Source organism: Brassica napus, chromosome C1 (assembly GCF_020379485.1).
Source record: "Brassica napus cultivar Da-Ae chromosome C1, Da-Ae, whole genome shotgun sequence".
Classification (NCBI taxonomy): Eukaryota; Viridiplantae; Streptophyta; class Magnoliopsida; order Brassicales; family Brassicaceae; genus Brassica; species Brassica napus.
This window is the reverse complement of record NC_063444.1, coordinates 7,296,706-7,418,706: the sequence shown is the minus strand read 5'-3', so window position 1 is coordinate 7,418,706 and position 122,001 is coordinate 7,296,706. Positions and strand designations below refer to the sequence as shown.

Here is a 122,001-nt window from a genome sequence, read left to right as displayed (position 1 = left end):
GGTGCGTTTGTCTTCAAATTATTAATACCCTCTTCAGTCACTACTCTGCTGCATAAGTCGCGGAAGAAAACACTAATCCCTACATAGATAAAAGACATAATTTTCGTAAGTATTAAGTTTTTATAAGCATAATTGTTAAATATAAAAATAAATTAAATTATAAAAATATAATATACCTACAATTGCTTCATGAACATTACGTGGCAATAATGCTGAAAAAGCAAACGGAAGGAGGCGCTGCATAATTACATGACAATCATGACTCTTCAAGCCAGTAAACTTTCCTTCGCTTCTATCAACGCAGTTCCCCAAATTTGATGCATATCCGTCAGGAAATTTCACTTTATCTGTAATCCAATCAAAGAACTCTTCTTTTCTAGCACCATCCAGCCGATAAATGGGAAAAGGGGCCGTACCGTTCTCATCAACGTGAAGTTCAGAACAATCACAAATATCGACTAAATCCAACCTTGACTTCAAATTATCCTTCGTTTTACCTTGGATGTTAAGGACTGTGTTCATCAGATTATCGAAGAAGTTCTTCTCAATATGCATGACATCTAAATTATGCCGCAATAGATGACTCTCCCAATATGGCAGATCCCAGAAAATACTTTTTTTGTGCCAGTTATGTAGCTCTCCAACCGTATTGACTCGAATGTTTTCATGTCCACCTACATCTGGCGTCCTTTCTGCATCAAAATACCTAAACTGCTTCAACAAATCTTTCCCACTAACTTTCTCAGGTGGACCATCAAACACCTGCTTGTTCTTCGTAAACGAAGTCTTACTCCTGCGGTATGGATGATCAGGTGGTAGAAATCGTCTGTGACAGTCAAACCAACACGTTTTCCTTCCCTTCTTTAGTTGGAAAGCATCTGTGTCATCTTGACAATATGGACATGATAGCCTCCCATGTGTTGTCCATCCAGATAACATACCATATGCTGGAAAGTCACTTATTGTCCACATAAGTATTGTCCGCATCTGAAAGTTTTCTTTGCACGAAACATCGTATGTCTCAAAACCATGCGCCCATAGTTGTTGCAACTCATATATCAGTGGTTGAAGAAACACATCTAGTGATCTTTTAGGATGATCTGGCCCGGGGACGAGAATTGAGAGAAACAAAAACTCTCGTCGCATGCACAAGCTCGGCCGTAAGTTGTACGGTGTCACAATAACTGGCCATAGAGAATATTGTCTTCCATGCTTTCCAAATGGGCTGAAACCATCAGTAGATAATCCAAGATAAACATTTCTTCTCTCTTCCGCAAATTCTGGATATGTTGACTGGAAATGTTTCCAAGCCTTCGCATCTGAAGGATGTCTAATCTCACCATTTGTGGAATGCTCTGCATGCCATCTCATTGCTTTTGCTGTGCGCTCACACTGGTACAACCTCTTCAATCTTTCCGTCAAAGGCAAATACCACATTCTTTTGAATGGGATCGGAACTCTTCCCCTCGTCTCCTGATAACGAGGTTTCCCAGAAAATTTGCATACGTTCCGTGTCTCATCCGCTCTCCAGTAGATCATGCAGTTGTCAATACATACATCTATCACTTCATACGGTAGTTGAAGACCAGCAACAAGTTTCTGAACCTCGTAGTATGAACCCGGTGCAAGGTTATCCTCAGGTAGAATACCTTTGACAAAATCAGTAATCGCATCCATACATTCTTCAGCCAAATTATAGTCTGTCTTAATACCCATTAATCTAGTTGCAGATGATAAGACTGAATGACCATCTCTACAATTTTGATACAAAGGTTGTTTTCCTGCATCCAACATGTCAAAAAATCTCCTAGATTCGGGATTTGGTTCTTCCCCTCTATAATGATCATGTACCATCTGCTCAGTACCTACACCATAATCTATATCCGTTCTAGATTCTTCTAATCTAATATCAGGCTGAAGTTCACTAACAGGCTGAGGTTCGCTAGTACTACCATATTCATAACCAGTTTCCCCATGAAGGTACCAAACTTTATAATTACGTGAAATCCCTTTCATATACAAATGAGTCCAAACATCAAATTCTTTTATAACCTTATTATTATTGCAAGAAGAGTAGGGACATCTTAACATACCACTTTTTGCATCCGGTTGCTGTTGAACAAGCCTCATGAATTCTCCAATCCCTTGAACGTATTCTTCCGTAAGCAAATTGGTGTTCGGATCCAAATGAGGTTTATCCATCCACGAACGATAATAAACTTCTGAAGACATGATTTTCACGGAATTGTTATGACTAAAGAGAATGAAGAGAGAATGAAGTGTGAATGAGTTGAATGAGGAGGGGTTGTATTTATAGGAAATTGCTTACGGCCCTCCGACGACTTTCCGACGAAATTCCGACGGATGTAAAGCAGTCCGTCGGTATTGTCCAATCTCAAACGGCTATACAACGGTCATATATCTTTGTCGGCAACGGTCACATGGTTCGTCGGAAATTCGTCGGAAAATTTCGACGGAATTCCGACGACTTTACTGTTAATCGGAATGTCGTCGGAAATTCGTCGGAATATACCGACAAACTTCCGACGACTACAACGGTTACATATTTTATCGGAATGTCGTCGAAAAGTCGTCGGAAAATTCCGACGACCCTTGTTTCGTCGGAATTCCGTCGGAAATGGCCGACGGAATTCCGACGACTTCAATTTTTTTGGATTTCGTCGGAAATTGGTCGGTAATCCGTCACAAACGTCCGACAACATTGATGTCCGTCAGAACCTCCGTCGGAATTCGGCGTGTTTTCTTGTAGTGCGATCAGTTTTGAGTTTTACATGTGTTTTGTTTTTTGAAAGCTATATCACATTTCTTCACTTTGGGTATAATCAGAAGTTTGTGTTACAAAAAAAGGGGGTATAATCACAAGTTTTACATATCTTTCTTTATATGCAACTGTCTTTTAAATTTTGAAAGCTTATATTTTTATTTTTTTAATACGAAATACGAAATATCTTTAATACGAAATATCTTTTATTTTTTTTTTTCAAGAGAAAGAATTTACTACATTTACATTATTGATTTACTATGATAATACAAATTTCATAAGCTTTGTGGCAAATTAATTGAATAATTATCTTTGTCTCGGTTTCCTCTCTATTGTTTTTTCATATCTCAGTAACTCAAATATGAGTGATTATACAGTTAACTAAGGTAGTAGACTCCTCGACGATATTTGTAATCAGTGGCATTGCCATTTCTGCTTGGCTATCTTATTGATGAGACAACTCATGGTTCTACTGAGTTAACGAGATAATTGAAGATGATGTTAGCTTCCCGATACAGTATTTGATCAACGAACTAATGGAGTTTTTCAACAGAATAAGCGTAAGCTATATGAGATTGAGTTTGCTACAATGTAATCCCCTGTAATAACAATCTTCAAAATATAGAATAAAAAATAGAGATTGCTATTTCTTCCCCTAAATATAGAAGAAAAAATAGCAATCTCTATTTTAGAAAAAGAAATAGCAATGAATTGGAGTGAAATTGACTCTAAATGCTATAATAGAAGCAAAAATAACAATGAGTTGGAAATGCTCTGAGAGGAAGTGTAATAGAGCAAAATTGTCTACATTACTACAATTTCTATTCCACAAATCTGGTGGGCGCAATTTCTGCGAAACTGTGGTTCATAGCTACCAAGATAATAGTTTAGCTAACAAAATCAAACCAAGTAAGGTAATCTAGATAACAAAAACCTATTTTCTTTAACAATAAAGGTGTTGAAACACTACTAAATATGTAGTGAAAAATAAAGGAAAGGGGGTAAAATTGTTTGTAAAGTTAGCTTATATCTAGTGATTAAGTAAGATTACGGGGGGAATTGTTGTAGTAGTTAATAAAATAGAGAGTAGTTATACAACTATGTAGGAAAATTATGAATGCCAAAAATCAAGTTCTCTAACAATGTTCAAATTAAATAGTGGATAAATTTCCAAACCATATAACAAAGCGTACAAAAGTAAAAAAGTTATATGCTGGAGTATAGCTAATAGTTCATAATTGTCTCCTCATGGCTATACCTAGACCTCCAAGATATAGAACTGATGAAGTTGATATAACACTCAAAGTCTGTGATCTCATTGATGAGAGGTATGGAATTTGGGATACCCAACGGATTCGCCATATCTATTGTAGAGGATGGATTCGACCATCCCACAGGGCCCGAGGAATAGGAAGGCCTGGCCCGAGTTAGGAAGAGCGAGGGCTCGATCTGTCGGCTCGAGAGTCAGGTCTCTCGGCTTGACTCTTGAGTACTTCTAGCTGACCATCGTCGACTGAAGAGCGTTCGGCTCAGCGGTTGCTCGAACACCTACGGGCCTCCCGGCCCAGCAAAGGAGGCCCACCAAGATGGCGTAAAATTAGGTCAAGAGCGAGGCATCGGGACGTCTATATAAGGGAAAGAAGAGACAACGAGAAGAGGATCCGAAACCACTGACCAACACTTGACGGCTAGATTAGGGTTTTCACCTTTACTTCGTCTCGCCGTTAGTTATACTTCTCCGGTAGCTTATCGAGCCACCGGTTTCCTTTCTGTCGCACTCTCCTCTTATTTCCTTGTAACCGATCGAACGTTTTCTCTCCGACCATTAATAAGACGTCTTTGTTTAAGCCCACATCTTATTTATTACCGTTTCACGATCAAACAGTTGGCGCCCACCGTGGGGCCCTAGCAAAGTAACGTCAGAACGATGGTCGTTAGCAATGATAGTTCAGGCGAGGAGCGCGAAGCTCTCGAGGCGACGCCTACGCCTACACCAGCAACTCCACTTCCCCATCCCGCAACCATGGAAACTATCCTGGCGCGCCTGGCCCTACAAGAAGCGGCACAGAAGGCGGCAGTTGACCAAATCACGGCGATAGCAAAGATCCTCGCTCCCCTCGCTGCAAACGCCGAAGCGTCAACAGCGCAGTATCGTCGACACCTGTTCGCCACAGAACGAACCACCGACTTGGCGCCTACGCGGGATAACGATAACCAAAGTGCCGGTAACGACACCGGTGCGCACACCGCAAGCGAACTAGCCGCGTTAAAACAGTCGGTCCTCGATATCAATTCTAAGATCCACCAGGTGACGACGTCCGCCCCCCAGATCGAGCATGTACTCGCGGATTCTCTTCGTACACCCTTCACGCGAAAAGTTACCGGCGTACGGCTACAGAAGATGGACAAACTCCGTCTTCCAACCTTCAAAGGCCTCTCCGACCCTTCCACCCACGTCACATCTTTCAACATAGCGATGCGACGCGCAAACCTGACCGACGAAGACAAAGACGCCGGCTTTTGCCAACTCTTCGTCGAAACCCTAGAAGGCCCGGCCCTTACTTGGTTCACCGGCCTCAGAGAGAACTCCGTGGACTGTTTCCACGACCTCTCAACGGCCTTCCTTAAGAACTATATCATGTTCACCAACCAGGAAGCAACAGTGTCAGATTTGTGGAACCTCACTCACGCCAGCGACCAAAGTCTCCGCGACTTCATGGAGAAATTCAAAGCTATTGTCTCGAAGATCGATATCCCCGACCATATCGCCGTCGAATCTTTGATGAACACCTTGCACGTCGATTCCACATTCCGCCAGGATCTTTACCGATACCCGACCAAATCTGTCTCCGACGCCATCGCTCGCTCGCACAACTTTATCCGCATGGAAGAAGACACCAGAGCAAAGTTCGCAAAAGAAGCAGCGGCCAGGCAGCGAGCCCCCCGAACGAACGATACCCGCTCCGAGCCTCGCCAGCATTCCTCCGGTGGAAATACCACTCAGAAGCGAGGCTACGTAAGTTCGGTCGATGATGAGGAGTCTCCAAAATCAGCAGCCATCACGCGAGAGAAAGGCTGGAATCACTGGGATCGAGACCCCGCCTCGAAGCAATCAAAGTCGACCGAACCAACGAGTTCAAACTCCGAGGAGCCAAGGAAATGGTGCCTCTACCACAAAAGGGATTCCCACGATACAAAAGAATGCAAAGTCCTCATCGGGCAATTCTTCGACGGGATCACTAACGGGACGATTCAAATGCCCACTTCTCCAACGACACCGAAAAACACCAAAAGTTGGAGTAAGAACAAGGAGAAGAAGGCACAGAAGTCTCAACAGAACACGGCCCCGAGCGAGGAAAGAGCAAGCCCTGAGCGCACTCCTGTCAACAACGTTGGCCCCGCCAACGATTCGTCAGAAGACGAACATCCGCGTCGCCGGCGACGAGTGGAAGTCATACTCTCTCGCCCTTGCGACTCCTCTGACGACGACTCCTCGATAATGCAACCAGATGTACGCGACAAACTGAACAGCACGGTCGAGCAGTCTCTCACTCCCCCGACAGCAGACAAAGACCTGCGCACCTTACTGAAGCGAAAGAGTGCTACGAACGAGCACGTAGGAAGCGCCGATCTCGGCGCGACCATCTCCAAATCCAGCGCCAGGAGAATAGGTCAAAACGGCGACCTTCGCGACCAGCTCAATTCAAAGGCCAACGACCTGCGAATCCAACTCAACCGTTCGAAAGGATCCGATCTGCGACGACGTCTCGAATCAAAAAAGAAAAAGCCCGCAGAAACTCCTCAGTTCGAGAACACAACCGATGATTTAAGGAAGCAACTCGAGTCAATGCGAGCTGCCCACACCCCGCACATTAGCGTCATAATGGGAGGATCACCTCCTTGCGGCGACTCAGTTCGAGCTGTCAAAGACTACAAGCGACAAGCCACCGCCTCCAAGAAGTGGCCACCTCCAGTCGAAAATGATCACCAGATCACTTTTTCGGCACTAGATACCAAGGGTGTCCACATGCCGCACAACGATCCTCTCCTCGTCGACCTCGACATCGGAGAATGCCTAGTCGCGAAAGTCCTTATCGATACCGGCAGCTCAGTCGATCTCATCTTCCGCGACACACTCGACAAAATGGGAGTCGATTTAAGGGATATGAAGCCTTCTTCTCGTACGCTCACTGGCTTCAACGGAGCCTCGGAGCAAATGATCGGAACAATTCGTCTTCCAGTATACGCAGGTGGTATAACCCGTACCGTCAAGTTCTCCGTCATCCGAGCCAAAGCACCATATAATGCCATCCTCGGAACACCATGGTTGCATTCCATGAAAGCCGTTCCCTCGACGTACCATCAATGCGTCAAGTTTCCCGGCAAAGACGGTAAAACACAGACGATTCGGGGAGATCAACAAGCCGCGAGAGAACTGCTAATTGCAACTGTAAAGATGCAGCAACAGACTTCCCTCGTCAACTCCGTCGGCAAACCACTCCACAAGATATACCCCCAGAAGGAGGAAGTTCGCGAAGTCGCAATTGACGAATCCGACCCAACGAAAATCATCCGAGTGGGCGTCTACCTATCCGACGACATATGTTCAAGGATCATCTCTTTCATCAAAGATAACGCTTCAACGTTCGCCTGGAAGACCTCCGACATGAGGGGGATCGACCCCGCAGTTACCTCCCATGAACTGCATGTCGACCCGACGTTCAAACCCATCCGACAGAAGCGACGGAAACTCGGTCCAGAAAGATCTAAGGCAGTGAACGACGAAGTCGACAGGCTCCTCGACGCGGGTTTTATTACCGAAGTTCGATACCCCGAATGGTTAGCCAACCCGGTCGTCGTCAAAAAGAAGAACGGCAAATGGCGCATATGCGTCGACTTCACGGATCTCAACAAAGCATGCCCAAAGGATAGTTACCCGCTCCCTCACATCGATCGTCTCGTCGAATCAACCGCCGGTAACGAACTCCTAACCTTCATGGACGCTTTCTCGGGATACAACCAGATCCTGATGCATCCCGATGATCGCGAGAAGACGGCATTCATCACCGACAGAGGAACTTATTGCTACAAAGTGATGCCCTTCGGGCTAAAAAACGCCGGCGCGACTTATCAGCGACTCGTTAACCAAATGTTTGCTGATCAGCTTGGTAACACCATGGAAGTGTACATCGACGATATGCTAGTCAAATCGCTCAAGGCCGACGACCACCTAAATAACTTGCGCGAGTGCTTCAAAATCTTGAACGACTATGGGATGAAGCTCAACCCGGCCAAATGTACCTTCGGTGTCACCTCCGGGGAATTCCTCGGCTACATCGTCACTCAGCGAGGAATAGAAGCCAACCCCAAGCAGATCTCGGCGATTCTCGACCTTCCAAGCCCGAAAAACAGCCGCGAAGTGCAGCGACTAACAGGACGCATAGCAGCTCTCAACAGGTTCATCTCACGATCGACCGACAAGTGTCTTCCCTTCTACGAGCTGCTAAGAGGGAACAAGAGGTTCGTCTGGGATGAAAAATGCGAAGAGGCGTTCAATCAACTCAAGCATTATCTTACGACCCCACCAGTGCTATCGAAGCCAGAAGCCGGCGACACACTATCTCTCTACATCGCCGTCACATCCTCCGCCGTCAGCAGCGTATTGATTCGAGAAGATAGGGGAGAACAGAAACCAATCTTTTACACAAGTAAAAGAATGACGGAGCCTGAAACGAGATATCCAACACTCGAAAAGATGGCCCTAGCCGTCGTCACCTCGGCGAGAAAATTGCGACCCTACTTCCAATCGCACACGATTGAAGTACTATCCAACCAACCACTCAGGACGGTGATGCAAAATACTAATCAATCGGGACGGCTGACCAAATGGGCGATGGAACTGAGCGAACATGACATAGTATACAAGAATCGCACAGCAGCAAAGTCACAAGTCCTTGCCGATTTCTTGATCGAGTTGACGCCAGAGCTGGAGCAAGACCTCATCTTACCAAGTGTAAACTGGATCCTCCACGTCGACGGTTCATCAACGAGTAAAGGGTCAGGAGCAGGAGTGCAATTGCAATCGCCAACAGGGGAACTCATTCGGCAATCATTCAGTTTTGGTTTCGCGGCATCGAACAACGAAGCTGAGTACGAATCCCTCATCGCGGGGCTCCGTCTCGCCAAGGCGGTGAAAGCCAAAAGAATCAGCGCCTACTGCGACTCTCAACTCGTCGTAAGCCAATACCTCGGCGATTACGACGTCCGCAACGAAAGGATGGACGCCTACCTCAAACTAGTCCAGGATCTTACGCGAGACTTTGAGTTCTTCGAACTCACGAAGGTTCCTCGCGGAGAAAATGTTTGTGCCGACGCCCTCGCCGCTCTGGGAAGCAAGCTACACGACCAAGTCAAAAGGATAATCCCGATCCACAAAATCGAGAAACCAAGCATCGACACGAAGGCAGAACAGGCCGCGATTATAGCAGCAATCGACGACGCAATGGACATTGACGAAGTGGAATCTCGCTCGCCAGATGATCACCCAACAGATTGGCGCAAAGAACTCATCGATTACCTCGCGGAAGGTTTACTGCCCATCGGGAAATGGGACGCCCGGCGATTGAAACGACGCAGCGCACACTACGTCGTCATGGACGGGGAACTACACCGATGGACTGCAACAAAGGTACTACTCAAATGTATCGCCGGTGAAGAAACGAGACTCGTCATGGCCGAAACACACGAAGGAGCAGCAGGCAACCACTCGGGCGGGCGAGCTCTCGCATTAAAAGTTAAAAACCTCGGATTCTACTGGCCAACCATGAACGCCGACTGCGAGACATACGCGCGCAAATGCGATAAATGCCAGCGTCACGCCAAAACCATACACAGCCCAACGGAGTTTCTCCATACCTTGACTGCTCCATACCCATTTATGCGATGGGGAATGGACATCATAGGTCCGATGCCGGCATCTCGACAAAAGAAGTTCATACTGGTCCTCACCGATTACTTCACCAAGTGGGTTGAAGCCGAAGCCTACGCCAACATAACCGACAAGGAGGTACAACGCTTCGTCTGGAAGAACATAATCTGCCGATACGGACTACCTTACGAGATAATCACGGACAACGGTTCGCAATTCATCTCGCATCATTTTAAGGGCTTCTGCGACAGATGGCGCATTCGACTCAACATGTCGACACCAAGAAACCCGCAAAGTAATGGTCAAGCCGAATCAACGAACAAGACCATCATAGACGGTCTGAAGAAACGACTCGACTTAAAGAAAGGTTGCTGGGCAGACGAATTAGATGGTGTCCTGTGGTCCCACAGAACCACTCCTCGCGGGGCGACGAAGACTACACCCTTCTCAATGGCATACGGCGTCGAGGCAATGGCTCCCGCAGAAGTGAATGTGACGAGTCTGCGCCGATCACGAATGCCACAGAACACCGAACTCAACCGCGACATGCTCCTCGACGCACTCGACGACATCGAGGAAAAGCGCGACCAAGCGTTACTCCGTATCCAGAATTACCAGCATCAAATCGAAAGCTATTACAACAAAAAGGTCAAGTCACGTCCTCTCGAAATGGGCAACCTTGTCTTAAGAAAGGTCTTCGAAAACACTAAGGAGTGGAAAGCCGGCAAGCTCGGAGCCAATTGGGAAGGACCATACAAGATAGTCGAAGTCATCAAGCCAGGAGTATACCGCCTCGAGACTTCAACAGGCGAAGCAGTACCGAGAGCCTGGAACGCCAAACATCTCCGCCTCTTCCATCCTTAGTCAAAGCAAACACCAACCCGAGTAAATGCGCCCCAAAGGCCACTTTTACTCGCCAAAAAAAAAAAAAAAAAAAAAAAAAAAAAAAGAGAACTACGAATGGCTTGATTCCCGCAAAGGGATACGTAGGCAGCCCAAAGAAAAAGGGTCCAGCCGAAATAAAAAAAAAAAACAAAATCCCTCCCCGAGGAATCGATCTCAGAAGCAGACGATCACTTAAGCGATGCCTACACGAGCACGCCCCGGCTCCTCGAACAAACGTATCGGCACTCGCATCCCACGTTGAATACGTCCCGATCAGACACATATTCACGGAAATCGACCGCGTTGCGACCGAAATCAACACGGCCGAGACAATGACTCCAATTCATCCTATAATTGACTAAGTAAGGTCCGACCGACCAAACGCTTGAAAATTACGTTAGGATCGACTTGGAACCGTCAAAGTCGAAAACTCTTGACTAACAATTAAAACTCAAAATGGCAAACGGTCGCGACTCAAAGAGATCGACCGAGACAAAGTCATAATGAGCTTAAAACTATAACGATTCGACATCTCGAGTCAGCATCTCGCACCGAACGAACAGAGTCATTTCAAATCTTGAGAAATTTCGATTTTTGATAGACAAATCTAAGTTGAGAGATTCAGTTCGATCACTAAAAGAGTTCGAGATGACAAGAGAATAACAAAATAAAAGCCTCGAAGGCGAAGGTTCGAAAAACTACAACAATGAGTCATCTATGACTCAAAAGAAAACAACAAACAAGGAAAACTAAGCTTCCCGATCACTCTCGCGGTCATTAAGCGCGGAAAGCTCCGACGCTCGATCCGCGGGCAATCGGAAGGACTTGCACCGCAGCATCTTCCAACACCTCGCCGGTGTCTTCTTCGCCTCCTCGAACAGTCAAAGGATTTTCGATACGAAGCGTCGTTTCCTCGCACCCTTCTCCAACCGGGCGAGTAAACGAGACATGAAGATTCGCCGCGGTCTCCGAGTCAATTAAGCCGGCGTTGGAACCAAACGGATCGAGGCCCGCCAGAATCCGGGCATCCACGAACTGAGACTCCAACGTAAGAGGAGAGAGTCTAAAGTCGCCCTCAGGGATCTCGCCAACCTTCAGCTGCTCGGCCTCTTGTTCGTACTTCCTCTCATACTCGACGAACATATCAATGGAGGCTTGCGGTATGTCGTTCCCGGCTCCCTTCAAGGCCTCGAGGCACTTCCTAGTCCCAAAGGCTTGGCTGTAGAGTAACCGAGCCTCGTCGTAAGGACCCCGACGCTCCTCTCGAGAACGAATCCTGGCAAAGCAACGATTAGCCTTGGCGGCCATTTCCGCCTCTACTCTCCCCCTTTCTCTCGTCACCTCCAAGATTCTGGAGTCTCTCAGACGTTTCATCTCTCGCTCGTGCGTGGCGGCGAGTGAAGCCCTCTCACTCTCGAGATCGGTGTTTTTCTGTTCAAGCTCGCGGACGGTTCGTCGAGACGAATCCAGCGCAGCTTTAAACTCGTCGCGTCGAGCAGCGGTGCGGGTCATCACCCCGTCGAGCCTCTGCAGATCAGCCCTCGACTCGTTCAGTTGACGAGCAGACACCTCTTCCTTCTCAGCGAACTCTTTTTTGGCCCGCTCGAGCTCCTCCAAGGCTCCTTTAAGGGCCGTGTCGTATTTATCAATCACGACATTCATCGTGCTATCACCCTGAACGCGCGACACAACAGAAATCGTGAGAAGTTAGGAGTCAAAGGATTCAAAAAAATCGTGAGAAGTTAGGACCAAGCCGTTTACCAGCAGTTTGACCCTTGCAGCTTCTTCGTATTCACCCCCGAAGATCAGGTCCTTCACAGCAGGAAGAGGTTTCGCCCTCCCTCTTAGTTGACGGAGAAACTCCCCACATTTCTCCGGAACATATACTAAGGGAGCCGGTCCCTCGTAGTGAAAGGCGACCTTGTCGGGAAAGTTGAATCCAGGAGCCCTCCTTAGAATAGCAGAGCCACCGGAAGAAGTGCCGATCTGGACGGCCCCTCCTCCGACGGGAATCGGAGTTCTCTCGCAAGGAAGCGTCAGGACAGGGGACTGCCTCTCATCGTCGCCTTCATTATTTCCCCTCCTTATCAGGAGTGGCGACCCCTCGCTATCCCCTTCGGAATCATCCGAGCAAGCGACATTAAGAGAAGTCTCGCGCTCCCCTCCTTCACTCACTCTTTCCTCGTTATTCCGTCCCTCCGAGGCTTCGACCTCAGAACCCCCTTCTTCGGGTTGGATTTCTTCTCCTCGAGCATCTTCTTCCTCTTGCTCGATTTGCTCGTTGGCATTTTCCACCTGCTCATCGGCATCTCCCAACTGCTCGCCGGCGAACTTCTTCTTTGTCTTTTTGGGCTTGCTCTTCTTCCGGGGCTCAATAGAAGGAGGGGCCTCGCTCGTCCCCTCGGCGCCCCTCCCGGCTCCCGAACCATCGTCTCTTTTTCTTTTCTTGCCCTTCCCCGCAGTTCTGGCGCCGGAAGGGAGAGCCTCGCCAGAACGAGGAACCGCTGCTGGGGGTCCTTCCCCGCTAGCCAGCCCCAGCTGGGCCGCTATTATTACGCTCAAGTCAGGGAGAGTGCCCATCTTCTTCGCCTCGGTAATTTGTTTTTGGATATCTCTCGGGAAGATGTCCAGTCGCTTAGCACGAATGGGAAGAACGGTCGGGAGGTCGGATCTCCACCCTCCTGAAAACATAAGGCAGAAGAGTCAGGACGCGACAAAAAAAATTGCGACTAAAAGAGCACAGTCTAGAGGTGCGAGAGAACGTACTTCGAGCGATTCGATCTTTAAGCCCACAGATCCTTTCCACGGATATCTCAGACCAGCGATAGACTCGAAGCAGAGCGACGGCGCGAACACTCCTCAAGAAATCTTCGGGATAAGCTGGGGAGGTAGGATGGCCGACTGCATACAAAAAAAAAGGGTTGGTCAGAATCGACAAATCGCTTACGGTTCGCGATAGAGTATTCTACCGCAAGAACGGTTCCAAAGAACTCGGTAATCGTCTTGGGGAGGCTCCTCGAAGGCCGAGCTGTCGGACTTAAGGAAGAAGTAGGAGCGCTGCCAATTCTGCGTCTTGTTCGGATGACCGGCACATATGTTGCAGTTTGGTCGCATCTTCACCGAGTAGGTGCCATCTTTCATATCGGTTATCGAGGTCATCTCCTCGAACGACCTAACGCTCATCGGCATGTCGATCTGCTCCGCCAAAACCGACAAAGTAACCGCTAGACGCAGCGAGCCATTCAGCAGCTGACTGATCGCGAGATCCCGACGTCTGGCGTATGCTGTGATCAGTCGCGGGATGGGGAACCAGCAACGAGTGTCCTCCTGAAAATAGGATTCGTACACCGTCTGGTACCCCATCGGAGGAGACCAGGGTCTCTGCGCTCCCGTGGGCACAAGGAAGGTCACGCCTACGGCACCCGTAGCCCGAAGAACCCTCTTCACGCTTCCAAGAGTCGACCTCGTCTCCTCTACGCCTTCCCAGTCCTGACCGGCCAAGAAGGCAGGACGCAATAAGTCGGGATGAAGTTGAGGAAGCTCCTCGAAAATTCCATCGGGGTAAAAAGTGGTCGGGAAGAACTCAACCTCAGAATCATCGCCATCCGAGAGACCAACCTCCGCAGGTCGAGCTCTCAGGGTGACCGAGTCAACGGGCATCGCCCCGCTCTGACCGTCTCTCGAACATTCCACTGCATCCCTCGCAACGACGTTCTGACATCCTTCTCTCGCGAGTCTCGCAGCATCCGCAACCAGAAGTCGATGAGAGCGAGATAGATTTGCCGTGTCCATCATCGCCTCGCGATGAATCGCCTCCGAATCTACGACACGACTCCCGTCGGGATTCCTCGTCGGATTCGACGTCGCTGCGGCTGCCTTTCCTTTCGATTGTTCCGATAACCTCTGACCCGACGACATCGCAGAGCGAAACAGCGAAGAACGTTTCGAACAAATCTAACAACGCTTAGAGAGATAAGGGAAAGAGAGAGAAAGTACCTTTGATCGCGGAGAAAAACTTGAAGGAATGGAAGGGGATCCGCGTATTTATAAGGAAAAGAGAGGGGGGAAACTCGAGGCGCCATCATTAGGTCTATTCGGGCCTAAACGGGCCTCGAAATCCGCCCTAAAAACCCAGCGGACCCTCGCGGCGTTTCAACTTCTCGATTCATCTAGAAGAAGAAAAAAGGGGTGGGGGATTCGAGGTATCGTCATTAAAGCCTAAACGGGCCTTAACGGGCCTCGAAACTCTCCCAAATATCCAGCGAACCTTCGCGACGAACCCTTCTTACGACACGACGACCAAAAGGAGAGATAAAAGCCTCTGCTGCTCGCTTCCGAGAGGGCAACGCTGTGCGACTCGCCGACCGATCGTTCAAATCTTCCGACAGACCTCCTATTCTCTCAAACCTTCAAACCTTAGAATCCATCACGAGCTGGAAACCACCCGCTCACTGATGGACTAGGGGGGGACTTACTGTAGAGGATGGATTCGACCATCCCACAGGGCCCGAGGAATAGGAAGGCCTGGCCCGAGTTAGGAAGAGCGACGACTCGATCTGTCGGCTCGAGAGTCAGGTCTCTCGGCTTGACTCTTGAGTACTTCTAGCTGACCATCGTCGACTGAAGAGCGTTCGGCTCAACGGTTGCTCGAACACCTACGGGCCTCCCGGCCCAGCAAAGGAGGCCCACCAAGATGGCGTAAAATTAGGTCAAGAGCGAGGCATCGGGACGTCTATATAAGGGAAAGAAGAGACAACGAGAAGAGGATCCGAAACCACTGACCAACACTTGACGGCTAGATTAGAGTTTTCACCTTTACTTCGTCTCGCCGTTAGTTATACTTCTCCGGTAGCTTATCGAGCCACCGGTTTCCTTTCTATCGCACTCTTCTCTTATTTCCTTGTAACCGATCGAACGTTTTCTCTCCGACCATTAATAAGACGTCTTTGTTTAAGCCCACATCTTATTTATTACCGTTTCACGATCAAACATCTATTTGTAGAAGAGGATCGATGCCAATCAGATACTAGGAATGAAGCTGAATCTTCAACATTCGGATGCTGTTGTATGGGGCTTCAGCAGGAATGGGATCTATGACTCTCAAAGCGGGTACAAGCTCGTACATCGTGAAGACAATGCCTAAAATAAGGCATTTTATGTGGAGAGCATTGGCTGGAGCATTAGCGGTGTCGGAGAGACTGGGTTCTCGAGGTATCAATGTCTGACGCTACTTGTAAAGTGTGTCTCGCACAGCCGGAGACCATCTGTCATGTGTTGTTTCATTGTCCGGTTGCGAAAGAGGTCTCGAGATTATCAGGGTTCCCCTGTCCTTCCGCTGGTTTCTCTAGCAACTCTGTGTTTTTGAATTTCCACCATTTGCTCGAGACATGCAAGAGGAACTTGATAGATATGGAAGAAAATTCAATTGGAGGCTGAAGCTTGGAGAGCGGCTAACGTGCCTGACAAGGAAGATATAGTGGTGGAGCTAGGAGGGGCCTCATAATTAGCTCAGTACTGGCAGAAGCCATGCCCAAGCTTTATTAAAATGCAACATTGGGATGTCTTGGATTAATGAAAGCCGAAAGATGGCCCATTTTGGCTCCTTCCTATGATTCGTGAGGATGCTGTGGAAGCTCAGAATGGTTACTGGTTCGTGTTGGTGGAGTTACCTCCTCATGACAGACATAACTCTTGCAGCTTCATTCGGATTTAGCTGAGGATGGTCTTGAGACTTATTTGTTATTTCTTCCTTTTGATCTTGTCTTTTAGTTTTGAGTTTGGGGTCCTCTTGGTACCTACCATCCTCTACTGCTTTCACTTTTGCTACATTTCTATGTTACGAAGAGGCTATAAAGCGTTAAAAAAAGAAGAAGCTAATAGTTCAAATTTCATACAACCGTTGAAAAATTAAAATAGGATTAGGATGTATCGGTCGTTTAGCCTAACCGATGTTCTGTACTCAAATATTCCAACTAATAAACCATTGCTTTCAATTAATATAATTTTTTTTTGAAATTATATAGTTTTCTTTGAGTGGGGAGGTCAATTTCCAAATTTGTGTATAATATATTGTGTAATACTTTACTTTTTTGGGAGAAAAAGCCTTAATGTTCGGGAAGCCTTTAATCATCTATTTCTTTCGTTTTCTTTTTCTCTACAAGCCTTTAAGCACCTATAATTGTGTCTATTTCGTTTTTTGTTTCTACGGCACAATGAGAAGTCCAATAATTTTGTTGTTTCTAAAATAAAAGTCTCTTTTTTGACATAGCTTTATATTCACCACACCACACCAATCAAATCTATTCGTTATTGATACAAAAAACTGGCAAGGGAGAAAGGTAGTGTTTATCTTTCTTTTCTTTCAAACTTTAGCTGATGCTAATGTTTACTAAAGTTAAAGCAAAGAAAATTAGATGAATCGTTGCACACGATTCATGTTTCAGAGTTAAGCAACGTGTTGCCTAACCTTAAGCTTAAGCTATGCTTAAATAACAAAATGTCACCATAAAGTGAAAAAACGACAAAATGAGGTTTGGTTAGAGACATGTTCTTAACCTGATGCGTTAGGTTGGTTGAACTTGTAGTAGTAAATGAAACTCGATCTCGAATATGTTCCAACGCAAAGTAAAACTTGTCTTCCTTTTCTTAATTACAAATATAAACTCCAATCGAAAATAGAGGAATAATATACATCTTTCTCCTGTAAATTATGTCGCGTGAATGATTTTAATAAATAGTGTTTTTATCAGATATGATTACGAAAAACACTTATTTAAACTAGAGAAACAGTATTGTGACATATACTGCCACATTATTATTTACTTAATGGACAATAATTTCATCCCACTCACAAACTTTTGCCTGTCCCAAAGTAAACAGGTGGGCTCTTTCTTGTTGAAATATCCAATATCCATATCTTTCAAGCAGACCAAACATACATATATACTTCATATTTTATATGATATGAATATGTAACCAATATTGTGAAGCGGGATAGAATATACCATTCTCCATATTATGGTATTGTTTTAAGCATTTAGGCACACATTGCTGTATATAAGTTATGATGAAACATAACTTTTTAGGTGCACTACGCACACACTGACACTGACATAAAGATATGACGATACATATTTTAACAAGCGTGGTCGGTTTTAGACCAAGGTGCATTTCATTTGGGTTTGAAATCAATCGATTGACTAAAAGAGCAAAATATTAATTTCATTATGAGTTCAATATTTAATACGTAAATAGCACAAGTTTGTAAGCCAATTATGGTTAGATTAACAGACTCAAATCTCAATATTGGTCTCTGTTTTTCTAAATTTATAAATATTTTATTTTATGTCACATAGCAATGGTGTTTGATGAAGAAGTATGAAACACTTGCAACTGCTCTCAATTTTATTTTATTTAACAACTTGGGAGAAATATATAAAGACAAGGGAGAATCAAACTGTATCACTTACCTACAAATAATATTAACATAATAATGAAAGAAAGATGCACAGAGGAAGATTTTATAAGATAAGAAACTTGCTCTTGCACGATTGCAATGCGAGCTGAAAATAAAAAAAGAAGCAGCCAGCTGATGCGGTTTCTGGTGTCTGAGCAGCCGGAACTAGAAGCATTGAGTCATTAATTCTATGGAGTGCCCGCCCCAATGGTGAATCTGAGAATGACAAAACTGATCTTATGCACTTTAGTCTCTCTATCCAAAACCTGGACAGCCTTCGGGATCCACCTATCAAACAAAGAAACTTGTAATAAAACATATAAATTTTGAATATATAATAAAACTTGTAATAAAACATATAAATTTTGAATATATTTTAATATCAAAACTAGTTTGGTCCAAAACAATTGATCACTCAAAATTACTTCATAAGCAAAAGATTCATACCTCAAGACGAGACTCCAACTCTTGCACCTTAGAACGAGTTCATCTCAAGACAGTAAGTCCTTCTCTTAACCAGCATCTTAGCAGCCACCCCATAAACCCCATCAAACGCAGAAGAAACCCAAGAAACATCACACACCTCCTTCTTCGACTCACTAGGTCTAATCGCCACCAAAGTCGCACCCTTCAACACAGTCCCATCAGGCAACTCCAAAGAAGGAGCATACCAAAGCCTCATGTTCAGAGCCGGCACAAGCGTCCTCTTAGAAGCCGAAGAAGCAGACAACGGTTTCACCCTCAACTCCTCCAACTGGTCTCTGTTCATACAAAGCACCCCTTGCCCATCGGTATCCGTCAGCACCAAACTATCAAGCGTCTTGTGCTCCGCGATGATCGGCTGAAGCAAGTAGTGCCTCGCGGAGGCAGCGATCAAGGAGCTGATCGTCCACACGACACGAAGCTTGAGCCCTCCGTTCGTGTAGAACGACTCCGGTATGCTCCCGTTGTCCTCCACCGCCGCCGCCGCGTTGCTGTCGTCGGAAGGAGGAGGGTCTGTGGCCACGGAGGAGGCGCCGAGGATGACGCAATTCTCGAGGGTTGATCCGAACTCCGCACGCCATTTCAGCAAAACGCCGTCGTCTATGCCTAACTCGCCGGCGGGAAGCTCGATGCGGAGGAAACGAATCTCGTTGAAGTTTTTGAGGACCTGCGTCGGGGAGTGGTGAGTCACGCCGCCTTGCTCGATCTCTCCGTCTTCTCCTCCTCCTGTGATAGACAACGACGAGGACGAAGGAGAAGGAGACGGTGATGAAGATGAGCGTTTAGTGGCGAGGAGCTGTGTCAAAGCGTGTAAAGGCTTGAAGATGAGGCGGAAGATGGCGGAGAAGGGGGAGGCGGAGGAGCGAGGCTTGTCGGGGGAGAGGGAGGAGGGATCGTCGTCGTCGGAGATGACGCAGTCGACACGAACGACGACGTTCTCGACTTGGGGGACGAGGGAGTGGAATCTCTTGGAAACGACGCCGCATCGGCCGAGGGCTTTGACGTCGCCGATGCGGTTGAAGACGAGGAGGAGGATGGAGTCGGGGAGGTGGTCGAAGAAGTCGGGTTGGTGTAGCGGTTCCGGGTGGATCCGAGAGAGCGGATCTGAACGGTGGATAACGGCCATGAATGAATGAGAGAATCAGAGGAGATAACGCATGGAAGAGAAGAGGAAAGGAATCTTTGAGAGAGAGAGAGGATATAAGAGGCAGGGAGTTAATTAGATCCACGAGTTTCTTTTTCTTTTGTCTCTTGTCTGAATATTTAAGAATGGAAATAGCGCGTGTGGACACGCGTGAAGAGATCAGAGAGAGAGAGGATGAAGAGAGATTTCATTAATTTAACATGATTGACATAATTAATTATAATCAACTAAATACAAGAAGGGTAGTGACGAAATTCAAGTTAGGTGTAGGTGTGTTGAATTTCGGATATTGAAAACTATCATCCTGGTTTGCGATGAAGTTTAAGAAAGTTCAAATAATAAGATGGGGTTGGCATTTGATTAGCTAAAATCACTATCGTTTTTAATAAAATTTAATTAAGATACATATTTGGATAATTTCTTAAAAATATTTTAAATATTTTAAAATTATAATCTATGTTATATATATATATATGGCTATTAGACATTTTAAACAAGTTATATTAAAATATTTTAGAATATCCTTTTTTCAATAAATTATTTTAAGCAAATAATTATATAAAAATGCAAAAAAAATCAATAGTTGAGATGGGTTGACACCTAATTCAATATAAACATAAATACACTTTTATAAAATATATTTTCAATAATATAACCAGTGTAAGAAATTTTTGCTAGTTTATATTTTATCAAATGATATGGGTAATAAGAACATTTTCTACAATTCATATATTTTAATTTAAACTTACATTATGATAAATGGGCTATATAGTACACAAGTAATTATGTTTGCAGACTATGATCAAACAATAGAAAACATTAAATTGTGTGAAAGCTTCAAATGGTAATCCACCATTTTCACCATGCATAGTCTAACTGAGCCTACAAAATATCGTGAGACCAAATAACATGCATTATACAGATTTGAATTTTGATAGTATCACAACAAACGATTGCATTAATACAGCATTAATACAACCATCGTACTCCAATTCTTGGTCGCATTCTTAGTTTTTATATTGTGTGATTATTTATTCTCTACCGGTATAATAACCCAAATAATTGTAATGCTTCGTGGGTGTTCAATAATCAAATAAGAATACATGAGAAGATACAGTTATATAGTTATTTTATACAAAGATTATTCATGGCATGATATGGAGTTGCATTATCATAAGATTTCCGACTTAGCTGTACCACATGATAAGTCGTTAGGTCATTTGGTGAGAATGAATTGGATTTGCCTAGTGCTCTATAGTCTACTCGTAGGCAAATTCTTCCTTTTCTTTCTTTTTTTAATAATAAATTATACAATTCAGTTTTAATAGGTGTTAAAATGGAAATTCAGATTCAATTTGATTATTATATATGTATTAGTAAAAAAATTTAGTACCTCAAACAAACATTTAGAATTGCATATCTTCCCGTCTTCATGGAATTTCCCAGTGTTTGTTACTATAATAGTATCAACAATATGATTTGTGATAATATAATTGGAAACCAAATAAAGAAGAGAGAAAGTGAGATATGTAAAATGCATTTAGACAAGTCATGTGTGGAATCTGAAATGGCACAGTACAGAGCATTGATTTAGATCTGAATCGATAAGGGGAGAGACTTAGCAGGGAAGAAACAAAAGCCGCAGATATTGGTGTCACATGCACGTCGTGTCATGTGTCCATTCTTACTTTGCACGCCCCGCCGTTTTCACTTTTATCGTCGACGTGAAAATGCAGCATTGCCCGTCCGTACAAGTTCACCAAAGTACATTACACAATTCACGTTGTAACTTTTCTTTTTTTCCTGGAATCCAGATTCAATAAAAGATAGTAAAGACTTAAAGTATGTCCACACAAAAAAAAGTATGTCCACAAGAAATCAGTGGTTTTTTTAAAAAAGTGTATAAACGAAAGCTTTTTTTAAAGTAAAATATTTGTGTGAATTATATAGAGAAAATTACAATAAAATATAGGTATGGATTAAAGGATGTTTTAAAGGATTTACAGTTTGTTCATCACATCTTGTAAATCTCAACAGTTCATTTCTGAAATGATATTTACAATTTAGCAAAGAAAAAAAAATTACAGGTAAGGATTGGTGCAAAATAATGGAGTACATCAGAGAAACATGTGACTATTAAATGCAAAAGCAGCAACACAAGTTACATAACTCGGAAATACAGATTCAAGAAATGAAAATTCATGAAACATCTAAGATCCTTCCTTCTTAAATAATATCCTTGCATCATAATTCAAGAAAATAAATAAATAACATCCAGCTAAATAGATTTGTAACACGATTTCCAGATCATCAATCTCCTATTATTTCTCAGTATTATTTTCTATTTTTGTTATGATCGTACAAAGTTTATATATGATAAATGAGAAATCCAACCAATCATATGTCAGTGTTTGTTAATCATCCGTGTGTACATGTGCAGAACACAAACTGTTACGTAACATAACAAAATATACAGAAGAGTTATATAATATAGGTGTCAAATACAGTACCGAGTATTTTCATTTACATGTATGGTAGGAAATGATACATCGTTATATTTAGATTACAACAAGGCCCGTTCAAGAATTTCCGTACTTGCATAGCTGCATTTTAATTAGTTTCTCAAAGGTACGGGGTTGTGAAAATAAAATAAAAACTATAGGGAAAATAAGTAAACTATAATAAACAAGAGAGGGTCTTCTGCATGTAATTTCCAAGAATTTAAATAACAAGCAACGCTACGGTACACGGCTCATAGACACATGATCGCTAAACCGGAATATCATTCTATTCCGGGTTGTTATTAATTAAACAACTTCTCCTACAGTTACAGTAAACCGAGGTGAGAAAGAACTCACCAAGAAGCTAGAGACAGAGACTGGTTTCAAGTGGACATAATAAAAGCTTGGAACAAGTTCTCTGCACTACGCATCTGTTCAGGTGTGCCTGATACGAGAGCAATGCGATCACCGTGAGAAGTTTTGGAATCCGAAAATTCTACCATCGCTCCTGATATCTGAAAGACAGAGAGATGAAATAACCATATGACAAAAAAAAAGATCTAAGGAACAAACCGAAGTAATGATCATAAAGATTTCAGAAAACAAACCCTTCTTATGTTCTCCAAATTGCCTCCTCCCTTGCCAATAACTTTACTCACTGCACTCGCCGGGACAAGAATCTCCAAAGCAGAAGACTGATACAATCTATAGATAAAAAAAAAGTTTTAAACCATTTGAAACAAAGTGATAAAGAAGAAGTCAAGTTCTTTGCTGTAGTTTGCAAAACTTACCCTCCATATGAGTATGGACCGACTGATACCAAACCATGATCTGTTGCCTGTTTATGCAAAAAATAAAAGAAAACTAAGACCTCTGTCACCAAGAGAATCAGAAGAACTACTATGTGAACTTACCGGGAAACTACTTTCATAGCCATAGAATCTGTCTGAAGAAACCATTCCCAAGCTGCTTTCCCCTGTCTCTCGCCTCTGATCAAAATCTACAGAAGCATATTCTGGAACAGAAGATACAAAAGGAGCAAGTGTAAAACCGGAATGATCAGATCTTGCAGCAGGAGGATTCCTAGCAGAGACACTGCCTCTATCGCCTAAAACATCTTCTCGAAGCCTTAGAACAATCTGAATGAGAGCATCTCTCACACTGCTGACTTCACCAGATACCTAATGATTACAAGAGATTTCGAAGTTGAATATAAAGCAACATAAAGAGAAAATATTTGAACTTTGATTAGGGACTATAATAACCTCAACAAGATCATCGTTATTCCCTTTCGAGATACGGATACTGGCGTTGGTTCTTTTCCTGATTTGGTTTATGACCGAGCCGCTTTTACCTATAATGCATCCAATAACCTTGGAAGGAACAAGAAGTTGCATCTTAACAGTCTCCTCATCAATATCGTCACTGATCTTCTCTTGCAGAAGAAGAATAGCTTCAACAGCCATAGACTTCATATCATCAGGAGACTGAATAACAAAACACACAACAAAAAACAATATTATTAAAACAACACTTTACAAATAGAAATGAAGATAAAAAAGTGGAATCAAACCTCTGTAGCGGTGACAATAATAACACACTCATCATCACCATGATTTGCTTTATTAACCTCTATACGAGAACCGCTAGCTTCTCTCATTCCATTAATGGTTGAACCTTCTCTCCCGATAACACGACCGATACTGGACACAGGGCACAACACCTTCAAAACCAGCTCTTTCGATCCAGGAGACCCGCCAAAACCATGAGACACAGGACTAGTGGTTTCTGCATAACCCTGAAACTCAGATGCATTGACAAACGACGGAACAACACCTGCTCTGTGATGATCATGATTTGTGTATAATCCAGTTTGAGGGTAGACATAACTTGAAACCTCCGACGGAATCACAACACTAGCTGGAGTGTCTTGCACGGTTGTTGAATCTAGAGGAATCTGTTCTCAAGGGCTGGTCTTGTACATGGTAGCAGAAACAGCGTAAAGAGCCTTCTTCACAGATTCATGCTCACCAGATATCTTAAAAAACAAAACATACATTATAGAAAAAAAAACTAATAAAAAGCAAGTGAAAATTAGAGTTTCAGACACTAATCTAAGTAATGTTTCTAGCAGTTTGTAATAGCATAATTAACAAAAAAAAAAAAAAAAGGGCACTAACCAGAACTACATTATCAAAATCCAAGGCACAAGCATGCGAAGGATCCGAGACATCTTTAGAATCAACCTCAACACTAGCTCCAGTTCTTCTCCTTATGCTCTTGATAACCGCACCAGCTTTACCAATCACACCAGAAGCTTGGCTAGACGGAACTAAAAGACGACATTCCTCGTTCTTATTACCATTCTTCTCTCCACCAGCAGCACTCTCCACACAGCTCACGATCGTGTCATGGACTCTGAGAAGAGCATCTTGCGTATAAGATGATAAGTATCTTGTATATTGCTTGGATACAGACGTATCAGTTGTATGAAAACAGTGGATACAGACGTATCAGTTGTATGAAAACAGTCGTACATTGTGAGGCTACCAAGGTCAACCGTCGTACACTCCACTCTTTTATTATACATATTACCATCCAAAGCAATCGGAAACGCAATACCATTCTCGGTACTCTTTCAAAAACCTGTCTCTTACTCTCACCTAAAAGTTTTCGGTTGTTTATGCTATCCAAATATCAATCATTCTAACCTTTCAAAGCTTTCGCCTCGTTCTTCTAAGTGCATTTTTATTGGCTATCCTCAAAATCACAAAGGCTATAGGTGCTTTGACTTAAAGTCTAAAAAAATCATACTGTCACGACATGTGCGGTTTGATGAAAATTGTTTCCCGTATGAAAGTCCAAAACGCAACAAAGGTGCGCAATACGACTTCTTAGACTTCGAGCCTTCTCCCATTTTCAAAGCCATTCTGGAGTCACCACCTGCAACTACAACAACTCAAGTTGCGACTCCACCTCAACCTGAGGCGCCAACTCAAACTGCTCAAGCAGCAGGAGAGGTACAGAGGCATGCCATGTCCACCCGTTCCAAACATGGTATTTCAAAAAGAAAACACATTTTCTCCCTTCATACTCAAACTTACTCACCACTTCCTACTAGCTATAAAAAAGCTCTTGCTGATCCTAATTGGAATCCATCAATGAATGTCGAGTACGATGCTATAGTTAAAAGCGAGACTTTTGATTTGGTCCCACGACCACCTAACACTAATATTGTGAGTTCTATGTGGTTGTACAAGCATAAGTTTGACGCAGAAGGAGAGTTCAAAAGCCACAAGTCCAGACTGGTTGCCAATGGAAAATCACAGGAACATGGCGTCGACTTTGAGGAAACTTTCAGTCCTGTGGTAAAACCAGTGACTATCCGTGCGGTTCTACACAACGCGCAGGAATGTCAGAATGCAAGCCTTGCGCAACCCCAGTCGATATGAAGTCAAAACTTGCTGAAAATGACGGCAAACCTATCTCTGATCCTACGGAATATCGTAGCCTTGCCGGAGCACTCCAGTACCTGACATTCACCAGACCGGACATATCCTACGCAGTGCAACAGGTCTGCTTATTCATGCATGATCCCAGAGAGAGCCACTTCCTTGCCTTAAAACGTGTGATCCGCTACTTACAAGGTACGAAGACGATGGGGCTACAGCTGCTCAAGGGCCAAACTATGAAACTCACGGCGTATACGGACGCTGATTGGGCAGGATGCCCTTCGACAAGAAGATCAACCTCAGGGTACTGTCTTTTCTTGGGCGATAACTTGATTTCTTGGTCCGCAAAACGGCAACCAACGGTCTCGCGATCCAGTGCAGAAGCCGAATATAAAGGGGTTGCCAATGCTGTTGCTGAGTCTTGCTCTCTAAGGAATTTGCTACTTGAAATGGGAAGACCTCTTACGCAAGCAACGATCGTCTACTGCGATAATGTGAGCGCCGTATATCTATCAACAAATCCGGTCCAACACCAGCGAACAAAACACATCGAGATCGACATACACTTTGTTCGCGAAAAAGTACACATGGGCACAGTCAGGGTACTTCATATACCTTCTTCACTTCAGTACGCCGACATCTTTACCAAAGGATTACCATCTTCACTGTTCAAAAATTTTCGATCCAGTCTTGGCGTAACGGAGTCAACGCTGCGACTGCGGGAGGGTATAAGATGATAAGTATCTTGTATATAGTTTAGATATCAGTAGATATTGTACTCAGTATATTCTCCTAGAATATCTCTCTCTTGTGTACTATATATTCACGTATCAATACAATGACACATTCAAGGGAAACAATATTACTTACATTGCGCACAGCACAGAGGCTCTGTTTCGGTCTCTGTTACGTCGACTTTCTCCTTAACCGAGGAGTAAATTGTGATGACTCTTTGGGTGCAGCCAGGTGACTGGTCAAAGACTTTGATCTTGGCCTTGGTGGTGTCCCCGTTGGCGTTTATGACTTTGCCGCTCTTGCCTATAACGCCACCGATGATTCCGACGGGGCAGAGGATTCTGTAGATTACGAGGTCTTCTTTGTTGATGGTTTCAGCGTTGGCATTTGAAAATCGCCTCCTTTGATTCTTGTTGTCGTTGTTGTGATTGGATTTTCGCTTCTTACGGTCACTCATTGTGAGATTTGAGATTGATAAGCACAGAGAAAGGTTGCTGATAAGAGCAATCTATTATCAGAAGATAGAACTGAGAAAACAGAAAGACAATGTATTCGATCTAAGAGTTTTGATGTTCGTACAGAAATCGTCCGGAAGATGGATGGCGGCGGGCGGCGGCGGATAGGATAGATTCTTTTATCACTTCGGGGCTCTGGTCCAAATCTTTTATTTCTTAATTGGTCCCGTTATACTTCAGAATTGACTAATAAGACCCTATTTCGTGCAACTACAACAAAAACCCCTACATATTGTCAAAAATCTATTTTTGTTTTCTTCACTGATTTTCTTTTGTTTTATTATTCACATATTTTTGTATCAATTTACTTTTTTATTTTGCATACAAAACTATTTTTTTCATGATTTTAAAGAAATATTATATTTATATTTGTAAAATCAGTTATTAGTTTATAAATTATTTATAAATTCCAACTTAATATGTATTTGATAATTTAATAAATATTTTTATGTCTCTAAATCACAATTTACTTGTTCCTTCATCAAGATAATCATTAAATAAATTATTTATAAATTCCAATTTAACATGTATTTAATAATTTAATAAATATTTTAATGTCTCTAAATTACAATGCACTTGTTCCTTTATCAAGATAATCAATAAACAAAAAAATAATAAATTTGTTTTTAAATAAAAATATGAACAAATTAGTGCCGAAAACAAAGAAAAAAATTAAGTAAAAATATAACGAAAAAGAAAGAAATTAATTGGGCTTCTTATATGGCTTTCTGATTTAAATGATAATGGACCCTTGGCCCATGTCTCTCTCTCGCCTCTCCCTAGAGAGACGGAGAAACTCAACTATCTTATTTCGTCTTCTCCGACGATTGTCTCAGCTGCGATTGCGAATCGGAGCCGTAGAGTAGTCCTAGGGTTCCACGAGCACTCGCCTTTGAAGCTCCGAAGACTACTACTACGTACATCATCTTATCTCTCTCTCTCTCTCTCTCTCTGCTATTATCGTTCCTTGTTCGATTTTGGTTTTGTTTCTTTGGTTCTATGCATCTCTTAGGCCTTGTTGCATCTCTAAGATTCAAAGTTTGGTTATTTCCATCTCTAAGATTCAAAGTTTATAACTTTGATTGTTCTTCTTTTCGTGTGTAAAGCATACACAAGAACAAGAGCCTGTCGTGAAAAATGGAACAAGTCGATGCAGGAGGAAGCACGACCACCGTCGCTGCGTCGACCTCTGAAGAGTCGGGTTTATATCCGATAGCACGAGTGAGGAAGCTCTTGTTCCGCCAGATGCTCGTTGGAATCAAAGACGGGAGATTCTTCCTTGGCAGTTTCCACTGCATTGACAAACAAGGAAACATCATTCTCCAAGACACCGTTGAGTATCGCAGCATTAGAAGATCGTCTCCTTCCCCTACTGAACAGCGTTGTCTTGGTATGATCCTCATCCCTGCCTCTTGCAGGACCTCTTGCCATGTTGATTGCTCTATCGAGGAACAACTTTCATTGATTCAGCTCAAAGAGTAGAGCCTCTTTTATAGACTTGATGAGTTGGTCTCTTCGTTATGCCCCGAAATCAAAATTTGATTCCATGTTCTTGTATTGTATGGTGAATGATTCACATAACTTTGTGAAGATAAATGTATACATGCATTGGAAGCCTTTTGGAGTTTTATATTTACATTTAATAGAGAAGATGCTTGTTTTCTTCAGAATCTGTCTCTGTATGCTGTTCCATACACAATGAGATAGGGTACTGTTCGAACAACTGTGTCAATGGGAATGGCAAAGTTCACTCCGGAAGACATACCAGTCCCTGCAACAACAAAACTCATTCTCTTCAGTATCTGAGTCATGTCAGAAGAACAAGGTTTAAGTTCTTAGATATGGTAAAAGGGAAGATCATCAACCTTTGCGGGTGAATGTGGCAGTGTTGACGCCGATGGTATGGCCATAAGAATCAAGCAATGGCCCTCCAGAATTGCCAGAGTTAATGTCAGCATCTGTTTGGATAGCTTCTCGAATACTCTTCCCGTTGGGTGAAGGTATCTCTCTTCCCAACCCACTCACTACCTGCACCATCCCCATGATAACCAAACAAATAATCCCATTAGAAGTGAAATGTTAATGTATAAAAAACTTACGAGTCTTCTAACTCTTACCCCTATTGTCAAAGTGTTTTCATATCCATACGGATTCCCAATAGCAAAGCAACTCTGACCTACGCGTAGGTCACTGGAGGTACCAAGAGCAACAGGTTTCAACTCACGCCCCTCGGTTTCAATCTGAGTGTATAGTAACATTAATTAAAAATGACAATACATAAAAGTATGCGACTCAAATGGTCTGAAAATATGTTCAACGTCGTATTGCCTCAAGATTACCTTCAAAACAGCAAGATCATTGTCTGGATCAAGACCCACAATTTTCCCATCTTTTGTAAATCTTGTTCCCATGGCATCAACTAGAGACACCTGCACAAGACACACAAAACCATGGTTTGCTCTTGAGTTACAACGTCTGTCTTTGTGTTCTTTCCGTGTGCTCAAATGGATAAAAGAAGATGGAGACCTTACAACGTTGTAAACCACTCTGATCTGTAGCTAACTTGGCAATGACATGATAGTTTGTCACCTACAATTGTTCAACAAACAACCAGGATTCAGAACCAGAGACTTGAGATGAGGGTTTTTTTTCATTTGTGCGTACAATGTGACCAAGCTTGTCCCAAACGAAGCCAGAACCTGTCCCTTCGATCTTTGCATTTTCCTCGACATTGGATTCATCAGAGGAAGTTTTGGGAAGCTCAATGTCTTCGATGTACACAACAGACGCCGAAGTTTTCTGTCAAACAGCAAAAGTTGAGATTTTTATTTTCTACGGACAAAAGAAAAGGAGTTTCGAAATTGTCAAAAAACCTGGAAGAGATTGACATTTCTCTCTTCTTCGTCCTCAAGCTCCTCTTCTTTTTCCTTAAGTTGCTCCAATGCGATCGCAGATTCCACCGGAAAACTCTGTTGATTGGAAGCGAGCAGAGACGAGGCGAGCGCTAAGCTCGAACCGAAGATCACGGTTCTTCTTCTCTGATCAGGATTCGAACCGGAGCAAGCTAACACTGAATTCGACCGGTTAAATGGAGTGAAAGTACAAGAGATTGAGGAACAAGCAAGAGCAACGACCATCGTGGCTCCTTCTTCCTTCTCGAAGCTCTCCTACACTGGCTCACACTCGCTCGACCACCAACTTACACAGAGAGGAGATAAGGCAGATGGTATAGGTTCGTTTTTTTCCGGTTCGGTATGTGGTTTTGGTTTTAGTTTATCCTTTACAATGTCTTAACCGGGTTAATCTTGAGGTGAAAAAAATATATATAGAGATTCATTAACTTTTGGTAGTGTGGGCAGTAGTGGGCTGCATAAGATCATACTCTAGATAGCTTGTTTATACGTGGTCTTCTTGATTCGTACTCCGTCCGTTTCGTAAAGTTACATATTTTATAGAAAAATTTTGTTTCAAAAAAATTTATTTTTGCATTTTCAATGCATATTTTATTTATTAATTACAAATTTCAAAAAATTTAATTGCACTTATTAAATTTTTATTGATTTAAAATTACGGAAAAAAGATAGTCACAAAAAATTATGCAAATTTAATGTATTTTGTTAAAATGTGTGAAAAATCTAAAATATGTAACATTTTGAAAGGAGGGAATACTATTTTTGGTTGTACACGGCTTCTTATATTCATCAAATGTTTATTTTGGTTAATGAAAGACAAAGAAAGGTCTTTGTAGTTGACTCCATCTAGGATACCACATTGTTTTTAATATCAGAATGTTTTTTTCCTCAAAATTTAAATGCTGCTCAAATCAGTATGTCATATATTTGGAACTTTCTATAACTAATGATATTTCTAGCATTTTACAAGGTTTACATACCACACTAATCATCATAACAGCAAAAGTTTAAAATTTGAAACAGAAAGCTGTGGGAGATGATGTTCAAAGTCTCCTCTAGATATATACATCCCGTATATACAGTCATAAGCGTTTGGTCATGATTCATCATGACTCGTGACGATCAAGGTAAGCTAATTAGGTAAATAGTAGAAGTCTACTTGGTCCAATTGTTTGATTAATGATTCTTTTATTACATTATGAAGTCTGAGTTTAGATTCTTAGAAAATGCGAAATTATGAAAAACTAATGAAAAAAACACTTACAAGAGATCTGCATTATGGTGCAAGGAATTCCGTCAACCGTATATTCCATAGGACGGCTCAGGATGCAGTTAAGATGTGAATCCACTAAAGGAATGTAGAATTGTCGGGTGTAGAAACGTCTGTAATATTCTTATCGTCGTTTATAATATCATAACTAGGTGGTTGCCCGCGAATTCGCGGATATATTATTGTATGAATAATAATTAGAAACATTAAAAATATAATTTTTAACTACATATAGTTTGAAAATCAGTCGTAAAGTTTTCATAAATTTGTGTAAAAATAACTGATGAATATTTTGTAATAACAAATGCTTGTAGAATTATATATGTAATTATCACATTAACTTCTCCAATACCTATTATGCATCTTCTTCGGGCTCTTCTTGTTTTTTCTCGTCATCATTTCGTTCTTTTTATTAAATTTTTGCTAATATTTTCCTAATTTTTTACATATTTTTGCCAAATATTTATTTCTCTCTTTAAATAGTAATACAAAACATACAATAAACGAACTAAAAATCCATCTTAGAATTCTTTTCAATCATAACATTACCTTATTTACTATATTATTTTACTTAAATGCAAAACATTTTTTAATCAAAGTTTTCACATGATCCGTTAAATATAGTCCTTCAAATTTGCAAAGCCTAATTACTTATAAAGCATATATGGACATTATAAGAGATTATTATAGATACAACTATATTTTTATATGAATATAAAATCATTATATCGATTTCTATAAATTGTTTTATATTCATTATTTTATGTAGTATATAAATATACAAATAATTGATCAAACATTATTACACTTTCTATATTTTTGAAAATTAGCTACCATTAATTATTATTTGTAATATTATTTAGGTTATTTGGCAAGTGATAGTAATTAGTTTTAGACTTGTCTTTTATTTTAGATATAACTAAAATAATAAAATTTTAAAAAAGTTCCGTTCATTATATTATGTAGTTTATAAATATAAAAAAGAATTAATCAAGCATTAAATATTCTTTATATAATTTCAACAATTAGTTACGATAAATCAGTATTTGTAATATAATTTATATTTTTGGCAAGTTATATTATTTGAATCTAGATTTTTTTATTTTATTTTAAATCTAAAATAAATTAAATTAAATTAAAAATTATCGACCAAGTAAATTATAAAAAAAATTCTTAAGACTTCAAAAAAGATCGACATGTAAGAAAAATTCACTTAAGTGACTTCTATTTTAATATATAGGAGAATTTGTATTTTTAATAAATGTTTTATAAACTCATATAAATAATTTAAAATTAAGATAAAATAATTTTGTAAGCCATGATAGATAATTTTATAAATGCTTTATTTTTTTTATAAATGACTTTTATTATAATTCTTTATATATGAATATAATGTTTTATATAGAATACGAAATCATTATATCGATTTCTAGAAATTGTGTTCGACTAATTATATTATGTAGTATATAAATATAAAAAGAATTAATAAAACATTATTACACTTTCTATAATTTTGACAGTTAGTTTACCATAAATTATTATTTGTAATATCATTTAGACTATTTGGTAAGTTACATTAATTAGTTCTAGACTTACCTTTTATTTTAGATCTAATTAAAATAATTAAAAATTAAATATCATTTAACTAATCAAGTTATAACAATTCTCTTATACTCTCTCTATAATTGACACCTAGGCAAAAACCACGTAAGTGATTTCTCATTTAATATATAAGAGGATTATCCAGAATTAAAAAAAAAATAGGCAAGTGTATTTTTCTAGTTAGAAACTGATCATGCTTTGTGATTAAATCCAATTATTGACACTTAATATAATATGGAAATATATAAGAATATAATAATATAAAAGGTAACAAATCATCCCCTTTATATAAAATTTATCGGGGTCCTGAGTAGATTATGAGCGTTCATGCATGCATTAGAGCATGTTTATCCCTTGGATCCTTAATGGATTTCTTAATGATTATTTAACTATATAAGTGTACATTAGTTGACTTAAGAACTCTATTAAGAAAATGTTTGATTTTGTGCCTCTATTGGTAGTTTCTTAATTAAAGGTTCTTAAGAAAAAAAAAATTTAAGACAAATTTATTTATTAAATAAAACATAAATAAGAAAACATTTTCAACATAGGATTTTAAATAAAAACATAAAAACAAAGATTACTAAAATAAACGAGAAAATTTAGAAAAAAACATCCGAGCTCAGTTGTTGTCTTCATTACGTCCAAATTTACGCCATATATGTTCAACCAAATCAGCCTTCAGTTGTCGATGTCTTTGTTTATCACGAATAGTAGTTCGAACACCCATCATATTAGCGATATTTGAAGGCGTGTCTGTAGAATACGTGAGATCTACATGTGAACTTCCGTTGTCTTCTCCTTGTTGGAACTCTGAAACATCAAAATGACGGTAACCATCTCGTTAGTCTTCTACTATCATATTATGGAGTATGATACATGCTCTCATAATCTTCCCGATTTTGGCTTTATCCCAAATACGTGCTGGATTTTTAATAATGCCAAATCGAGCTTGCAAGACTCCAAAAGCACGCTCGACATCTTTTCGGACACCTTCTTGATGTTGAGCAAATAAAGCCGCTTTCGGACCTTGTGGCAGTGAAATAGATTGGACAAAAGTTGCTCATTTCGGATGAACACCATCGGTGAGATAGTAAGCCAAACGATACTCGTTTCCATTGACAGAGAAAGTAACTTGTGGAGCTTGACCGTTTATTATGTCATCAAAAACTGATGAGCGATCAAGAACATTGATATCATTTAAGGGACCCGGAGGTCCAAAAAACGCATGCCATATCCATAAATCGTACGAAGCAACCGCCTCTAATACGATTGTGGGTTTAGCCGAACCGCGTGAATATTGCCCTTTCCAAGCGGTGGGACAATTCTTCCACTCCCAATGCATACAATCGATGCTTCCTATCATCCCCGGAAATCCACGTTGCTCACCAATATAAAGTAGACGTTCAAGATCAGCCGGTGTTGGTCTTCATAGGTACTCATCGCCGAATAGATTTATTATTCATTCGACAAAATGTTCGACACATAACCGAGCAGTAGTTGCACCGAGTCGGAGGTATTCGTCAACAGCGTTAGCCGCAGAACCATACGCCAAGACACGAATGGCTGCTGTACACTTTTGAAGTGCAGAGAGACTACGCCTTCCGAGAGCATCTTTCTTTCTCGAAAGTATTCAACTTCATTAGAGAGTCGATCAACAATACGCATGAACAATGACTTGTTCATTCTAAATCGTCGTCAGAATAGATTTTCAGGATATGTTGGATTTTCACTGAAATAATCATTCCATAAACGTTGATCGCCTTCTTCCCGGTTTCTTTCTATATAAACCCGTTTTTTTCTTCTTTTTCTTTCGATTTCTTGATCACCATAATTATTGGCTAAATTCTCTAGTGTTTGATCAAAATAGTCATCAAAATATTGATCAAAATATTGATCAAAACTTTCATCATCTTGATCAAAAGTGTTATGAGAAGAAGAAGCCATTGAATAAATATAGTTGATCAAGGAGAATTATTTTTAAATAATTCGTAAAAGGAGTTGTGATAAAAAAAAAGAAGAAAAGCGTTTGGTGAGAATAGCTTTGAGATGATGAGAAAAGGAGAATAGCTTTGTGATGATGAGATGAGAAAGGTGAGAAGAAGTCTTGGTGATTCAAAGCTCTGAAGAAGAGCGTTTGGTGAGAAGGTGAGAAGTCTTGGTGATTACAATAGATGGTGAATGAAATCTTTATATAGAGCAAATGACTTGTATAGATTACAACATCTCGTGACTTGTTCTCGTGTCACATAAATACAAACATTAGTAAAAGACATACAACCTTGTGACCACTTGTGACACATACCTACAAACATAAGTACAACACCCGTGACACATACATACAAGCTTGTTCTCTCTTTTGACATTTTTTGCTTCTTCTTCTCAACAATCTTGCGACCTCACCCGTGATCATCTTTGTCTTGTGACCTCTTATCATCATCTGTGTCTCTCTGCACACAAATATAAAGACACAACAGATGAAAGATCACACCAGAAACATGAAACATAAGAGAAATTTTATAACAAAACAACAATTTTATAGAAGAACAGAGATTTTATAACACAACATATCACAACAACTTGAAACATACAGAGAGAAACATGAAACAGAACAAGAAAACTAGAGGAATAACATAAGTTGAAACATAGAGGAATTAAACATCTTCAAACACTCGATTTATTAGCTTCTGCTTTAGAGCTTCTTCAGCTTCAAAAAGTGGGTCTTTTTTGGAGATGAGACTTTCAAGCAAACGTTGCTTCGAAAGTCTCTCTTTAACGATTAAATCTCTCTCTTTAATAGACCACATTGTCTGAAACTCAGCTGTTCCTTTCCCTTCCTGGTGATCTCCTATACTTCTCTTACCGCTTGCTGCTTTCGCCGCCTTAACACCAGGAGGTCGTTGCGTTGCTTGATCACAGAGAGGGGAAGTTGCTCCATCTGATTGTGCTCCATCACACTTTCTCTTCTTACTGCTTCCAGTAATCTTGTGCGTTGCAGCTTCACACCATTTCTGGTCGTGCCTCAACTCCTCCCAATCATGGTGAAGGTTAAATTTTGTTTTATGGTCGTTGGCAAAGATGGTGTGTGCCATTTTCACAATATCAGCCTCACTCTGACCACTTGTTTTCTGTCTTGTTGCAACCACATAGCATCCAGAGAACTTGCAAACAAGATCGTTAATCTTCTGCCACCTTTGCTTACACTGAATGGGCTCTATCTTCTCACCCCTTTCCACCTTTGGACTTGCTGCATAGTACTCTGCATTGCGTTGCCAGAAAGCTCCTGCTTTCTGTTCATTGCCCACCAAAGGGTCCTTACTCGTGTTTAGTCAGGCGCTAATGAAGACTAGATCATCTGACACTGTCCATTTCCTTCTTCCTCTCCGCTTTGTTGGTGATTCTTCACAGAAGCTAGAGGTTTCAGTAGGGAGTTGAGATGAACCGTGCTCACCACCATGTGAAAAACGTGCATAAGGAAAGGTTTCAGGAAAGACAGTATCTTGTTGACTGTTCAACAGCTCAACAAAATTGGTAGAATCCATATCCTGATATGTGAGAGAAGAGAGGAAGAAGAAGAAATGTGTTTATTGATGAAAAGAAAGAGAGAAAGATGATGTTTTAATACGAGATAGGAGAGGAAGTTCGTGTTAGGTGGCTTTTAATTAGCTTTACTCTTTGATTTTATTTGAGTTGAGGTGATTAGACAAGTATCTAACAAATTTATTATCTAGCACACATCAGAGCAATACTATCTAACACAAACATTGAACACAACCATTAATCGCAAGCATTCATCACAACCATAACCTAAATCTAACCAGCATTTATTAAGCAGTCAACTATGAAGTTTTGGACACTTACCTAACCGAGAGTCTCAAGTGTGCTTCACACCCTTCCTCACCGGGCCAACACCTCCAAGAAATAAGCTGTCTTTGGCTGCTCATTCAGATCTTTGCCTCCTCACATGATTCATCAACGCAAACCAAAGCAAATAAAATTATGTAAATAAATGATTTCAATGTAAACCAAACCAAATCAGAAGATGATCTATAGAGAACAATACACAACAATACAGAGCCGAACTTCCAATCATTTACCAGTTTGCTAGATTAAGAACTAGCTAATTTAAATCTCAATCTAAATTAACTAGTCTCAAATCTTTACCAGTTTCAATCTCAATCTAAACTAACTAGTCTCAAACGTTACCGGTTTCAATCTGAACTAACTTAATACCAAAAATACTGAGCCAAAGTTCGAAACATTTACCACTTCGGAAGTGATCTCAAAGTTGAAGAGATCGGTCTTCTGACGGAGAAGAAGAGAGAAGACGGCATCGACGCCGTGATGAAGACCGAGAGAGTCGATTTCCGTGGTGGTCTCGTTCGGTCTTCTGACGGAGAAGTAGAGAGAAGACGGAATCGCGGCTTTGATGAGTACCGAGACACTCGTCGTCCGTGGTGGGTTCTTCTGCCGGAGAAGACGTGAAGCGACGGAGGAGACTTTGTCGGGACTGAGAGAAGACAGAGGAGACGCCGTAAGGACCGACACAATCTTCGTCCTTGGTGGATTTTGATCCTTTTTCTGGCGGTGAAGACGAGAGAAGACGGAGGACGAAACAAGAGAAGACGTTCGATCGGTGGTGGGTTTCGATCTTCTACTGCCGGCGATGACGAGACCATACGGAGGAGACGCCGTCTGGATCGCGATAGCCGTCGTCCTTGCTGGTGGGTTTCGATCGGTTGTGGGTTTCGATCGGTGGTTGTTTCAATCGGCGACGGAGAAGACGAGAAGACGAGAAGACGAGAACCACGACGGAGGATCAGTGGTGGAGGCACGGTCGTGGGTTTTGATCTTTCGTCGGTTCGCTCCTTCTTTGTTGACGGAGAAAACGGGGAGAGATGAGAGAACGAAGTGAGAGGAGAGAAGAAAATAAAACAGAAAAGAAAATAGAAAAAAAAATACTTTTACCTCCTGTGCTGACACGTGCCTCTAACACCTCCCTTATTACCGATCACAAAAATCTCAAAGTAAAGATCGATAATCTCCTTTTTCTTTTGTTTTGATTTAATTAATTCACTTATTTGGGCTAAGGATCCCATTAAGAACTAGGGATAAACGTGGTCTTAGCTCTGTATAAAATATAAAGAAAGTAGTTGCCAGTTATAATATAACTTTGGGTACAGAGACGTATGTTACTTTATGACTTCATCTTATAGTATTCTTCGCCACCTTCTCAAGAACACCAAGACGTTCTCCGTGTAATCCCGCGCAGAAATTACAAAAAAGAAATGGAGATAACGAACGTGATGGAATACGAGAAAATCGCAAAGGAGAAATTACCAAAGTTGGTATATGATTACTATGCATCTGGTGCAGAGGATCAGTGGACTCTTCAGGAGAATCGTAACGCCTTCTCCAGGATTCTGTAAGGGAACCCATATGTTCTTTCCTTTCCTCCTTATAAATTGTATTTAAGTATTGGGGTATATTACTTTTCCTTTTTCATATGTTGAAAAAAAATAGGTTTAGGCCTCGGATTCTCAAAGATGTAAGCGAGATTGATGTGAGCACAAGGGTTTTAGGGTTTAACATTTCCATGCCAATCATGGTTGCTCCTACGGCAATGCAGAAAATGGCTCACCCTGATGGTAAGTCCTTTTTGAGATATGTTATGAGAGTAGCTTCTTGAGATGTCTTGTAAGGAAAAAGAAGCAATCTCATTTCCCTTAACGTTCACTATGTGAAATGGCTTGTCATTGCAGGCGAGCTTGCAACCGCCAGAGCTACTTCCGCTGCTGGAACGATCATGGTTTTGATTCTCTCTCTCTCAACATCTTATTGGCTATCTCCTTTTTACATTCATTTTAATTATTATTTGATATTTTTTTCAGACTTTATCTACATGTGCTACTTGTAGTGTTGATGAAGTTGCTTCCACAGGACCTGGTATTCGTTTCTTCCAACTCTACGTAAGTATGCACATGAGCTTTTCTCCACACGAGTTATGTATTTTCACTTTTCGATAATTTTTTTAGCTATTGATTCTCTCTTGATTCCAGGTCTATGAGGACAGATACGTGGTTAGACAGCTTGCGAAACGAGCTGAAGAAGCTGGATTCAAAGCGATTGCTCTTACTGTAGATACCCCTAGGTTCGGACGCAGAGAAGCCGACATCAAAAACAGGTGAATAAACTTCACACCATCATATAAAAGTTTGTGAAATATTTTGCTTACCTTGATGGATATTATCTTTTGCAGATTCGCGCTTCCTCGAGATCTAACTTTGAAGAACTTCGAAGGGTTGGATCTTGGGGAAATAGACAAGGTCAGTGACACAATGATATAATAAACATACAAAATGGATCTAGAAGCTAAATACCTTACACTATCTGTTTCTGTTGATAATTGCAGACCAATGACTCATGGCTAGCTTCTTATGCTGCAAGTCAAGTTGATCAATCACTTAGCTGGAAGGTTAGAATATGTCTAAATATTTGTTCAGCTGGCAAGTATTTTGTTTCAGCTTCTCTGAGCTGTTTGTTTCTTCTTCTTATAGGATATAAAGTGGCTCCAATCAATCACAAGCTTGCCAATACTTCTCAAGGGTGTTCTTACAGCTGAGGATGGTAACACTCTGCATCAAACCTTTTACTTTAAAATCACAAAAACAAAGTTGAGAACATTCTTTTGATCATTTGAAATTTTGGCAGCAAGGATCGCGGTTGAATATGGAGCTGAAGGGATTATAGTTTCTAACCATGGAGCTCGTCAGCTCGATTATGTCCCTCCAACTATAATGGCCCTTGAAGAGGTTAACCTCTAAATGCATTTACATTAGAAAAAACAGTTCTAAATAATGACTTCATCAGTGTTACAAAAAAAAAGACTTCAGCTTATTTTTTTCATATTTGTTTTATGGATATTTAAATTTGATTCTACCAAGCAAATTCAAAAATGGCAGGTGGTTAAAGCCGTGCAGGGTCGGATACCGGTGTTTCTTGACGGTGGGGTTCGCCGTGGAACAGATATATTTAAAGCATTGGCTCTTGGAGCTTCAGGTGTCTTTGTAAGTTCATTCATCAAACACACTCTTTAGCTCTTATATTCCCCATGTTTTCTCTCTTTTCATTTCGGTTCTGCATGAGTAGTAACACTGATTGCCTCTCCCTAATTTTTACCATGCTAGCAATGGGATTAGTCAAAAATGAACCCAAGAAAATGACTAATCCCATTGCTAGCATATGAATACCCTCACTTGATAATATAATAATTCACACGACATGTAACTAATTATTAAATGTTGATTAGGTTGGGAGGCCAACCTTGTTCTCGCTTGCAGCGGACGGAGAGGCCGGAGTGAGGAAGATGCTGCAAATGCTAAGAGATGAGCTCGAGCTGACAATGGCACTAAGTGGGTGCAGTTCTCTGAGAGAGATCAGTAGAAACCACATCAAGACCGATTGGGACTTTCCTCATTACCTCCCGGCCAAGCTATAGGGAATCTTATTGATCACTTGGTTTAATAATCATCGAGGAAAACAAAAGAAGAGATGGATGGTTGGATATATGAAGTAATAATCTCATCGAACTAAAATAAAAATTTACATTTGAGTAAAAAGAATTGCGTATATGATATTTGAAGTAAGTCTTTAATTTCACACTCCAATATGTTGTACCAATCAGAACTTTTTGGTTTTTCTTTCCATCTTTCTAGCTCTAGTTTGGACGAGCTTTCTCCCAATTGTGCCTGGTAAATAGAAAGTGACGTGTGTGAGAAGCAAGAGTGTTAGAGACGTTCACCCTTTCTCTCAATTGTGTCCGCAGTTTCTTCCACTGCGACTCATCAAAATCGTGGACAAAACCATGAGAAAAATCTCTGTGGTAGATTTGGGAGGCAAAACATATGAAGATTGCGTCAGATATTGGTTTGCAAAAAAAAAAAAAAAAGAAGAAGACCGTTACCTTTTTCAGTTGGTTCTTTCAACGGACTTTTTTATTCTTTGATTTATTTCTTCTTACCACAGGTACAGCACCTTGATGTAAATAATGGTTTTTGACTGAATTAATTTCATATTCATATGCTTCATAAACACTTAAATAGAAGAGATGGTGTTCTGCGGGGCACTTCCGGTGACTATTTTGGGCTTGTTTTCTTATGGAACTTTTAAATGAACCACTTGATTACCAAAAAAATAAAATGAACCACTTGTTGGATATCCCTCCTTAAGCCCAAAACTAATCAAATCATAATCAAGCCTTAGTCCAAGAAGAAGAAACATCTAGAGAAAAGTGGAGAAGTATAGAAGAAGAATTGTGTAGAAGAAGAGAGAAAGTTATGGAGTTAGATATTTTGAAATAAATAATAATTTAGAGAAATCTAGAACTTGTTGGAGTATGCTCCTTCACTTGTATAAATAGGGGTGCTTAGCACCATTTGTAATCATCCAAGAATCAAGAAAAACAAAGAGAGAAAATATTTGTAAGAGAGAGTTTCCAAAAACAAAATCTTTGTAGTAAACCCTTTCCTAAATATTAAGAGTCTTCTTCTTAAATTTTCTAGTTGTCTAATACCATCTTCATCTCATCGATATTGGATAATTTTCCCAACAGCTGGTATCAGAGCAAGGTTACCGTTATCTTTGAAGAAGTGAAGATGGAGGCCACCGTTACCTTTGAAGGTGACATGTTCAAGCTCACGACGGACAACTTCTCTTATTGGAAACCGATGATGGAAGATCACCTTTATTGTAAGGATTTGCATGAGCCCATCATCATGAAGGATAAGCCGGAAGGAAAGGATGATAAAGCATGGGAGATTCTTAATAGAAAGGCGGTTGCCGTAATCCGTAAGTATGTCGACCGATCTCTTTTTGAACATGTCTCTACCTACACAAATGCTTTTGAATTATGGACAAAACTTGAATCCATGATTCAAAAGAAAACACCTCGAAACAAAGCTCTTCTTGTTCGACGGTTGGTAAAGTTGGAGTACAAGGATGGCCAGAGCATGATGGAGCACTTGAACAATTTCAAGGGGATTGTAAATCAGCTTAACAAAGTTGATATGAAGGTTGAAGACGAAATGCAAGCCCTTTTACTCCTCAGTTCACTGCCGGAGAGTTGGGACACACTAGTTGTCACTCTAAGCAATTCAGCACCGGAGGGAAAGCTTACCATGGACACCGTCACTGATAGCCTTCTAAACGAAGAAGTTCGCAGGAAGGAACGAGGTTCGAGTTCATATTCAGAAGCTAACATTGTTGATAGACGAGGTAGAGAAGAGACTCGTGGTCAAAACCGAAGCAGAGGACGAGACCAATCTCGAGGAAGATCCAAGTCACGTCCGAGAGTTACTTGCTATTACTGTGGCAAACAGGGTCACATGAAGTCGGAATGTCGGTTTTTCAAGAAAGACAAACAAGCCGGTAATATCAAACCAGACCGGTTCAATCCTACAAAGAAGCATGAAGAAAAGACTACCACCATTGTGGAAGACCAGAGCGAAGAATTATATCTCGTTGGAGAATGTAATCTTAGCTCTGATGATAGCTCATGGATCGTTGATTCTGGTGCTTCTTTTCACGTCACCCCTCATGGAAGCTTCTTCACAACCTATCAAAGTGGTGACTTTGGTAATGTTCAAATGGGAAATCAAGGAAGAAGCAAGATCATTGGAAAGGGGGATGTTATTCTTACATCAAACACTGGATGTAAGATAGTTCTCAAGGATGTGAGACATGTTCCCGACATGCGACTCAATCTCATATCAACCGGAAAGCTCGATGATGTCGGCTTGGACAGTCATTTTGGTGGTGGCAAATGGAAGTTAACCAAAGGAAGTTTGATCATGGCTCGAGGAAGAAAAGAAGGCTCATTATACGTGACTCAAGCCAAGCTTTGCAAGGAAGAAGTAAACGTTGCAAGTGATGACATCGATATATGGCACCGAAGACTCGGGCATATGAGTGAGAAAGGTTTAAGTATACTTTCTAGCAAGAAACTTCTTCCTGATATGAAAGGTATTTCTCTCTCACCATGTCATGATTGCTTAGCCGGAAAACAACATAGGGTCGCTTTCCGAAGATCATCTACGCCTATGAGAAGAAAGCATATTCTTGATCTTGTGCATACTGACGTATGCTCCATGTCCGAGAAATCCAATGGAGGGGCATCATATTTCGTCACCTTTATTGATGACCATTCAAGGAAGGTATGGGTATACCTTTTGAAGTCAAAAGATCAAGTTCTTGATGCTTTCAAGGAGTTTGTAGCCCAAGCAGAGCGAAGTACGGGTCAAAAACTCAAGTGTGTTCGATCTGACAATGGTGGAGAGTACCGAGGTCCCTTTGAAGCGTTTTGCAAAGCTCATGGAATCAGGATGGAGAAGACACCACCAAAGACGCCACAACTGAACGGGCTAGCTGAAAGAATGAATCGAACGATCACAGAAAGAGTTCGGTGCATGCTCTCTCACGCTAAACTACCCAAACCATTTTGGGGAGAAGCCATAAAGACTGCAGTGGACGTCATAAATCTTACACCATCAGTTCCTTTGGAAGGCGATGTCCCGGAGGAAGTTTGGTCGGGTAAGAAGGTCTCTTACAACCATTTGAAGGTGTTCGGTTGCAGAACGTTTGTCCATATACCTAAGGATGAACGAGCCAAGCTAGACTCTAAGACTAAAGAGTGCATTTATCTTGGATCACCAAAAGACGAATTCGGCTATCGGCTTTGGGATCCGGTTAACAGAAAAGTTATCCGGAGCAGAGATGTTGTTTTCTTCGAAGATCAAACAATCGAAGACATCAACAAATCAAAGAAACCAAAGCTAAGGGTTGTAAGGAATGAAGATTCTCATAAGCCTCAAGATCATGAACAAGTGATTGGAGATGATGGCGAAGGGGATCCAATCATGGATCCGAATGGTGATGAAGGTGAAGAAGAAGTTCAAGTGGAGCCAGAGGAAGAACATGAGCCAAGAAGGTCTGGAAGAGAGACAAGACCATCTGTAAGATATTATCGAGATGAGTACGTTAATCTTACAGATGAGGGGGAGCCTCAAAGCTATGAGGAGGCCATAGGAGACACCCATAAAGATAAGTGGGTTGAAGCTATGCAAGATGAAATGCAATCCTTGCATGATAATCACACTTATGAGCTGATGAAGCTACCAAAAGGAAAGAGAGCCTTGAAGAACAAGTGGGTGTATAGGTTGAAGTATGAAGATAGAAGCTCAAATCCAAGATACAAAGCTCGATTGGTTGTGAAAGGATTCAACCAAAAGAAAGGCATAGATTTTGAAGAAATATTCTCTCCAGTGGTGAAGATGTCCTCTATCCGAGTGGTTCTTGGTCTAGCAGCAGTTCTAGACTTGGAGATTGAACAACTCGATGTCAAGACGGCCTTTCTACATGGTGAACTCGAGGAGGAGATCTATATGGAGCAACCTGAAGGATTCAAGGTTCCAGGAAAAGAAGACTTGGTGTGCCGATTAAAGAAGAGTCTTTACGGTCTCAAGCAAGCCCCAAGACAATGGTATAAGAAGTTTGACTCCTTCATGGTGGATCACAACTTCAAGAAAACCAAGAACGATCATTGCGTTTTTATAAAGAGGTACGAAAGCGGCGACTTTCTCATATTATTACTCTATGTTGACGATATGTTGATTGTGGGCCAAGATCGCAACAAAATAGCCGCATTGAAGAATGACCTAGGAGAGTCCTTTGCAATGAAAGATTTGGGGCAAGCGAGACAGATTCTTGGAATGAAAATCACTCGGGATAGACCAAAGAAGCTTTTGTGGTTATCCCAAGAACGATATGTTGAAAGGGTGTTGGAGAGATTCAACATGAATAAGGCAAAGCCAGTGAACACTCCACTTGGTGGACATTTCAAGTTATGTTCGGAGCAAAGTCCAACAAGTGAGAAAGAGAAAGAAGAAATGAAGACTACCCCATATGCATCAGCAGTAGGCAGTCTCATGTATGCTATGGTGTGCACCAGACCGGACATTGCCTATGCAGTAGGAGTTGTGAGTCGCTTTCTAGCGAATCCAGGAAAGGAGCATTGGAAAGCAGTTAAGTGGATCCTACGCTATCTACGAGGCACAACGAAGAAGTGTCTATGTTTTGGCAATGGAAAATTGGAGCTGAACGGTTACACCGATGCAGATTGGGCTGGTGATAAAGATTCAAGGAAATCAACATCAGGATTTGTGACTACCTTTGCAGGGGGAGCTGTTTCCTGGCAATCGAAATTACAAAAGTGTGTTGCCTTATCCACAACGGAAGCGGAGTACATCGCAGCAACGGAAGCATGCAAGGAGATGCTATGGATGAAGAACTTCTTGCTTGAGTTGAGAGTAAAGCAAGACAAGTACAACATGCTATGTGACAACCAAAGTGCTATTCACTTAGCAAAGAATCCAACGTTTCACTCTCGCTCAAAGCACATTGATATCCGACATCACTGGATCCGAGAAGTTCTGGAAGAGAAGCTCATACATCTCACAAAGGTACACACCGACGAAAATTGGTCAGACTTTATGACCAAAGTATTACCGATCAAGAAGTTTGAAGATTGCTGCAAAGGCACAGGCATGGCGACTGTTTCGGGCTAAATCGGGAAGGGGGAGATTTGTTGGATTTCCCTCCTTAAGCCCAAAACTAATCAAATCATAATCAAGCCTTAGTCCAAGAAGAAGAAACATCTAGAGAAAAGTGGAGAAGTATAGAAGAAGAATTGTGTAGAAGAAGAGAGAAAGTTATGGAGTTAGATATTTTGAAATAAATAATAATTTAGAGAAATCTAGAACTTGTTGGAGTGTGCTCCTTCACTTGTATAAATAGGGGTGCTTAGCACCATTTGTAATCATCCAAGAATCAAGAAAAACAAAGAGAGAAAATATTTGTAAAAGAGAGTTTCCAAAAACAAAATCTTTGTAGTAAACCCTTTCCTAAATATTAAGAGTCTTCTTCTTAAATTTTCTAGTTGTCTAATACCATCTTCATCTCATCGATATTGGATAATTTTCCCAACACCACTTGTATATATGTGGAGAAAAGATATGTCCATTCACTAATCCACAGAACATACCATGTCCACAGGCTATATGTAAGCGCTGCTATCCAACTAATCACTTGTTCCTTTGGCTCCAATAATTCTTTGGATTCTTATGGTGTAAAATTCAAAACATGATCGAGTTTCTCTATTCGAAACCATAGAGCCTAGGGTTATCCATGAATGCAGAACAATTTTGTCTTCGAAACTGCCAGATCTTGGAGATTGTTATGGGAGAAATTTAGGATTGGAAAAAAAGAGAGGCTGGCAAGATTTTCAGCTCAGGAGTAACCTAAACATTGATCCCGCTAGATACTCTTAGATATAAGATCAACTGTTGAGAACAATAGCGACGAGGAAAAGAGTAATATCCATTTAAACTGATCTAGTCTCCAGCCCCAGGAGACTAGGGACCTATGACTTTTTTTTTTGAATGAATCGGGACCGATGACGTCTTGGATATGAGAAAGAATATTTAGGCATGGGCGTTCGGGTCTTCGGGTCGGGTTCGGGCCGGTTCCTTTCGGGTCCGAATCTTTCGGATCTTAAATATTTAGACCCAATAGGTACTTAGAAATTTTCGGTTCGGGTTCGGGTCGGTTCTTCTCGGGTCCGGGTCGGTTCGGGTCTATAATTAAAATACCCATAACTTTTCGGATTCATATCGGGTCCGGGTCGGGTTCGGGTATTTAGGATCTGAAAAAGACATGACATACCCAGTTCCATCAATAATTAAAATACCCATAACTTTTCGGATTCATATATATCTAAAATTTTACAAAATAACTTAAATGAAACTATTAATAATAAAATAAAATATTTTTAAACTCTAAATTTTACATTTTAAAGCTTCATATTACTTAAACAATATTACAAAATAACAAATGTTGTTAACAAAAGATATTTCAACTAAATCATAAAATAATATGTATAAAATAGAACACAAAATATCATAGTTTTAGATATACATGTTTTTAAGTCGGGTACAAATCGGTTCTTACCGGGTCGAGTCTATTCGGATCGGTTCTTTTCGGGTCCGGGTCTATTCGGATCGGTTCCTTTCGGTTCCAGATCTATTCGGATAAAACAATTTTAGACCCAAAAGGTACTTGTAAATTTTCGGTCCGGGTCTGGGTCGGGTATTTTTGGATCGGTTCTGGTTCGGGTTTTCGGATCCAGGTTAAAATGCCCAGACCTAAGAATATTGATGACAGAAATCAAGTTTCTTCCTTCAACATCCAATTTTTCAATGGTTGGATGATTTTCACTAGATACAGTAGTCTCTAACAGTAGTATCGGGCCGATATCAAATTCAAATTCCTCTTTGTTTCTTTAGGAAACTTTGAATATCTGTATAGATTATAGAATTGTGATTGTATATTATTATTTTCTTTCAGTAACGTTGTTTCCAGACGTTTCTGATTTGGAACTATATATGGAACCAAGAGCGGTCCTGGACAGAAGCGGCATAAGCATCTGCTTCCGATCTTTAATGTCGAGAGAAAAATTTCGGCCATTTTTCAATTGCTATCAGTAGGTCAGATGGTTAAGTATCTGTTGTTCTGTTTAATGGTGCCAAGTTCAAGCCTCCATGTCAACCTTTTTTTTTAATATGCTTCCAGCTTTTTAAATTTCTTTTTTTTACAGGGCCGGGCCTGTATGGAACGGAACAAAACTGATGAAGTTAATATATGGTTGTACCTTCACTGTATGACTATTTGTTTTGGATGACGACCATCAAACATAACACAATTTTGTCTAATTACTTTGGATGAAAACGAAAAATGTAATAACGTGGTTGCATTAACTATGCAACGTTTGTAAACAACATGAGGTGCATGACATCATCTTGATACATTCATCTGACAATCACACCAATTGTGTCCGTATATAAATACATATATACGTAGATATCTAGGTATACGATTTTACAGTATAGTGATTGTATAGTAATACATGATTCATACGTGGCTTCACTTAGTACCACGAATTTGTTGCCCATAAAATACAAATTTCGAGATCTATGGATCATATATGAACAGTCTTTTGCTGGTACGAGTCATCTACATTTGATTGTTATGATAGTCATTTCTACTGTTTCGTTATTGCGCTAGTCATCTTTTATAGTGATGATACAGCTAAGTTTTTTTATTCATATTCCTAACAAGAGTCAATGCATGCATGAAAGGCAAACGATAAGCAGGATCCTTATCTATATTAGCAATTTATATTACATGGTATAAGATAATTAATAATTTAAAAGATCCTTATGTAAATTGATATTATTATTTTTATATTATGAAACACGACAATCAACTATGCTTAACATTGTTATTGAGTTTTTTTTTGTTTCCACTTTAATTTGTGCTTAAGGTTACTAAATTTTTATTTTCTTTCATATATATTATTTTGAGTTTGTATTGTATATTTGTATGGTAAAGTTACGAAAATATGTCAAAACGATGCCCGTCCAGATGAGGCCAAATATTTAGAAATAATAGATATCAAAACCTACAAATTACAATAATTATTATACTTGGTCCACGAGTTCACTTGCATCCACAAACGTACCATGAAAACCGTACGGTACTCTAGTCGGTAGTTTGATCGTAGCTTCAAGCTTTAAATTAACGGCGTTAATAATTTGAAGTTCCGACGTCTCTTTCTCTTCGTCGTGAACGTGACAGAATATATAACCATCATCTTCATTATCTCCACCGTCAACGGAGCCACTAGGCAAGAAAAAAGGTTCTCCGCCGTACTTCTCATCGCCGTAAACGTTCTTTTCAATTTCGCCGGTGACAAGATCAACCTTAGCGAAACCGGAGACTTTCGGCCAAGGATCAGCGATAGCCAGAAACGCGAACCGGGTTTTCCTACCTAACCGGTTTCGGTTAACCATACCGATCTCTAAATTCACATCGTCGACCATCATCGCTCGACGCGTGGATTCACGCGTCCTGAGGTTTATCCTGATCTCCGTCAAGACGCTTTTCAAGCTCTCGTCTCTCTCGTTGAAGATAGAATCCGCCGGCGACATACACGACCCGATCACCACCACTTCCTCAGTCTCCGGCGATTCCCACGCGTTCCAGAGATGGAAACAGAACGTCTCCGGCGAATCCACCCAGATTATCTCGGAAGCCTCCGTCGCGTCTTTCGGCATTATCCCCAATCGCGAAACCTTATCGCCGTCGAAAACCACCGGCGAGTTTCCGGCCATCATCTCCCCTAGCTTGAACACGACTTGTTGATCCGGAATCACCACGAAGTTCTCCGTTATAGCGAAATCGTGAATCATCGTCGGAGTCTCGAGCGGGATCTCTAGTTCCGGTGATTTAACGCCGTCCGGCGAGAATCTGAAGTACTTCAAGTAAGGCTTTCTCACGACGTCGTAGCTCAGCGCGTGGAGCTCCTTCGTAACCGGGTCGAGTTTCGGGTGGGCGATCATCGTGGATTTTAACTGACCGTCGAAATCGTAACGCCCAACGGTTTCGAGATCCCCGGTTTGAGTTATTTTCAGCTGATACGGTAAATCGTCTTCTGACATTGCTAACAGCCGGTTATTGAAGTAAACCAAACCGGCGTTCGCTACACCGACGCCGTTTTGGTTGTTGACGAGACCGCAAAGCCCACGTGCGTAGAAAAGCATCAGACGTGCGATTCCCGAGTGGCCGTGAAGCTCGCCGATTGCTTTCGGGAAAACCGGTCTACCCAATCGTGTTTCCTGAATCAATCTCTCGGTTTTAGTAAACCGGCATGCGTAGCTTGCTGAACCGTTGGTTATTTTAATGGCGTGAACCATTCCGTCTCCGTCGAATAAATGGTGTCCAGCGATCGGGTCGAACATTGGATTTGCGCCGTTACGGACGTAAACTCCGTCAATGCTGTCAGGGATTGTTCCTTCGACGGTAAGAAATTGTCGGACGGGATATTCCGATACCGGAAAATAATTACCGGCGATCTGAACACTTGGATCAGCGGTTTTGGAAAGAGGAGTATCTTTCTCGTGGGAAATTAACGCGCGCTCAGCCGCGTCAATAGCAATCGCCGCCGCTTTCTGGAAGATGTTTAGTCGGAGGGAATTATGCTGCGGCGGCGGCGTCGCAGTGGTTCTGGGTGTAAATGAAGAAAGTTTTAGGGGTTGCTCCGTTACGTCGATGTGCACCGTGCATTTAACTTTCGGCTGTCTTTTGATGGGCCTCATGCATAAATCACTTTGGGCTTGAGGATATGTTATAGCACCGCTCGTCGACATTGTAAGCAGAGAAACCATTGGCTTCTGTTTTGATCTTACGTTAGAATTTTGAGACAGTGACTGTATCTTGTGTTCTGGTTTGAAGACTGAGAGCCAGAACGAGAGAGAGGAAAAGAAAGGAAGGTTCGATGATAAGAAAACCGAAGAAAGAGAAACTATATATAGAGTTGGGTAAGTGAGAGAGGTAGAGAGTAGTCTCTATATTAAGTCAGTAAATTTATAAAATGATTTCAACCATGCCTTATATTACATGAAAATACCATAGAAACAAAATTTAAGACTAAACAGTTATGAGTGATTTATGGTAAAATCGGGAAGTCATCAAGGCTTTTCACTAAGTCAAATTTCGTATTAGTAAACAAATCCTTTTTTTGATATCATATTTAGGAAAACCATCTTTTCTTGAAAAGTCATTTGCTTTGTGTTAAATTTCGTTATTTATTGAATAACACTAACCAAAGTTTTTTTTAAACAAAATTCATTTATAGTTAAATTGAAAAGACATAAAATATATAGTGATAAATTTTATAGACATTAATTGTGATGCGATATGCATGTATGTTATCACCACATTAATTCACTCTCAAAACAATGATGACATGACATATATGTAATTATGATGTACAATTTTCTTTATAAAGATTTATATTTGTAGCAAATTATTTAATATGGTAATTATTATTAACTCATATATCACTATTATTTAATTTGTATAAATACTTGTTTTGGCAAAACTATTAAATATATTAATAACTAATAATTCATATATCTGGTAATTCATATATCACCATTAAATTTTATATATATCAAATCAATAAAAAAATAAACTAAATAGAATTAAAAATATATTCTTACATCAACTTATATATATCATATTCTCTATATATATATTATCAAAATTAGCTGTAAGTATGCATAAAAAAAATACAAAACTAAAGCAACACTAATTATAATTTTTTTTCAAAGTTGCTTGAAATACATTAAGCTGTATACCAATTTTCAAAAATACCCTTAATCAAAAAATTCTAACTCTACTGAAATTTAAATAAAATAAAATTAAAATTGCAAAGCAAATCAAAAAAGAATAAAATTACAAAAAACACTTAAAATAGACAAATAATAATGTTTCAGTGTAAACTAAAATTTTCTTTTGAAAAAAAAATATATATATATATTTAAATTATGTATTTTTGCGCATGGCACATCAAAACTTCTAGTTTCATATCAAACACCATTGTGCTCCTGATAATCAAATAAGGTACTGTTGTAAAACACAATTGGTATTATGAAAATTTCTTAACATATTTTACATCTCTCTTAATAAAGTATTGTTTTGTCTTTGTGAAAACCAACTTAGGCCATTGGTTTGATTGAATCTGCATTAATGTTTTACACAAGGAAATTTGATTTTATTAACAGTTATACAGATTGAAAATATCATAAAAAGGACGTGTTATGTTTAAGACGTTAAGGATAAAACAAGAAAACCACTAAGACACTTAGACATATCAGAAAGCCATTTTAAACATTTATTTTATAAAAAAAAATACAACTTGTTCATAAGTCATTTTGGTGTTATTCTTTTTTTTAACATTGGTTAATTATGCTATATTACAAACTATAAAAAAACACTAAATAAACGATACCATAGTTGACAATATTGTATTGGCTCATGAGGATTTATGTTTAACTGCATCACCCTAATCCGCATGTGAAATCCATTCCTCCTGATATTCTGCATAAATTATCTTTTTTTTGGAATCGAAACCGGTACTTCCTGATATAGAGGTATTTTAATGTTATTCTAAAATTTGAATACATTAAATTAAATTTATAAGCTTACTTAGAAAATAGATCTAAAAGGTAGTACAAAATCTTCGGATGTTTGCTTTATCTCCATATAATCAAAATTGAAAAAAACTAGGTATGTATGATCCAAAAATTCTTATTTGTATAAATGGTACTTCGAACTTGGAACAAGCACGAAAAAATTCACGGTATCGGTCCCTCATGCAGCAGTTTTACTAAAAGTCGAAAAAGAAATTAAAAACTTCATATGATTTTGTTTCAGTGTATCTGTTTTTCTTCTTCTGAGTCCATGCAGTTTAGTCTCAAGTTAATTTCCTTCCGAATTAACATGGTCCAAAAACATAAGAGAAGCTTTTGGTCTAGCACCTTTATCGCAAAGAACGTTTCCGATTTCAGTATTCTGTCAATAAAGGTCCGCATTATCTTTTGACAAAAAAGGTCTGCATAATCTTCATGTAGCATTATGTTTCAGATGAGGATTATATAGTGCAACAAATGTATATACAAAACACGCATACTTTTATTAAAACATTCTTGAACATAAATATCAAATATCATATAGTAGCATTGGAAGAAGCTATACAAGTTCATAGTTCATGATTTAAAGTTCAGTTTTGCTTAAAATAATTAATATAGTTATTTCTAGCTTGGAAAAAATGTTTAAACTTGAAAGTTGCAAATCTTACACTAGATTCTTAGCATTTTCAATAGTATGCTACTTTTGAAAACTCCCCACATATATAGTATCCATACATACTACAATTATTTTAAAAATCTTTTAAAATTGTTGACAAAAGCAATCACTACAAGAAAACTGCTTGATACCGATGGACAAATCCGTCATAATCTCGTCGGGAAAGTAGCATACCGATGGAATACCGACGAAATATGTCCGTCGGTATCATCTCGTCGGTATACTGATATTCGTCGGCAATTCGTCGGCAAAATACCGACGAACACATATCGTCGGTAAATACCGACGAACATATTCCGTCGGTTTTTTCTAAAATTTCCGACGAAACACATCCGTCGGTATTTATAGAGAATACCGACGAAGATAATTCGTCGGAATTTTCTGAAAAAACCGACGGATATATTTCGTCGGAAATTTTCTAAAATTTCCGACGGAATATGTTCGTCGGTATTTATAGCGAATACCGACGAAGAGAATTCGTCGGAATTTTCTGAAAAAACCGACGGATATGTGTCGTCGGAATTTTTAGAAAAAAACCGACGGAACATATTCGTCGGAAATATGTAGAAATTCCGACGGAAAACTTCATCCGTCGGTTTTCCTTTTTTAATTAAAAAAAAACAATTTTTATAATTCTTTATTTAATTTCAGGAAAAAATTGATAATTTAGAATTTAAAAACATTATAGATATATAAATTCAACATTATTATACATTAAAGTTATGAAAAGTAATAAAAAGTTTTTGAAAATTAAAAAAACAACTAAAAGTCTTCACCGAATCGGCTCCTAAACTTCTGCAACAAGGTCTGGGTGAGAACATTGTTTTGCTCCATAGTCGTTCGGTTTTGCTGCAGCTCAACCCGGATTTCAGCATTGTCATTCTTGAGGAACTCAATCTCCGTATCTTTGGTCTTAATCTGCTCCATAAGCTCATGAACCAGTGGATAGTGAGCTGAAGAAGAAGAAGAAGCCCCTCCGGTCGAACGAGCCAATCCAACATAACGGCCCTTTTTCCTTGGAACAGCCTGAATGAGAAATAACAAATACATATCACACACATACTCACGCACACACACATATCACACATACATAGCAAAAAGAAATTAGAATGTACCTCGAGAACAAGGTTGTTGAGTTGCTCTACGGTTAAGGAGTTGGAAGATGCAGAATCGCCTTCTTCACACATAGAAGCTTGAGTCGCGAGGAGATCCTCTTTTCGATTTTCCACGACCTGGATTACGTCCTGAATAAGTCCATCCTGAATCACGCCAGTCTTCTTGTTGGTATAGGCATTCTTCATCAGGGTAAAATCATCTACGGGAACTCCACCGTTTTCCTTCATCTAAAAACAATATATTTAGTATCACATATTTAAAAATGAATAAGAAAATCAGATTAGAAACTTACTAGCTGAAGTGCTCGGGTCTGTAAACTTGTTGCCCCTAAGTTGTGGACAAACATCCCTTTCCCGCCACGGCTGCTACACCGATTTTGCGAGTTGATTGTCGACAAAGACTTTGTCTCATCTTTCGTCCAATGACCACACAAATCCCGCCAAACGTCTGGGTTGATGTGCTTCGGGACCTCACCAACATCGAATTTTTGCTTCCACTCATTGATCCGCTTGGTGTAGTGCGAAGCTGCTTTGCGGCGGAAAACAATTTTCACTTGTTCGGTAATCCCTGATTCCCAAGTGAACTCTTGCTGCAAAATAAATATAAATTTTTTTTTAGAAAGTTACAATTGGTGGAAAAAAATTTATAATATTAAAAATTGAGAACATATACCGCAAATTGCCGAAACCAAAGTTCTTGATCTTCTGCAGGCATGTCATAGAAAGTTGGATAACCACGCTTTAGCATCGTGTACTCCATCCTAAGAAGGCTGTTGGTGATACCATTGCCAGACAAATCAAACCTACGAAATAAAACCAAACACAATTAAATGTAAAAGATGAATATAAAATGAAAGAACCTTTTAAAACAAATACTTACCAAGTGGTGTTTGGGACAATAAGATAATTTGGATCAAGGCGCTGAAGCGATTCTCGGCCAGGTTGCCTAACTAACTCCGCAACAGTCATCGTAGTAGGCAATCCTCCTCCTCTTGAACTTTGAGAAGGGCCGGAAGCTACAGAAGGGGGGGTGCGGGCTGCTGGAGGGGTGGGGGCTGCTGGAGGAGTGGTAGCTGCAACTGGGCTACTAGCGGGTGACGTACTCTGAGTGACTGAAGAAGTACCCCGGCGAAAACGACGTCTAACTATAAGAGGAGGTGGTTCATCCCTACGAAAAAAAAACATTAGTAAGCTTTTTTATTATTTAGAAACGTATTATAATTGTGTTTCAAAAAAAAAAAACGTTTTATTATAAACGTAGTAAGCTTTTTTATTATTTAAAAACATTAGTAAGCTTTTTTTATTATTTAGAAACGTATTATAATTGTGTTTCAAAAAAAAAGAAACTTTTTATAATTAAATTTTTTTTATAATAATTAAAAAGTGTTTTTAAATTAATTTAACGAAATTATATAATGAAAAAAATATAAAAATATGAAACGTTTTATAATTAAAAACGATTTTTATATAATTAAAAAAAAAAATTTTAAAAAACTTTATTCAAATTAAAGAAATCCAAAATCTATAACTCCAATCACACAAATCGTAAATAAAAACTTCAATCCCGGCCCTAAACTAACTTCCAAATCCCTAATCAATCTCAAAATCACATAAACCCTAAAACTAACATTGTAACCATTGAAATCCCATGAGAAAGATTAAAGAATTGAAAATCTTACATGACTGGGTGAAAGAGGAGGTCGAATTTGGGGGATTACGTCGGAAATCGCGAGGGAGGAGGAGGGAATCGCCGGAAATCGCGAGGGAGGATCGGAGGAGGGGCTGGGCGGAGAGAGAGAGAAAACGGGGAAGAAATGAGGAAAAAGAAGAGATTTTCTCTTATGTATTCATTTAATGAACCGACGGATAACCGACGGGTTTTTTCCGTCGGTATTTTAACTTTGAACATGACATATATATAACCATTCAATCAAAACCGTATATAATCAATCAATCAAAACCGTTCGATTTTAGAATCAACAAATCTAATTTATTTTTTGTAATTTAAAAGTATACAACGTTTCAAACCCATAATTTGTTTTTAGAAGAAATCTACAATGTTTAAAAGTAATTTGCATATACATTCATAAAAGAGTATCTACTCTCCATCTGAGGAATTATCTGATGATGAACATGATGAATCTGAATTGTCTTCGTCAAACTCTCCAATCTCGCCGTCCTCTTCGGTTAATTGTTGTTGTAGTGGATCAAATACTCCTTGTACTCGGCTTCTGGGATTTATTGACATGACAACGATCCAAGGATCGTTCCTTTGCCTAATCCGCGGATAACGAATATAGCAAACCTGAAAAATTATAAATTATATAAGTCGAAGTAATTATATATGATTACTTCCGATGGAAAATATATTTCAACATACATACCTGGTCAGCTTGTGAAGCAAGAATGAATGGATCGTAAAAATCCAGTCGTCGTCGCGAATGTACAGATGTAACACCGAATGCGTCAGTGCTTACTCCGCGACCAACAACGTTGTCGTACCACTCACAGTTGAAGACAATACATCTCATGCCAATCATTCCCGGGTACTGAATTTCCAAAATCTCGCGTACGTTACCGTAGTAGACATCGTCTCCGGATGACGAAGAAACCCCACAATCAATTGTTCTCCTTACAGTATTTTCCTTAAGAACTCTGAATGCATATCCTCGTGTGCAATATCTCGGATATGACTTTGCAACAAACTTTGGACCACAAACTATCTCACGTAACCAATCTTTAGGTGGGTGGCCAATAGCTAAACAATGGCTTACCTATAAAAACAAAAAAAAATGTTTTCGTTCATTAAAAGATAATAAGTAAAACGGTTAGTTACCACTAATTACTGATTAGACACTTACATAATCAGAAAGCCATGTTGCAAAGTTGTTTTGCTTGAGTTGTTCGAGTTGTTCTTCTGTCGCATCCGGGTACTTTAAGCGCATCTCTGCCAAGTAAATACTGTAAAAAACACAAAAATGTTAGATATGTTTCAAAAATATTGCAAATAATTCATATTTTTAAATCTATGTACCTCTCATATTCAAGAATGTCTTCGCAGTTTGTAAGCAAATATGTGTGCAAATGAGCATGCTCAGCTACGGTAAGTATCCGGTCCGTTGACTTTCCACTATGTCGTCCAATTTGTGTAAACATGTTTGGCACATAAACATAATAAGTTGCCCTTTCACCTCTATCATCATGCCGTGCAGGTCTTCGACTTTTTGTTCGAACTTCTGATGGAAAGTAGTATTCAGCAAAGTTTGAGGTTTCCTCATTGATGCACTGAGCCACTATTGATCCCTCCACCTTGCTTAAATTCTTGACCTTCTTCTTCAGATGAAACATAAACCGTTCGTACAAATACATCCACCTGTACTGCACGGGACCACCGAGTGCCGCTTCTCTCGCAAGATGAATAGCAAGATGCTCCATAACATCAAAAAATGATGGAGGAAATATCTTCTCGAGGTTGCATAGGATCACCGGTATTTTAACTTCCAAATTGCGGATACCATCTGATGTGAGTGATCTCGAGCATAAATCACGGAAGAAAGCACTTATCCCTACATACACGAAGAAAACAAATTCCATAAGCATATATATATATAAGCATTAAAAAATAATATGACAATTAATTTAACTATGTTAAATTTTAAAGTACCTGCGATTGCTTCGTGGACATTTCGTGGCAATAGTGCGGAAAACGCAAAAGGAAGGAGGCGCTGCATCATTACATGACAATCATGGCTCTTCAAGCCAGTAAACTTCCCTTCACTTTTGTCAACACAATTACGCAAACTTGATGCATAACCGTCTGGAAATTTAACACTGTGTGTTATCCAATCAAAAAACTCTTCTTTTGCAGTTGCATCCAGTCGATATATGGGAATAGGACCTTTACCGTGCTCATCAACATGAAGTTCGGGACGAGCACAAATATCAACCAAATCCAGTCTTGACTTCAAGTTATCCTTCGTCTTGCCTTGGACATCAAGGATGGTGTTCATCAAATTGTCGAAAAAGTTCTTCTCAATATGCATGACATCTAAACAGTGCCGCAACAAATGAGTCTCCCAATAGGGCAAATCCCAGAAGATACTCTTCTTATGCCAATTATGATTTTCCCCTACACCATAAATCGGTTCATGTCCGTTTCCACCCACGTCTGCCGTTCTATCTGCACCAAAATCTCTTAATTGTTCCTTCAACTTTTTGCCACTTACTTCTTCAGGTGGACTGTCAAACACCCTCTTGTTCTTTGTAAACAATGTCTTACTCTTACGATATGGATGATCGTGTGGTAGAAATCTCCTGTGACAGTCAAACCAACACGATTTCCGACCATTTTTTAGTTGGAAAGCATCTGTGTTGTCTTGGCAATAAGGACATGATAGCCTCCCATGCGTGGTCCATCCAGATAACATACCATATGCTGGAAAATCACTTATTGTCCACATAAGTACTGCTCGCATCTGAAAATTCTCTTTCCGCGAAACATCGTATGTATGAACACCGTGCTCCCATAATAATTGCAGCTCATATATCAATGGCTGAAGAAACACATCCAGTGACCTCTTAGGATGATCTGGCCCGGGAACGAGAATTGAGAGGAACAAAAACTCCCGTCGCATACACAAATGTGGTGGTAAGTTGTAAGGTGTCAAGATTACCGGCCACAATGAATATTGTCTTCCATGCTTTCCAAATGGACTGAAACCATCTGTGCATAATGCAAGATACACATTTCTTACCTCAGATGCAAATTCTGGATATGTTGATTGAAAATGCTTCCACGCCTCTGCATCGGAAGGATGTGTTATCTCACCATTTGTTAAGTGCTCAGCATGCCATCTCATTGGTTCTGCTGTTCGTTCAGACTGATATAACCTCTTTAATCTTTCAGTCAACGGCAAATACCACATTCGTTTGTATGGCACCGGAACTCTTCCAGTCGTATCCTGATAACGAGGTTTCCGACAGAATTTACATCTCTCCCTGTTCTCATCTGCTCTCCAGTAAATCATGCAGTTATCGATGCATACATCTATCACCTGATATGGTAAGCCAAGACCAGCGACCAATTTTTGTACCTCATAATATGAGCCAGGTGCAAGATTATCTTCAGGAAGAACATCTTTAACAAAATCTGCAATCGCATCCACACATTCTTCAGCCAAATTATAGTCAGTCTTTAGCGCCATCAATCGACTTGCGGATGATAAAGGTGAATGCCCATCTTTACATCCTTGATACAATGGCTGCTTAGCTGCATCTAACATTTCAAAAAATCTTCTGGCTTCTAGATTGGGTTGTTCTCGTTCGCCTTCCTCTTCACATGGGAAATTTTCTACATTGGGTTGTTCTTGTCTATCTCCTTCCTCTTCACCCGACGGTAAATTTTCTCCATATGCATCATATACCATCTGAACAGTCCCTATCCCAAAATCTACATCCGTGGTAGGTTCATCTAACCTATCGGCAGTTTGAGGTTCGCTACTACTACCATACTCAAATCTTTCTCCATGAAGATACCAAATCTTATAACCACGTGTAAATCCTTTCAAATATAAATGACTCCATACTTCCATTTTTTTGACACGGATATTATTCTTACAAGTAGAACATGGACATAATAAATACTTACTTGTTCTTGCTTCCGGTTGACTTTGAACCACCCCCATGAATTCTTGAATACCACGTGCGTATTCCTCCGTAAGTAAATTTGTATTTGGATCCATATGAGGTTGATCTAACCAAGAACGGAAATTATAAGGAGTACCCATAATTTATATTGTTTTGTTGTGATTTCAATGAATGAAGGAGAGGTCGTATTTATAATGAATTGGAAATCTTTCCGACGGAAAATATTCGTCGGTATTCCGTCGGGAATCATAACGGCTAAATTAACGTCCTAAACCCGTCGGCGTTCCGTCGGTAATTTAAACGGACACTAACGGCTACATAATCCGTCGGTATTTCGTCGGGAAGTGCAACGGCTGCAAATTCGTCGGTTTTCAGTCGGGAAGTATAACGGCTGTTCAATCCGTCGGTATTCCGTCGGAAAAACCGACGGAATTATGACCGAATTCTTTCATGGTCGGTATGCCGTCGGTATTTCGTCGGTATGTGTCAATTTTTTGCAACGGTCATATATTTGTCAGTTTTTTGTCGGTTTTCTGTCGGGATCGTATGACGAAATACCGACGAATGTATTCTGTCAGGATTTTCCGACGCAGTTCCGACGAATTTACCGAAATATATTTCCGACAAGTTTTCGTCGGAATTCCGTTGGAAAATCCTGACAGATTTTTTTCGGTCGGTTTTTCCGTCAGTATTGTCCGTGTTTTCTTGTAGTGAATCTCATTTATCAATAATATATGGTATACAAGGTTGAACTCAAATGATAATACATTGACGATAAGAACACAACTATTTTCTGTCGCAGGCACTATCACAACCTTAAAACTAAAAAATCGTGGTTTTTTTGGCAATGAAGACAATTCTCTGGTTAAGTATATCACACATTAATTGAAGAGAAAAATAGTATTTCACATACTCCTTTGATATTTTAAAACAATAGTGATCTTTTGTTCCTTAGTCAAACACAGTCACAGTATGAAGGTATAGGCATGCTTCATATTTCTATGTATATAATTTGTATGCATATATATAGTCCATTTTTCTCTTCAATTAATGTATGATATATAAATCCTTATAACTTTTTCTTTGAATACCTTCAATATATAAAGGAAATTTGAAATTATATTTACATCTAACAAATGAAGAATATTAACTTATACTTGAAAAAAACTTATATTTGAACCGCACGTTGTTGTTATGGTGTACCTTGTCATATCGTTCTCATATGCTTTATGTTCTGATTCAATGAAATTAAGGAAAAATTAAAGTCTAATAATGAAAATAACAGGTGCCCTGAACTTGGTAGATTTTCTGGGTACATCTACAGAGTTTGAATATCTAGACGTGTTTCTTTCTTTTCACTAAGTGCTTACGGAAAGAAGTTTCGCCAATGCACGAAAAAACAATTAGTCTATGTCTATTTTTAGTAAGAAAATAAGAGTATGTTCATGTTTACGAGTAATTTATGACAATACAACATGGGAAAAACATTCCATCTTACAAGTCAAAAGATTTGGCTAACCCCCACTATCATTGACTTAAACCCTAAAGTTTCAAACCGGCATCATATTCATATCATGGCATTTTAAGCGTGCCTTCACGCAAATAAATTAAGGTTTATAGTTTGAGAGGTAATCTACTTTATAAACTTTATGTTATTAAATGACTATACGTGTTTGTAAAGACTTGTTTAGTTTGCCAAACAAAGGAATCTTTCAAATACATAAAGTTATAAAACATATAAACTTTGTTCATTTGAGAAGAGATAGGAGATTTAATTTAACCATACGATGATTTGAAACCAGCTGATCTAAAACTTAACTATTTAAAAAATTAGAGTTAAAAAGAAGTTTAGCTTATATTTTTTCAGGTGAACAAATATTCATATTACATTAGTGCTTTTATAGCTTAATTTCTTTTGGAAAAAATGTATCGCGTACGCATATAATGATTGTATTTGAATTGTTAAATGAATACAAACTAATGTTTCTGTATGACTCTTGTGCATTAGATTATACATTATTTTGGTTTATATATCTTACTAAGTTACTCATCAGAAATTGATTTAGAATTCGTTGAAATCTAGACCATGCAATTAAAGCTTATGTGAGTAGAATAAAGTGTAAACCACTTTAACAAAGATTCCGGTTATCAAAGAAACTCGGAAAATGCTATACTATGGGAGAGTCAAGACTTGAGTAGGTCCATTCTGAACCTTTTCGGTGCTACGTACGTTTATTTGTTTTTTTCACGGACCATGAATTTCAGTAAGAATATTTTCAACTGCATTCTTGTTTTTATTCAAAAATTTAATTCGAGTTATTTAAAAAAAAAACTATCATGTTTTTACCTCCATAGTAAAATAAAGATAAAATAATATAAAAAGTAAATAATTATATTCATTACTTGGTTTTTGAAAGAAAGGTAAGAACAATGTAAGAGATAACTTTTCTTACTGATTTTCACTCTTATACATTTCAATTACATCGCATTATCTTATATAGTAGAGTATCCTAGGTTAAATGATCTAAGCCACATCATTATTCAGGAGAGCAAATTTATTAGCCGGAGCTGGTGATGAGGCTGCATTTGCTTTTACGCCTGCATTTTATTTCTGTTTTGCTTTTGACCAAGCTTGTTTTCTTTTTCTTTTTGTGCAGACGATCACATGACAGTCATGACTTGTGTGTGTTTCTGAGCTGGTGAGTTGAGAACTCTTGAACCTCCAAAAGAGCTTTCACCTTTCCATGGGCTGGGATTGATTTCTAATAGTTATTAGTCGGTGCTTTACTCTTTTAAAGATAAAGTAAGATTATAATGAAATTCAATTTTATTTCAAAGTTATTATATTTTCAAATAAAGACCGAGTAATACATTAGAAATGTTCTAAAATTCTTTATATCGGTATTATCTAAACCAACCCCTAAATCTAGATGGAAACTGAACATTCTTGACAATCCAATCAAGAACAAGAAAACAAGGGAAAGTAAAATGACTCAGAACACAAGATCTGAATTATTTTTTTTTTTAATCTTTTTCTTTCTTGAGGATTGGGAAAATAAATTTATGTTTCACAAAGTGGGTATTTTGTTACATATATACAGAGAGGAAATGTTAAAAGAAGAGTGTGAAAAAGGCTTAAAACCAAGTAAAGAGATGTTCTAAGCAAGGTAATTGGTATATCTTGATATCTTGCATATTTACATTGTTTTATCTATTCATCCATGAGCATTTTCATCATATAGATTAGGATTTAGCCATGTCTAGGTTGCATTTTGCATTCATTGTCCTTATTAGGTGTTGGAGTGTGCCATGGAGTGATTTGAGATGTTTGGGAGCATTGTGATCCAAAAGGAGGTGAAAGATGAGCATGGATGGAGCCTTCAGAGAAATCTTCTGTTGCTAAGATTTTGTGGAGACACAGAAAATTGAGTTAGCTTTCTAATGGAAGTGGTTTCAAGTCATTTGGAGATGTAATAAAGGAGTTATGATCAATTTACTAGAGACATATCTATCCTGATCGAGCATCGCAGAGTGACCTCTCAGAGCGACCTACCGAGGTCGCTCCCAGCCAGAGCGACCAGACAGAGCGACTAGCTCAAGTCACTCCCAGCCAGAGCGACCAGCCAGAGCGACCAGCTCAAGTCACTCGCGTTTTGACGGGTCGAGACACAAAGAAACGCGTCGGGAGTGACCTCCTGGAGCGACTATGCTAGGTCACTCCGCGTGTTTTGCTTGGACGATTTTTATGTTATTTCAGGGGCCTTTTGGTCATTTGTTTTGATGTTTTTACACTTTCTAAACCTAAGTTAAGTACTTGTGTAAGCCATTGGAGGCTGATAATCTCTTTTCTAGAGAAGAACTAGTAAAAAACCTCTTTTGATTCAGATTTCATTGCTTTCATCTTGTGTTCTTGTTGATTTCTTATCTATTTCTCTACATGGTTAATCTGAAATCCAATATGGGTTTAAGAGGAATCATGGAGATTAGTGAGTAATCACCTTTTGAATTCATGGGTTAGGGAGATTAAGGGTGATTAGGTTAGTTCTAGGATGTTTTAGTGTAGATCACTCTTGTTCCTTTCTAGTAGAGTATTCCTAATGCATCTTCTGAGTTGGCCACTCAAAAGTTGATCAATAGGCATTTCCCACCCGAAAGGTGTTTGATGAAATGCCTGAGACAACTCTCCTAGGCTTTTAGTATACTTTGCCAAAGACATTTGTTGTTAAAGGTGCTAAGATAGCTAATAGACTTGTTAGTAATGATTGCTTTCATATTATTCAACCAAAGACATTTGATGTTTGAGATATGTTGGCAAATGAGCATTTATCTAGACATAGAGCTTGCTTAGAATTGTGTCTAGGCTTAAGGTTGATAGTTTGATTGATCATTTGCCATCCTTAGTTCGATACTTGATCACCCAAGGTCTAATCCCTATGCCCATGAGTTCTCTTTTCCCTTAGTCAAGAAAGTATCATTTTGTTATTGCTTTCTAGTATTAGTAGTAGTTTAAAACCCATCTAAATCATTGGTTGGACTTAGATTAAGTGAGTACTTGCATTTTCAGTGCTTTGATATCCCTCAGAACTGGTTCGACAATCACTATACTACAACATTTGTCTTAGGAGCCTTGAAAACTCCTAACATCAAATTGGCGCCGTTGCCGGGTTCTAAGACAAATGTTGTAGTATAAAAGATTGTCGAACCAGTTCTGAGGGATATCAAAGCACCGAGAATGCAAGTACTCACCTTTTGAATTCATGGGTTAGGGAGATTAAGGGTGATTAGGTTAGTTCTAGGATGTTTTAGTGTAGATCATTCTTGTTCCTTGCTAGTAGAGTATTCTTAATGCATCTTCTGAGTTGGCCACTCAAAAGTTGATCAATAGGCATTTCCCACCCGAAAGGTGTTTGATGAAATGCCTGAGACAACTCTCCTAAGCTTTTAGTATACTTTGCCAAAGACATTTGTTGTTAAAGATGCTAAGATAGCTAATAGACTTGTTAGTAATGATTGCTTTCATATTATTCAACCAAAGACATTTGATGTTTGAGATATGTTAGCAAATGAGCATTCATCTAGACATAGAGCTTGCTTAGAATTGTGTCTAGGCTTAAGGTTGATAGTTTGATTGATCATTTGCCATCCTTAGTTCGATACTTGATCACCCAAGGTCTAATCCCTATGCCCATGAGTTCTCTTTTCTCTTAGTCAAGAAAGTATCATTCTGTTATTGCTTTCTAGTTTTAGTCATAGCTTAAAACCCATCTAAATCATTGGTTGCACTTAGATTAAGTGAGTACTTGCATTCTCAGTGCTTTGATATCCCTCAGAACTGGTTCGACAATCACTATACTACAACATTTGTCTTAGGAGCATTGAAAACTCTTAATATCAAATTGGCGCCGTTGCCGGGGAAATGTTGTCTTAAGAGTTTTCAAGGCTCCTAAGACAAATGTTGTAGTATAAAAGATTGTCGAACCAGTTCTGAGGGATATCAAAGCACCGAGAATGCAAGTACTCACTTAATCTAAGTGCAACCAATGATTTAGATGGGTACTTGCATTCTCGGTGCTTTGATATCCCTCAGAACTGGTTCGACAATCTTTTATACTACAACATTTGTCTTAGGAGCCTTGAAAACTCTTAATATCAAATTGGCGCCGTTGCCAAATTCTGAGTAGATTTAAACATTGAGATTTAGTCACTTGCTTGAGACTAAGTCATTTTTATTTTGTTTTGTTACTGATTCTTCTTCTTCACCTACCTTTAACTTTCAGGTGTATGAACTTGAGGAGCAGGGCTCCATCAAACCTAGTTCCAATATTAGCAGACATCAGAGCTTTAGAGAGAGAGTGTGCTAGAGCTATAAGAGAAGAAGAGCAACAAGCCCACTTGCAAGAATTGGACGTTGATATGGCAGATCCACAACAAGGGGCAGAACACCAACCGCGGGTATCTCGACCCATTGGTACTTATGACCGCCCCAACATTCATGGTTATAGACTGGGAATCAGAGCACCGGCTGTGGCAGCCAACAACTTTGAGGTCAAGTCAGGACTCCTCAACGTGATCGAGAACAACAAGTATCATGGCTTGGCTCTAGAGGACCCATATGATCACTTGGACAGGTTCGACAGCTACTGTGGGTTGTCAAAAACCAATGGTGTGTCAGAGGACGCCTTGAAGCTGAAGTTATTCCCTTTCTCTTTGGGAGATAAGGCACGTCAGTGGGAGAAGTCTCTACCCAGCGACTCTATCACTACTTGGAATGAGTGCAAGAGAGCATTCTTGGAGAAGTTCTTCTCTACTTCAAGAACTGCTAAGCTGAGAAATGAGATTTCCAGCTTTCAACCGAAGAACTTAGAAGGCTTCAGTGAAGCCTGGGAGAGATTCAAGGGCTACCAAGCTCAATGCCCACACCATGGTTTCTCTAAGGAGAGCTTGTTGAGCACATTCTACCGTGGTGCTCTTCCTAAGTACAGAGCCAGACTGGATACAACTAGCAATGGGTTCTTCTTGGGGAGAACTGAGGAAGATGCAGAGGAGCTGGTTGACAACATGGTAAAGAGTGATGCAGTCTACAGTGGAGACCACGACAGAAGCAGTCGAATAGATGATAAGCAGACGAGGAAGGAGTTGAAAGCTCTACAAGATAAGAGAAACATCCTCCTTGCTGATAAAGCCACACAAGAGTAGCCGCACTTTGTTGGTAACCCAAACCAAGAAGCAACACATGTTGTCCATGAAGTTGAGGGTTTGGAAGGGCAAGAAGAGTTGTGTTTCATCAACAACAATGGTAGCTGGTACAAGAAAGAGCCCAACTTTAAGTACAACAACTACCAACAGAAATCATATCCTAACAACCAACAGAGTGGTTATCAGCCTAGGAACAACCAACAAGGCAACTATCAGCCTCAGCAAAACCCTCCTCCTGGTTTCTCCAACAAAGGGAACCAGTCTTCTCAACAACAAGTTAATCCTTCTACCTCTACTCAGGAAAGCAGCACTGATGTTCTACTGAAACAGATCTTGGAGTCTCAGACTAGAAGTGAAAAACAGGTTGGATATGAGTTGAAGAACCTTCACTCCAGGATTGATGGAAGTTACAATGAGCTCAACAACAAGTTCAGGGCTTTGGAAAACCAGTTTGCTTCCATGACCACTCATCAGAATCGCCAGCAAGGGTCTCTACCTGGAAAATCTGAGCAAAAACCCAACGAGTATTGCAATATTGTCCTCTCTACTACTTATTCAGGGATTGAATTGAGTAACCACAAGAAAGAGGTAGATGAAATTGAAAGATTGGTATTTGGAACTGAGATTGAACAGGTTCAGCATCTGATTGTAGCAACAGCTGAAGTAAAGATTGTGGAGGAAGCCGACAAAATGGTTAAAGTACAGATTTTGAAGGGAGATGAACCCATGGCTGAGAAACCAGTTGCGAAGAGAGCTAACCAGAAGCTGAAAGAGGTCAAGCTGGAGGACACCACTGAGGTTGAGCAGTCACCCTATGACAAGCTCCCATTTCCACAAAGAGTCCTCACCAAAGCTCAGAAGAAGGTGATTTCCAAGTTCAGAAAAGACCTAAGTGATATTGGAATTAAGCTTCCAGCGATTTCGGGTATGCGTGAGGCTCATGTCCAAATGATGCTCATCAAGGACATTGTAGACCACCAAGCAGAAGTAGCAGAGCTTCTCAACATCTCAACTTTGAAACTTGATCCACCAGTCACACCAAAGTCTCTCCCTAAACTAGAATCCCAAGGGAAGTTCACCTTGTCTTGCTCCCTTGGTAAGCTCACCTTTGATGATGCTCTTGTTGATTCTGGTGCAAGTGTGAATGTGATCTCAATGGATATGGTGAAGAGTCTTGCGATTGAACACATGGAGCCAGATACTTCCTCTCTCACGTTTGGGGATTCTTCTTCTACTACTCCTATTGGTCTCATCAAGGACTTCCCTTTGAAGATTGGATCTTGCACCATCCCTATAGACCTCACTGTCTTGAAAATGGCAACTGAGAAGAGAGTTCCATTGATCCTGGGCACACCATTCCTTACTACTGTGGGTGCTTGCATCGATTTTGCCAACAAGAAGGTCACACTCCTCAATGTCAACAAAGCTGTCTCTTACCCAATTCAGTCTCCACTGGATGTTGAGTATTGTGGAACCATCACTTGTGGAGATCCCTACATTGAGAAGGATCCTCCTTCTCCACTTTCCACTTGAGGTCCTTCTCTACTTTCCCTTGTATATACCATTTCATTTTTGCATATTAGTTTTCTCTTTTGGGTATCTCTCTCTACTTGACAACACAGAGACTGTGTCATTTAAGTTTGGGGGAGGTACCAAGTATTTGATCATGTTTGCTTTGATGTTGTTTCATTGAGTCATGCATTGCATACCTATTTGCATATAAAAAAAAACAATCATTTAGTTTGCATCATTTGCATTTCTAGGAGAGTCTAGAGCATATAGGTTACATTCACTTATATTGGGAGCAATGATTTTAAACGCCTTGTAAAGAACACTACGTTGCACCTGAGTAGCTTTTGCACCTCTCAAAAAGACTTGTATGTTTCGAGCCTTGAAAACTCTTCCTGGAACTTGTTGATTGCTGAAACTCAGTCTTTGAAGCCAACTACAAACCCCATTTGAACTGAATGAACTTAATGCTTCTTGCTCATGGTCCCTTGTGTACTGAGTCATGGCTATACACACTTGAGTTGTCACATCCTTTATGCCAATCTTATTTTGACAAACTCTAGTGGTAGACCACTCCCAAAAAACCTTTCCCTCCTTTTAAGCTTTCATTGTTTGATGAGTGAGGCCTTCTTCGGAGAGTCTTACATGTGCATAATGTTGAGTGTATCGGGAACGACAATGCTTGATCTTCATTCTTGCTAGATTGGGCACTCTATTGTCTAGCTATAGGTGGGGGATGAGTGTTGTGATTATGATTTGGGAGCAATGAAAAAGGAAAAGAAATGACTCTTTGTGTTTAAGTGAATTGTTTTATTGGGATAAGTAGATAAACCTCTAGCTCAAGTTATGAAAGTTTTGGCCCCCACCTAAAAAAAAAAAAAAAACGAAATAAAAAAGAAAAGAAAAAGAAAAAAAAAAAAGAGAAAAGAAAGAAAAAGGGGGCTAGCAAAATTGTTAGGAGCTAAGAAATGTTTTGAGGTTGTAGAAAATCCTTTGTAGATTTCAAAGAGAAGGAGTTAAAGTTCTTAGGATCTTTTGGTGAGAGATGTGAGTTGGGTTTGACATTTGGGAATGATTGTGTAATTGTATGTTTGGGAAAAGGGGTAGAACAATGGAGATTGAGCATTGTATGCATGAGTTGATCCCTTTCTTAGATATATTATGTGCAATGTCAAGGCTACTTGTTTCGAGAGTAAACCACCTTAAAGATCATATATTTTGAACCTCTTGACTCACTTGAATAAAAACCTTCCCTTACCCAACCAAATGACTTGGACCAACTGACCATTTGCAAGAATTCACCTGATGTTTTGTGCTTAATGAATATGAGAGTTGGTTGATTTGAATGTGTGGATGCTTGATGATGAGTGTAAGAGCAAAAAGAGTTGAGATAGGCCTAGAGAAGCTAGAGTGTAATAAGAGAGTATGCTAGTTGTGTTTCATTTGGCTATGAGCTCCCAACTTCAAACACCTCTCCCTATGAGGTCTAGAAAGTTCACTTGTGGACAAGTAAAAGAACAAGTTTGGGGGAGTTGATATCTTGCATATTTACATTGTTTTATCTATTCATCCATGAGCATTTTCATCATATAGATTAGGATTTAGCCATGTCTAGGTTGCATTTTGCATTCATTGTCCTTATTAGGTGTTGGAGTGTGCCATGGAGTGATTTGAGATGTTTGGGAGCATTGTGATCCAAAAGGAGGTGAAAGATGAGCATGGATGGAGCCTTTAGAGAAATCTTCTGTTGCTAAGATTTTGTGGAGACACAGAAAATTGAGTTAGCTTTCTAATGGAAGTGGTTTCAAGTCATTTGGAGATGTAATGAAGGAGTTATGATCAATTTACTAGAGGCATATCCATCCTGATCGAGCATCGCAGAGTGACCTCTCAGAGCGACCTACCGAGGTCGCTCCCAGCCAGAGCGACCAGACAGAGCGACTAGCTCAAGTCACTCCCAGCCAGAGCGACCAGCCAGAGCGACCAGCTCAAGTCACTCGCGTTTTGACGGGTCGAGACACAAAGAAACGCGTCGGGAGTGACCTCCTGGAGCGACTATGCTAGGTCACTCCGCGTGTTTTGCTTGGACGATTTTTATGTTATTTCAGGGGCCTTTTGGTCATTTGTTTTGATGTTTTTACACTTTCTAAACCTAAGTTAAGTACTTGTGTAAGCCATTGGAGGCTGATAATCTCTTTTCTAGAGAAGAACTAGTAAAAAACCTCTTTTGATTCAGATTTCATTGCTTTCATCTTGTGTTCTTGTTGATTTCTTATCTATTTCTCTACATGGTTAATCTGAAATCCAATATGGGTTTAAGAGGAATCATGGAGATTAGTGAGTAATCACCTTTTGAATTCATGGGTTAGGGAGATTAAGGGTGATTAGGTTAGTTCTAGGATGTTTTAGTGTAGATCATTCTTGTTCCTTGCTAGTAGAGTATTCCTAATGCATCTTCTGCGTTGGCCACTCAAAAGTTGATCAATAGGCATTTCCCACCCAAAAGGTGTTTGATGAAATGCCTGAGACAACTCTCCTAGGCTTTTAGTATACTTTGCCAAAGACATTTGTTGTTAAAGGTGCTAAAAGAGCTAATAGACTTGTTAGTAATGATTGCTTTCATATTATTCAACCAAAGACATTTGATGTTTGAGATATGTTGGCAAATGAGCATTTATCTAGACATAGAGCTTGCTTAGAATTGTGTCTAGGCTTAAGGTTGATAGTTTGATTGATCATTTGCCATCCTTAGTTCGATACTTGATCACCCAAGGTCTAATCCCATGCCCATGAGTTCTCTTTTCCCTTAGTCAAGAAAGTATCATTTTGTTATTGCTTTCTAGTATTAGTAGTAGTTTAAAACCCATCTAAATCATTGGTTGCACTTAGATTAAGTGAGTACTTGCATTCTCAGTGCTTTGATATCCCTCAGAGCTGGTTCGACAATCACTATACTACAACATTTGTCTTACGAGCCTTGAAAACTCCTAACATCATATCTGAGGATTACTCTTGTCTCTCTCCAAGTATTCTCGATTGATCAAACTCTCTATACTTGCGTTAACCTGCACCAAGATTTGATCAACTTACCAAGGTCATGTTATATGATTCAAGAAAGTATGAAGTGAGGGAGGGGCAAAACAAACGCTTACCTTAATGCGATACAGAGGAGCTGTAAAATGGTCATTGGAAACAAACTCGTCACCATCCTCTAGACCTTCTCCTTTTGGAGCCTACAAAGAAATTAATATAAGATCTCAAAAGTTTCTGCATAAGTAGTAAGCACGGTTACAAAGTTTCAGTTTTCTACCTTCAGCAGGACACGAATGTTTGTGGAATTTTTTATGTCTTCAGAGCTAAGTTTTTATGCATCGTTAAATGACATCAACACAACGGTCTGAAACATCAAAAGAAAATGACTCTTAAGCAATTTAATCACACTGTAACATATTACGCAAAGAAAAAAAATGACTCAACTTACCTGAAACATTGAAAGGCGAGCTGATGAGTTTTGCCACATCAATCTCCTACCACATCAATCTCCTACCACTGCACTCGCAGTGGTCGTTTCTGACAACGTTTCTTGACATAAAAATAATGAAAATAATAGAAAGACATGAGAGAGAAGGAAGAAGCGTACCGTTATAAAGAAGCGTTCCACCACTTGGTAGAGACTTTGACAATATTTATTATTCTCTCATTGGTTGGTTTTTTATTTCTATTTCAAATTTAATTATTAAACTTAACAAAATTTAAACTATTAATATTATATTCATTAGGTACTCTAAATAGGTATCATACCACTAATGATGCTCTTGGAACTCTATGAAGATATTTCGAAACTTCTTGTAGCTAACAAACTTTACTCCTATATTCACTGTGAACTCAAGAGGAAGTGGAATCCTATAGAAGGTGCAGATATCGTATGGGAGCCTATAATGAATGCAATGTATGTTAAGTTAGATGGGACCTTTGTCCCGGATAATGTAGGTCGTCCACAGTCAGTGCGTTGTTCCCCTCCCTACCTTATATAAGATGATCCAAGTACTTTGCCTCAACTATCACTGGATTGCGGAACAAACTGAGCTTGGCCTCAAGAAAGATAAAAGAGTGGATTTATAGTGGGTTGTGGAAGAGTAGCCTTTTCCGGGAGAGTTTTTGCGCGACGGATGGAGTGGGATCTTCCTCCATCGAGAAGGGTTCCTTGTCGTCGTGGTAAGCTCTGGTTTCTGGTTTACCATATCAACGCTCGATTTTGTTTGGTTAACTAAAACCAAATTTCAATAACATAGGATTCATTCACTAAAGCCCAGTAACATTATATATGTTCAGGGTTCATTACCAAAAATGGGTAGACCCAATTTTATTTTAGTTTTCTGATTTCGAGCCCAATATTTTTTTTTTCGTTGGTGCTTTTGCCAATTTTTATATTTTGCATATTGCTCGTAATAAATTCTATTTTTAAGAGGAAGCACTTGGTCCGTTGGTTTGATTACATTAATGCTTTTACACCAGCATGTCCAGGTTTCAATTCCTAGAAAAAACGATTTATTAAACAATTATGCAGGCAACAGAGGAAAGACTTACAAGAGATCTTCAACATGGTGCAAGTAAACCCGATCAAACGTAAATCTTTGGTGATGTAGTTATACGTATATCTTCATAAAACATATAGTATTATCGGTTATCGAATCTGCTATCTAATTTTAACATAACTCTAATATCAGCGTTAAAAAAAAATTATTTTCAATGATGTGTATGCCTAAGTTGTAGGCTACATATAATAAATGTAGTGGTGAAAGACTTAGCATATAACTAATACATAGTATTATTTTAAATTAATCATTAACGAATAATATAATAACATATATATATATATATATATATATATATATGTGTGTGTCTCATGTTTATTACTTAAATCTTACTAACAGTTTCTAAATTTTTGTGTGAAATTCTTCATATATTCCTTTCAGGAATGATTCTTTTCCAATTATTTTGAACCAGTCTTCTTAAAAAATGACTGTAAACCCTATAATCAAGCTATTAATGGATCATGGTTAACAAACTGAACTCTGAAGACCATATTAAATTTGATGGACTTTCACCTTAAAACTAACCTTAAAACTAACTAGACTCTAACCGGCGTGCCAGCGCGGATATACATTTTTGGTCTTTTATTATTTATTTAACTAAATGATGTATTTGTAATATTTGATTGTATTATATTCACAAAATTATATTCCACCAAGTAAATAAATTTTTTTGGCGTCTTAAACCATCTATTTATGATGAATATTTGATATTATATAAACAAACTGAACATATACATGTAATTAAAGAATTGTATACGATATATAAAAACAATGGTTATGAATGTAAAATATGAAGAAATATTATATTATGACTTAGTATGACATAAAAAATTATAAATTAATTATACATATTTAAAGAAAATACAATGATTTTTAAACTTCTATGAAAAATTTTAACATATAAAAACGGCCGATGAATTGGTCATATAATTGTAAATAATTTCATAATTTTATTAATAATAAATTATATATAGTCTTTGTTTTGTGCCAAGCTAGTTATTAAATGTTCATAGCATTAATATGTTAAAATGTCATATTATGAAAGCCCATGTTGTAACCGTTTTTTTCCGGGAAGTGTAACAAAAAAAATTGTCTTTAACTCTTTGTCTTGTTTAAGTTATGTGTCGGTGAAAGATAAAAAATATTCTCTATCTTCTTCGATGTTCAATTCTGAAGCTTATTATGCAAAAATCATTAAAATCTGCTCAAGATAATCAGCCGAGTTCTTTTATATTCTGTGGTCATGTTCACTATTTCGATCAAAACAGCTACTGGAAGGTTAAGATCAAATCTCATGATTTTACGGAACAATATAAATTGTTTCTTGAATTTCTCCAAAATATACGGAAATATAGGTAATTGGTTGGAATCTCTATATTTTATTAAATTTTGAATTTATTGGTTCCTCTTCCGCGAGTAAATCAATTACCGAAATGCTAGACCAATTTGTTAGAACCAAATCTATTCTTATAATTTGCGAAATTAATGGCTACAGTTTCTATATTTAATATGTACATTAAGGATACGACATTGAATATATTCTGTTTTGATTAATAGAAAATATTATATTTTGATTTGTATTTATTGATTTATTTTTTTAGAAAGCTTAGAAAATCGATTGGATGATTGGTTTGTTGATACATCCTAGCAAAAAACGAAATTTATGGGTGGTTCGAATCTTATACAACTATATATGTATATGATTATATGTTAATTATTGATGGCTTATTACTTATTTCCATTAATTTTATACAGGTCCATCCTTGTGCATGAATTATATAGAAATAGAGAGAGACGTAGACTAAGCATATAACATACTGGAGGAATTTATATCCTTAATATCCCATCTATGTAAGGTGACTGAACATCTCGATGCTAAAATATATGTGTAATTTTTTGGAAAATAGATAGTTGGATGTAGTCTGCATATATAACATATATTTGTAATGATATGGACATACAATAACAATAACAATAGAACGTTAGTCGTACGTATGTTACTACCTTAATTTTTAGGTTGATTTAGTGACATTAAGTTTAAATTTGTTAGGAAAACTCATTAAGCTAACTGGAAAAGACAAATATTGAAATAGGTAATTTAATTTAATTTTCAATGGCATGAAAGTGTAAATAAATTAGAAAACTTATCGGCATTTTTTAATGGGTACTTCTCTTTTTAATAATAGAGATTAACAATACATATTGGAGTCTTTTCTTTTATATTATCCTAAGTTTCATCATATTTTTAAAATATGATACCTAGCACAAACTATACAGTCTAAAAGCGAAAACAAACAAGTAATTTATAAAAACGACCAAGTAACTTAATAGTCTAGTAATTTTGTGATAGTTTTTTTGTTGAGTTACTATCCAAATTTAAAAACCAACATAATATTTTTATTTTTTTGGAAACACAACTTAATTTCATTCAAACTCAACTCTTCATGTTACAATAAAAAGAGAGAATGTCCATCCTCTTCGATTCAAAATATAAAGGGGAACTACAAAACAGAAGCAGATAGACAAGATAGTACTTCATCAAAAGATGACAGCAAATTCAAGACGAAGCTCAAATGCGTCGATGAACCTTTTACGATAAAGTTGAATAGCTGAGAAATAGTTATAAAAAGAGGTGACATTAGCACCCAATCCGCACTTCGGAATACCGCTGAAACGAAATCTGTTGCATTTTTAGGCTTCAAACATACTGGTACACAAAATAGCAAAACGGTTATAGATATTGATCAACACTTTCATTTAATGTTTGGAAGGGAAAAAATTCTTAAGATAGAGATAGTGGATAAAGCAGTTCGCTTCTCTAAGGATGGTAAGGATAGTTAACTAGCTGACCCCGTTGTTGGTTTTACCAAAAAAAAAGTTTAACACAAACAGAAACAAAACAAAAACAAATTAATGATCGGTAAACTTAAAACAGAAGATGTGTTCTTTTACCAGAATATGCACCATGTCTAAAACTTCCGGAATGATTTTAAACAAAAAATGTATACACAAACAGAAATCAGACATACACACATGTTCTATTAATATAAAAGAAGCCATAACAGTAAGTTCGGACAGCATGACACGAACATATTCATGGTGTTATTTTTTCGGTGGGTTTGACCTCCATTTGAGAACTATATTGTCGGTTCTAATACTTATATGTATATATAAATTCTCAATTTTTCATATACGTTTACTTTAATTGCTTGTATTTTCACTAACGTCGGCAAAAATGTCATTCTTTTAAGTTTTTGGCGGAAAGAAAAGTATTTCCTTTTTGGGGATCTCCTTTTGTGATGCGAATCGTCACATATTATATACATATGCAAAAACGTGAATCCACACACATACAATACCCCTTTAAAATGTCAAGCCATGTGCCAAAAAAAGCGATGGAAATGTCTAAAATTTGTACTAGAATATCCATTGGATAACAATAAAGAGAAAGATGGTTCTAAGAAGTGACTAAAGAAACATATACACAACCTTATAGATACGAAGGCTAAATACTTATTAACAAGCTTATGAAATTACAGTATAATGATCAATCTCGAATCTCGGTACTCTATTTTGTTAATCCTCATCAGTTCTCACCAATTTTTTATTTGTAGTCGGACTAAAAGGTGAAACGATCTTTCTTCAACTTCTAAAATCTATTTTTATTGATACGTTAACTATTAACAAACCCGTATCGTTAATCAGAGCTGTATATAAAAGGAGAAAGGAAGAAAAACATGCATGCAACTAACATGTTGGATTTGTCATTTTAGAATGCCTTTTAGAATCGTCTCCCATCTTTTTTTTGTCATTATGATAACAAACGTGTAATAGCTAGGTCATTTTCTGTAAAACGTTACACCGATTCAACATTGTGGTTTTTTCAATCGAATATATATAATTAACGTCGTTGTATTGCTTAATTAGTATATTTAAACATTTTTGGCTAATAGGAAGTTACAGGGTATAGAATTCTATGCCTTGTAAATGCCTCAAAGCTTATATTATGACATAAGACAAGACATCAACTACACCAACCGTATATAAGCTGCTTCAAATATAAAATGTGAACTTCAATATAAATTTCCACTGTCTTACGTGTCTTATCCACTAATGTCGCACCCAAATTTACATAGCTTTTATAAAAATGTTCAGAAATTCTCATTTTCTTGTCTTTTATACCAAAAGAAGGTGGAGGAAAAAGAGAAACATACACATAGATTAAGGCCCTTTTTACGTATGCGCGTCATAAATGAAAAACACTTTGAGTAGTATAATTGGAATGTTAATTTAAATTAATTAGTAAAAGGAAAAAAGCACACGTAAAAGCTTTTATCCATGCATGCACGTTGTTTACTGGTTATCGAGAAAGAAGTATCGTCGAAGGATAAGACCTTAACTTTCTTACTCGCATCATAAAGTTTTTTCTTTATTATGCAAGAGTATTGTCTCTTAATCCTTATCCATTGTCCACAAAATTCAATTTTTTAGGCAACTTTATGAAAGAAAAAAAATCTTAATGCTTACACCATTTTGACTCGTTTTAATGCATAGAAATGGCCCACAATATCTATTCTTTTAATATGACTTCAAATCTATATTATTTCGTTAATGTATGAAGCCAATGTATAATATCTAAATATCTTGGTAACACGCAGTTATAGACTATGCATGTATATGAAAAATAATGTATGAGGTTGTAAAGAATGCATGAACACTTTATATATCTAATTTTTTTTGCTAACCGAGTATCCTGGCCCCACCGAAGTGGTCCAGACTAGAGACCGAAGTGAGCATAGACGCTGCCAGGGCGTCACCATGTGGCTCACCGTGTAACGGTCTTCGGTCTCGGGTGCTGCAGCCCACATGTAAATTCCGCAGTGACCAAGGCTCGAACCCAAGGGCGGGCACTCCAGCTGGAGCTCCTATACCACTAGACCAAAGCAACTTGATTTTATATATCTAATTATATTTTCACTTTTGACATTCAATTTTTTTTTTACCTTTGGTGCTTACAAATTTATATGCATACACACACATTGTAAGTAAAAGTATAAGAACATGTCCGTGTCCAGTCTACCTAGACTGTTCAGGCAAGTTTTGTTGCTGGTGATTCCGTGTGATCCGTTTCATAAACAGTTGCTCATGTGCAGATTTCATTAACGTGAATTTCTATTTGTTACTGAAGGTGGTTTTCTTTTTCCAAAACTCCAGTAAATTGTTGCGTACACATGGACGTGACACGCAAAACGGTGGCCATGCATAGGTGACTTCCACTGCAATCTCGTCTTCCTGACACCTTCCAATAATATCTAACTTCCACCAACAAACCTCCCGGCCGGCTTACATTTGTCATGGTTGGTATCAAGTCTTAACAGTTGGGTGCGATACAGTTTTAAACCTGGCTGGATCTAGAAAGACGGTAATTCGGCACGGAAAAGCCGATAAAGTAAATCTTGTAAACACACTACTTTCTAACGCCACTAAAATGATTCGACACCCTTTCCTTGCAGAAATGTCTTTTAAGATTTGTTTACGAACATTTTTGTCGCCATTTTTTCTTCTTACAACGTTAAGATTATTTTCTTTTAGTTCTTTTCATATACGTAGTATTTGCTAAATAACAGATTAAACATTTATTGATGACAAAAAAAAAACAGATTAACATTTATATTGGAAAGCTCTAACACAAATAAGAAAATAAAATTAAAAATTAAAAGAAATTAATATTTTTGTTAAGTGTGTATTTTAAATAGTAAAAAAACCAATAAAAAATTTCTCAAATGCAATATTTTAAAATATTTTTGGATCACCATTTAAGATACTCATTTGATAAAATAACAGATCTTTAGAATTTTTCACTTTTCTTTAGAGCATCATTATCCGTGAAACCCACTTTTGGATTTTTTGATTTTTTTTTTCTGTTTTGTCTGATTTAAAAAAAAAATTAAAAAGGGAACCAATTGCGGGCTGCCACATGTCAGTGGAACCCGCAAAAAGTACAAAAAACCTCAACAATCGGTTCTTATTTGATGACTATTGTGACCGGTTTTAGCAAAAAAAAGAGACCCACATGCTAAGAAACCCATTTGGGATTTGCGATAATTGTGCCCTTAGTTGTATGTTATTGAGAACCTCTCTGCAAAGATCTTTTATGTTGCATATAATTTTTTTTCCTGCCTAGAAAAGTTCACCTCTCTCTACAGGATCTTATTTTATGACTTCGACATCAAACTGGCCTTATTTTATGACTTCGACATCGAATGACCACGGGATGTCACACCGGTGCCCTAGGGGTTCTTGATTTTCTGCATGTTCGTTAATTTGTGTTTCTTAAAGAAGAAGAAAAAGTAGGAAAAACATGTTTCTTTGCTCCCAAATGTCAATGCACCAGAAACAAAATATGTAAACTTCATGAGCTTGTGGAACCGACGTTGATTCAAAAAATCTGTCTAAAAGTTTGAACAAAACAACTAGAATTCTAAGAAAAAAACATATGAAGTAGAGGTTGACAGATGCTGATATCCGGAAAGTTTAGGGTATCCGGATCTCCAGATCCATCATACCCGTGATTTTAATATCTAGATCCGAGGAACTGGGTGGACGTTACCAAAACTGGTGCTGATAATTTTTCATCATTCGGCTCGAACAAGATTATCCGCGAGTACCCGGATCCGGATTCAGCTCCGTAAAGTTTTTTTTTTAAATGAAAAAGTATATTTTTAAAATTTTTAAAATTTCTAAAATTCTAAAAATAATTTATAAATTAATAATTTATACAAATTTATAAATATATATATAAGATTACAAAAATTAAAATATAATATTATAAGACTAATTTTATGTTTATATATATATCAATTATAATTATTAATAAAATTAAAAATTTAATATATTTAAAAAATCCAGATCCGGATCCTGATTTCCGGATTTAAAAATCAAGATATTTGGATCTGGATTCGACAGATCCGATATTTTACTATACATATCAGGATCCGGTACTCCGGATATTTTACTATACATATCAGGATCCGGTACTCTGAATATTTTATTTTTGGAATAGGTTCGGGTCGGATCATATCAGATCCGGATACCGGATAATAAATCTCAGCCTTAATAGTCCTAACACGAAGTCCTCTCTATCAACCAAGAATTTTCTTGGAGAACTTTGAGATAACCATAAATAAAGTTATTAATAATCAAACACTGTGTCATGTACTCAAATCAATCAGATTATCATTTAATTTTACAGTCATAATTTAACACAACGTATTTTAGGTGGTGAATGGAATAATCACGTCACTGGATCTACGGAACTGCCATAAGTCGACCGGTAGTCCATCCTCAACCGCAAAACTAAACTTTTGAACGTCGAAAGTTTTCGGCCAACTATAAACAGGCTGATCTGGACAATTGACTGATTTTGACTCATTTTCACATATTTAATCCTAACATCGAACGAGAAAGGATTTTGAAACCACAAATAATTCAATGGCACTTTTTTGACTAAAATAAATTAATGGCACTTGAGATAACTATTTTTTTAAATATAATTTGCAGACATATGTTCAAATAAAATGGCTCTTGGTGTCTCGAAAAAGAGAAAAGATTAATATTATAGAATATAAAAGGTGACACTACGGTATTTTAGATTAGATCGATGCCGCCAAAAGATTTACTAATTTATATTCTAGCTAGCCAACCTTTCAAGAAAACGAATTGACTATCGTCTACGTGATCAAATTTAACTTTTTTACTTTACAACTTAAAAATATAGTCAGTAGAAAAATATATAGTCAGTAGAAATTAACCGAATTAACAAATCAATAGCCAGCCAAACCCATGCACTTGCGTGTGTGACACTGGTCAGGCACTTGTTAAATTAATTTCTTTTATAGGTTTATTGAATCAAGTTGTTCAGAAAAATACCGATGTTTGAAACTGACCGACTCCCCCAAGTGTGTTCTACTGCTCCGCCAACTTGTCTTATTCTCCGCGAAAGCAACTTCGCAACATTATCCTAATTGACTGTTTTATTTTAATTTTAGTAGCCTAATGCTTTTAGCTATTGTCAATATTTACAAATGTCTTTTTAGTGTTATACTGTATTATTTATTTTGAAAGTGCCTCATTGTTAGCTGATTAGAGCACCTCAATTACTAACTAATATGAGAACAAGATTCTTAAAATTTATTAAAGACAAGTGTTAATTACATATTAATCAAACAGATTTACATATCATATACATTACATCTTCCTCTTTTTGTTGGATAAATCTACATATGTTGGGGATGTTAGAAAATAAACTTGGATTTTTTTTGTCACATCAGCCATGGTAAAAGTATATCATATTTTACCAAAAACATGGTTTATAATTTTTCTAATTTTTAAAATATTTTTCTGTTACGATAACTAATATAGATGGTGATAGACTTCATTTGAAAACAGATGGTTTTTGGACTAGTTTCGGTAACTTTTTTTTGTCTACATTTGATAAATATATTATTTCCCGGGAGATTTGAATATTAAACTTTATGAGTCAGAAAAATAAAAATAAACTTTCAAGGAGAAAGGAGGAGGCTTCCTTCAGTGTACCGTTGAATCCTTTGACACTGCAAGTCAAATCGGATCTCCAAATGGCTTTTGTCTCAAGAGATCTAGTCGATGTTTTTTCGGTCAATATACGGGCTAGGATACACTTGCGGTCAAGATTCATGCGAAAATGAAATCATTATCCTTCGAATCGTTTAAAATTACCATTAAACTAATTAATTGGCAATATCTTTTTCTTGGAAAACCAAAGAAAATTTTCATTGAGTAGACCAAAAATTTAAATTAGATAATAGTAATAACTAGGCCTGGGCATTTCGAGTATCGGTTCGGTTCGGTTCGGGTATTTCGGGTTTTGGGTAGTTCGGATATGGGCTAGAGGATCCATTTAGTACTTGACATATTTTCGGTTCGGTTCGGTTCAGATAGTTTTGGGTTCGGTTCGGTTCGGATAGTAAATGTAGGAACCGAAAAATATCTGGAAAAAGTTTGGTTTTCATTTGGATCTGGTTCGGGTAGTTCGGATAATTTGGATAAAATATCGGTTATTTAGGGTAAAATATCAAATAATTAGGATGATTTAGATAAAATATTTGGATATTTCGAATTACTTTGGATATTTCGGATAAAACTATCTGGATAGTTTCAGATACTTCCGGGTAGTTTGGATATTTTATAATAATTTAGTTATCCTCAACTATTTTCAGATACTTTTAATAGAATTTTAAATTAAAAATATATATTTAGTGATGTTATATGTATATATAATTAATATTTTTATACATTCGGGTACCCGTTCGGTTCTCGGTTCGGTTCCGGTTTGGTTCGGTTATTTCGGATATAAAAATATAGGAACCGTTCGGGTATTTGAGGGTATTAGTCCGGTTCCGGTTTTGGGTATTTCGGTTCGGTTCCGGTTCGGTTCTTCGGTTCCGGTTATTTTGCCCGGACCTAGTAATAACATTTTAAAATAGTAAGAAAATAACTACTCTTTGTGTGACTAATAATCCATTATAAGTAATAATTGTAGTAGCTGATTGTTTGAACATAGATGTTCAAATATACCATAGTCTATCAAATATACGCATACGTATATATAAACGATTTTAACAGACATATTTTAAGAGTTTATTTCATTAGGAATTGTAAGAAAGACTACAAAAATCATGTATAACCAATATTAAAGAAATAATTTATTTTATAGAAGCAAAGTTTGTTCTAATTGACCCTCACCTACTTAGTTGAAACGAACTTTCAACAAGTATTTCCGGTTCTTTATGAAAGCTTTGCAATTTTCTACTACGTCCACACGTGTATCCCATTCTTGTTCTCCTTTTTATTGTTAATTCAATAACATTTCTTACTTTCTTAAACAAAGCACTATCGCTAGCACAACTTGTAGAATACATGTAAACAAAACACACACAAATGTATTTCCATACATGTGCTTGCAAATTTTATTGTCATGGAGCCTAATATTTATTATTTTAATAAGAAATCCCTCGTCCTGGTTAATACAAATCCCTCTATGGATAAAAAAGGCATAAATGAGAAAAGCAATATAGGGAAGGCAAAGCTAAACAACTAAAAACATTAGAAAACAAAAACTTCAAACCTAAACCTTTTTCATTTTATAAAATTAAAAAACCACGGCAAAAAAATAAAAAACAAACAAGCAAAGAAAAGTATTTCAACTTGGCTGGCTTCTTGTGTAGTCTATATATATTCGCCTTAAACCCTTTCTTAAAACCCAAAAGCTTCACAATCTTTCTCTCCTCCTCTGCCTCTCTTCCTCAATATGACATCAAGAACATTCACAAGACTTCCTAATCTCATTAACGTTCTTCTCCTGCTTTCTCTCGTTTTCTCAGGTGATTTAATTTTTGTATCATAATTTTTTCTCAAACATTAGTTTGTTCTTATCCCAATTTTACTAATTTTTTTTGTAACCTCTAGGATTTTTAATGTGTTTAATATAAAGAAGGTGTTGCATGGCATTATTTTCTAAAATTCTGATTCTTTGATTGGATATAATTGCAGGGAATATACTACAAAGTGTAACGTCTCTTGGCATCAACTACGGACAAGTCGGGAACAATTTGCCTTCACCGGATAAAGTTATTAACCTCTTGAGATCTCTAAGGATCACCAAAACAAGAATCTACGATACTAATCCTCAAATTCTAAGTGCCTTTGCAAATTCAAACATAGAGATCATCGTCACCATCGAAAATCAAGTTTTAACGTTGTTACAAGATCCTCAACAAGCTCTCCAATGGGTGGATTCTCACATCAAACCATATATCCCGGCCACAAGGATCACCGGAATCATGGTCGGAAACGAGCTTTTCACCGACGAAGACTCTAGTTTAATCGGGTAATTAATAATCATTGAATCTCAAATCTAATTTTTAAACTAGTTAGTAAAGTTTGGTCAATTAGAACCATCACATTAGAAAATAACTAATATTTACTATTTATCAAAACTCCACTTCAATTTGAATAATGTTAAGCAACTAAAACACGTAAAAGGTAAAAAACTCTTGATTAAATAGAACAACTAATCACAAACTAACGTATATTCACACTGAATTTTATATAACAATTGAAATTACTTTTCAATAATGCTAACTTTGATTTCATTTTTTTTTTTGCAATAGATACATGATGCCGGCGATGATAAACATCCACAAAGCCTTGGTCCAATTAGGTTTAGACAGATACGTTCAAGTCTCCTCTCCAAGCTCCCTCGCCGTCCTTGCCGAATCTTATCCTCCATCAGCCGGAAGTTTCAAGCCGGAGGTTTCCTCCGTGATGCAACAACTTCTTCAATTTTTAGAAGCCACGAGATCTCCCTTTTGGATCAATGCTTACCCTTACTTTGCCTACAAAGACAACCCCGACAAAATCCCCATCGACTACGTCCTATTCAACCGTAACGTCGGCATGACCGATCCCAACACAAAGCTACATTACGACAACATGATGTATGCTCAAGTAGACGCGCTTGCTTTCGCTGCTGCGAAACTAGGGTACCGTAACATAGAAGTTAGGGTTGCCGAAACAGGGTGGCCATCAAAGGGAGACGCTGGAGAGGTTGGAGCGTCTCCTGCGAATGCTGCCACGTATAATAGGAATCTTATGATGAGACAATTCGCCGGAGAAGGCACTCCGGCTAGACGAAATTCGAGGCTAGATGTTTATATATTTGCCTTGTTCAATGAAGATATGAAACCTGGTCCTACTTCTGAGAAGAACTATGGGATATTTCGACCCGATGGATCATTGGCTTACAATTTGGGATTCTCTACGATGTCTACGACGACAGCAAATTCAGAATCTGTCACTTATTCATCCTCTGCCACTAAGGTACAAATTAATGTATATTATATGGTTTGTTTTGTTCACAATGATTATAAATTTGTAATAATAACGAGTTCTCTGTTTTCTGTTCTTACAGGCAGTGAATAGGGCCACGACGACCTTGGAGTGTTGGACAATTTTGATATTGGCGATGATTCAAGTTGTAATATCAAGACTATTTTAGAGAGAAATCTATTGAGAATATATATAATAATTTGAATTGGTTAGGAGATATCTATGTAAACAATTTAATTATTTAAGTTCGATAAAAATAATTTCATATTCGATTCAATATTCTAATCCGTAAACATGTAAATTGGTCATATGGATATCGATAAATTAATTAATAGTCAATAAACTAAAACAGTTTATTGCTCAAGAAAAATCTTATATTGGCGGCTTGTCGCACATGAAAAGCTTTGTGTTACTTTGACCCTTGGGCTTTGAATCCACAAACACGAGCGGTTTGGAATCAAACACATATTGTCTCTAATTCAAGATATAGACGTAAGATAGTTTTAACGTTTGATTAATTATGTTATTACAACAATCAAAAAATATTATATAGACGATTTTATAGCCGACAATTCTATGAAAAATATTAAATAGAATACATGTCTGACTGCATAACTCCAAGTCGTCATGTCCTATGAAATCCATGTCTGATAGTACGTTCTGCACCATGCTGAAGATCTGCATAATTTGAATTTTTTTGGGTTTGAACCCAAACCTCTTGGTATAGAAGTATTAATGAATCTTTAATCGATGGACTATGGAGATATCCACAAAAGACATAACATAGCTAGTTAATCAACTTCTACAGTATATGATTGGATATTTTAAATACTCCTTAACTATTTATAACTTAGAAGTAGAATGCAAATCTATGCATTGGAGTGGACGGTACGTAAAATTGAAACTGAAGCTAAGAAAAAAGCCATGAAACAAGAGCTTATGCTCACGATGCAAATTCACATGCTTATTTTCCAGTTCTATCGGCTTAATATACTCTCTTGTTATTGCCGCAAAACGATGCGTTTTACCTTGAAAAAACAGAGGCAAATATGCTATTTCTCTCCATCCGTATAAATGGGTATCATCGTTACCGACCTTTTAAATTTAAGAGAAAATTATTAGAATGTATAAAAAAAGTTGGTTTATTACTAGAGTGTTAAACATCTTTTGAAAATTACTAGAATGTTTAGATACCCATAGTAAATGACTGTAAAGACATTTGGTTAGTTTTTTTAATTGAAATTATTTTTAAATACTAAATCCACATCACTAATTAAATATACATATCAGCAGAATAGAAAGCAAACCGTCTATTCTCCATCATAACTACAAACTCCGTAAAAAAAACTAACTAAGAACATTGTCTTTGTCGTCTCGAAGAAGGAACCGTCGAAGAAGGAACCGCGAGGATACTCCCACTCTCCGTCATCGACATTGTCTGTGTTTATTTTCTCTTCCTCGAACTAACTCTCTGTCGTGATACTTTGTTTTCTCCGTTATCGTCGTACCCGAAATCGTCGTCTTCAATCGTTTGTACGAAATCGTCTTCGCCACCGTCTTCGCCGCATTCTTATCTATGAGTTCGTCTTTTCCGGTAGGATATCGCGATGTTATATATTATATTTTCTTGCGACTGAGATATTGTTATGTTGCGGCTGTGATATGGTTTTGTTGAGGGTTTTGTTGCGTCTGAGTTAGGGTTTTGTTGCGACTGAGTTAGGGTTATGTTATGGCTGAGTTATCGCTGTGTCGTGACTAAGTTAATGTTACGTTGTGGCTGAGTTACTTTTATGTTGTGGCTGAGTTATTCAAACATTTTGTGGCTGAGTTATTGTTATAGTACGAATGTGTTATTGTTATCTTGTGGCTGATTTATTGTTGGGTTATATGATCAGATGGATTACCCTCCAAGACTTTACCCTGAAGGGTCTTCTAACCTGGAAAAAAAAGATATTAATCACAATTTCCGTCTAGGAAATTTCCCCCACATTAGAGAAACAATTGAACTTGATGTGTGGAAAGAACTGGTGAACTCTCCCATTGGAGTAGTTGCTAGGCTAGCTGGACGCGAAAGCATATGGTCTGGTAGGACCGTACACTATCTACTATGTAGACAGCTGCGAGTACATAAGAAGGAGATATGGTGTCTCGTGGTTGATGAGGCTATCAGGTTTAGCTTGCTCGAGTTTGGTGAGATCACTAAGTTAAACACAGATCCATTGCCAACAGAAAGTTTTGAACCTGATCAATACAAAGAGTTTTGGGAGGAGTTGAAGGTGCTGCTTGGGATGGGACCCAAGTTAGATGAACTGAAGGAAGCATTAGCGTTCTGTCCGCTTTGGAGTTTTGAAAAGTGTAAGTGGTTGGGGCTGCTACTTCTTCAAGCCATGGGAGTCTATTGTTTGCATCACAATTCAAGGATACCTTTTGAAAGTGCAATAAGGGTATTCGACGATGAAGCCATTAGGTCGTATCCATGGGGTCGGACTGCATACAAAGTTCTCATTGACTCTATTAAAATGTTGGCTCCAGAAGGAGGGTCATACACAATAAGCGGCATGACCGTCGCGTTATTGATTTGGACGTATGAATCCGTCGCCTGCTTCGGTGAGAAATTTGAGAGGGTGGTGAATAATGAAGATGTTTCGCTTTTGCGATGGGGTGGAAAGCGTACACGTGCAAGTTTTGATAACTTGTTGGTTGCCGAAATCAAAGAGCATGGCGAGGTAAGGTTTAACGCTGAGTTTTTAGTTTTTTTATGGCTGATTTATTATATTTGATGGCTGATTTATTATATTTGATGGTTGAGTTATGTGTTATTTTGGTGGCTGAGTTTAATTATAACCTGGTGTTGCAGGTGCGTGTGAGGAGAATGGTTTTGAAGGACTCAATTGAAGAGATGTTTCCTAAATGGTCGGGTGAACCTGACGACCCACAACTCGTCAGCTTGATAACAGACATACATGCAGGTAGATTTGTGAAAGGTTTCTTGGAAGTGCAGGGGAATACGCAGGGTAATGCGCAGGGGAAGGGGAATGAGAAGAAGAAGAAAATGAAGGGTGGAGTTTCGTCAGAAGCTGAGCTACCCACTAAGAAGCAGAAAAAAATTAAGACACAGAATGAGTCTGAAGCTGCTGCAGCGGGAAAGGGTTTTAGCGAGAAGGAAGGTAGCAAAGATTTGGAGTTGGAGAACAAAGCGACTCTGACGACCATTGTGGGTACTCTGGATAATATTTCCAGAAAATTTGATCAGTTTGACTCACGGTTGGAAGCTTACGAGTTAGACCGTAACAGACCATTAATGGACCAAAAGACCATTGATGACAGGGTGAAAGCTTTACTGGAGGAGCATCTGAAATTTCTAGGAGTTGGGAAAATTCCCGAAAACAATGATAACCCCTCTCCACCATCAGCAGATAAATCTTTATCGTTGGCATCAGCGCGGGTTCAAACGCAGCAGAACTCTGTCAATAGTCCAGCGTTAGCTGCGACTCCTGGTAAGGTTTTTGGACCGAAAAAGAATTTGGCGAAGGAGCTTGATAAGGAATCAGGGGTGAAAAGGACTTTGGCTGAGGAGTTTGGTAGTGTCGCTAAAGCTACTGATCATGATAGTCAACATCTTGATTTCGTAGTAATTTCTCTTGTAAAGGCTACTAAGGATGATAAGGATGCTAAGGTTCCAGCCTATGGACGCGGCTGCAGGGGCAAGCGTACTGTTAAGGATGAGGATGCCGCTGATAAGAAAAAAGCAGAGCAGGTAGATGCTGCGTTGAAGAGGAAGGAGAAGGCTGAGGCTAAGAAAAAAGAGGCTCAGACTAAGAAAAAAGAGGCTCAGACATCCAAAAAAGAGGCTGAGTTAAAGAAGAAACAAGAGGCTGAGCTAAAGAAGCAAAAACAGGCTGAGTCAAAGAAGAAAAATGTGACTCCACCGCGTGCCGGTGTACAAAAACCTGGAGAGGATAATGTATTTGCTGATGTGACTGACGAAGTTGTTGGGGAAGAGAACGAATTTGCTGACATCGAGAGATCTGAAGTGGTTGAATCTGCCGTAATTAAGAAATATCGGAAGAAAAGTGTTCAGTTTTCTCCAAAAGGGTTTTCAATGACGGCAGTTTCTTCACCAGCAGTTTTTCTGTACGTAGGAGAGAATGGAACGACGTGCATGAGGAAGAATGTTACTCCTTCGTCAGTAATATATGACCCTCTAGCGCCTGTTGATCTGGTGCTATTCGAAAAACTGATGCAACACATTAAGGGAATTCCACCCAAACCACCAGCACCAGCAGATAAACCAGCAGTCCTCTCAGCTGATCATGAGGGTGACTTCTACAGCATACTCATCCATGAAAGACCGTGGCCGGAAAAGGAATATGGATGGGTGTTTGATAATGTAAGTCTTTAGTGCGGCTGAGTTATATATTAATTTTATTATATTGCGGCTGAATTATATATTTGATTACGGCTGACTTACATATTCTTTTAGTACGGCTGAGTTATATATTATATTACGGCTGACTTAAATATTCTTTTATTATATCACGGCTGACTTGTTAATATTTTTTGTGTAGCATGTCGTTGCGTATATGAACGTCCTCATTAAAAGGTCCATGCGAAATCCCACTCCATTAGGGTCTAAGCGGATTGCCTTCATTGACGTTTGGTGGCAAAGTTTTTTGATTCACGATTTCACTCAGTTCAAGATAAAACCTTGTATGTTCATGTTCAAAGGCAATGGTTATGAAGATATGTTAAAGGGTAAGCTTCCCGATCACTGTCCAACAAACTTGAAGTGGTATGAAGATGTGGATCACTTGTACGGATGTCTTCAAACCGGCGGAAATCACTGGGTTGCGTATCATGTGGATCTGAAGAAAGAGAAGATTGATTGCTACGATCCAATCTTTGGAGAGGCAACACCCGAAAGTGAGCAGAGAATTCTAAATTCATTTAAACCGCTGACGCACATGATTCCGTATATGTTGAATGATCATATTCCTGCCAATATCCGAGCCCCTAGTAAGAAGAAGTTCTCATTCAGAAGGAGGAGCAAAAGATACACTCCACAAAACACCCAGATTGGCGATTGTGGGGTGTATTCGTGGAAGTTTGTGGAGTGTCTAACGCTTGGTGTAATGTTTGATGGGATAAACTATAAAAATATTCAAGGTTTACGGATGAAGATGGCAGCAGATATCCTCGATGAAGGAGGAAATACTGTGATGAGCAATTTGCTGGCTAATTGAACATGTGTTTGTTATTTTGTACTTGACTTATGTTGTTGTTTTGTACTTGACTTATGTTATTTTGTACTTTATTAAGTATTTGACTCACTCTTATCGTTTTTATAACCCAGCCGTGTCGTATATGTGTAACACAGCCTTACCTCAAACATACCCTAAAATCAAAAAATGTTTATATAACTCATTCGTATCGATTAGTATAACTCAGGCTTACCTCAAACATACCCTAGAATCAAAAAAATTAAATGTTTATACTTTAAAATGTTAAATTGAAACTCCAATTATAAATTTGAAATGAATATATAATCAACTGAATGTGTCTTCTTTATTGAATTTACGAATTTAGAATCAGTCATGATCTTGAGGTATATGTTGTCTTACAATTACTCATAAACTTAACTGATAGATATAAGGTGTGAGCATACTTCAAAACTCATAAACTATTATTGTGTTATTTATTTTGAATTTGTGTTTTTTATAATAATTCTTGCACCATAAATCTAAATCCCAAACCTTAAAACCCAAAAAAGCAAACCTACACCCTAAATAAGCAACCCTAAACCCTAAACCCCAATTATTAAGTCAGCCGTAAATGTTAAAGTAACTCAGCCGTAAAGTGCAACTTAATTTTGACGTTTGGCGGGAAAAAGATAACTGATTATTGGGAAATTATAACTCGAGACGTTCTGTACCTCTCTATATATTGTCTCCTCTCTTTCACATTTCTCTCTCTAGAAAAAATCTAAACAATATCTCTCTATCCACATCAAAAGTTATGCTGATTGTTCCTGGTTATTTAACGATGTTAGAGGACAGTGTCAATGCGATGCTAAGCTCTGCAAATCGTGAAAACCTCACTCTTCTATACCCTGGTCCGGGTGAATTGCTTGACACAACCAGTACTATCTGGTTCAAATTTTTAAGTGATCTCACCCTCGTCATCCCGTCGATTCTTACAGAAGGATGGGTTCATGATTGGCCGACATACCGAGCCATTCCCGATCATTTTAAGGAACGCTGGTTTCTTCAACTCGCTGTAAGAACAGTTTGTCCATTTAAAATGACATCATAACGTTGCTGAGCTATTTTTATTTTGGGTTCTCAACAGTTTTGTAATCTTTTTTGTTGTAGCGCAAAAACACGTGGGATCGAAGGCATAATTCGACAGTTTGGATACATTTTGATCTTGTGGCCAGAACACTTATTTCGTTGCCAGATGCGCCATTTGAAGAGAACTTGGGCAAACTGAGGCGTCAATCCTCCGTGGATGTTAACAAGAGTTTTGCGTGATCTCGTCCACATGTTTGAAGAGTTTGATCCTGACAATTTTGGTTTCTGAAAGTGATGCCTTGTCTGTATTTTGAACCTGGTAATTTTGGTTCCTGAATGTAAACATGTCGATTCATATTTCTTTTATATTAAGTATTATAACTCAGTCATAATGTAAATATAATTCAGTCGTATCTGTTAGAATAACTCAGCCATAACTTATAAGATAACTAAGCTGTGAATATTAACTCAGAGACAACTTTAAGTTAACTCAGCCAAAACGGATAAGGTAACTCATTTTTGAATGTTAATTAAACAAAATAATTCAGCCATATTAAACATAAACCCAACATTAAAGTAACAATAACTCCGCCGTAATTAAACATAATGATTGGACTGAGTTGTCGATTAATTATGGCGCGTGTGGAAAATACGGCTCAAACCTAATATAGAGGCTAATTATTAAGAGTTTGAAATGCACGGCTGCCACACATGTGTCGAGGGATTTACAATATCAAGAGATATTTAAATATTATATACTTAATACTTAAAAAGGAAAAAAGTAAACGTCGCCGTTTCATCATGTCGTCTTCTTACTTACCTTAATTCTATTTAATTCTATTTTGTTTCTGAAATTGTTTTGAGAATCAAAATGTCTTGTTCATCCTGCGTTTCAAGAAATTCTTACAGGCGACGTTTGAATGCGGAAAGAGGAACGTCGAAACAATGTTGGTGTGGTGAACCCTGTTACATTTCTACATCTGGAACCGCTACAAATCCACGAAGATTGTACTATTGCTGCGGAAAAGAATATAATAAGGTTCGTTTTGGTTGTTATTTCGCATGTTCTGTAACGTAATACTTAGATCTAGTTATATTGGTGAAAACAGAGACATTTATTCAAATGGGCGGATGAGTGTTTGGTGGAAGAGGTTGAGGATATTAAGTCACTGATAAGTGGCATGAACAAAGACATCTCGGAATTCAGACTTAACGTTGCTCGATTGGAGAAAGAGATTGAAGTAATGAAGACGAAGTCTGAGGGAAAAGGAGAAGAATGTATGAGTCAGGGTCGGTGTTTGAGGAATGTGGCTGTTTGTGGGGTTGGAATGTTGTTACTTTGCTACTACTACTTCTTTGTTTAGTAATGTTTTGTACATATAAGTCAACCTATGTTTTATGTAACTCAGACTTAACGTATTAAAGTAACTCAGCCGTGAAGTAAACTAATGATAACTCCCCATCAATTAAACATAAACCCAGCTGTGAATGTTAATATAACTCAGTCTCAACTTAGATTATCACTTACCCACTATCATTATTAATGGGACGTTTCCACTTGCTTGATTGGACTGAGTTGTCGATTAATGGTGGCATGTGTGGAAAATATCGAGGTCTTTATAATATCAAGACGATTTATACTTTAACTCCGCCAACGATATGAGAATATCGAGGCTAATTATTACTCCTTCCATTCGTTTTTAATTGACGTTTTACATGTCTGCCCGTAAATTAAGAAATCTGATGCAATACCGATTTTAACCTATTTTCATTAGTGTTTAATGCTAATATGACTTCATATTATGTGACCAAAACTCAGCCTAATTAAACTAATGATAATTCAGCCGTAATTAAACATAAACCGAGTCATAATTCAACTCTAAATCAGCCAAAAGAAACTATAAATAACCCGTCATAAAACAATAACTCAGCCATAATTAATAACGCTGTTAATAACTCTGCATGATGTTTGTTGATGTTTGCATGATGTGTGTGCTTGAAAACAATAACTCAGCCGTCATAAAACAGTAATGCAGCCGTAATTAAACTATAACTCAGTTTAAAAACAATAACTAAGCCTTCGTTATATTAATTTGTTGTCAGACATACATAATGGCATAGCAAAGAACATAAAATAGATAAAATTCCGATAGATTTTACATCTTCACCACTTCCTTGTGTCTCTAATAAGGCTTATCGGTTCAAAATTATGTAAGAACATGCCAATCTCTTTGGTCCATAAACAGCGCTCACACATGTTGTCATCCTTAGTCACATCAATGTGCCACAAGCAGAGACATTATCGCTCCACATGTGTTGCACATTGGCAACTGTAGAATGACGGAAGATAAGCTGAAATGAAAATGACCCTATGTTGGCGGAACTCGTCAGAATGCCACACACCCCATCCCCACTTCACAGATCGCACTAGTTTCCCTATCCTCTGAACTGATTCTCTTGGAATACCAGCAAAATACTGCCCATCACACCAAAAGATTGCTCGAGTCATTGCGTGTGTATACACAACATCCTCATATCCTGCATCTGCTGCACGCTTCATGAGAGAAATCCCTTCTTCTTTAAGGCCGAATGAGAAGAACAACTGTACACCCTTTATATAAAGTGTGCTTGGATTTCCCTCAGTGTAGCAAGATTTCAACAACGAAGAAGGCATATTGAGTTCCCAGGGAACATATAACACATCGTAAAAATGGTATACACCACGCCGCTCTGCTAACGCCTTCATCGACTTGGACGATGCTTTGAGGCCATAGAGATCTTGGAAGGAGTTACGGGCCACACGTTCAACCACCAACGCCTGTTTCTTCAGACAATTCAAGAAGAGGAAAATATTCCATTTACTGTGAAATTGATTTAGAGAGAGAGAGAAATTGTGTAAAAAATAGAGAGTTAAACATATAATTGTTTGAGAATTGCCTTATTTATTGACAGTAAAACGGTTTTCATATCGCGACGTTTCTTATTTTTGGCGGAAAGTTATTCCATAATCCAGACGTAATACAAATTTATTCAATAAATCAACCGTTTATTGACTTCGCGACGTTTCTTATTTTAGGCGGGAATTATAACAATTGCGTTTGAAAACAAAAACTCAGCTGTAATACAAATTCATTCAATAAATCAGCTGTTATTGACATCGCGACATTTCTTATTTTGGGCGGAAATTATAACAATTGCGTTTGAAAACAAAAACCCAGCCGTAATACAAATTCATTCAAATCCCTAATCCAGCCGTAATACATAAACTTTCAACAAAAATCCAGCCGTTATACAAAAACATGAAAATCCATAATCCAGCCGTAATACCAAAAACCCAGTCGTAATACAAAAACATGAAAATCTCTACAACATTTGCTTACATCGGACAAGTTTTCGCATTATGTCTACTCTGTCTACATCGAAAACATGTGTGTTCTTTCCTAGGACGTTTGTTTTGAAATGCAACTTCTAAAGCAGATTTCATCCTATTTTTCTTAGGTCTTCCTGGTTGTTGACGAATATACGGGGCAAGCACGATTAGTTAGCCACGATTTCTGGAACAGGTTGCGCTGAGTCAGCCGGCATGACCGATTCAGCGTATGCACTCACCAAATATGCGCTGTTATAGTAAGGACTGCACGGGGATATACGACAAACATTGTTGTACTTCGCAGCTGCGATTGCGTGTACACATGGTAATTTCTCGCGTTCGAAACGCCGACATGTGCACTTTCGCTCTACCAAATTAACAATATTCAAATACTCGCCAGAAGATCCATATTTAACTTCAGTGTGATGATCATCGATCCTTTGTACCGTCAAATATCTGGCGGCAGTTACACGACCCTATGAAGAAAAATAGAATAAATGTGAAACAACTGACTTATTACATATAAAGGATGACTTAGGAACTATAATGGCTGACTTATGTTTACTGTTACGACTGACTTACATGTAGTAGTTTTTCCACACCACGCGTAAGCCTGGTTGGCTGCGATCTGGCATCCTCTCTCCGTTCAGCAAACCATCTGGTCATCATAACCCATATCGATTCTAATATTCGAACAATGTTAAGACCTCTAGCATTAGACAATGCTCTGTTCATTGATTCCGCTATGTTCGTAGTTATCAAATTATACCTCTCGCCCGGGAAATGAACACGCGTCCACAGTCGAACATTAGCTCTTTGGAGGTAGCCGTGGAGTGCAGGATTAACCGCTTCAATCTCCTCGAAAATTACATTAAAGTCAGACATCCTAAAACATCTCGCCGCTTTCTTCACCAGATGAAATACATCTTTTCCTTTGTACCGTCCCAATATGTTCTTATATAAATGGTAGGTGCATATTCCCCGAGCAGCTAATGGATACACATTTCTAATTGCTTTCCCTATCGAGTTATGCCTATCCGAGATTATCGCAAGACCCTCGTCGTCAGGAATCAAAAGTTTTAATTGCATTAAAAACCAATGCAACGAATCATTATTTTCAGTATCAACCACTGCGAAGGCTATTGAAAAAATCTGAAAGTTACCATCCTGAGCTAGTGCTGTAAGTAGCGTCCCTTTGTATTTACCATTAAGAAACGTACCGTTGACAACAACAACTTTGTGCATGAAAGGAAACCCATTTACGCTCGCACCAAATGCAAGAAACACATACATGAATCTTCCAAGCTCATCGATTTGAAGACGCGTAACTGTACTCGGATTTTCCCTTCTTATCATGTATAAGTAAGAAGGCAAGCTTTCAAACCCACACTCAGGTGTTCCCTCATCGATTTCCCTTGCAAATTTCAGCGTCCGGTGTGATTTCCAATAATCCATCTGTTCACATGAAATAACGATACACATAACTCGGCCACATCATAAAATTAAGACAGCCACAACGTAAAAATAACTCAACCCTAGCTTTATTATAACCCAGCCGCATTGTATTAATATGCCAGCCGCTACGTTTCATATTACTCAGCAATATCATTAACATAACTCAGCCGCATCAAAGTAATTAACTTTACACCAAACTACTCAGTGATATCTATTCCGACACACGTATGGCGAACGGCCGGACCAACGTCACCGAGAAAGTTCTTGTACAACTCTCCCAAAATATCCGGTATTGCTTGTCGAGATCGATTAGAACGCTCAGTGCAAGAACACGTATGATTCGAATCTTAAATATGAACATAAAACGCCGGGGATTCCCCTTGGGTAGAAGCACAAACTCTCCAAAGACATCCATCAACCCAACACTTAACAACATATGATGTCGGGGTTGATGTTTCTACATCAAAATCAAATCGATACCTCACTGTAAGAAGTTTCAGTCGTCTCTCCAAATCGTCTTTACTCTCGTATCGTTGCCCTACCGCAAGGTCTATCGACGACATCTCCAACTGTAGAACCTCCAGATTCCCTTTAGGTCCGCTCATCGAGAAGTTCTGATATCTCTTCTTGGCAGGTAGCGTTGGTGAATCTTCGTCTTCTGTAAGAGACTCACCGTATGAGCTGAAGTTATCATCTTCAGATGACGCACCGTCCGAGTCGTCGAACATATCAAATCGGCTTTCAAATTCATCATCTTCTTCGTTTTCTTTGCCTATTTCATCTTCTCTGACTACGTCGTGTATTTCTCCTTCCAAATTACTAGAGCAGTCATTTACATTGTCCTCTTGTTCCTTCTCAAAACTGCAACCATCGCAACTCCTATTGTAGTTTTTGTCTCTGGACTGAACTTCTGAAGCTTCTACTTCTGAGCTGTCATTCTCGTTACTCTTTTCTCTTGCTCTGTCATCCTTGTTCTCCGTAATCTCCACACACAGACGTAGTTGTTCGATTTTCTTTAGGCTTAGAAAACCTTGCAATTGTCGAGTATTGGACACGTAAACTGGTGGAGTGTCGTGCGACATTGTTTTCAATGCTTTATTCGAGAACATGTAGCTAAGCTGAATATGATCCCTCAAATCATTCAATCCGTAATCATCGAGAATAGACTTTGCAAAATCTTCATGTGTTTTTTTCTCATCTAAATGAGGAACTCTACACCCTCTTCTGTCGACGTTGAATACATATATGTTTTTCTTAATCCAGTTACTGGAAACAATAACTATCTGATCCATAACCAACTGAGAAAGATGAAAACGATAGATAAATAACATGCAGAAGAACATGAACAGTCTCATAAACCAAGTTGTAAATTTCGTTAGTTAGTGATGACATGGCAAATCCGAGTTGATGACATGGCGGATTCCTTGCTTGTATCTTGGATTTTTTTACAAAACTCAGCCAAGAAGTTAGCATTATCTCAGCCTTAAGTAACAATTACTCAGCCGTCTCGCATTTAAATAACTCAGTCGTCTCGTATTTAAATAACACTGCCAATTATCGATAACTCAGTCATTATGAAATTAAAACTCAGCCGTAATTGTAGAGAACCCAACCATAAACAAAAATCAGCCGTAATTAAAAGACAACCCAGCCATAATATAAAACATAACCCAGCCATAATAATGTCATAGCAAAGGACATTAAAAAAAGATAAGATTCAATACAATACATCTTCACCACTCCCTTGTGTCCTAATCACGCTCATCGGTTCAAACTCACGGAAGAAGAGCCCCACCTCTTTGATCCAGAAACAGCGGTACACATTTTGTCACCCTTACTGTTTTCAATGAATCACAAGACCCAATCTCGCTCCAAAACAGGAAGACATTGGCAACTATAGAACGAAGGAACAATGGTTGAAATGAACTCGTCCCTCTTTGCCCGAAACTCGTCATCGTGAAGAGAACCCCATGCCCATTTTAGAGATCGAACTAGTTTCCCAATCCTGTCAACTGATTCCCTTGTAAAACGAGCAAAATACTCCTCATCACCCCAAAAATGTTTTATAGTCATTGCGTATATATACATAGCACGCTCATATCCTTCATCCACTGCAAGCTTCATGAAAGAAAGTCCTTCTTCCTGAAGGTTAAATGTGAAGAAAAACTGTACACCCTTCATATAAAGTGTGCTTGGATTTCTCTCCGCGTAGCAAGTTTTCAACAACTCATCAGGCATATTGAGTCCACAGGGAACGTATAATACATCGTAAAAATGGCATACACTACGCCGATCTGCTAACGCCTTCATCAACTTGCACGATGCTCTGAGGCCATAGAGATCTTGGAAGGAGTTACCGGCCACACGTTCAACCACTAACGCCTGAATCTCTTCAGGCCATTCAAGAATCGGAAAATAATCCATTAATGTAACGTTAATATAACTAAGCAATGATGGTTGATATAACTCAGCTATGTTGGTTAATATAACATCGAGGCCTTCATAGAGATCGAGACGGTAATACTTTATTATTTAACTCAGAATATAACTCAGCCGTTAATATTAATGGGACAGCTGAGTGTGGAAAATACGGCAAAAGTGTGGAAAATACGGATTAGAACTAATATTGAGGCCTTTATAATACTTTAGTATTTAAAAACTGATTTAACATTCACGGTAATACTTTTCTATAATATTAAACGTCCATTATAATAATGGGACGTTTCATCTTACTTGATTTGACCGTGTTGATAATTAATTATGGCACTTCAGAAGTGTGGAAAATACGGCTCAGAACTAATATCGAGACCTTTATAACATTGAGACGATAATACTTTATTATTTTCAAAGTTTGATAAGACTTTGCATTAACGATAACTCAGACATAAATTAACGATAACTCAGCCGTAAATTAAACGATAGCTCCAACATAATTAAATGATAATTCAGCCGTAAATTAACGATAACTCAGCCGTAAATTAATGATAACTCAGCCGTAAATTAAACGATAACTCCAACATAATTAAATGATAATTAAAATACTACATTTTTATTTATCCCAACAACAACTAATACATCTAACACTTCACCCTAAGACACTCGATAAGTGCTACGATCTCACTTATGTCGTTCTTCATATCAGCTAAGTCTGCTTTTATGTCGGCCAAATCTTGCTCCATCGTCGCCAGTTTGTTTGCCACAACTACAAACTCTTCATCATGTGCTTCATCAAGCCATTTGAAAACATGGTTTTCACCCGAAATTTCTCCACAACGATAAAACCTTCTTCCCGGATTCCTTGCGGTATTTTACTTTAACACAACAGTAGCAGCTCCACAGTCGCACCACCTTGGGATTCCACGCCCTAGATCCATCGAATTCTACTTCACAACAAACAAAAATGATTGAAACTATACCAAGGCGAAACACACAAAATGTTCAAGTAAAAAAAATAGTATATGATCTCGGATTTGACGAAAGAGACTTACAGTTAATCCTCTCTTCTGAAGAGCCCTAATTTTCAAATTTGGGGGTTTTTTGGAATGAGCCTCGCGATTTTAACTTATGTAAGCTAACATGTCGACGTTTTCTCTTTAAATGAAACGAAGCGTTTTGTTTTAACGGAGAAACGTGAACTGTTGACGACAAAGGTTACGGAGGGGGGAAAACATCAACAGACATAAAGATATCTCAGACTTAATTAAACGATAACTCATCCGCAGATATAAATTCACGATAACTCAGACATAATTAAATAATAATTCAGCCGAAAAACTTCTGCTTCTGAGCTAAAACTGAAACTTCTGCTTCTGAGCTAAAACTGAAAACCGTTTTACTCGTCTCTCTCTTGCTCTGTCATTCCGATTCATTTCTGGGTCCTTGTTATCCGTAAACTGGTGGAGCGTCGTGCGCAATTGTTTTCTGATGCCTCAATTCATTCAATCTGTAATCATCGAGTACACACTTTGCGAATTCTTCATGTTTTGTTTTCTCATCTAAATGAAGAACTCTACACCCTCTACTGTCGGCGTTGAATACATATCTGTTTTTCTTAATCCAGTTACCAGAAAACAATAATTACCGGATCCATTAGATCTCTGAGAAAGATGAAGAATAACATGAAGAAGATATATATATATATATATATATATATATATATATATATAAAGAAGATGAAGAAAGAGATGAACACACACAAACCTAGTTGTAAAGTATTTCGTTAGCGGTGACATGGCAAATCCGAGTTGATGACATGGCAGATGACATGGAAAATCAGTTAATCAGCCGACAAACGAATATATAACTCAGCCTACGTAAATCAGCCCTCGTGTACAATGTAAGTCAGCCGAACCGTGGATACTATTTCAGTAATTAATCTTTTGATCCGAAATCTGCCGTAATTAGGATGAAAAACCATAAATCAGCTGTATCGTCACATAAATCAGCCGTCAAACGAATGCTATTCTAGTAATTAATCTTTCGCTAATAAGTCAGCCGTAAACAAGCTGAGTTTAATATTAATTCATCCTATTACGGCTGATTAAATATAAACTCAGCCGTAACAACATCCAATTAGTCAGCCGTAAATTAAATAACTCAGCCAGTCGATATTCATTAACTCATCCGTGGAAACATAACTCAGCCGTGTCTTAACTACAACTCAGCCGAATATTCCAGCAATCAAACTGCCGATGTATAAGTTAGCCGTAACTTGTGTATGTAAGTCAGCCGTTATCCCATAAATCAACCACATTTCTGTGAATCAGGCGTACCGGGCGGCTGACTTATGTTCTTAAATCAGCTTTTTCATCTTAAGTCGGCCGTGTTTATTAATTCAGCCGACACGTAGCAATAAATCAGCCGTAACGACGTATGAAGTGATTTACGGCTGACTTAATGAAAACACGGAACCAAATTCCTACGTGGCGCCGTGTTTTTGCTTACATGGCAGCGAAAAATAATGGCATTCTTGTAAATACGTTTTTTCTGATAACGTAAAAAAAGGCACTTGGTATTTAAAAAATGTCAGTAATAAAAAAAAGATATGTATGGTTCTAGTCAATTGTCATAAAATATTGTATATTTGAGTAAACTTTCCTAAATTTAATTCTCAGAATAAAATTGCTTAGCCGCACGTACGATAAAATAAATGTTGTTTAAATAAACTATTTACAGCTGGTTAAAGCTCTATTCTATGCTACGTACTATATTTTCTAATTAAGCAAAACTAGATTAACATAAATGCAATGACAAAAAGAAAATATATATACGAATTACTTTTATACATTGGACAGTGAAAACAATGCATCGATCATTACGAATATCTCTCATTCAAAGGTAAAAATTACAAAAGTGGAAGAACAAAATCGTATCTCGTACGGTGATTAAAGAATCTTGAAGTCCGATTTGTGGAGAACTCTAAGGTTGTGTAGAAAGATCGCAGAAGAGAGTGGTAGCGGAATTAGGGTTCTGGTTATGGCAAGGAGATGAACCGGAAGGAGGTACGAATCCTTTGGGAAGCATAGCAGAGAAAGTATCCGGTCGGACCGGACGGTTAAAACCGTTACTGTTTTTCTTGGTCATCATCTTGAAGTAGTTGGCACGGTGACGAAGACCACGGCGACGAATACTATGGCGGTAGTAGTAGTAGTGGTGGTTGTAACGAAGACGACGGTGCTTATCACGTTGCCGCGGGTTCAAGATAAACGGCGTCATTTTCTTGATGTAGACGAGTTGGTGCGGTGATTCGTCGCCGTCGAGATAGGGTTCTGTCTTTTGTGTAGATACTCTTGTTTGTTGATTCGATGATGATGCTGATGGAGCGATAAGGAAGATGAGAGTGAGAATGAGAGAGAAGATGAAGCTTTTGAGGAGGTTGTGTTTCATCAAAACATCCATTGCGACTGAGGGGGAGAGAGTAGGGCTTTTGGTTTGATAGAGAGAGTAAAGATGAAACAAAAGGATGTGAGCGAGGCAATTATCAATTTATAATAGATCTTGATATAAACTATATAATTTTGATAATTTTGAAAATTACTTGGGCCTATAGTTGTGATCAGGCCCATTAATCTCTAGGTTCGGCCATCGAAACTTTGTGGCTTTTTCATTTGATTTGATGTAGTGTATACAAATTTTTCAAATAGTTTTTGATTTGAGAGAATCTAGAGTCTTGTTTATCAAGTCTCTGATGGATTAAGATGCCAATTCTTTTGTTCTCTAGATTATTCTTCGATGATCTAATTTTTATATAAAATTGGATTACAAAATTACATCAGTGATATACATATACTCTCTCCATCTTTACGGAAAGGCTAACATTGATAACACAAGAAGTCACGTCACAAGTTTATGCTTTCAAGCTCATTGTTGTAAAAATACAAATGATCACCATCTCTAATGACATTTACATCATCAATCTCAGCGTTTTCCGCACTGGTGACCATTGTAAAGCTTCTCTCTCCAAATTTTTCACCTACATAATTTAGCAGCTTTATTTAGTTAATATTAGGAACTCGTTTATGGAGAGGTCTTTGTGTTCTTCTCACATTCACTTGTTTATTAGAACATTAACAGTTGAATTGCATACCTGCAAGTCTCATAAGCTCTTCCATGAAAGCAGGTAAGATTATGAGCTTCGACAAATCTTTCCCCTGTGACTTCAAGTGGATGGTAACTCTCCTATCTTCCGGCTTAGCAGCTTCTTGTTTACTGAATTTGCAATATGGATATGTTTCCGGTGAAGGAAACTTAAATGAAGTGAGATCTGCATGAGAGCAACTCTTCCCATTAACATCTTTGTTTGCTTTTTCCCCTTCTTCTATCTCAATCCTATGTTCTTGAGTTCTTCTGGTTGACTCCAAATCAATACTCTCTGAATCATTTATTTGTAAGTATTTGTGCCCCTTTCCTTGACCACTGGCGTTTCCTTCTCCTCTCTTTGGACCACCACCAAGCCACTCCTGGAGGAGGAAGTCTGGTTGGTTGTTTGCATCATCAATTGCTATTGACTGTTGCCCTCTAAGTTTCTGAAAATTTCATCATGATAAAATGAGTTCAATATTGTGTGAAAACACCTAACATAAACTCAGCTTCTATTAGTTTCATCTTTGGTTACTTACCATGAAAAGGTTGTTCATTATGATGCGTCCATCTTCAATATGAGCTCTCATAGCACTCATGAGAGATTTTTTGCTTATCCGTAGTATTTGAGATAGTTCTGTTGTCCTAACGGTGAAAGGCTGTGGTGTAGAGCATAAAACACCAATCTCTCCAAATGCATCTCCAACTACTGCTTTGTCTTGTACCTACATGAATGTAACGATTCTGGTTAGTCTTACTTATTTGATCATAAAAAGATTCTTTGTGGTTAAATATTTTGTCCACGTACCTGATTTTCACCGTCAATGTAAGCAGTAAAATCCTGCATAATAACCACCAGAGAGAGAGAGAGTAAAAGATGTTAGAAGGTAACTTAAACTTTTCTTTATGTTTCAAACTAAAGTTACTCACCACGGCTCCTGAGACTAGAATGTAAAGCTCAGTAGGAGCTTCGTTCTGTAGAATCACATCTTCTCTGGGTGGGAAGTACTCAGCATCAATATCTGAAACCTTGGTCGGAAAAGGTAAACAGAGTTGGTAACTTTATGGGACAAAAGATTCTTGCAAGAAAATGGACAAGAAAAGAGTTTTCAGATGAGTGTTTTACCAACTGAAAGAGGAAGTTGCGAGAAACTCCTTCAAAGAGGTACACTTTCTGAAGGATATGGATGAATAGATAGTTTGCAATGCTTGACCGAATCGCTTTAGGCAGACCATTCAAAGTCTCCTGCTGTTTAAGACCCTCTGTCTTGAACTTCAAGCAAATGTGTGATAACATCTGGTCTTGTATGTTTGGTGGGAGTTGGTTTCTTGATGCAAACTCCGAAGCAGCTCTAACAGTATCTCTCTGTTGAATCATCTTTTCTTATTAGTTTTAACTGAACAGATGACGCAAATTCGAAAGAAAGTGAGTGAAACTTACAAAGGTTCTGGTGCGGCTAGTCCAGTGAACAACTAGGTTGGTCATGTTACCAATCAGGTAAGATGTGAATCCCAAGTTGAAGAGCATGTAAAAGACATCAAACAACATTTCTCTTGGATTCTCAGCATGTAAGTCTCCATATCCTGTTGTTGTTAAAGTTGTAATTGACCAGTAGAGAGCGGTCACATATCTGCTCCAAAGGCTTGCCTCCTTGAAATTTGGGTACACAGCTCCTATCCATGTTTTTCTTGGATCAGGATATTGTTCTGCAATGAGGTAGTTGAAGCATCCAGCACAATGTACTGCGAAAAGTGTGACCTAATATAGACAAGTATACGTTATTAGTTTCTTGTTACAGAAGAAATGAACAGAGCTTTCCTCTGTTTTTTGAGACTTACCGAGATGAGCTTTGTGCAACGCGTCCAGAAGTAGTTGAAGCGGATGTCTTTCTCAAGCCTGAAGCAAAGGAACAATGAGGGAGAGAGAGAGAGAGAATAAGAACATGAAATTACAAATGGTTTGCTTATGTTTTAGTATTGAAAATGAACCTTGCAAAGAGGGAGCTAACTCGTCTTAGACGCCAGAGCCTGAGCATGCTAAGAACTCTGAATCCTATTTCACTTCCATTGTAGTTGAATAGGAGACTCAGTGACTGGAACGGAGCTGTGGAGCAGACATCAAAGGCAAACCAAGTAGAAAGGTACCTGAAAAATATATGAGAATATAAGCTTTCACATATATATAGAGGTTTTTATCCATTTATAGGCAATTAGTTTAGTTAACAAATAAATGAAACGTCTGCTTACTTTTAAACACACAAAACCTTACTAGTCTTGTGTAGATTTTCTCACCTTATAGCTATTTTCTTAGGATTGTCGACTAGAAGATAAGAGTGGCTGTCTAGATACGCAACGAAGAAGGTGAGAACAATATCAATAGCAAAGAAGCCATTGACAATGTTGTCTACTATGAATAGTGCGTCTTTCTTGTAGGTGATGAATGCAAACTCAAAAGGACAAATCCAAGCCGAGTAAATGACAAGGATGACCAGCCACATCTCCCATGCCCTGAATCAAACGTTAAGCTATAGTTCTAGAAGACAAGAAAACAAAGATATATATACACATAAGAAGTGTGTCTAAAGATGATAAAACACCTGAAACGTGGATCAAAAGGAGAGATTATGTGTTTGCGAAGCTTGGTTGATTGGTTAATTCTTGCTCCAAGAGATGGCAAGAGATCAGCAGAGAGGAAACTGCTGTGTTTTCTTGCGTCCATATTGTATCCTTCGACGCAGAATCTTTCAAAGAAGTTTCTAGTGCAAGAGATTGACATATTCTTTGTTTTGAAGTTTTGAGGGTTTTCTCTTCAGCAAGGTAGTTATAAATATAGTGAGGAAACTTGTGACAAGTATCACAAGCTAACGAACTTTTTTTTTTCTCTCTCTCTCTCTCACGTTGGTTCTGACCTTTACTACATCAACTTGACCTGACCCATGTCTTTAACGTTTTCTGAAAAAGAGATTAGAAAAACGAATTTTTATTTTCTAGGGAAAGGTGGTTTAACTACTTTACACAGACTCAGTGCACCATTATTGCTGCAAAAACCCACAAGAAGGCTTACACAAGAAATGATTAGAAATGTGAAATTATAAGAACAGAGTAGTGTTGGTACGTTTGGAGGAATAAAAGTTAACAAGTACTATATATTTAAGTGGCAGACATTGAGATTTTACAGCAAAAATGCTTTGGAGTTTCTTCTTTTGACAGGAAGTACAGATTTGAAAATTTGAGAGAAGAAGGAGAAGGAGAAAGAGGACGCAATCTTGTTAATGGAGTTTCTACTTGATGAGATTGTGACTATGGTGGAATATCCATTTACTTAGCATTTGGAGGCCAATATATATACATACATATAGGAATCAAGAAATGGACCAGGCAAGGGAAAAAAGATGGTCAGAATAGAATTTTTATGGCCGAAAAAGATAAAAATACAAATGCTAGTAGTATTCGTTAAGTATCTAATAAAATACTTTGTGCATTTTCAAACACTTCTTGTAGTTGATTACTCTTGGTAACATGTTGAACGGTTTACAGGGTGAGGGACTAACCACAGAAGAAGACAAGTTCTAAAGATTATCTTACATGGGCAGCTCATGTGTAATGATGACAAGTGGACCAATGACAGGTTTCCACATCAGTGAATTCTTGCTTTTGACTCAGGTTAGTCATAAGCATCGATTAAACTTTTTACTTCTAGATTTATGCTTTGATATAGAATTTTATTTTTGATTAGAAAATAGTCCCTAATTACGCGTAAACATCTAATCATGCAATTGACACACACAAAAAACATCTAATCAGAGAATCTGACACGACATGTAAAGAACAAAGACGCTAATTTAGATATTAAAAGCAGGCTATGAACTCTGTTTCACATTAGAGATTATATGGTGGAAACAGAATGAAGCAGCAACAATCAAATCATGTAGTTCAGTGATAATGTTTTCTCAGTTAAGGAAATTTTCTAAAATAATATTTATAATAATCGTTTATTTTTTAAAAGTTATGTATTATTTTCTTGCAAATTGCTTTCGAGTTTCATCCAGTTCTATTATAGTGTTAGTTTATATAGTTAAATTTTGTGATACAAATACATACTTCAATAAAATACAAAAAGAATTCAGATATGTTTCACATGATACTGATTGCATTCTCTGAAAAACTATTTGCTGTTTTGTCTTTATTAATAATCAATATAGACAATTTTGTTTCCGGATATATTCGTGTTCGTGTTGTTTTTGTGATTTTTCTTCGTTTCAATTCTAAAAATCTTACAACAAAATAAACTATTTTGTATCTGGCTAGTTGGCTGTGCGATTAAAATATTTTTGATGGGTTGTTACCCAAACTTGGTTTCGAATGTTTGATACGACTTAACAAAACCTTCATGGTTCAAATGACTTAGTTCTTCACTAGCTAAGCCTTTTCTGCTGTTCAACTAGCTAATTAATTATCGTTAAAGGGATATAAATCCACTCACTACCCACTCTGTCTAAGACCCTGTTAAATCTTGCACATACAAAAAGTGGCATTGGGTCCAAGTTCTTCAATAATTTTTGTCGTTACTTTTCAAATGGGAAACACAGTCTTGAAGTCAGAACCCAGATTAGGTGACATAGCATTTGAGTGAGAAATCCTTAAATCTAAACGATATTTTCTACAGACGGCACGGCGGTTTCTTGGTTTAATCCCCCCCAAATTATTAGTTTTAGCTTTGTGATATGAAATAAAACACAATTTTTTCGTTGCTAGACAACTGATCCGGATGTTATCAAAATATAATTTCAGTTTGTTTCATATTATCTAAAAGGATGTCTGATTCTTTTTTTTTTTGTTTTTGAACAACTAGGATGTCTGATTCAAATCCCTTTACGTTTCCGTTTTGGCCTCGTAGTTTTACTGGCTTATTATGATAAATCATTGTTATCTAATTAGAGTAATGTATTGAGTTATGGAATTCAATAATGTTATTGACAGGGAGAGGCTCTCTAATATACGGGTAAAGAGGAGCACATTAAGGTATATTTGTGATTAATGTGATTGACATTGAGAACATATTGTTATGAATGTGTATATACTTTTCTATTCCTATATGCCTCCTCAAGATGGACCGCCTTTGGCGAGGCCGATCTTGCTGCAGAGATTGTCATGTTTGGACTGTGTGAGAGGCTTGGTGAGAGCATCTGCCGGTTGATCAGCAGAGGTTACATGTGAGACTCTTATTTTGCTGGCTTGTACTTGGTTCTGTTTATTTGCCGCGAGATAGGTTGCTCCTATGTTATCACAGTAGACTGTAGGTGTGTTTGCTGTCGGAATCTGCATTTCATCGATCAAGGACATCAGCCAACAAACCTCAGCAGCTGTAGAGGCAATAGGCCGGTACTCAGCTTCAGTCGAAGAACGGGCAACTGTGGCTTGTTTCTTAGATGACCATGCGATGGGATGCTTCCCATAGTAGACTATGTATGCGCCAGTAGATGTGTAATCATCACGATTCCCAGCTCAATCTGCATCTGTATAGGCATGTAAAGAAGGTGTGTTGCGACTGGAGAGAAAGATCCCTGTAGTCTTGCTGCCAGAAAGATATCTCAGGATGCGTTTCACACCGTTCCAATGTTCATCAGTAAGGCAATGCATAAATTGAGACATCTTGTTGACTGCGAAGGAATGTCCAGACGAGTAAGTGAAAGGTATTGCAGGCTGCCTACCGTGGCCCTGTATTGCGTCGGATCTTGCAATGGAACACCAGAGGTAAGCGTAAGAGGTTTGTTTGTGCACATGGGAGTCGGCACAGGATTGCAATCCATCATCTTTGTGCGGTGTAAAAGATCTGCAATGTAACGATGTTGTGTTAGTAATAGACCTTGAGCAGAATAATGAGCTTCAATACCAAGGAAAAATGAAAGACGGCCTAAGTCTTTTAGAGAAAAACGAGTTGATAAGGCAGTGATAAAGTGATCGAGATGGGATTGACTGTTTCCAGTAAGGATAATGTCGTCGACGTAGACGAGCATATAGAGATGGACTCCCTTGTTGTTGAAGATGAAAAGGCTCGCATCAGCCAAAGAATTCTTGAAGCCAGATTGAAGCAGGAAACTCTTGAGCTCATTATACCAAGCCCGGGGAGCTTGTTTGAGACCATAGATAGCTTTATTTAATCTGCACACTGCGAGAGGATTGTCTTTATCAACGAAGCCCGGTGGTTGCATCATGAAGACCTTGTCATCAAGTTTGCCTTGTAAGAAGGCATGATTGACATCAAATTGACGTATTGGCCATTGTGAAGAGGTTGCAACACTGAGGACAAGACGAATGGTGGCTGGCTTAACCACTGGACTGAAGGTATCTTGATAGTCAATACCAGCTTTCTGATTGAATCCTTTCGCAACAAGACGCACTTTGAGCCGATCAACCGAACCATCAGCCTTACGCTTGATTGTAAAGACCCATCGGCAACCAACAACATTAGCAGCTAGTGTGGGAGACTCCAAATCCAGAGTATTGTTCCGTAGTTGAGCGTTGATCTCATCTATCATCGCTTGACGCCAGCGAGGATCTTTAAGTGCTTCAGCAACGCTTGTGGGTATCTTCTCTGACATGGGAACAGATACCGCACTGAGATTGAGCTTCGTGACTGGTTTGCGTTGGTGCTGAGAGGTTCTTGTTGGCTGTTGCTGAGGTCTAGCTTCTTGTGATGGAGATGATGTGGTTGTTGCGGTAGTAGGCGCTGTAGGTTGTACTGTTGGCGGTTGTTGAGGTTGATGGGTTATAGGTGGGGGAGCTGATGGCGCTGTTGCAGATGGAGACGTGTTAGGCTGAGCTGGTGTTGTTGCTATCGAAGGTGTTGAGTGAGGGATAGGCTGAGTTGGAGGTGGTGTCGAGGACGGTGGTGATGGCGTTGGAACAGATGGTGTCGAGGACTGTTGAGGAATGATCAGAACTGATGGTGATTGTACCTGCATTGTTTCTGCATCACAGTTCTCTTGCATAGAATCAGACGTTAGTGGGTTAGGTAGAGCAAAAGGATAAACATATTCATGGAACACAACATGTCTTGAAGTGTAAATCCTAGATGTAGCTCTATCTAGACAGTAATATGCACTTTGTGTTGTAGAGTAACCCAAAAAGGTGCATGGAGCAGATCGAGAATCTAACTTATGTGAAGTATAAGGTTTTAACCATGGAAAGCACAAACAACCAAAAATTCTCAGTTTGGAGTAATTAGGAGTTTGCATAAAAAGACATTTAAAAAGAGATTTATTAGATAAGACCGAAGTAGGCATACGGTTAATAAGATACACAGCCGTAGCTAGAGCATAAGTCCAATAGGCTCGTGGCATTGAAGACTGAGACAAGAGAGCAAGACCAGTTTCGACAATATGTCGATGCTTTCTTTCCGTTATACCATTATGTTCAGGCGTGTGTGGAGGTGTAGTATAATGAGAGATGCCATTACTTGCAAGAAAAGCAGTAAGAGCAATATACTCACCTCCATTATCCGTATATAAAGTCCTAATCTTTGTTTGAAAACGATTTTCTACAAGTGCTTTAAATCGTTGAAAAACATCATGAACTTGTGATTTCTTTTTCAAAGGATATCGCCACGTATACCGTGTATAATGATCCACGAAAATCACATAATACTTGAAGTCATCTATTGGCACAAGTGGTGAAGTCCATACATCAGAAAATACTATATCAAGAGGAAAAGATGACTTAAGCGTTGAAGTAGAAAAGGGCATCTTGTGCATTTTATTAATTGAACAAGCATTACATGGCTTGAATAGCAAAACGTTTGAAGATAAAGGTAAAGAAAACTTTGAAAGCATAGTTTTTAAAATCAGCCGGATGACCTAAGCGTGAATGCCAATCCGTCATAGAAGTACTAGTAGACGAAGAAAAAGATAGAGAAGGAGGCGTAGATTGTGGGAACCGAAATTCACACCGTCAAGTTTTGTTAATCGGAGGAAAGCCAAGTTAACCTAGCCTTCCCTGAAGGTCCCGATTATCTGCTGGGCCACACAAAACACAATCAATATGAAATATTCGAAAGTAATAAATCGTAAAAGAGCAAAAAGGGAACAAAGAGGTCTTATTTCCAAATTTGTGTTTGAGCGTGAACAACAGGTAAGATCCTAGGCCACAAGAGCTATCGGTATGTTCGCTAGTCTAGCCACCTAAGTTCTAACCTAGTCGAGTCGCAGCTCGGTAGTAAAAACGGAAAAAAACCTAAATTGCTCTAAGTATTAAGTTTGCTCGCAGAATGCTCTTTTCTTTTCTCTTCGTCCTAGGTCCTCCTTATATACTCCTCCTTAGGTCGGTTTACCTCTTCTCGGGCCGGATTTGTCGCGAAGCGGGCTTTTCCATATTTCCTTCTTTTTGTGATTATCTTCGGAAATTTGACATTTATCTCTTCCCGCGGATGCGATAAACCGTCGTACCAGTTTTTGGGTTCAAGTCTTTTGGGACCAAAGATGGGCCGTTGTCCGCAATTCGGACCCTCTTTCGGCCGTATCGAGACTTAAGCGTTTTTACGATTTTACTCGCGAAGTAGCCGTTGGTATAGGCATGGTTCTTCCAACGGATCCTTGTTTCTTCGCATAGCCGAGGCTGTTGGTGTTAAGTTAACCGTAACCTGCTCTACTACGAATAATAGGAAACTGTTCGAGAGACATAACCTTCCCAACTTTCCGAATACTTTCTACGATGTTTTTTAGACGGAACATTGGTGTCGTATCCACGGACCCGAGGACTGAGTTACGGAAACCTAGGACAAAGATGCATGGTTATGGGATGGGACCGGGTTCGGAATGGTCCATGGAGAATTGGCCGCGCTTGCCGGGTGAGCCGATCCGCGGCACGATCGAGCTCGCCGGCGAGCCAATCCGCGGCACGATCGACCTCGCCGGTGGACCGACCGGCAACACAGTCGTTGTAGAAACCCGTTAAAAAAAAAAAAAAATGGTCGAGTAACCTTTGGGTGATCGAGTCGTGGACGATCAGATTGTTTTTGTCTGAACCATGAGTCAAGTATCCCACTAGACAATGGTTAGACAATGTGGTATATTTACTCAAAGGACGTTTGAAGCATGACACTTTTGGAAGCACAACAGGAAGACCGGAAATTGGGCGAAAAACCCTAATTTCGGTATTATGGAATTTTTCGAAAAAGCCGGAAACTCGGGAAATATTTTCCATCAAGTCAGGATTCATTTGGAGCTTATTAAAAATAATCAGATCATCAGAACGGGCGTCGAAAAATATTGGGAGTGATCGCGGGACAAAAAAAAATTCACTAGAAGGCCGATATCGGACAATTGACCGAGAAGCTCGAGGTGGCTAGAGATGTGTGTGTTCAGGACGTGGTGGCAAGCTCCTGTCAGTGTGTGTGTCAAGGGAAGCAGGAGGTGTAGCAGTACATGCAACCTGTACATGCAAGTAGCCATGTGGAGCACGAGGTGGAACGGCCAAGCACGAGGTGTTGCGATGCATGCGACCGAAGCATGCGGCCAGCCATGTGTGAGATGGGGTGTCGACCTGCATGCACTTCAGTCATGCAGCAGGCCATCTGGACGTGGGGTGTGTCATCCTGCATGAGACTGAGGCATGCAGCCAGCCATGTGGAGCACGAGGTGGAACGGCCAAGCACGAGGTGTCGCGATGCATGCGACCGGGCCATGCGGCCAGACATGTGGAGGACGTGGTGTCAGCTTGCATGGGAGCAGGCCATGCATTCAGACAGGTAGAGGGCGTGGTGTCAGCTTGCATGTGAGCAGGCCATGCTGAAGGACATGTGGAGCACGAGGTGCCGCCGCGCATGCGTCCGGAGCCATGCGAAGCGACACACGGGCTGCCACACGGCTTGTTCCTGATTGGTTGCTGATTCCTATAAATAGGCCACGACCCCCTCTCATTTCAAACCATCCAGAACACATCAAACCTACTTCAAAACATAAAGAGAAAGCAAAGAAAGATCGAGTTTCGATAGTTTTCGAGTGATTTAGGCAGTTTTCGAGAACAGTTACTCTGCCGATTTTGAGTCAGCACTTGGAGAAGGCTCTTTTCAAGTGAAGAGAGATCAGTTCTAGTGGAGACCAGTTCAAGTGGAGTTCAGTCAAGAAGAGGGTCTACTTGTGAAGGTCGGGAAAGGGTTCGGATCGCAGAAGTCGGGTTTGGGGTCAAGGCCACGGTCAACCAAAAACTGTGAGTTATAATCGATTGATTGCTGAGTTGTTTTCATGCAGGATCCCGTTACTTGGAAGTTGGATCATGGCAGGAGGCCGGGTCTAACTGAGTAACGGTTTGAATAATTGAGGTTATGTTGATTGAGTTGATGGCATGCTTGTTATTGTTTGAGAACCGTAGTAGCATGCTAATGGTTAGGTTGATTGGTTAGTTAGCGAATGCAGAATGCTTAGATGATATCGCTAAGTTGTGGATAGTTAGGTATTCTGGAATTAGTCTTTATGCTAGATTCTGGAATGTGGTTGATTGTGTTGTGATTATTACTTGAAACCTTGTGTTATTTTTACCGGGTTTAGTATTAATCGTATATTGGCCGACAGCATTTGTGTAACCCACAATGCTAGGCATATTGGGGTGAGTTAGTGTTCCTTCAGACCTCGTACCCGGCGGGTTCAAGGAAACCCCTTATTCGCTGGATCGGGAAGACTCAGATAGACGGGGTCATGGCCTATGGCTGAGTGATTACACGACGGTGTAATGTGGCAGTGACCCGAAGGACTGTGGGCTGTCGCGCGGTGACCCGAAGGACTGTGGGCCGCGGTCGGTTGAAAGTTCCTTCTTTTGGCCTTCGTGGTAGGAAGATAGGATATTGCCGATAGTGAAGGAGGAACATAACGTCACCAGGGCCCGAGTTTGATATATATATATATATATCGTGTTTTGGGTTGTTAAACCCTGGTTTAAATCGAGTTTGAGTTTGGTGATGAGCTAGTAATTAGCATAATGCTAGTTATCTTGCTATCTTTTACCGCTGCGTATTTCTGATATTGCTTATTGTTATTAAATTGTGTTGTTAGGTGAACCTCTCGCTTTAGATTGTTTGGGGTGGGATAGCGAGGGGTTGTATTTGTTAGTGGGGGATTGTAACTCGCTGAGTAATGCTAGATTACTCACTCCTCACTCGTTGTTGTTTTCAGGTGACCAGTAGTGAGCTTGTAGAAAGCGCGGGAGGCTAGGCTGGCTGGTGTAGATTTGCATCTTTTTGCTTAAGACGCTTTCAGACTATAAGTATGTACTTTCGCTTTCTTGGCATGCCACCACTTGTATAATATTTTGTGTATTATAAACCAGATATTATATAAGATAAATAAAGCGAATGTTTTGTGAAACTGCCTTGTTGTTCTGATATTAGCTTGTCCGAGCTAACACAACGTCAGATTGGAGTACGGGTTGAGAAGCCTTAGGCTTTGGTCTGACGGGACGTGTTAGTGGGCGGCCTGGCCTAGTTACGAATTGCACTTTTCGTGACCTTGGCCGGATCGGCCGTTAACCCGTCATGTAGCACTCCCGATCCTTGGTAGACGGTCGGCCGTCGGTCATGTTCTTGTTTGATTGTTGGCCGGTGGTTTGACCTATGCCTAGAACGGTTCGGGGGCGTTACAGAGGTGGTATCAGAGCATGGTTTCGTCCATGCGTGACACAAGTGCTTTTAATGATTTTATCGAGTCAAATGAGTCGCAAAAAGATGATTAGGAAACCAGCCGCTTCCCGTAGTAGGAATATGACTTACCCTTTTGACTGTGTGCAGATGGCTAATCGCGGGACAGGTGATGATGGACGAGGTCGGATATGGGGAGAGGGTATGGATTGGACAGGCGGAGGATTGGGTTACAGATCAGATCAGGAGGATGGAAATGGCATCAGTGAGATGTTTGGACACGATAGGACCCCTCTGCAGAGAACAAGATCTTTTCCTGTGTACGGTAACAGGACTAGAGTGAGGGAAGACAGTTTGGCGAGTATTGGCCCAAGTCGTAATTGGGACCGGAGACATCAACATGATCAATCCGTTCAATCACACCCAAGGCCAGATCAGAACCGTGCCACTGAAGGACCACAAGATCAAGGAGCGGAAAACACCTTGAAGCTTTTACATGACGTGATGACCGAGGCACTTGGTAACCAAGGCAGGCGTACTCAACCCCCTGAAGTTTCCAAGCTATTATCTACCATGAAGAACATTGGATCCTACAAGTTCAAAGGAGGATCCGATCCTATTGAAGCCGGCAAGTGGATTACTATGATGGAGAAGAACTTTGAGGCTATGGAGTGTCCGGAGGAGTATCAGAAGAAGATCGCGGTGTACTATTTGGAAGGCGACGCAACAGGATGGTGGGACAGTATAGACAGGCAGCGTGGACACACCATCACATCATGGGAATCGTTCAAGGGAGAGTTTGAGAGGAAATATTTTCCTCCAGAAGCAAAGCATCGGTTGGAGCGCCAATTCATGAACCTTGTTCAAGGAGATAGGCCAGTGAGGAGTTACGAATCTGAGTTCACAAGGTTGAGGCGACATGTTTTTGATGGGCGTGAAGATGAAGCAACTATGATCCGTAACTTTATGTACGGATTGAAGCCGGAGCTTGGAAGTCGTTTAGCTGGAAGCAACTTTAGCAGCTTATCGGATCTGGTAGAAAAGGCTGTTAATGTTGAGACTGTATTGGAGGCTGAAAGGAAGACCTTACCACATTCTGGTGGACACACCAAGTTTAGCCAAGGAGAAAGGCCAAATTTCAACAAGGGTCCAAGATCTTACAAAGGAAAAGGGCGAGGACTTGGAGGCCAAGCCAACAATCGTGGTAACACTGGGGTATGTTACACATGTGATCAGCCGGGACATATTTCGAGGTTTTGTCCCAAAAATCAGCGGAATAACCCATGGAGTAACCAGCAGGGTTATTCATCGCTGAGGATGGAAGATGTTACTTGTTTCTTCTGTGGAAGGAAGGGCCATTATGCATCGTCATGTCCAAACAAGCCAATCCCTGCGACCCCTCTCGCGATCCGAGCTCCTCCTAGCCGTCCAGCTATTGAGCCAGCACCAAAGAAACAAAACCTAGGAGGTAGAGTTTATGCCTTAGGGGTAGAAAACCCAGACAATGCAGGACCGTCAAGCGGTCCCATCACAGGTATTGGGTGCTTAACCTCCTCTGTTTATTGAATGGAATTTAGTTGTTGAAACCTAGTTAGTATGCTGGTTAAGTATAGATTGCTTGATCGCTAGGTTGCGCGTTTAGAAATTTTGGATTGATGATTGATGGTTGTGCGAATTTTGATTAGTTTTTGTGATTGAGATATTGTTGATTGGGTTACTGTGGCAGGAACCATACATGTTGCTGGTAAACCCACACATGTATTGTTCGACTCGGGGGCAACACATAGTTTTGTGACCCCTGAAGTAGCTGCCCGGTTTTGGGATTGTTTTGTGGTTGACAGGATAAACGTGGCCGTCTTGACCCCCGCAGACCGAACCCTTCAAGCAGATCAGTGTATCAAGAATGTTCCATTGGTCATTCAAGGCAAAGAGTTTGTGGCAGATTTGTTAGTCGTGCCTTTGAAAGGGTACGAAGTAATCCTTGGAATGGATTGGTTATCGGGCTACAGAGTTCAGATCGACTGTGGAAAGGGAAGGTTGTTGTTTGGCAGAGGCAAACGACCAGAGATGGTGTACTATGGAATCAGTCCTAGTATGACCGTGTCTTTGGTAGCAGCAATGAGAGTACAAGATTTGTTTCAAGATGGGGAAGTATATTTGGTGACCTTATCGGTTAGTGGAGGAGCCACTAATGATGAAGTTAAGGTCGAAGACATAGAAGTGGTCCAAGAGTTCGAGGATATCTTTGCACCACTAAAGGAATTACCTCCACCTCGGAGTAATCCCTTTACGATCAATTTGGAGCCTGAAGCAAAACCTATAGCTAAGGCACCATATCGGATGGCACCTGCGGAGTTGGCTGAACTAAAGAAGCAATTGGAAGATCTATTGGAAAAGGGATTCATTCGGTCGAGCTCTTCACCTTGGGGAGCTCCTGTGCTATTTGTGAAGAAAAAGGACGGAAGCATGAGGTTGTGTATCGATTATCGTGGTATCAACAACATCACGATAAAAGATAAGTATCCTCTTCCGAGGATAGACGAGTTGTTAGACCAACTAAAGGGAGCTAGTTGGTTTTCGAAGATTGATTTGGCATCAGGGTATCACCAAATTCCTATTGCCAAGTCAGACATTATGAAGACGGCGTTTCGGACGAGGTATGGGCAGTACGAGTTTGTAGTTATGCCCTTTGGTCTCACGAACGCACCTGCGGCTTTCATGCGTTTGATGAATGAAGTGTTTCACGACTATCTCGACAAGTTCGTGATCATTTTCATTGATGACATCCTGGTGTACTCGAGAAGTAAGGAGGAGCACAAAGAGCATCTGAGACTGGTTATGGAAAGGTTACGGAATCAGAAGCTATTTGCCAAGTTCAGCAAGTGCTCGTTTTGGAAGAGAGAGATAGGATTTCTGGGTCACATAGTATCAGGAGAGGGCGTTGCTGCTGATCCAGAAAAGGTCCAAGCCATACGGGAATGGCCTCGACCTACCACTGTGACGGAAGTAAGGAGTTTTCTCGGACTTGCGGGCTATTATCGGAAGTTTGTTAAGGACTTTTCCTCCATTGCAAAGCCTTTAACTAAACTTACCGGTAAAGGAGTTCCTTTCTTATGGGTGGAAGAAACCGAGAAGGCTTTCAAGAAGTTGAAGGAAGCTCTCACGACCGCACCTGTGTTAGCTTTGCCCGAGCAAGGTAAACCTTACACGGTTTACACGGATGCTTCACGAGTTGGGTTAGGTTGTGTTCTTATGCAAGATGGGCGAGTCATCGCGTATGCCTCACGACAACTACGGAAGCATGAGGATAACTACAGTACACATGACTTGGAGTTAGCGGCTGTAGTGTTCGCTTTGCGAATTTGGAGATCTTACTTGTATGGAGAAGAAGTAGAGGTATACACGGACCATCAAAGTCTTAAATACCTCTTCACTCAGCCAGATCTCAACCTGCGCCAGCGTAGGTGGATGGAGTTTGTGGCAGACTACGATATAAGGATTCGCTACCATCCTGGTAAAGCGAATGTTGTTGCGGACGCCTTAAGTCGAAGAAAGTTGGACGCAGATTTGGAGAAAGAAGTGGAGCTATTGAACCAAGAGTTGAAACAAGTGAAGTTGGTCGTTTTGGAAGGGCAAGCGAGCGAGCCATTGGGACTTCAAGCGGTGAATCAGGCCAGCTTGATTCAGAGAATTCGAGAAGAACAAATTAAGGATGAGAAGCTACTGAAGATTGCTGAAGAACTCAAAGGACAAGCCGGGCCAAATAATGCTGGATACTACTTGGCGGAGGATGGAACCTTGCTAATTAATGGGAGGATCACGGTTCCTAAAGGACAAGGGCTGAGAGATGAGATACTAAGGATTGCACACCATTCTTTACTTAGTATCCATCCTGGAAGTTCAAAGATGTACCGAGACATAAGAAGATACTATCATTGGCCGGGCATGAAGAGGTCAGTAGCGCAATGGGTTGCTCAGTGTGCAACTTGTCAACAAGTCAAGGTCGAGCATCAAGTACCAGGAGGATTGTTACAAAGTCTTCCGATACCTCAATGGAAATGGGACTCGATTTCCATGGATTTCATTACCGGATTACCCACTGCTCCAGGTAGATCGAACAACTCGATATGGGTGATTGTGGATAGGTTAACCAAGGTTACACACTTGTTGCCTATGCGGGACACTGATAAAGTTGAAGTATTGGCCGAGCTGTACATCGACCAAATCGTGAAGTTACATGGAGTACCCTCAGACATCGTCTCAGATCGCGATCCAAGGTTCACGGCATCATTTTGGGAAGCACTGCAAGAAGCCTTGGGAACTAAACTATTCAGAAGTACGGCGTTCCATCCAGAAACAGATGGCCAAACGGAGAGAACCATTCGGACCATCGAGGACATGCTTCGGATGTGTATTCTCGATTGGGCAGGAACTTGGGAGAAGCATTTACCGTTGGTCGAGTTCTCATATAACAACAGTCATCATTCGAGCATAGGGATGTCACCTTATGAAGCGTTATACGGAAGGCCATGCAAAACGCCTATGTGCTGGACGGAAGTGGGCGAAAGAAGAATGTTTGGGTCACCTATCGTTCAGGAGACCATGATTAAACTAGAGACGATTCAGGCCAACATGAAGAAGGCTCAGGACCGTCAGAAGAAGTACGCAGACCAGTCAAGAAGAGAGGTAACTTTTGAGATAGGAGATTGGGTCTATTTGAAAGTTACTGCACAGAAAGGGAAGGACAGATTTGGCAAGGTCGGGAAACTTGCGGTCAGGTTCATTGGTCCGTACAAGATCATCGAGAAAGTTGGTGAGGTAGCTTACCGTTTGGATCTGCCAGAGGATATGCGTCTACATCCTGTATTTCATGTTTCCATGCTTCGGAAACATATACGGGATCCAAGTACTGTTGAACCCGAGAGACTAGAGGAGTTGAGGACAAACCTTACGTATCCGGAAGGACCAATCAGATTAGGAGAACGGCGTATTCGGAAGCTGAAGAATCGTGAGATTGCTCAAGTACAAGTTTTCTGGGGAAGACAAAACAGGATTCATGTTACTTGGGAAGATGAAGAGCGATTTAAAACCGATCACCCTGAGTTCTTCCGAGAGGATGCTGTGATGGAAGAAGGAGGCCCCTCAGAACCTTAGAATTCGAGGACGAATTCTGTTAAGGGGGGGAGAATGTAGAAACCCATTAAAAAAAAAAAAAAAAAAAAAAAATGGTCGAGTAACCTTTGGGTGATCGAGTCGTGGACGATCAGATTGTTTTTGTCTGAACCATGAGTCAAGTATCCCACTAGACAATGGTTAGACAATGTGGTATATTTACTCAAAGGACGTTTGAAGCATGACACTTTTGGAAGCACAACAGGAAGACCGGAAATTGGGCGAAAAACCCTAATTTCGGTATTATGGAATTTTTCGAAGAAGCCGGAAACTCGGGAAATATTTTCCATCAAGTCAGGATTCATTTGGAGCTTATTAAAAATAATCAGATCATCAGAACGGGCGTCGAAAAATATTGGGAGTGATCGCGGGACAAAAAAAATTCACTAGAAGGCCGATATCGGACAATTGACCGAGAAGATCGAGGTGGCTATATGTGTGTGTGTTCAGGACGTGGTGGCAAGCTCCTGTCAGTGTGTGTGTCAAGGGAAGCAGGAGGTGTAGCAGTACATGCAACCTGTACATGCAAGTAGCCATGTGGAGCACGAGGTGGAACGGCCAAGCACGAGGTGTTGCGATGCATGCGACCGAAGCATGCGGCCAGCCATGTGTGAGATGGGGTGTCGACCTGCATGCACTTCAGTCATGCAGCAGGCCATCTGGACGTGGGGTGTGTCATCCTGCATGAGACTGAGGCATGCAGCCAGCCATGTGGAGCACGAGGTGGAACGGCCAAGCACGAGGTGTCGCGATGCATGCGACCGGGCCATGCGGCCAGACATGTGGAGGACGTGGTGTCAGCTTGCATGGGAGCAGGCCATGCATTCAGACAGGTAGAGGGCGTGGTGTCAGCTTGCATGTGAGCAGGCCATGCTGAAGGACATGTGGAGCACGAGGTGCCGCCGCGCATGCGTCCGGAGCCATGCGAAGCGACACACGGGCTGCCACACGGCTTGTTCCTGATTGGTTGCTGATTCCTATAAATAGGCCACGACCCCCTCTCATTTCAAACCATCCAGAACACATCAAACCTACTTCAAAACATAAAGAGAAAGCAAAGAAAGATCGAGTTTCGATAGTTTTCGAGTGATTTAGGCAGTTTTCGAGAACAGTTACTCTGCCGATTTTGAGTCAGCACTTGGAGAAGGCTCTTTTCAAGTGAAGAGAGATCAGTTCTAGTGGAGACCAGTTCAAGTGGAGTTCAGTCAAGAAGAGGGTCTACTTGTGAAGGTCGGGAAAGGGTTCGGATCGCAGAAGTCGGGTTTGGGGTCAAGGCCACGGTCAACCAAAAACTGTGAGTTATAATCGATTGATTGCTGAGTTGTTTTCATGCAGGATCCCGTTACTTGGAAGTTGGATCATGGCAGGAGGCCGGGTCTAACTGAGTAACGGTTTGAATAATTGAGGTTATGTTGATTGAGTTGATGGCATGCTTGTTATTGTTTGAGAACCGTAGGAGCATGCTAATGGTTAGGTTGATTGGTTAGTTAGCGAATGCAGAATGCTTAGATGATATCGCTAAGTTGTGGATAGTTAGGTATTCTGGAATTAGTCTTTATGCTAGATTCTGGAATGTGGTTGATTGTGTTGTGATTATTACTTGAAACCTTGTGTTATTTTTACCGGGTTTAGTATTAATCGTATATTGGCCGACAGCATTTGTGTAACCCACAATGCTAGGCATATTGGGGTGAGTTAGTGTTCCTTCAGACCTCGTACCCGGCGGGTTCAAGGAAACCCCTTATTCGCTGGATCGGGAAGACTCAGATAGACGGGGTCATGGCCTATGGCTGAGTGATTACACGACGGTGTAATGTGGCAGTGACCCGAAGGACTGTGGGCTGTCGCGCGGTGACCCGAAGGACTGTGGGCCGCGGTCGGTTGAAAGTTCCTTCTTTTGGCCTTCGTGGTAGGAAGATAGGATATTGCCGATAGTGAAGGAGGAACATAACGTCACCAGGGCCCGAGTTTGATATATATATATATATATCGTGTTTTGGGTTGTTAAACCCTGGTTTAAATCGAGTTTGAGTTTGGTGATGAGCTAGTAATTAGCATAATGCTAGTTATCTTGCTATCTTTTACCGCTGCGTATTTCTGATATTGCTTATTGTTATTAAATTGTGTTGTTAGGTGAACCTCTCGCTTTAGATTGTTTGGGGTGGGATAGCGAGGGGTTGTATTTGTTAGTGGGGGATTGTAACTCGCTGAGTAATGCTAGATTACTCACTCCTCACTCGTTGTTGTTTTCAGGTGACCAGTAGTGAGCTTGTAGAAAGCGCGGGAGGCTAGGCTGGCTGGTGTAGATTTGCATCTTTTTGCTTAAGACGCTTTCAGACTATAAGTATGTACTTTCGCTTTCTTGGCATGCCACCACTTGTATAATATTTTGTGTATTATAAACCAGATATTATATAAGATAAATAAAGGGAATGTTTTGTGAAACTGCCTTGTTGTTCTGATATTAGCTTGTCCGAGCTAACACAACGTCAGATTGGAGTACGGGTTGAGAAGCCTTAGGCTTTGGTCTGACGGGACGTGTTAGTGGGCGGCCTGGCCTAGTTACGAATTGCACTTTTCGTGACCTTGGCCAGATCGGCCGTTAACCCGTCATGTAGCACTCCCGATCCTTGGTAGACGGTCGGCCGTCGGTCATGTTCTTGTTTGATTGTTGGCCGGTGGTTTGACCTATGCCTAGAACGGTTCGGGGGCGTTACAGTCGTGCTCGCCGGGCGAGCTGGCCCGTGTCACGGCTGAGCTCGCCGGCGACTCGACCGGCAACACGGCCGTGCTCGCCGGGCGAGCTGGCTCATGTCGCGGCCATGCCCGCCGGGTGAGCTGGCCCGTGTCACGGCCGAGCTCGTCGGCGACTCGACCGGCAACACGGCCGAGCTCGTCGGCGACTCGACCGGCAACACGGCCGTGCTTGCCGGGCGAGTTGGCTCGGGTCGCGGCCGTGCTCGCCGGGCGAGCTGGCCCGTGTCACGGCCGAGCTCGCCGGCGACTCGACCGGCAACACGGCCGTGCTCGCAGGGCTACCTGGCTCGTGTCGCGGCCGTGCTCGCCGGGTGAGCTGGTCCGTGTTGCGGCCGAGCTCGCCGGGCGATCCGTTTCGGCTGTTTGTTTTCTCGGCTTTTGAAGTTTTAACCAAGATTCGGTTTTTCTGAGGACTTTCGGACATCGATTCCGTCGTGACCGATTTTGACCCCAACAGTTAGCCCCCCCTGCTAGCTAGGATCCGTGGACCTGGGTGCTAGGTCCTAGCTTGCGGTATGGTCTGTTCTAGGTGGAATTATAACCGTTTGTCGAAAGATTGAAGGTGAATAGAAAAAAAAAAAATTGTATAAGTAAGGGAAGTAAGTTTTTCAAATTCTTTACTCACTTCTTCCCTTAAGAAAAGATTCCTTCAAGATAGAAATTTTTTCTCCAAGATCTCTCTTTGCACAAAGAAAATGTTTCAGAAGGAGGTCGGAGAACAGAACCGGAGACAGGCTGAGCTCCATTCTCGGGCCCTTGTCCGTGCGGAAAGGAGAG

The 122,001-nt window shown here is 39.4% G+C and overlaps 13 protein-coding genes, 1 long non-coding RNA gene and 1 other non-coding gene across 15 annotated transcripts; 6 read left to right on the top strand and 9 right to left on the bottom strand.

The window, feature by feature from the left end:
• Nucleotides 1-17,988: 17,988 nt before the first annotated feature.
• Nucleotides 17,989-19,786, bottom strand: LOC106375673 (F-box protein At4g18380-like). Its single transcript, XM_013815644.3, has 2 exons — nucleotides 18,499-19,786; nucleotides 17,989-18,339 (listed from the first exon to the last, which is right to left on the bottom strand). The coding sequence occupies exon 1, from the start codon at nucleotides 19,658-19,660 to the stop codon at nucleotides 18,527-18,529; it is 1,134 nt and encodes a 377-aa protein (XP_013671098.2). The 5' UTR covers nucleotides 19,661-19,786; the 3' UTR covers nucleotides 17,989-18,339; nucleotides 18,499-18,526.
• Nucleotides 19,787-22,314: 2,528 nt separating this feature from the next.
• Nucleotides 22,315-26,995, bottom strand: LOC106375672 (KH domain-containing protein At4g18375). Its single transcript, XM_048745473.1, is given in 8 exon segments — nucleotides 22,315-22,694; nucleotides 22,788-22,884; nucleotides 22,971-23,017; nucleotides 23,094-23,360; nucleotides 23,445-23,666; nucleotides 23,753-24,217; nucleotides 24,360-24,610; nucleotides 26,502-26,995. Coding segments are annotated over 8 exon segments (1,803 nt in total). The 5' UTR covers nucleotides 26,824-26,995; the 3' UTR covers nucleotides 22,315-22,562.
• Nucleotides 26,996-27,989: 994 nt separating this feature from the next.
• Nucleotides 27,990-28,548, top strand: LOC106375671. The gene has a single exon (XM_013815641.3). The coding sequence runs from the start codon at nucleotides 28,019-28,021 to the stop codon at nucleotides 28,361-28,363; it is 345 nt and encodes a 114-aa protein (XP_013671095.2). The 5' UTR covers nucleotides 27,990-28,018; the 3' UTR covers nucleotides 28,364-28,548.
• LOC106375670 (protease Do-like 5, chloroplastic) lies at nucleotides 28,439-30,119 on the bottom strand. The gene is made up of 7 exons (XM_013815640.3): nucleotides 29,755-30,119; nucleotides 29,546-29,680; nucleotides 29,408-29,470; nucleotides 29,221-29,310; nucleotides 28,999-29,121; nucleotides 28,747-28,909; nucleotides 28,439-28,652 (listed from the first exon to the last, which is right to left on the bottom strand). The coding sequence occupies exons 1-7, from the start codon at nucleotides 30,016-30,018 to the stop codon at nucleotides 28,546-28,548; spliced, it is 945 nt and encodes a 314-aa protein (XP_013671094.2). The 5' UTR covers nucleotides 30,019-30,119; the 3' UTR covers nucleotides 28,439-28,545.
• A 7,515-nt stretch (nucleotides 30,120-37,634) lies between these two features.
• On the top strand, nucleotides 37,635-40,514 carry LOC106374343 (glycolate oxidase 3-like). Its single transcript, XM_048745475.1, has 11 exons — nucleotides 37,635-38,090; nucleotides 38,189-38,313; nucleotides 38,428-38,474; nucleotides 38,557-38,634; nucleotides 38,725-38,849; nucleotides 38,925-38,991; nucleotides 39,078-39,140; nucleotides 39,223-39,292; nucleotides 39,377-39,477; nucleotides 39,628-39,732; nucleotides 39,975-40,514. The coding sequence occupies exons 1-11, from the start codon at nucleotides 37,954-37,956 to the stop codon at nucleotides 40,161-40,163; spliced, it is 1,107 nt and encodes a 368-aa protein (XP_048601432.1). The 5' UTR covers nucleotides 37,635-37,953; the 3' UTR covers nucleotides 40,164-40,514.
• A 7,661-nt stretch (nucleotides 40,515-48,175) lies between these two features.
• Nucleotides 48,176-50,702, bottom strand: LOC106374342 (9-cis-epoxycarotenoid dioxygenase NCED2, chloroplastic-like). The gene has a single exon (XM_013814393.3). It carries the CDS (start codon nucleotides 49,999-50,001, stop codon nucleotides 48,256-48,258), a length of 1,746 nt encoding a protein of 581 aa, XP_013669847.2. The 5' UTR covers nucleotides 50,002-50,702; the 3' UTR covers nucleotides 48,176-48,255.
• Nucleotides 50,703-53,233: 2,531 nt separating this feature from the next.
• On the bottom strand, nucleotides 53,234-54,848 carry LOC111202382. The gene is made up of 5 exons (XM_048745472.1): nucleotides 54,482-54,848; nucleotides 54,275-54,404; nucleotides 53,895-54,191; nucleotides 53,602-53,829; nucleotides 53,234-53,512 (listed from the first exon to the last, which is right to left on the bottom strand). Exons 1-5 carry the CDS (start codon nucleotides 54,784-54,786, stop codon nucleotides 53,249-53,251), a joined length of 1,224 nt encoding a protein of 407 aa, XP_048601429.1. The 5' UTR covers nucleotides 54,787-54,848; the 3' UTR covers nucleotides 53,234-53,248.
• Nucleotides 53,234-59,954, bottom strand: LOC106350812. Its single transcript, XM_013790655.3, has 6 exons — nucleotides 57,266-59,954; nucleotides 56,636-57,167; nucleotides 56,463-56,562; nucleotides 55,986-56,375; nucleotides 55,281-55,906; nucleotides 53,234-54,769 (listed from the first exon to the last, which is right to left on the bottom strand). Exons 1-5 carry the CDS (start codon nucleotides 59,385-59,387, stop codon nucleotides 55,700-55,702), a joined length of 3,351 nt encoding a protein of 1,116 aa, XP_013646109.3. The 5' UTR covers nucleotides 59,388-59,954; the 3' UTR covers nucleotides 53,234-54,769; nucleotides 55,281-55,699.
• Nucleotides 59,955-65,568: 5,614 nt separating this feature from the next.
• LOC125581020 lies at nucleotides 65,569-65,675 on the bottom strand. Its single transcript, XR_007318731.1, has one exon. It is a non-coding gene; the product is annotated as a small nucleolar RNA R71 (small nucleolar RNA).
• A 314-nt stretch (nucleotides 65,676-65,989) lies between these two features.
• LOC125579770 lies at nucleotides 65,990-67,476 on the top strand. Its single transcript, XM_048743612.1, has 4 exons — nucleotides 65,990-66,001; nucleotides 66,118-66,295; nucleotides 66,503-67,065; nucleotides 67,201-67,476. The coding sequence occupies exons 1-4, from the start codon at nucleotides 65,990-65,992 to the stop codon at nucleotides 67,474-67,476; spliced, it is 1,029 nt and encodes a 342-aa protein (XP_048599569.1).
• A 14,846-nt stretch (nucleotides 67,477-82,322) lies between these two features.
• Nucleotides 82,323-84,254, top strand: LOC106374340 (glucan endo-1,3-beta-glucosidase 14). The gene is made up of 4 exons (XM_013814391.3): nucleotides 82,323-82,468; nucleotides 82,638-82,974; nucleotides 83,258-83,966; nucleotides 84,058-84,254. Exons 1-4 carry the CDS (start codon nucleotides 82,396-82,398, stop codon nucleotides 84,142-84,144), a joined length of 1,206 nt encoding a protein of 401 aa, XP_013669845.2. The 5' UTR covers nucleotides 82,323-82,395; the 3' UTR covers nucleotides 84,145-84,254.
• Nucleotides 84,255-85,870: 1,616 nt separating this feature from the next.
• On the top strand, nucleotides 85,871-89,218 carry LOC125579769. Its single transcript, XM_048743611.1, has 4 exons — nucleotides 85,871-86,701; nucleotides 86,833-87,825; nucleotides 87,874-88,365; nucleotides 88,544-89,218. The coding sequence occupies exons 1-4, from the start codon at nucleotides 85,871-85,873 to the stop codon at nucleotides 89,216-89,218; spliced, it is 2,991 nt and encodes a 996-aa protein (XP_048599568.1).
• Nucleotides 89,219-93,802: 4,584 nt separating this feature from the next.
• Nucleotides 93,803-95,090, bottom strand: LOC125579768. Its single transcript, XM_048743610.1, has 2 exons — nucleotides 94,218-95,090; nucleotides 93,803-94,111 (listed from the first exon to the last, which is right to left on the bottom strand). Exons 1-2 carry the CDS (start codon nucleotides 95,088-95,090, stop codon nucleotides 93,803-93,805), a joined length of 1,182 nt encoding a protein of 393 aa, XP_048599567.1.
• Nucleotides 95,091-100,325: 5,235 nt separating this feature from the next.
• LOC106375196 lies at nucleotides 100,326-101,076 on the bottom strand. The gene has a single exon (XM_013815060.3). The coding sequence runs from the start codon at nucleotides 100,986-100,988 to the stop codon at nucleotides 100,509-100,511; it is 480 nt and encodes a 159-aa protein (XP_013670514.2). The 5' UTR covers nucleotides 100,989-101,076; the 3' UTR covers nucleotides 100,326-100,508.
• A 318-nt stretch (nucleotides 101,077-101,394) lies between these two features.
• Nucleotides 101,395-104,453, top strand: LOC125580643. The gene is made up of 3 exons (XR_007318379.1): nucleotides 101,395-101,534; nucleotides 101,710-103,810; nucleotides 103,981-104,453. It is a non-coding gene; the product is annotated as an uncharacterized LOC125580643 (long non-coding RNA).
• The last annotated feature ends 17,548 nt before the right edge of the window (nucleotides 104,454-122,001 follow it).

Excerpts from the sequence above, each read along its gene's own strand:
- LOC106375673 (XM_013815644.3), bottom strand. The coding sequence starts at position 19,660 with ATGGCCGTTATCCACCGTTCAGATCCGCTCTCTCGGATCCACCCGGAA.
- LOC106375671 (XM_013815641.3), top strand. The coding sequence starts at position 28,019 with ATGGAACAAGTCGATGCAGGAGGAAGCACGACCACCGTCGCTGCGTCG.
- LOC106375670 (XM_013815640.3), bottom strand. The coding sequence starts at position 30,018 with ATGGTCGTTGCTCTTGCTTGTTCCTCAATCTCTTGTACTTTCACTCCA. Across the intron at positions 28,910-28,998 it reads AAAACACTTTGACAATAGGG|GTAGTGAGTGGGTTGGGAAG; the intron begins GTAAGAGTTAGA and ends GGGATGGTGCAG. Across the intron at positions 28,653-28,746 it reads TGCCACATTCACCCGCAAAG|GGACTGGTATGTCTTCCGGA; the intron begins GTTGATGATCTT and ends TTGTTGTTGCAG.
- LOC106374343 (XM_048745475.1), top strand. The coding sequence starts at position 37,954 with ATGGAGATAACGAACGTGATGGAATACGAGAAAATCGCAAAGGAGAAA. Across the intron at positions 38,091-38,188 it reads AACGCCTTCTCCAGGATTCT|GTTTAGGCCTCGGATTCTCA; the intron begins GTAAGGGAACCC and ends GAAAAAAAATAG. Across the intron at positions 38,850-38,924 it reads GAAGCCGACATCAAAAACAG|ATTCGCGCTTCCTCGAGATC; the intron begins GTGAATAAACTT and ends TATCTTTTGCAG.
- LOC106374342 (XM_013814393.3), bottom strand. The coding sequence starts at position 50,001 with ATGGTTTCTCTGCTTACAATGTCGACGAGCGGTGCTATAACATATCCT.
- LOC111202382 (XM_048745472.1), bottom strand. The coding sequence starts at position 54,786 with ATGTTTTTTTTTCGTAGGGATGAACCACCTCCTCTTATAGTTAGACGT. Across the intron at positions 54,192-54,274 it reads TTTGGTTTCGGCAATTTGCG|CAAGAGTTCACTTGGGAATC; the intron begins GTATATGTTCTC and ends TTTATTTTGCAG. Across the intron at positions 53,830-53,894 it reads AGACCCGAGCACTTCAGCTA|ATGAAGGAAAACGGTGGAGT; the intron begins GTAAGTTTCTAA and ends TATTGTTTTTAG.
- LOC106350812 (XM_013790655.3), bottom strand. The coding sequence starts at position 59,387 with ATGGGTACTCCTTATAATTTCCGTTCTTGGTTAGATCAACCTCATATG. Across the intron at positions 56,376-56,462 it reads CAACATGGCTTTCTGATTAT|GTAAGCCATTGTTTAGCTAT; the intron begins GTAAGTGTCTAA and ends TTGTTTTTATAG. Across the intron at positions 55,907-55,985 it reads TTGCTTCACAAGCTGACCAG|GTTTGCTATATTCGTTATCC; the intron begins GTATGTATGTTG and ends ATAATTTTTCAG.
- LOC125579770 (XM_048743612.1), top strand. Across the intron at positions 66,296-66,502 it reads CTTGGAGTCTCAGACTAGAA|GGATTGAATTGAGTAACCAC; the intron begins GTGAAAAACAGG and ends CTACTTATTCAG. Across the intron at positions 67,066-67,200 it reads TCACCTTTGATGATGCTCTT|GACTTCCCTTTGAAGATTGG; the intron begins GTTGATTCTGGT and ends GGTCTCATCAAG.
- LOC106374340 (XM_013814391.3), top strand. The coding sequence starts at position 82,396 with ATGACATCAAGAACATTCACAAGACTTCCTAATCTCATTAACGTTCTT. Across the intron at positions 82,469-82,637 it reads GCTTTCTCTCGTTTTCTCAG|GGAATATACTACAAAGTGTA; the intron begins GTGATTTAATTT and ends ATATAATTGCAG. Across the intron at positions 83,967-84,057 it reads ATTCATCCTCTGCCACTAAG|GCAGTGAATAGGGCCACGAC; the intron begins GTACAAATTAAT and ends CTGTTCTTACAG.
- LOC125579769 (XM_048743611.1), top strand. The coding sequence starts at position 85,871 with ATGGATTACCCTCCAAGACTTTACCCTGAAGGGTCTTCTAACCTGGAA. Across the intron at positions 86,702-86,832 it reads AAATCAAAGAGCATGGCGAG|GTGCGTGTGAGGAGAATGGT; the intron begins GTAAGGTTTAAC and ends CTGGTGTTGCAG. Across the intron at positions 87,826-87,873 it reads CTCAGACATCCAAAAAAGAG|GCTGAGTCAAAGAAGAAAAA; the intron begins GCTGAGTTAAAG and ends AAGCAAAAACAG.
- LOC125579768 (XM_048743610.1), bottom strand. The coding sequence starts at position 95,090 with ATGGATTATTGGAAATCACACCGGACGCTGAAATTTGCAAGGGAAATC. Across the intron at positions 94,112-94,217 it reads GTGTGGAAAAACTACTACAT|GGTCGTGTAACTGCCGCCAG; the intron begins GTAAGTCAGTCG and ends TTTTCTTCATAG.
- LOC106375196 (XM_013815060.3), bottom strand. The coding sequence starts at position 100,988 with ATGGATGTTTTGATGAAACACAACCTCCTCAAAAGCTTCATCTTCTCT.